At 40.0% G+C, this 144,179-nt stretch overlaps 1 protein-coding gene across 3 annotated transcripts; it reads right to left on the minus strand.

Annotated features, from left to right (window-relative positions):
• Positions 1–12,333: 12,333 nt before the first annotated feature.
• On the minus strand, positions 12,334–98,529 carry gria3b (glutamate receptor, ionotropic, AMPA 3b). Of its 3 annotated transcripts, none has more exons than XM_065958469.1 (16): positions 98,284–98,524; positions 97,638–97,796; positions 73,568–73,807; positions 52,640–52,827; positions 40,761–40,814; positions 39,459–39,620; positions 38,546–38,713; positions 37,946–38,050; positions 35,756–35,860; positions 33,717–33,923; positions 31,185–31,558; positions 30,496–30,694; positions 21,570–21,817; positions 17,725–17,839; positions 16,036–16,283; positions 12,334–14,156 (listed from the first exon to the last, which is right to left on the minus strand). In XM_065958469.1, the coding sequence occupies exons 1-15, from the start codon at positions 98,360–98,362 to the stop codon at positions 16,038–16,040; spliced, it is 2,649 nt and encodes an 882-aa protein (XP_065814541.1). In that variant the 5' UTR covers positions 98,363–98,524; the 3' UTR covers positions 12,334–14,156; positions 16,036–16,037. The 3 variants fall into 3 exon arrangements, 2 of the variants coding, with proteins under 2 accessions (XP_065814541.1, XP_065814542.1); XM_065958470.1 differs by lacking the exon at positions 17,725–17,839 and adding an exon at positions 20,684–20,798; XR_010666842.1 differs by lacking the exon at positions 12,334–14,156 and adding an exon at positions 20,684–20,798 and having other exon boundaries at positions 16,144–16,283; positions 98,284–98,529.
• Between the last annotated feature and the right edge of the window lie 45,650 nt (positions 98,530–144,179).

Consider the following 144,179-nt stretch of genomic DNA (forward strand, 5'->3'; position numbering starts at 1 on the left):
GAACCCAACAGGAGCAGGAGGTGCAGACTGACAAGCTGGACGACACAACAGAGAGTCAGGGAGGTGCCGCTGTGCAGAAAGATCTACAAAGGATCAAAGAGGAGGCTCAGGTGGAGCTCGAAAAGTCCCGTGCTACCTTTCCGGATGAAATAGAAAGCCTCAAACAGGTAAATGCTGAGTTAGCCTCAGCCAAAATGAAAGCTGAGGGGCAGCTGAGGCTCCGGCAGAAGGAGTGGCAGGAGGAGAGGAGCTCCCTCTTAGACGACATTCAGCTCCTCCACAAAACCCTGAAGGAGAAGGAGGAGAAGTGGACGGAGAGGGAGAGCCACATGGCCTACAGGATGGATGAGCTCGAGAGCAAGATGGAGGAGATGTTAGAAAAGAAAGTAGAGAAGAAAAGAGGCTGGCTGAGAAGAATCTTTACCTGCTCCAGCTCCAAATAAACACCATCTGTCTCCTGCTACATGCACTAAGATATGTCAAATACAGTGTGCATGTAAATTGCAAGTGGCATCTTCAGTCAATCTGTCGTTGTGATAATTTGAAGGATCCCATCAAGCAGGGAAGGTATCCCATTTGTCAAGACGTTGTCAAGCTCCTAAACATAAAAAAAGTGTTTGATTTGCAAGAAAAACATGGTTTTGCAGCCAAACTCACAATGCTGCTTACATGTGGTGTCGGACACATCGGAAAAATTAGTTGCCGTGTTGTAAAATACACATGAACAGCTACCTTAACCTCTTACTTTAAAACATGGCAGAATAACAAACTATTGTGACGATACAGGGTGTGAGAAAAACAACAAAAACATGTTTATCTGACATGCATTTTGATTTTAACAGTTTCACCCATGTCCTATTTTAACATGAGGAGGCAGGGTTTATGACCTATAGTGCCAAAACCACTGCAAAGGTTTCTACAGCTGATCAGTGTATCCAGACTGAGGAGAAAGACACCTCAGAGTTGATCCTGCAGCTGCAGACAGCTCATGAAGTTCTGGAGAAATGCACCCTAAATATTAAGTCCAGTGAAGACTTGAAGGAAGATAACAAGCAAGAGCACCACCAGAAGGCTTTGAAGATGGGCATCCTGAGCCTAGGTGTGAAGCTGCAGCAGGAACAAGCTGTTTTAAGAAAGAAAGCCACAAAAACTCTTTCCTGCATCTCCAAGGAAGAAGGCACAAGCCAGGAGAAGCAGTCTGCTCAGGCTGAAGAGGTGGAGAAGGTTAACTTCCACCTGCAGAAGCTCCAAATAGATCTCCTGAACCAGGCCCTGACTCTAAAAACAGTTTGCAAGGAGAAGAACGCTCCAAACAAATACCAATGGGTCAGAACCCAACAGGAGCAGGAGGTGCAGACTGACAAGCTGGACGACACAACAGAGAGTCAGGGAGGTGCCGCTGTGCAGAAAGATCTACAAAGGACACATCGGAAAAATTAGTTGCCGTGTTGTAAAATACACATGAGCAGCTACCTTAACCTCTTACTTTAAAACATGGCAGAATAACAAACTATTGTGACGATACAGGGTGTGAGAAAAACAACAAAAACATGTTTATCTGACATGCATTTTGATTTTAACAGTTTCACCCATGTCCTATTTTAACATGAGGAGGCGGGATTTATGACCTATAGTGCTGCCAATCAGCAGGGTGAGTGCTGAATCTTTTGGCTTCACTTGAGGTGCGGTATTCTACTATCCATTTGTTATACAGCATTGGCTCTCAGCTGTTCATGATCCACCACCAAGTCCTTAATGAGAAATCACAACTTTATTGTGGGGTTTAAATGGTGAGGAACAGGACTCAAGTGAAGAACTAAACAGAAAAGATAATTCAAGAAAAATGGCAAAATACAAAACAAAAGATTACTTTTTAAAGTTATCAAAAGTCCAACTGAAGAATCAAAACATAAGAGGAGCAAAATCACAAGGAGTAACAACCATCAATCACTGGGAACACAGGTGGGAAGACATACAGTATGAACTGACAACAAGAGGGGGAGGTAAACTGAAAGTAAATAGACAAAGCGGTAATCAGACACCGGTGAAGACAATCAAGGCAATGAAAACGGAGGAAAACCAGACGAAGGAAGGGAGTAAGTCAAGACAAGAAACACTGGGGACTCAAGAATGTAACACACAGGACATAGATAAACACGAGGATAAGAAATGACAAAATAAAACAGGAAAAAATAAAGGCTAAACTTGGAAAGTATACACACAAGGGAAACAAGAAGGAAGAAATAGACAAAATAAAAACAGGAATCTAATCACTGAAATTAACAAAATATAAAACGAAACAAGAACAAATCAAGACATTTCTTATATGTTCAACTAATCAGACCTCAGATGATACAAAACATAATAAAAAAATAAACAGAACAAAACAGCACTTTATTGACTTTTGACACATTTATTTTTCCCAACACACATTTGCGACCCACTGAAACGAAGGATGTAAAGCTTTAAATTCTATTTTCGCTATAAGGATGTCGTTTAAATACTTATTAGGTAATCTTTTCTTTTCACCTTCAAACCATTCCATCTACACTGGGTGTCTGATGACTTCTGTAGTTGTCATCAAGTTTCTTGTCATGTCAGCACTGAGGTTCATGCCCGCTTGAACTCATACAGAATGCAGCATCTGTATGCTCTTTGCCCTCCAGATTTAAATAATTCACACAAAGCAGAGTCTCCATTCAGTTTTTATGAGCCCCCAGTGGCAGTTCAAGGCAGTTTCAGGCTGTTTATATCACATTCTCCCTTATGTGCCCTCATCCCAGCCTCCTTTAATTTTGCATTCGGTTGCGGCCTGTGAAGTCTGTAACCTTATGCTGTCTTCTAGTTTTTAATAACAAGTCCCAGCACTATTATAAAGATTCTGCAGCCTTAACAAAGTGCTACAGTCTTTGTAAACACCACTATGATTCATGGCACAGGTTATATAAGTGCACGTATGACTTTTAAGATAAACCCAAGGGCACATTCCTGGACCAACAAACAAAAACAAACGACCCATCATGCAGCGGCACCAGCAGCTACAGGAAGAGCCCATTGTACAGGACAGCTGAGCAGAGCCGCACCAAGCCGGGAGTTATGCACTATTCTCATCTCTCTCATAACGTTATTAAAAGTTTGAGCCTGGAGGCCATGAAGCTTTAGCAGAGGATTATTATTTCAAGCTCCCTGCAAAATAAATCAATCCTTTATCAAAGTCCGCAGTCCCCATGAACTGCGTAATCAAATTGAACAGTGTTCTAGGCTAGCATCCCGTTACTGTTCTATTAAATTGAGCTATTGCTGAGGGAGATGGCTCAAATATAGCCTTCCACATAAGACATGGGTGTTGAGCACAGACAATTGAAAAATCCCATAAATTTGGCATTGTAAAACATTTCTCTTTAAGGATTTTTTTTCTCCTCTTCATTTCCGTCTGAGTTCAGAAAATGCTTGGTGTTAAGAACGAGGAAACTCAGTTTGTCATCCACAGTATGCTTGGGCCCCTGTATAAGTTCCCGTGCATCTTTAATATGCAGACATTTTACATTGTGTAGCTGAATCCTCATTTCATCCAAACTCTTTGCATGAGCTAACCAAGAATGCCTCTCTGACATTTAGAGAGAATATGTTGCCCAGACCAATCCCCGTTGTTGAATAACATATTCCTGTAATGCAATTTCTCAACAAGAATATCTCTCCCACTGCTGCGTCCTTCGCTCTCTTTCTCTTTCAGGCTGGAATGCCTGTACGCTTCCCGTGATTGGACGAAGCCTTCTTGCACATTCGGCGCTTCTATTCAGCCGGTCCCCGTTGAATAGTGCCCGTCAAGCGGTGGAGCGCTGAAGTGTTTTTGCTGTTACAGTCAATGAAGGAAATGACAGTGAGTTTTTAAAATATGCTGATGACTCCACTTGAAACAGCAATTCCTCTGACTGTAGCAGAGACTTTTTTTCTATCACAACCTCCCCAGCCCCCCCACCCCTCAGCTCCTTTACAGGGTTTCCCTTGATGTTGGCAGGGATTTCACCTTCGAGATGATGATGAGTTATTACTGCCCGGGGTGATGGATACAATGTGTGTCTGAGCCACACCACAGCCGTGTGTCTCTTCAACATGAACAGATTTTTACCTTTTTTTTAGTTTTGTTCCAGTTGCTCCTCTGTGGCAACATGAGAATACATAAACATTTGGATGTAAAGATTGTATGGAACAACAACATGCATTTTCTGTGTTATCAACATGTACTGCACACACTGAACCAATTCTGAAGCTGAGAGAAAATCAAGTCATGCACATTTCCTGGCAAACACTGAGACCCTGACCAAATTTTTGAAAAAAACGAAACAGAGAGCTTTGTATTTAGGTTCAAGAGCCTCTCAACACAGATCACTAAATAAAAAATGTGTGAATAAAACAGCACTTCTTCAATTTTCCTTTGAAAATGAAACATTTCAACACTAAACAAATCAATAGTCATGCACGGGCTGGATTCTAAAACACTGCAATCCATACAGTGACAATATATTTGTGGTGAAACACTCGTGTAAAAATTATTTGCCATAGATGTATCATGTGTGTGCTTGTAATGAGATTCATTAGCATCTGCTATGTATGCAAAACATGCAGCACAGATGGCATTTGCACTCTCAGTGTCATCCATTGAACCCTGGTGTGTGTCATTAAAAAGGAGTGTAGAAATGTAATGCTGCTTTGATTGAACAGTTTCAGGTACACCCACACAACATACATGGCCGACAAGGAAGAGTCGCTCTGCCTTCAAAGCTGTAATTAGCTGCTAGAGGAGTGACGGTGACACGAACATCACTTCCTGTTCAAAGACACGGATGATGTCGCTCAGCCACTGCACACAAACACACACACACACACACACACACACACACACACACACACACACACACACACACACACACACACACACACACTCACACACACACACACACACACACACACTGAGATGTGTATTATTTTTCTCACAATAATGAGCATGGCACATCCTTTCTGTCTTCCTCGAGCAGGTTTAGGTATTTTGTATCGTCACCTCTGGGGTATCTTATTTATTTACTGAAGGGCTTGTCAAAATTTAAAAAGCCACGCTATTATCTTGTAACTGCTGTCAATTATGGATAGAAACATCCAACAGTCGGAGTGTTACCACATCTTTTCCTGCACCCCTTACACACACTCTGCTTCACTTTGATTTTTTTCTTTTGAGGCTTCAGTGAATGAAATTACTTCCCAGACTCCGCTCATCCTTGTTATTCAACCAATGACTCGGCCTGTGCCTGGTTCAGCTTTGTTGCATGAGTTGTAGTGGAAGGCCAGTATTATAAAACAATGATGGGACTTCATGCACTGTCAGGCACTGACACAACTCTTTGCTTTTGATACACTGAGTTTCTAATGGACTGCTGCAACTTCCAGGATAAGTCTGAGAGTGTTAAAATGGGCTTTGATCTCCTGGTATGTGCATGTTTGTTAGTATTTTCAATATATTAAAATACCCTATCAATACTTTCTCCTGCAGAGAAAGGTTTTTGAAATGCTTTCAAGATAAAGTTCCTGATAAATAATAACGATATGCGTTAACACATAGTTTGATTAAATGTATTTGAATTAAAAGATAGACACGCAACAAAATAGTGTCTTTGCTATCAGTCTTTAACAGATAAGCCATCAGTAATTTAAATATTTAAAGTTGACAGTTGGTCAAAGTGAGCATTCAGTAGATGCATCGTTTTCTTTTTAAATGGACTTGAGCTTGATTAATGATTCTTTTAGTCTCATGAGTCCTCAAAGTGCAGGTTACTGTACTTTCCCCATTCACATCACATTCACACAGTGAAGGCAGTGGCTGCTGTGTAAAGTGTACTACTAATCCCATTCATACACATTCACACACTGCTGACATATCAGCAGGAGAAATTTAGGGGTTCAATGTCTTGACCAAGGACACTTTAAGATGTGACTGCAGGGGAACTAACCTCCAATTGAGAGACAACTGACTCTTTTCACTGAGCCACAGCCGCCCCATTGTAATCTTTTACAGTCAAAGTTGATGTGATCAGATAAGTTAGATGTTTTGAAGTGTATACAATGGTCTTTATTTTCAAGGGTTAAATGGTAAGAGGCATAACACTCATCTTAATCTGCTACACTAAATTTGAAGCTGGTTTAGCTTAACATAAAGTAAATATTGAAGGAAGAGGAAACAGGTGACCTGCTCTATGCCAAAATACTAGAACCCCTGACAAGCCCTCAAATATATACAACATGATGCTATACAACATCTCTGTCTGTCTGTCTCTCTCTCTCTTTAAGGATTCATGAAAGGTTATACTTACCAACACTTTGCTTTCACTCCTTACATGAAACACAGTGAAAATAATTGTATCACCGCTCTCTTTAAGGCCTTTATATAAAGAGTTCATCACAAGCACACAGTTAAAGGCTAAAATAATAGTCACTTTTAGGGGTCACATATACCGCAGTGCAGCTCTATCTGCTCCTTTTATAAACTAGATTTTGCAATAAACTCTTAAAGTTCATGAGGATGAGTATGTATATGTCTTAGTCGTTGAGTGCTGCTTTTGAGATGACCCACTTCATATGAGCTATGCTTCCTAATGGCTCCTTAAGATGTGCCACTAGACCAGAGAGATATGGCTCTAATGTACTGTAAAGAGGCTTTATTTCTATCTTTTCTCATACTTATTTACCTTAAAGTGCAAAACACAGAGACCAATAAACCCACACCACTACTTGTTTTTAATTGAGGATAAAGTTAAATGACCTGTCTTCACAAGAGAGAATAGGCTGTGTTGAAAATGTACAATAGATGCATAAGGCTCGTATGCTTTAGTGCCGGCAACTGTAAAACATTGTGGACTTAAAAGATGATATTTTTTTAAAAGATATTTTCTGAGTGTGTTTTATCAACTTCAACAGAAAGGTCACCTTGCCATGTGGTAGCTGTTGCTTTGTGTTTCATCACTTGTCACGATTGGCTGAAGCTGCCTTAATAAAGGCTCAAAACAAGTGCAAATCAACCTCGGACTGAATAACATTAATCCACCATTTCATCATCCCTGCATGTGTGCTACATTCAAATACATGTTTCTTAAAATCATTTTTTTCCCCCAAATTGTGCTCTATATATAGAAAAAGGGTCTTAACTCCCGGCAGGAAAGCTAAATAAGCATATCTACCAAAATGTCAAACACTCCCTCAAAGGCGAAGATCATCTCAGCATGATTGTAAGTCTATGTGCTACAATCATCTAAACTTGGAGAGGCTTCTGGGAAACATGACCCAGATAAGCCTCTGATATTATAGTATATGACTCACGGATGAGTCAACAAATTATGTTGTGACCTGTCTATGGGCTGATCTGTTTATTTTAGAAAATGTGAGAATGATTTATTTCCTTACATTTAAGTAAAAAAAAATCCTTTGACAAACAGTGCAGTTTAGAAAATGCTGCAGTTAAGCAACGACATACAGTTGAACTTTCACCCAAAGCTGGTCAGAGGGTTCTGCAGGGATGAACCGCAGCTGACTTATATTCCCTTTGTTATTGTGGGGAGCAATTACAACATCATAGAAAAACTGTTGGGATGTTTGGAGTGCACATTAGACTGTACAAGTCCAAGCTGAAGGCCAGAGACAAGCTAACCCAAACACAGTTTCAAAATCCATTTCCTTTTACGAGAAACCAAACCACTTTCTGTATAGTGGCAGCAGATGCCGTGCAATATATTTAGAAAAACATGAATTCTGTTTCAAATGGGATAACTTAGAACTCAGCTGTACGCCATATCTGTGACTGTTTAAAGCCGGCTGCCCGTAGCAATTATGAAGAAGTGCAACGTCCAGATGTGAAGTCACACTGTGCTCCTTGTCACTTCTAATGGGCCAAATTAATGAGGCTCTGTAGGACTTCAACTCCTGCTACTTTTTTCTTCATTTGTCTCTGATCCAACCCTGCAAGCTCCCCTCAGCCGTGTCCTCTGTCCTCCACATGTTCAGTGAAAGTACAAAAATACATACATGAACAATCAAAGCTGTCATAAATCACTTACATACACTCTATAACTCGCTTGCACATTGACGCCTGAATTCATTTTAATTCCAGAGAAGCAGAATTCATCAAAGCGTTGATTCAGCAACATGTTTGAAAAGCCCATCAGGGGTGCTGGTCCATGCTGGCTGGTGGCTGTTGTGCAATAAATGCAGATTTTTTAATGTTGGGAACATCTTCTTTTAACTCCTCAAAAAGAGCTCTATTTGTATAAGATCTGGGAACCAAGGGGCAAAATTAAAGAAGAATTCACCTTAAGTATGAACTGAAAATACTGTAAATAATTTCAAGGAAGAGAGCTGCAGAAAGTTAATTTATTTAGTTATTTTAAGTGTAGAACACTAAATTGTATATTAATGACAATGTCTACTGGCCAAACCCTAACCCCCTGCATTCCCATGAAGTGCCATTTTATATAATAGTTTGATATGGAAATAAACATTTGAGCTATAGTGTTCAACAGTGCACTATGCTGGTAAACTTGATTTTTTATTTATAGCAAAATTAAGCTAAATGTTTACTATCTTTATGCTAAGCTAAGTTCACATATTTGTTGTACTATACATTTTTAGATTGTTTACTCCATTGTTATCGCTTACTATTGTTTTATTGTTGTATAGTTCACAGGGAGATACTGTACACATTTTATTTGTCATAGTGACAATTCTAATTCGGATTTAAGACTCTACACCTGTAAGCAAACAAAAGTATTTCCCAAGAGTGGAACTTATTCTGTAAATTTAATGTAACCCATTCAAGTTGAATGAGTCCATTGGTAAAGTTTTATTTCTACTATCCTATTTTTGCATTTTAATGCAGTTCATACACAATGCATAAACTTAAAAGGTCCATAACCCCTTCTATGACTTGTTGATGTTGATGCACTTAGAACTTCATTATAGTCTTAACCATGCTGTATATCATGCTGTATATCATGCTAATTAGGTGTTTTCAATTTGGGGGTTTAGAATACAGGAAATGACCTCACAGACATATGTAGTCTTTAATCAGACAGCAATCTGTAACCCTCAGCTTTGACTGTATTTCCAAATCAAAGCGCAGAGGCTTCTTGCACTAAGTTTTTTGGCACATGTTCATTCTACCACTTAAAGGAATGATCAGTATGGAGGAAGAGATATCGTTTCCTCTACAAATCCCTCAACAATCAATAATGTAATGCAGCCCCAAGATATTTTGTGTTTTGAGCAAGAGTTGCTACAGCGTTTACAAAACCTCCCTGAGCACAACATTCACCTTTTTGTGGATGGAAATTAGAAAAATGTAGAAAATCACAACCTGGAATGTAACTTAGCCATGGGCAATTAATCAGGTTTTAATTTCAATACAATTTATGGCTTCCCACGATCATGAAACAAAGTAATCGTTAAAAAAACGTTTTTTTTTTATTATTATCTTAATTTTTTCACTTATTTATTTTCATTGGTTGCTTGTTTTTTAAAATGTTCAGAAATTATAGGGTTAAGAGTGTTTTCGTTCGATAAATTCACGTGATGCAAGATGTTCTAAAATCATTGAGCAATTATGTTTAATAATCGTGATCACAATATGAATCAAAAATAATTGTAATAATGATTTCTGCCATAATTGAGCAGCTCTAGTATGAGCAGAAGGAATGAAAGTAACACTGACTCGATGTTATGGAGCAAAAAAGGCCTGAAAGTGGACTGTGCCTTTACTCCAGTGTAATATCTGAGAATTTGGCCCTTGCATTGATTAATGAGTTTCTGACAAAGACGGATATGAGAATGAAAAAAAAAAAATCCATCGGAAAAAAACTTGTATTGTTTTCTCAATATGTAAGAGATAAGTCTGACTAAGAAGCCTTGCTGAGTTTAGGTTGCAGTTGACTTCCCGTATTTGCACCATTCATTGTCTGTTATTGTAACTCTAGACCCTGAATCTGTGGTGCACAAAACTCCCTCAAGGACAACCGTCTCTACAGATCCTGGAACTGGCGCATCTACCGCCAGCGATCCTCGTGCGTTCACAGTCAAGTCATGACTCTTGCCCCTTCAGGTTTGGTCAGACAGTAAACCGATCGTCTCTTGCTACGTGCTTTCTCTATGTGAGTCACACCTGCATTACTCACAGTCTGGAGAAGTTGGCTTTTGTATACTTAGACATGGCTAACCCACTTCTTCTATAGGATGTGAAAGAACGAGATGTGGGATACAGTTCATGTAAATCATGATTCTTTGCTTATATTTTTTCTGCATATCTTTTTGTTTCAGTCTTTTTCTACAGGCTGGACACATGAAACCAAGTTGTCATCTCGCTACATGTCTGTCTTCGGAGTTATTCAAATGTACTTTAAAAAGCATAATCAACACAAAACAAAACATGTAAATGTATAAAATCATCTGGAAGCACTGCTGTTGTCAATACTCAATCCAAAAAAAAAAAGGCTCAGTCCATGACTATGTCTTTGAACTGAATTCTTTTTTAACACAACACACATTTGGGAAGCTGATCAATGTCGAGCGAGCTTGAAAGTCAAGTGCAATTCTGTTCAGGTGTGCTTGAAGATAGGCGAGGAGCTTAAGTGGAGAAAAGAGGGAAATGGAACAACTGAGTTGGAATCTGATTTATTCATTGTGTCCTTGCAGAGAGAGAGAGAGAGAGAGAGGTGAAGACTGCAGTACGCTACAAAGTGAGGGAGCGAGTGAACCAGAAAGCTTTTTTTTGTGGCAGTAATCAAAGTATCCCCCCCATGACACTTTCTCCTTCTGCCTTTTCCTTTTCCTTTCTCATGCACACACTCTTTCTCTTCTTCTCACACGCACACACGCATGTAAGCATGTTCCCCTTGGTGACAGAGCCCCTGTTAGATCAGATTAACTCTCACAGGCACACGGCCCCAAAGAGGCAGGTCAGACTGTAGCCGACACATGCTAGAAGTGTGGGACTGCACAGTAGGGGATGATTAGTTGTCCTCTGGTGGAAGGAAATGTGCTCTTCTGCTCTTGTGATTACATGAACAGTTCCTCTCCTTTTATTACTTTCCGAATGAAAGGCTTTGCTGTAATTGCTTGCTGCCTCTTGTTTTTTCTCCTATTCTTGCAGGACAAACACGGCCACTGTGCTGCTCGCTTTGATAGGTGAGTAAACTCATTCCACAGAATAGTCTCATGAGCATCGTGTACTGCAGTGCAGTGCCATCCTTGCGTACCACTCCCCCACGTTGTCTTGTTCCTGTTTGAAAGCAGTCCAGGCATAACCGGGGGGGGTGGGGAAAAAAAACAAAAAGGGAGAGGCAGCAAGCAAAGAAAGAACAAAAAAGCAATATCCTTTCATGCTTTGTCAGAAATGGGTTGTTTGGATCATACAGTAGCATTTTATTTAGCCTGAGTCTGTTTCACAGGACTGGTGCAGTGAATAAATCCTGAATCATAGTGTCTGCATCCAAAAATGAAAGGGAAAAAAAAACACTGGTGTTTTGCCATGTTTGTTGGATTTGTGATTTGAGCTGCATGTGGCAGGCTGGATTTCTGGAAGAATGAATTCATTTTAACCACAAAAATGAAGACCCAGGGAGCAGTGAAATGAAACAGACCGTCTGGGCAATCTATGGAGCATTGTGCTGATTTACTGTATGAGAATTTACACTGCGAGAATAAACAGGATTTAAATGATTAACTGCCCCTTTGCTGATTTTTTTCTCTCCAAATAAATCCTGATGAAATTGTCCTCCTTAAAAATATACTTCTTCAGCTTTAAGCCAGTGCTGGAATTATAAGAGACACAGCCTCCTTGTGCAGTGTGTTTTGTAAGCAGTTGGTGGTTATAATAATACATTATTGATTGTGTCACAAAGCATTTTATAAAGAAAGAGAGAAAGGGGAGAGAGGGAGATCACATGGCAGATGAAGCTGTCAATGGAGCCCTCAATCAGGGAAGGGATGCAAGGCAGGAGAGCGAGTGTGAGGCAGATGGTGCATACTATTGATTGAAAACACGCACACACACTTCCACTGACTAACGGCTCAATATAACACCATTATAGGGAAAAACTCCTCTCTTTGTGTATTTGTCTGCAGGGGGCTGCTCAGGCTACCGATAGTCCACCGACACCACGCAGGAGTTTAAGTATTCATCTTATTTAACCTGAGCCAAGATCCCTTCAGGCCATAAAAAAAAAAACATCCTCAATTTTTAATTCAGCATAGAGAGGTTCACATAGTGTTGGGAAATGACATGAACACACACAACAGGAGCTCTTTCTGTACAATTTATTTACAAAATGTATTAAAATTCTCTGTACAGCGCCTCGCTAATGAGGTTCAGCAAATTATGCATGCATCTCTTGCTCTTTTGTACCCACTACTAGGCCTGGCAACTTTTGTTTTGTTTTGTTTTTCTTTTTCTTTTTTTTTTGCAGAAGGTGAGGCGTTAAAAAAAGAAAAGCAAAAGGGTGAAACTGATTTTCAAAGGAATCAACCAGGGCTGAATTTTTAATGTTAACCTAGGCTCAGTTTGTGAGTAGCAGAGCTGGTCAAGCATCACTGATTTCACATGCAGTTTCTTAGAAAATAAAAAAGGAGAACTAAAAGGGGGAAAGAGAACTCAATGTTTTATCATGTAATATAAATAATCTCATTTATCTAAATGTACACAGCTCATTCGTTATTTTCTTCACATTATCCTTTTCTTTTTTTGATATATATATAAAACTATTGGCCCATAGCTTCAGGTGATTAGATATTTATCTTCCTAAATCCTATGGAATCACAGTCTTTTTGAAAGAAGAGAAATGATTACAGCAATATGGAAATGTGCTAAGCTTCAGGTCTCCACATGGTATAACCTTGTATAAATCTATTTTTCCGTTGTATTCGTATATTTTTAATTTACTATGTGAAGTCACCAAACACTGTAATGCTCTTTTAAGAAAATCAAATTAAAAGCGAAACCACAGCTCATTTGTAAAATGTGCAATTGTTAAAGAGAATGGTAAGGTAATCAAAAATACTACAGTTTCAAAGCCATTACTGTTATCCTTTAATTGGATTGCAGTTAATCTACAATTGAATTACCCTTTTTGTTTGGTTTCGCTTTCATGTACAGAAGACTTGAATGACTCTTCAGGGAGAGACTGTTTCAGAGCGGTGAACCTTAGCGAGTCGGTGCTCCTTTGATATTTTACAAACTGTAAATCACAAACATTATTTTTTTTTAAACTCAAGCATGAACACTTTGCTTTACACACTCTTCGTCATACAAAACACACTCTTGGCAGTTTTGGAAGTGCGAAACATGACCTTGTTTTGGGGTGCGTAAAAGCCAAACCAGATCATCGTCTCATCTTCATGAGTCCCGTCCAAACGTTCAGAAGACAGTGGCAGCAGCACCAGAGCTTAGAGTACAAACAACACTCTCTTAATTGTTTTGGGCTTAATGGCATTTCGCTCCAATAAGGTTGATCTGTCTTTAAAACAAGTACAAGGTCACAATAAGTGACTTACAGCAGTATAAAAGCAATAGTCTAATAATCAGTGTCTTACAGTGCACTGAGAAGATCTATTAAAAGTATTTGAACACATAGAACCAGTGAAAATCTGGCAGCAGAACAATGAAGAGTAATCGGATCATATTGATTACAAGAAACCAATTAGACACTTGTTATATAAGATTCGTCCTCTTTGTGGCACTTCAAAATGTGCTTAGGGTTGCAAATGATGGCTTTAGTTCTCTCATTCATTGTAACGTGTCAAATGTATTTTACATACATATATATCTATACATCTATAGATATATACATATTAATCACTGCACCATTCTTCTGTTTTGTATGAGTTTTCAAGCAAAAAGCAATATCATTGTGAATGAGTTGCATTGATTGGACTCAGGGTTCCATAAGGCACTAAGAGGAGAGAACCACCTCGGCTCTCCCCGTGACCAGTCCAGTCGTGTCGTCTTTGCAGATTATCGTGCCGTGTCCGCCCAGGAGGATTTGGCTTGGAGCTCAATCCCCCATGATCCCGACCGTTCATAGATGTTTAGTCACAGTTATAAGGGGAAATGGAAATGTTTCCTAAACCTGTGTCAACATACAGAGCAGAGAAAAAAAAAAAACATGGGAATAGTTGAGGTTTGTATGGTTGTCAGGGAAATCGCTTGTGACTAATATCCTGAAAATATTAGGTGACTGTGAATCTCTGTCGCCTTTATTTAGCCTCTGAAAGTTCTACTTCACATCACACAATGCTACATTTATTTTAAATACTCCTACTGTTACTCTACATTTATTTTAAATACTCCTACTGTTACTCTACATTTATTTTAAATACTCCTACTGTTACTCTACATTTATTTTAAATACTCCTACTATCCATGTAAATAAAAAAAAACAAATGAATGTAGTTCATCCTTAACTTGTATTTACATAATTAATAAAGCCTTTTCCTAACCCCATCATGCTTAATGAATACAAGAGAGAACAGAACTGACAATTACCCCCCCCCCCCCCCCACACACACACACAGATAGGCCTACAGATGTCTCTTGTGTCGATAATCTACAGTCCATACAAACTTTTCTACACAAACAGGGAATATTGTGATGTGTTACTGTTGGATACCATTAAGTTAATTATTAAAACATGTTTTCAGGACACTTAAAAGGGATGTTGGTCTGTTGTTCAGCTGTACTTCTGCAGACAGGCATGCCTCGTGTTTAATGAGAAGCAACAGAACACACATGCACTCAATCCAATCAAATACCAATCAACTATAAAACTAACAATTTATTTAAGAGGGTTTTGATGCTCCCCCTCTGTTTAGTGCAATACTGTAGGACTGCTGAATATACCTCAAGTGGTAATGAAGAACAAGTGAGCTTTTAGGTTTATACACACCAAATCATCTCCATCTATAGTGTGCTCTGTGGATTACCCAGACTATAAATGACCTTGATTCTAAAGTGCTGCTTCTGATGTTTCTAAAGCTGCATTAACTGATATTCTTATTCAACAATAGGTTTATTTACTACATGTTAGTTAAAGGGGTCACTCGTAAAACTCAAAGAGAATCAGTTTTCACTTTAACTCAGCTCTATAAAGCTTTTTAGCATCTTTAAGATCATTGTTTTGGTTTCCTATGTCCCAACTTAAAAGATGTAATTAATTCTAGTTGGTGTCATCATTTGTCAATTCATTATATTTTGGGATCATGATAAAAAAAAGCTGACTGTACACTACCAGCTTAACACAAATTGTAATGGATAGTCATGCATTCAGCAGCTAAAGAGCAATATATTTCCCTCAGTAGTTATTAGAAACCAAAAAGAGGGATTATTTGACTCAGACCCATCAGGTAACCATTAAACCCTAACGATGCCTTGTGTGTAAATGGGTGACTATGCCTTTAAACTTTTCATGTATTCAATTTAAAATATATTTAAATGTTTATATTATGTTAACAGTTCCACTGCCTCCGAGTGGCCTAAAAAATAAAAATAAAATCAACCAATAGTGCTGTAAATGTATTTTTTCAATGATGTGAGCCTCACAGATTTAGGCTAAAATGGAATCTTAAATCTCAAATATTTTGCAATTAAAACCAACGATATAAATAATTGCTGAGCAGCTCTTTATAGAACATGTAGGTGACATCTAGTAGACATGCGGTTGTGGTAACTCAGTGAGATCATACTGTATGTTGTAGCAGTCATACAGCCTGAGGCACTATCCATGCAACTATACGCTACACGGCTTAAACAATATCTCACAGTTTTGTATCTAAGTTGGCATGCATGTTCTGTTTCGCCCAACATGACAATCCTAAACAATTTCACAAGCAGCACCCTCTTGGCAACACATACAGATTAATTATTTACTCTAAGTGATATGACAGGAAGCTAAATGATTCATCTCCCACAATGCTCTGGGGCTCTGTTGACAGTAAGGAATGTTGACCTACCTCTAGATCTTTACGCTCTCGGTTCCGTATACGTTGTAGCCTTCCCTGTATGTGGCAAAGTTCTGGGTGTTGGTCGGGGGAGTCGGCTTAAAATTCTGGGCATTCTTGGCCAATTTCAGCCGTTTGGTTTCTTGCCTTGATTTATAACAGAACTCTATCAGAGCCACCATCATGGCCAGCCCCAGCCCTCCGACCAGAATATAGAAGACACCAGCCACATTGCTTAGGCTGAGAGCACTTGTCTTGTCCTGGGGGAAAGTGAAGAACGTAGTTAAGAGTTTTGCAGTGGAGCAAGGACAGCAGAACAAAATAAATGCAGCCTGTATCCTTCAAACTGAGCCTCACATTGCCATCAACTGCTTACTGCTTTAGTAAATCATCCTACACTATCTCACTGGGGCTACATATGGCAGATTATGGATGCTTACTGCTACAAGCAACCAAAAATTTAAGATGTAATGAGGTGCTAAGGCTGGAACTTCAAACTGAGCTGACTTTCCTGTAGCTGTCACAGACTTGTAAAGAACTGCAGACTGCCATAATTAAACCACTAAGGAGAAAAGAACAAACTTTGATTGCATTATCTGCTGGTGAATGTAGAGCTTTCCCTTCCTTACACTGTATCAAAAATGGCTTCTGCTCTTGACCATGTTAGGAAGCTGGTCAGTATCGCATAGGTCAATAGCTCTGAAGATCCCTATCCTTTTAAATCCTCTTAGAGACATGTACGTATAACTCTCATGGCAACATTGTCATACAGTACAGTCAAATTCAGAGTAGATGAATGATAGCTCCAATAACTTTAAAAAAAGCACTAAAGATAAAAACCATTTTGCTGCTGCTTACCTACCAAACATATTCATTAAAAATTTGTTCATTAGAGTTTTACTATTTGCAGTTTAACCCTGTGAGCATGGGAATATAACGATGCTATCTAGCCACCCTAACCTATAATCTAAAGGCTGTGACTGTAACTCAGAGGGTTAAATAGTTGGTTTATTACATTCCTCGAATTCTTGTAATGTGCAAACAGAGCCTCTAACCTCAACTCCGAGCAGCAGAAAAGATTAGCAGGACGCCCTACGGCGCTCTCGCCACTAAGGGAAGTTGATTTTGAGTAAATCGTCACAATAAGAGGCTTTGCTTGTGCATCACACCATAGGAGGCCAAAGAATCTAATAGACACATCTCCGTGCAAACTAGTAACAACACAAATAAATCAAATTTTCATTAACAGTTTGGTAAATAGAAACAGCAGCATAATGGTCAAAGTATCATGAATGTCAAGAGTGAAAATGGGCAAAAGTAGCATTTATCAACAACTGTTAACTGCAGTGATTCAATCCAAATAGTGTATCTGAAAGGCACTTAAGGAATGTCCCCACAGCATTATCATTACAGTTTTGACAAAAAAAGAAGAGCTTCTACATTTGAAATGGCATCAAGTGTCTAATCTCTAAGGCATTAAAAGAAAAAAATGAGTTTGGGGGAAGCAGTGCCATGTGTTTAAGCCACATACAAACTGTGTTACAGTTTGTGGCAGAAAAACTCAAACACTTAAAAAAGAAAAAATATGTGTAGCAAATGAACAAAATGTACACTATAGATGTTAGAGAAGTCTTGTCTTGCATATGAACAGTACGTCAAAATGCAATTTGGAATCAGTACAAAAGACCTGCAGCGACTGACCTTACTTCCAGAGTCCTTGGTTCCACATTCACCCTTATCGTACCACCATTTGTTTTTCAGCTTGTCTAAGATGCCTTGTTCACTGAGTTTCAATACTGCAAGGTTTACAGGAGTTCTTCACGTGGGAAATAACATAAATAACATTATATTATGTTATTTTATGTTATTCAACTTTAAACTACTACATACTTTACAAAGCGATAAAGCAGGGATCCTGGCTGTGTCAACATCACAGAGAGCAGGCATTCTAACTATTACCTTTATAACCCCTAGTCTAAAGCCAGGACCTGCCCATATCGCTTTGAGTAATCGGCAGACGCTGTTAACAGGGCGACCAGCAGGTACTGAGGTACGATCTGCAAGTCTATTGATGTTAAAAATCATTGGGTATATTGGTTTCGGTGCTGGTAATAGATTCAAGGGGCTTTCATGACAGAATATAACAGGTTCAGTCCAACAGGAGCTTTGTCTTCAACAGAAAAATCTAAGCACACAACCTGTCTACTTCCACAATATCAGCCTAATCCTGTAACAACCAATGCTGTCACCGGCATGACAATGATCAATTCTGGAGGTATTACAACCAATTTCATATCTACGCAACTATGCCCAAAAGTGTCAGCTTAATTAATTCATCCGTACTTGTTCTATCCAGACATATCGCTAAGAAAACCTTATCTCCCAATTATGCCAGATTATTGTCAGATGAAGTGTGTCCCCACCAAATTGCACAGAGCTGCAGGACGGAGCTCAAACGTATCTGCAGAGTAATTCCTCTCATATTTGCCTATAGCTGCATAATCTAATGTTTGACACATCCGATTTTTGCAGTTTGATATCCCTAGGAGTTATATCATGATGTCAAAATACTGAATGTAAAATTAAAACACTATAATATTCTATTGCACTTAATAAATTCAGGGTACAAAAACTAAACTAAAGGCGATACAGTTTTTAGGTCTCAATACAAGATCCTTTGTAGTTCAGATCAATCCTTTTGTGTGACGGAGAAAAAAATCAGAAGCAAAGAAAAATAGTGCATCGATTAATGGGTAACCTGACTACTCCCTGGGAACAATGTCCCCGGAGGGGATCCATGCAATGCATAATGCACTGAGAGAAGATTACACCACTGTATATCCCTCAAAGCCAATCTGGAGAAACGTACTGTGAAGACCAGACCATTGTCTTGGCCCGGAAGAGACATTGATTAACAATGCAATTACCCTGTAACATGCTCTGTGTCTGAAACTCAATCAAGGCTGCACTGTGTTGTGCCTGAGGCCAGAGAAGAGTTGTGTTAAATGTGTGTGAGTGGGTGTGCATGCAGCTGTGTGCATGGTTATGTGCATCCCCTCATGTCTGTTTGAACATGGAGCTGTGAGTGGGACAGAGCCAAGCGATGCACTGTTTGGAACAGGGCGATGCAGGCTGCTTAAATCCAGCTAACCGGGCCTTTCAACTGAGTCCTGGAGCCAAAACCAGCCAGGGAAAAGACAGACAGTACATACCTGTGCATGGTAACAGCTCGAAGACAATGCAAGAGAAAGATGCCTTCAGTAGCAGAGGGAGGCCTGCTGAGCTCAGTGATTGCAGAACATAGCAATGTTAGCAATGCAAACATTGGAAAAAGTGACTCTCAGGTTATTATACAGCTTATTCAGAAATAAACCACAAGTCATTTAGGCTCTGCCCCCAGCAGTCTTTTCAGAATGACTCAGTGCAGTTTAGCTGTTCGTTGTGGTCAAGGCCAATTCATGACAAATGACATAAAGAGCTTAATAATGACACAATCCAGTCCATGAGACCTTGTAGTCTGTGTTTAATCTAGCCATTAAGTGACCTACAGTATATCATCCCATCTGACAGCATCATTTGTCATCAAATTGACCAGCATTGTGAGGAATAGATTACCTTTATTGCTGTATAGGTAATCTAGTAAAAATAGCACAATGCTTCATGGCACATAATCTAAGTAGCATTACACTGAGCTGTCATGGTTGAGTGGGGTTTCACACTTTGCACCATTAGCCTCCATAATGGGAAAAAAAATCATCCATCATTAAACAAAAAAGAGGGAGAAATCTGATGGTCAAAAGGTTCACGGCTGGGTTATTAATGGGTTGGGGTATGAACTCTGAAGTGGAAACAAACCAAAATTAGTTTATCTGATGACTCATCCAAAGAAATCACAAGTCTTTAGTTTAATTAGAATTCTCACGTTTGCCTGCCATGCTTAGTCCCCTCAAGACGCCGCTGTTCCCCTTGCTTTCCTTTCGGCCTCAACTGATCATCCATTCTGAGTTGTATTTATTTTTTACCCTTAAGTACAATTTATCCTGTTGGCTTTAAAACTCATCGGTTCTGGGCCAGTACCATGGACATGGAGCAGCTGTGCGGTGAACTACTGCAAAGCTATGTATTAAACAGGATTAGCTAACTTCACCTTCAGGAGGGACGGCCTTTTTCAATGTAGAATAGTCTTTCATCTGCAAACTTCAAGGTTTTTCTTCTTTAATTAGATGCTGAGACTTCACTAACTGCCCATAGACAAAGGTGATCCGCCCTACACATGTGTCAAGGTGAATAAATAACGCTCAACCTTTCACAACTGCAGGGCAGCCACATCCACTAAAAGCCCCCTTAATAAGTAAACATCCTCTAACTTGTAGTTTTGTTAACTGCAGTGACTCCTGAATCCATTCTTACTTGCTAAATATCTAAACATTACAGAATAGTCCATAATATGTATTTTTCTGTTGGCTTAGCAATGCTCCATTGTTGGATCTGAGCTGTAAATCTCTCTGGTTTTAACCAGCAGTCAATTTGGTAATCTGCCGTGGGGCACTAGCCAGGTCGGTTTTGGTGGACAGTTGGTTTGGTTATGGTTGGGTTGATGTAACAGCCTTGCCGATTACTCTGAACTATGGTACCCGATTGTGGTGACATCGAGGCTGACCTTGGAGTCACCTCCCCCGCTGCCGCACTCTCCCTTGTCGTACCACCATTTGTTTTTCAATTTGTCCAAGAGGCCTTGCTCATTCAGTTTTAAAACTGCCAGGTTAACAGCATTTCTTGAAACGATAAAACATAACTTGTAAGAAAATGCACAGGTCCGTGAGAAATCTAATGCAAAGTTATAGTTGTACTATGCATCATAATGATAGGTAATGGTAGTGAGACTACCACTGTCAAAAGCAGGGGGCTTACGCACAGAGTACTGTTAATCAGAATGGTCTAGGAAAGGACAAATTGTTTAAGAATTTCAGGAATATGGAGAGATAAGAAAGGCTCATATAAAGGTAAGACAGTGTTAAATCTTGGAAAAGGTGGCATGAAGGGTTACATAGTTTAGAACTGAAGTGTGCGGGATGGGGACACTTGTCATTGAGAAGAGAAGTAACAACAACAAACATCATGCAATTAACAATCGTCACAAGTGACAGCGCAGCTTTTAAAGGCTAAATTGAAAAACCATTGAACTGTTAAATTAAAAGTGACAACACAACAGTCAGGTAGGACAGCATACAGGACAGAGGAGAGATCGAAGAGAGAAAAGCAACAGTAAGAGAGAGAGAGAGAAATATGAAATGACCCTTAGCTTTAGCCTTATTATCTGGATTTCATTCCCTGCGCGAGAAATTAGCATTTCTTAACACATGAATAAAACTCTTAAAAACAATATTAAACCTTTTTTATCCTGTTGCATATCAATACACAATACTATTACCTTGATGTCCGTAAAAAAAGAAGAAGAGGAAGAGAAGAGAATGACAACAGGGGGACATCAGGGTAGGTGGAATACTATAACAACACAGACAATATTGTTATATTATTCCACCCACCTTAATGCTGAGCCTTTGGGCGTCGCCACACCGTATCCTTTTGAGTCGAGGTTCCCGCCCACTTTCATGGTGTCACAGGGCTTCCGCTGCTCGATGTATTCATTCATGGTGGACTCAAGGAGAAAGGCGAACTTGCCCTTTGACTTTCGTACCCGGGCTACGCCATCGGGCGTGGTCTTAACAAACACTGAGGGTTCAGCAGATTTCATGTATGACCACATCTTCTCATACACTGCTATTTTGGATCGCTGTGCGGGAGGAAAAGAAAAAGTAGTTTAGATTTTCTAAATTCATACGCCCGTAATGGAGATTGCAGTATTTTTGTGCTTAATGATCACTTCATTTAAGCTTGCATTGTGAAGTATTTATAGACATCTCGTAAAAATAGGTTGGTGGGATATCTTCAAATACTTCCAGAAAATATAGCCGGTGGAATTTTACAAGATCATGAAGTACAAAATTTACAAAATCCATTTTTCTTGATAAGCATGAATGCTCTGCTCAAATATTCATGATGCACAAATTCACTGAGTGTGAATGAGGAACACACATCACCTGTACAGAACATAACGTCATATAGTTGTTTTTTCTAGCAGAAATATTGCTGTTTGTGGACTCACTTAGGGAAAATGAAATTAGGAAAACATAAAACTTTAAACAAGTAAAGTACAATGATAATTCATCGGGAAACTTGAAAAAGTTTTGGACAAATCTCTGTTAGTGAATTCCAGCCTTGGTTTATAGTCCTAATTTAACTAGAACTTATTACAGTCATTCATTTCAACCACACTGCCATCAATGTAACATCTCAACTGTGATTCAGAGGTAATGTAACTAAGAAGCGAGAGGAGAGCAGAAGAAAGCAGGTTACACAGACACAAGACAACTCATCACAATGTGACACAGACGAGCATTTTCCCAGCGCCTGGGGTCAGGCTTAGCAAGCCTGTAAATTCTGTGGGAGTGAAGCGCTATCTATAATAAGCATCAATTAAATTATTCAATGCCGCTGGATTTATTTTGGCATAGGCATTTCACACTTTGAACAGATCCCGGTCCAAGCAGTGATGAACCAAGTCCCAAGTGGCACTGAGTGTAGGCTACCGCGGACTGGATTCCAAATAAAAAATAGACTTTCTTTTAGTGAAGGCCAGAGAAAGACTAAGGGGTTAGATTGGTTCTTCTGAGACTGCAAAATCACAATATCTGCTGTGTGCATTGAATACAGACAAGCTACTGATAAAACAAATCTGTCAGAGATACTTCCCTTAGGTGTTTATTTGCCTCCCAAGGCCAGGTGTCTTCAGTACAGCTAAAGTAACATTTTAATTTGAGCTAATTTATCTATTTGTGGATGATAGAAGAATAACCATTATTTTTAGATGAGCGTTAATGTAATTTTTCAAGCAACAAGAATGAGACTACAACAACACTAACAGCCATGTTGACGTAGCAGCATAGAGCTAAATGCTAACATGTTAACATACTCAGAAAGAAACCCCATTAATCACTTACCAATAGCGCCATTTATACCATCTTCAAATTGTCATTGATAATGTAGTGTTTTGGTCAAAGACATAGCTACTGGATAAAATAAAATATTTGACCTGAAAAAGGAGATTTTATTAACCAATGACATTTTAGCTAGCAAGGATAGCTAAACACTTTCTGCTTTCGCTTTCTTAACTGTTTTCTGTTTAGACTGATGGACAAGCAACTTCACTGTGTGACATATGGTTGTAAATAATGCACCACTTTAACAGAAAATAATTGTAGATTTTTCTGGAAAAAAAAAACACACTGTTTCTGTTACACTGATTACATTTTATCTAGTTAGCTATAGAGTGCAGGAATGAGTCCTAAAACCTGGAAGTAAGTTTGCATTTGAGCAACATGGGGTCTAACGTCTAAAAGTCAATGGGGATTTTGAATGGGTTTGTGGTTAGACGCCTGAAATAAGGTCTGTGGTTAACACAAGCTTAAGAGATGTTGGTGTTTTGTTAGACCACATAAACTACGTTAGGTAATACCCCCACTTGTGCATTTTGAAGTTTTTACGCGTCCTTAAAAAGGCGGTTGCTAACAAGTGGCTAAATGTGACTACAGTGGTTGTCGGGGACATTAAACGTCATCACGCCGGACACAGAGGCCGGGTACTCTCTCACTAGTCTTTCATGTCTCAATATTTGGTTAGTAAACAATTTATCAAACTACGCGGATTAGCTTCGTCTGAAGCATAACGGTAGTGACGTCACAATCATCCGACCGTGGTGTAGTTCGCTTGTAGCATAACATTAGCTTTTTACTTCTGTCGGCCGCATTAACGCTTCAAACATCTAAAAAATGGTGTTCATCTGTGAAGATTATCCTGCTGAACAAAACGCCTACGCGTCTGAGACGTACGTTTGCCACAGAGCTTATTTTCTGTAATGATCCAAAATCCAATGCAAAAATCCCATAGGCAAATTCTCGTTAGACTCCATGGCGATGCTACTTCTGGGTTGGCCTACAAAAATATGTCATATGGTTTGTTCTCTATAGTGGCCAGATCACAATTTGTGTCAATGTTCTTAAATTTCTATTTTTTTCTTTGGACTTTCACAAGCAACTTTACCGCAGGTTTAATCCTTAATATACTGATGTTTAATGGCCTTGTTGTGCATTTTCGAAAAAAAAATAATGCAGAAGGTCATGGATTCAAAAAAATAGCTGTTACTGGTATCAGATCATTCTGTCTACCAGGAATAATCCAAATAAAACAAAGCCCTCTATTGTAAAGCACTGTTGTTGAAAGTGTTATATGAAGTGCACTTGGATAACTGCTTATGAATACTGAGCACGGTGGCTAAACGTGGCCAAATATACCAATGAGTATGCAGACTCATCACTGTCCGAAATGGTAAAAGCCCCCTTAACAAAAACAAATTCATCTCTAATGCACTTCTATTAATATACAAAAGCATTAACCTTGACCTAGTGAAAGTGCTTTTACTGGCGTCATGTAAGCATATACAGTTAGTTTGTAGGCATCTGTCACAGAGCATCAGGCAGAGGGTGAGGATGAGATGAGACAGCAACATAACACAAATTAAACGTCTACATGATGAATGTTCCCTGCTCAGATGAAAAGCCTTGAGGTTGGGACGGCCATTTTATTTTAATGCAAATACAATGAATAGTAGGGGGTTGGGGGAGGACAGTCAGACTTAGATGTGATGTTTTTGTTGACTATCTTGTTAAATGTGTTCAATTTGCATGTGTCAGACCTCATGGAAAGGACACTAGTTTAGAGGACAATTTCCCCAAAGACTCAGGGGTGCATCTGCTTGGCGATGGGAAAGCTCCAGACGGCACCTCAAATGAAGAAAAAAAGAATGGATATGGCCATTGATTACTGACGACAGAGTGTGCTGCCTCAGTGCTTTATGAAGTCAATTCATCAATATCAGAGCAGAGGCAAAGTGCGACCAAAACCTAAATAGGCCGATTCCACCGCAACTAAAGTCAGCAGCCAGATGCTTACGGCAGATTCTGATAGAGAGAAAAAAAAACAAGACACAGTGAGAAAGCCCAGCAGGGAAAGAAAAATGTTTGATTATTGACTTCTTGCACACAAGCATGCATACTCAAATAAAACACAAACACACACACACACACACACACACACACACACACACACACACACACACACACCACTGTGCATTGGAGATCTGCTCTCGTCTCCTTTAAAATGTAATCATTCACATTCTGGTCTATGGTGGTCATTTAAAATTCAATTACGGAATAATGACTGCACGAGTCCATCATCAATGAACAGACGATTTGTTGAGCAATTATACACAGCCATAAATACAGCTTTACGCATGTGGCTGTACTTCACACCATATAATGGCCTTGTTAGAAGATAATGCTGTATTCTAAATGAGCTAATGGGGAGTGGCTACATTTGATAGCTGTCATAGAAAGCAGAAGGAAAGAAGTATATGTCGGCCTAAACTGCAGCATCCTCCTCCTTTAGATTTCTTCAATTAATGTAAAGCAATCATAATGTTGCTCTGTTCATAATGAAGTACCAAAATAGTGAATCTCAGCCAGCCTCCTACCAAAGAGACATGGTTACATCATCTGTGTAGGTGTTCCCCTTTGAAGCTGTCTGAAACAATGAGTTTCCTGCTTTCTTATAACAGAGATTGAGAAAAACTCAGTGCTGTTTATCCAGACTGTTGACCTAAGTTGAGGGATAAAGTGAGCAGGCCTTGCCTTTAGCAAGAGAGAAGCCAGTGGAAAACTGGTGTTGGAAAGGCCTTCACATCATCAGGTCTGAATCACATGTAGACCGACACAAACTGGCACTCAGCTGCAATAATGCATGCATGTAGAAATGAAGGTTATCGAAGACCAGGGTCCTTCAATTATCAAAGGGAGGCAAACATTTTATTGGGACAGAAAAGATGCAGGCATGTAATATATTTTGCAAACAGATTTTTTTTTCCAATCTGTGATGATGTATTTCTTGTATTTTCTTACATCGTTTTGTTCCTTTCTTTTTCTTAGGGTATGTTTTAATATTAGGCTTGTATTAATGCCAAATGTTTTTCCCCCTCTAAATTTATTTAGTTTTTGCAACAAACAACTTGAATCTGTTCAATTTATCAACGCACGCGCACAGACACAAACACCAGGAGTACGCCTCCCGTTTTGAAAGTTCCACTCAATATTCCGTTGTTCAGCAGTCCAGCACACTATTAGCAGCAATCGGCTGTACATTTACAGGTATTCTCTTATTTATAGGAGTTAAGCACAGAATAAGTAGCAGCCGTGAGGTCCTCGCGCGCCTGCACTCTCTCGTGCGCGCTCTCGCTCTCTCTCTCTCCCCCTCTTGCTCTCTCTCTCTCGTGCGCGCATGCTCTCACACGCATGCAGACATTTTAAGAATAAATGAAAAATTAAATAACAACAGGTCTGAAATACTTGGGCGGCCCACCCAGGTATTGTCAATGTGTTGGAAACACTGGGCCTGTTCTTACCATCAGGTCACTTTGCACTGCACTGCACCTGACAATACAAGTTATCCCCTGATTGTTTCTTTTGTTTTTTTCATTTGAACAGAGATGTTAAGAGCTTCAGTGATGCACTGAAATAAACAAACAGAAAGTCATCAGGAGGAAAGACAGACGAGAGGGATCTGTTGTCATGTAATAAAAACAAGTAAGTCTAGAAATGAAAGATTCTGTTGTTTTAGAGGTCTCCAACGATGTCATTTAAATGTCTGAGGCGGGTCAAGTGATTCAAGCGCAACGTCAAAGAAATTGCCTTCTCCATTTTAAACAACCTCTTAATCTGTATTGATTTGGAGTTATTCAGCATTTCCAGGCCTTTTCCCAACCCCGGACCTATATATATATACAGGCTGTTTTCTTATTCTCCCTTTGCTGTCACACGCTGCTTTCATTATACCTCTCCAACATATGCTTCGCCACTTGTCTCTGAAAAACATCTTCAAACACCTGCCACTACATTTCCTTCTTCTTTACTTCCCTCTCACTTTGTTTGTGGACATCACCACTTTCCCCCAAATATCCTGTAAGTCAGGACTATCTGTTTTTCAAGTATGCAGAAATGAAAGTTGAGGCTCTGGGGGAGTACTTTGTCATTGAAGTGCCACATGCTGCGCCCTGAATACCAATAGCTAGTCTTTGATGCTTGAAGCCGGACTCCAATGGCAGCTCTCGCGCCTTCTGTTGCCACTCATCTAAAGTTCGACAAGGCCCTCCGAGGACAGCACATTCCCTCAGAGGTTGCGCCTATCTCGCTTTTGTCTATCATCGCTTTTGTCAGCTTTCTCTTTTATGCAAACAGCCTCTAATCTTTATAGGAGCCTCCCCTTCACTCAGCACTGAACTGAACCATATAGAGACAAGAGCTGGGGGAATTGTGGAACAATGCGCTGCATATGATTGCAGATCGCAGGGCAACCTAAAGATGTCTTGCATAAATCTCCTCTTCATGCATCCATGGCCTAATGCAGGTCTGCTTTACATAAAAAAAGCCACTTATTAAAAACTGTGTTGGGCCATGGAGAAGCTATAGTGTCCGTGCCACAATAGCTGAGACGTGAAATTGATTTTCATGCTTAGTAAAATGCACTGGTGACTGCACTCAAGCTGTTGTTTCCATCTCCTGCACACCTGCACATCAGCAAGATGCACGATGTTTGCCGTCGAGGCTTCAGGTAATGTATAATCTTTTGAGGGGAACCGAAAACAATGCTGTGCTCTCATTTCTCTGTGCAATTATCATTCTTTCATTGTTACGCTGTTTAATGAGGTGCATGATGGGACAGCAATGTGGTTGTCTTTGATGGTCTCACCCCGGTCTTTACACGTAATTAAACAGCCACATCAGCCCATTTCATCATCTCAGCCATTATTACCATCCAGCTTCTCTTTCAATGTACATGTCTAAGTGTAAGTTAGCCAAGCTGTTTGATGGAATAAAACCACATCAAGAGGACAAACATGGCCCTGCTGGTACAACTCATCATTTTCTAATCATCCCAAATACAAATATTTAACGGACTGCACGAAGAGATTCATGGAGGGGGAATCGACGTAATGAAACAAACCACAGTTGTGCAGCGGCACATGACAGCTACTACGTGGAGGGAAAGCGGCACAAAGCTTGAAGCTATCTCACATTGTCTCAACGTAAAGCAAAAGATAGACTGAAGACAGGGGAGGACAGAGCATCCAAACAGTCAGGGTAGTCTGAGCATAGAGGAGACAAGTGCGGGTTGAGTCGCACTGCCAAGCGCCTAGAGCCACACAGGCTCTCAGTGGACACGTAGATGCGCTCCCAGGCCAGCTGTCCTACTTGGTTGTGAGAAGCAGAATGAAGACTTTCAAAGGGGATCTACTCTAACACCTCTTTTTCAAAAAACTTCCCTACAGCTTCTCCTCACTCCCACTGCAGATGAAGACACTCGCCGTAATGTGAAAACTGTCACTGTCAGGTAATAAGCCGTGTGTCAAAACTGTCAGTTTATCAGCAGCTGCAAAAAAAAAAAAATCAACCTTGAGGAAAATCTAATTCCACAGAAGAAGATGAGATAATATAACTGATTCAAAAATATGAAAAATGCCAACACAAGAACTTTCTAAAAGGCAAGTTTATGGTGCCAGATCATAACTTCTACTTTGAAAGTAGGCAGAATTTTCTTTTCTTTTTTTCTACAGGGACCAATATGCAATAGGAATACTTTTCAGGCAGCTTTGGATAAACCAGGTGAAATCATTAAAAATTCAAAGTTTTTGTTGAGTGGCAGAGATGATGACATATGTCTCGTTTGAAACATCGAACTTGATTTAAAATTTCCAGCTGGCTGATGCCGTATGCGTCTAATTAAGCCTGAATGTATTTCCAGAGAAACAGATCTGAAATAGAACTTTAACTCCTATTAATCAGTGTGTTTTTTGGCTTGTCAGCCCTGCACAGCTTTAATTAAAAGTCCCTTGAAATGGTGGTTCACACATGTCATTTCCTATTTGAAGACTTTGGGGATGTAACTAGGACACTCATTATTCAGAATACAGAATCGAGCAACCCCGCGACCACCTCTCAGATTGTTCTACCTGCAGAACCTAGAGTGGCCTCATTGTCAGGCTGGAAACCTAATCTGTAATTGGCATCCATCATGTCTGCAGCACAAAGACATATTCTGTATATACACCTGATCCTCTTCCCTGACGAAGGAGCAGTGATGACAGGCTTTGTAAGGTGCTGTAGAGAATAAAGTGCTGCTGTCATGTTTGTCGTGTGTTACATTTCTGAAGCTCTACCAGCTCTACAGCTAGACTGAACAGCCTTTTAAAACGCCCTTTTAAGCATCCAACTCTGCAGGCTCTATCTTGTCCTTTTTGTCACTTAAAACATGGATTTGATTTTGCATTTGTTGTTCTGAACAATCCAACCCAGGGGTAATACAAATGAATAGCTCTTTCTGCCAACAGGCTGCAGCTGTGAAACATATGAATTGTTCCTCTCCTGCTGATGAGTAATGAGGGAGCCTAAGATAAAAAACTGTCATATTGCCTCCTCGTCGTCACAGAGAGAAAGAGAGAAAGAGAGAGAGAGTGCTGTTTCATTAATTATTTTTCTACTTATTGCTCTGCAAATGCAAAGGATATGAACGCCAATGTCACTACGCCACCAGCTAAAGCAACTATGAATTTATCAGCAGGATGTTGATGTCCTTAAAGATACGCAGGGCTGTTTAACTCCTGCATTGAGAGTATGTGGCTGTCTTTCAAATACTAATACAGTCTTGCTTCAGATTTTAGTTAATTTATGGCTTAATTGCCGGGCAAGTCCCTCATGCCGATAGACATATTGCTTATTCCATCTGAACCGTTATTCAGACCGTGCTGTTTTGACCTGCAGGGCTCTTCTTCATCAGGTCCAATTTGCCAGCCATGGCAGGCTGGCTAATTATATTTCATGAGCTGACCCTTCAGAGTTTGAGCCTGATGTGGGTGCTTTGATTAGCCTCCTGTTTTTATCACCTCTGAGTCTTCCACGTTGTTATCACACTTTCTGCTGACAGCCCCAGCGCCTCAAGGTTGCACGCTGCAGTACTGCCGCATAAATTTCACGTTGGTGTCATAAGAGTTCAAGAACCGCTTCTCTGTCAACATGCCTCATTTGGACCAATCTTGTACAGGTCAAGAGTGTTGAACTGAAGGTACAAAATGGAAAAGCTGCAAGGAAGAGTTTATCAAGGACATTTACACAAAGTAGTATTTATGATGCAGTGAGCCTGAGTGCAAAACGTTTAGGTGTCTTTCCATTTGAGCTAAGAGCAAAGGAACTCTGATTTGTGATGCTGTGTGTGCATGTTTTTAAAATAAGTCCTTCTTCTTCTACTCACCCTGAAAAACTCCTTTGTGGAGCCTGCGTCTAGAGTGCCATATGCTATCTCTGTCTGCTTGGCCAAATCCTCAGCACTTTCAATAGGAGAGACCATCCTCTCCACTGTCAGGAAGGCAGCCAGGTTGGCTGTGTAGGAGGAGATGATGATGAGGGTGAAGAACCACCACACACCACCGACGATACGCCCCGATAGAGACCTACAAGAGGAAGGTTGATGGCAAGGAAACACAGAGAGTCATTAAACGGTGCCATGTGGTGCCTTTCAAAGATCTACAACTTGTGTTCCATGTACCCAATTTATTCGGTCATCAGAATTCTCTTTTAAATCACATCAGTGCGACAGCTCTTTCAAAAGCACATTTGCAAGGAAAGTAGTACAAGTTGTTTTTAAATGTGCTCTAGTCCAAGCCTTTAATTGGCTCTCAAACACGGTCAAAGTTGATTTCCTAGGCTTGGGAAAATATTGATTAAATCCTTTTGCTGATGGTATTTTCAGCACACAAACTGACAAACTCAATTATAGGTATAATAGTTGCAGTAAATGCAAATAGAGCTTAGCTTCAAATGAGCACCTAAAGGAGAGGACATGAAATGTGTACTTATTAAAGTGCATCCCATCACTTGCAAAAAATCATGCAGTAGTATTTTTGTTTTTGTCCACTCCTGGAGCTACTGGAGCTGACCCACCTTGGGGAGATGTCACAGCCCTGCTGCATGAAGGCCCCCAGAGAGAACCAGAGAGAATTGAAGATGCCAAAGTCATTGGGAGGATCGGGCGGTGTCTGGGGGTCTTTGGTCTCATCCTGTTCGTCCAGGTTCCACTCGTATGGACTGAACCGACTGACCAGGAACAGGACAACGCTCACCCCAATATAGGCAAACACTATACACATCCAGATCTCATAGGCCAGCGGGTCCAGGAAGGAGAACACACCGGGCTTGGACTTTTGTGGCTTCTTTATCATAATGGAGATGCCCAAGCTCATAAAGGGCTTGGAAAAGTCTATCACCTCCTCTCGAACCAGAGTAATGGTGAGAGGTGCAACAGCTATATCTGCTCTCTGGAAACAGGGACATGCACAGCGAGCATTAGTCATGACCTGCATTATGAAAGGGGTCATTTTAAATGTGTGTGTGAATGTCTGCAGCTGGAAGGGCAGAATAAAACAATGTTATCACACATTTCACTCATAATTATAGGAAATAAGGCAAACACACACACACAGCAAAGCAGATTTAAATCTGAGTTTTTAACTGTAAAATCAATCTGATATTTCATCAACATGTTAAGACATTGAGAGGTGAAAAACGAGTGAAAGCTAACAATGCCACTGCCAGAGAGACAGCTTGGAAAGAAATCCACTGAGGGAGAAGAAATGTTTCAGTCACGTTTACCAAATTCATCAGGACCCAAAGAGACAACCGAGGCAGAACACTTTTTTATTATAAACTGCCTTAAAATAGTCAGTTTATAACCCATCTTGCTATGAGAATCTGGCTGTTTCAATAATTGAACTGTTTCATTAAAACTGCATAATAAAAGAAAGTAGTGGGTTGTCTGACGTCTTCATAACAAGTGTAACTTTGTCATTAAATTGGCTGTAATTGAAACTGCAGAATGTACAGCAAAAAAGGTTATTGCACACAAAAGATCAGCAAACCGTGGCTGCTTGAACTTCTTCTCATGGCATTGGGTAAGCTGGATTTCCCAAACACAGCTTACTCTGGCATTAGCTTTATTTGTCTCATTTTCCAAGCTGTTTCTCTTTATCTCCCTCCTTTGCTCTGCAGCTTCAATCACACTGTTATCAAAACACATCCACAGAGATGGTGCTGCCCTTTTTGGAAATCACAATGGGTTTCTTTGTAAAGGCAGAAGAAAATAATTAATCACATTAGACAGTGTTACTGCAGCTTGCGTGTGTGATTAATTAAATAACTGCTCCTCTTCAAAGCAGGCACTCCGTGAAGGACATTTCTTTGTATTGTGTCGTCTTTATGTTGAAATCGAGAAAAAGATTGGATTGAAGAGGCACGAGGCAGAAAATGTTTCTTACAAGGTCAAACTCGGTGCAACACAAATAGGCTCAATAAACATGACTGTTTTCTTTACCCTGTCAACACAACAATGTGGAGGGCTATAACCATTTAATCCTGGTGCAGGTGCAAGCAGCACTCAATCAATGGCGAGAGAAACAAAGCAATAAAGAGCAGCCTCGGGCTTAACCTTTAAAAGACAACTAAAATCAAATTAATTTACTGGTCAAAAGGTCAGAATGTACAAAACTATTAGTCTCGGCCCACCTGCTGTAAAATTACAGGCTTGGAAAGACTTGACAGCGACGGGATGGGGATATTTTTTTCACCTCCATCTGCAGGGAGTGGACTTTTCCCATTTGAAAGATAATTCGGTGGCGATAGCACATCAAACCGAGCAATCTCTCAGGCTGATAGTTGGGAAATTGAACAGATGAGGAAGCCTAACCCTCATGCATTTTGTATTTGGCCCCCTGTTCAACCATTGTGGCTTCGTTGAATGGGGAGAAAGGTGAGAGTGGGTGGGGTTGTGGGATTCATTTAGGAGTCCTCGAGGTGTTGCAAGAGCCTGTATGCAGAACTCCGTCAGATGTAAAACACGGGGTGACCCTTCCCTAATGTGAGAGGTTCAAGCTTTATGGAGCACAACACATATGGATCTTGTTGTCTCAAACCGCAAGCAGCCATTTAGCTGTTGATCCTGAAGCTGATTTTCTCAGCTGTGAATTTACAACGTGGCATATTCATCATACACATCAAACATCGAACATAATTACACAATCACTTCAAAGGCATACAATCTTTCATTCATCAAAGTGATTACAGTGTGTTTGCCATATGGACTCATTGTTTTCATGTACAGTACCTACCTCTGTTTGGACTGTAAGAGAGAGAGTTTTCTAGGCTAAGCAAGAAAGATTAATTGCAATGAACAGCACTGAGAAATGATTTCATTTTCTCCGTCTCAAGATGATCACCAACTCCCCCCCAATGCTCGAGGCTGCATTTGACAGATTCACTCACAGCTGAGACAGACAGCGTTAGACTTTGAACTGGGCAAAAGCTGATGAGCTCATAACGGGTTGGTGATAACCTTAAGACAGAAAAATGAGGTCTCCTCTCATGTTGAAGTTCCTTGCAAACTGTCATGTAATCAGCGAAATCGAGGCTCCCAGTACTCACCCCATAGACCAGTTCACCCACCATCCCGTTCCACGTCTTGGTCTCGGGGTCTCGGGCTCCGTACTTCCCATCCATTACAATAGACAGTTTGTACTTAATTCCAACATGTTTGGCAATCTCAGATGCTAAATCGACGCAGTAGCCTTCATATCTGTCATTCCCATCCAGATGCATATAATTTTTCTTGTACATCACATAAGGAGCTTCCTGTTGATTTAAACACACGCTGGTTTATTCACTCCCATGCCCTGGCACACACATTGAGTAATACAGAAATATGCTTACATGCACTCATATGTGCCCATGCACTCTTGCACACAGTCCCCCACACACACACACACACACACACACACACGGAGAGATTAAAAAACGTTTTAAGCTGCAATGATCACATCCATGCAGTCATGCATATACAAATGAAGCCCCGCGAATGCACACATTGATAAACACTGATAACAGCAGCGAGATCCTGTGGTCGCGCTGCTTTCATCAAGCCGTGGCAGCCAGCAGACACCGAGCACCAATGCACCCAACCCATTCAAGCCAAAGGGTGCAACTCTACGGCACAAAAATGGAAGGGTTAAGGCAAGGAAGAACAAAGTTTGTAATGTCTTTAGGAGAAGACAGAAGGCCAGAATGAGTTTTAACAGGGCTGTGAGTCATTGGTGGGCAAGGTGTGGGTCAGCTCAGAGGTGGGTGGGGATGGGAATGGGGATGGGTGTCGTAAGTAAATGCCAGTGACAGGAGAGGGATCAGATAGTGCCCAGAGTATCTCAACATGTTCAAGCACCAATGCGCACTTAAAAGGCTGTTTCATTCCAGGATAAATAAGGTAAAGAGCTGTTATTTCCCTACCATACAAATGCAAAAAAAAAAAAAAAGAAAAGAAAAGAAAAAGGAAGTCTTTATAAATAAAATAATTACATGAGGAGAGCGGGAGCGTGCTAGTTTCCTTCTCCTTTTTCAAAAACGCCGGTGCAGCTCGTCTTGTCTCTTACTGAGCACATCATCATTAACAAACAATAGGACCGCTCGGGAGAGCAGGCATTGTCATTACAGCCACATACAATTATAGTGCAAGTAGGAGAGCAATGGTTTGTTTGTTCTGTGCTGAACGTATCCCCTCACCTCGGATCCACTGAGTGTTTCCTCCAGTTAACACGTGTTTACCTCCTGACTGTAATTCTCATCTTGACATGTTAAACGTTTCCTCTTGATATTGAGTGACGCCGGATCACGCCTTGGAATACAAATGGAAACTAACTGTGCATGAATACCAAAGATCCTCATTACGTTTTTTTCTTTATTATTTCAAGCTGTTTGTTTGCAGAGACTGAAGTACTGCATCAGGTAATTATAATGCCATAATACATTCCCAAAGGAAGCTTTCCAATAGCCTGAAACATTAAGTTGAGTAAATCCATTTGGAAATCAATAAATGTGAGGCTTTTTGTTGGTTTCTCATATTGTCTGGGAATATTATGTTTCCTAAATCACTGCCTGGAAGTTATACTTCAACACAGAACTCATGTAGGAGCAATACAAAATAGATTGGAGAGGCGATAACCAGGAAATATATACCGCACCTTTGTATCCCTCCTCCAATACTGCTTATTTTGCTTTGCCCAGCTTGTGCAACCATTGCAGTATGATCCTCTAGTCATTCTTCGGCCAGTCTATCCCGAGTGTCAGTGAACATTTACTTGATGAGGACAGACAGGTCTACTTACGTATGCGTTTGTATGCGTTTTATAATTGATGGAGTCAACCATTATCATTTATACCATTATTGTGATGTCACTGCTACGACAGGCCACTGAAGTATGGAAAATCAAAATGCTTTGACACCCACACGGATACAGTTGAAACACTCCCCCCTTCGGGATTGACTGTTTCAACATGTAGTGAGTGGATGGAAAGCAACACAAAAAAGATGTGGTTCTACCCGCCCAGGACAGAATGTATCACCCATTGGAATCAACACCATGACCTTGAGTGGCAGAATATGTGAAACATTTAAAACTGCATGGAAAGTGTACCATAATAGTAGTGACCACAATCGTTCGGTTTTCCACTGAGGAGTCGTTGGAAACCTGCGGGTCCATAATATTTACAAATCGTGCGTACTCGTTCCAGTACCCGATCTGCAAAGGAAAAGCAAGGGTTAAGTTGATATTTTTTACATTATGATTGTTCTCTGATGAATAAAACTGAGTGATAAATACACTTATAGTCACAAAAATTCCCCCACCCTCAACATTAGACATTTGATGCTTTGTAAATGGGCATACAGCAGGTACAAGGCAAACTTTTATTGGGATCTGCCATGATGCAGGGCTCATTAAAACAGCACTTCATTTCCCAGAGGCCTTCTGTCTCTGCCCTTAAGTTCGACCAAAATAGCAGTGAATGAGCAGAATACTAAAGCAGAAGAAGGGGCCAAGTAAACTATGCATGCAAGAAACAGAGTTGTAATTCTCAATCAACATGCAGTAAGTGTCATGATCAAAGATATTAGAAAAATATACATGTTTTATCCATTCAAATAGCCAAATGTGCAAGAGCTTGAAATGCATGAGCATACGGCAGACAACTTCAATCCCTCCCACCTCCAGCTTCCCAGGTTTTATGGTAAATAATTGATACCCAGGCCTGTGAACTGCATACACGTTTAATAATTTAGCATAATATTTCAGTGGCTCCAACATTTCTTCTGCACAGTCCTGCCATTGCAGTTACTCTGCATTCTGCTGTACAGATGCTTAAGTCAAACCAATGTCAAGTGTTTGTTTGCCCATCTGAAATAATGGCTTCTCTGGCTCACGATGAAACATGTTGCATATGTTGCTGCCAATAGTCTAACTGTTGCTGGCTAAGGTTTTCCCCCGTCACATCTGGTATGCATTTTTCCGTCTCAGATCTTAAAATGCTTGAGCCAGACAGGTGTACAAGAGTGCACAGTTTTTAAACAGCCAAGTGGAGGCGCTAGAAAGCAGCAAACTTGTCAAACTACAGCTCGAGAACTGAGCTCACAAACTGTGGATGTAGTTAGTGCACCCGCCAGACTGGAGAGAGCGCTTAATGTTGATTCCTGGCTGTTGTCCGAGAGTGATATTTGAGAGGAGCAGCTCGGGGGATGGGACTGTAGGGAGGCTGTGTCATGGAGTGCTGCTCCAGAGGCAAAGTCCTGATCTCACCCTGAGCAGCTGGGACGGATATCAGCCCATACATCACTTATGACAGTCACAGCTAAGAACCTTCATCCTCTAACTGTCAGCGGGGTGAGCGGGGCTCCAGGTCCTGACAAACTGCTGCCCGGCTTGTCTCATCTTCCCTCCATCCCTCACTCTTCCTCTCTCTCTCCCTGACCTCTTTTTCTCCCTGTTCTCTCCGTCTCTGATTGGCTGCATTGAGAATGTCTCTAAGGCCATCGCAATGCTAACTGAACTGTGGGGCGTCAGAGGCCCTGGGAGGCAGGCGGAATAATCACACGTCACATCGGACCTAGCCCACACTTATCCAGCTAACGAGTAATTCACAGCTGTCTCCTGGAACTCGGTGAGGTTGTGAAATAAAACCAGAGGTCATCATGTGGTACCGGTTATAATGTGAACGCACTGCAGGGAATTACCATTTTGAAGAGGAGCCAGAGGAATTCTTGGATCCTCTTTATAGTAATTGGTTATTTGAATGGTAATTACTGTGGAATCAGATCTGTGCTCTCCTGAAGATTGGAAATAGACTCATATCATTCTTTTGATAGGACAGTTTTCAGTTATCAGATTGCAGACTGGGTGTGATTTGTGGGGCTTGTGTTGCTCATCAGTGCTACTACAGGAGGGGAGAGAGAAAGGCAATCAGTGTAACGCTGCACTGTTCTGTCAGCCCCTGCTGGTCCCAGATGACAGCAAAAATACTTATTAAAAGAATTGAAAAGGCTTTCTATTTCAACCTAACAAGATTTTATTTTTTTATTTTTTCTAAAAATAGTCAAGTTTTGCTACGTTTTTGCAACCCTGAACATGTGGCTCACATTCACCGAGCTTTTTAGCTTAGCACAGTTGATCAATGAGTCATTTAAAATTGCACTTTGGCCAAATTCCATGATTCGGACGTGTAATAAACCAAACCTTGATGTGTGCCAGCTGTTTGCTGTGTTTCTATAAAGATTAAATCTGGATCTGACAGCTGATGGATGCGAGTTGATGGAGGCCAACCTTCAGACTTACCTTCCTTGGCCCACCTGTTTTCATCTCATAAACATCAATGGTATAGTTGGTCCTGCGGCCATAGTTGTCAAACTGGATGTTGCCTGTCATGCCATGCACTTGGACCTGCCATGAGGGACAGACAGACACACACACACACACACACACACACACACACACACACACACACACACACACACACACACACACACACACACACACACACACACACACACACACACACACAGACATAGAGGATAGCCATCACTTTGCATATAGCTGGTATTAAGGTGCTCGTGTCTATGGAGCCGCTGGAGTGCTTGCAGTCTGTTAATCAAATGATGAACTGGATACGCTTTAATAAAAGATGTAGTTTTATGGTAATGAGGGCCTGGATTTGAGTGAGCTCTGTGAACAGATATCGGGGGGGCAGAGGGAGGAGAACGGCTCTGCACTCTCTCCCCTTCTCTCTGTCACTTTCCATCTTTATCACACTCTCACTTGCTATCTTTGCTTCACTTCTCCCAGCCTTTTCTTTGGTTATCAGCTTGCCACTCTCTCTCTCTCTCTCACACTCTCTCTCTCTTTCTCCCTCTCCTTTACTCTTCCCTCCACTCCTACCGTTTTGAGAGCTCTCTCAATGTCGATGCCTTGGCTCCAAGGTACAGCCGGATTGGCTAGGCAGTCTCCGGCGCTGCCCCGGCGAGAGACATCCACACGTTGGCGCCGCAGGTACCTGAAGGCCTCTGCTATCACCAAGATGGCATCGTGGGTAAGAGCTGAAGTGTACTGTACAGAAAAAAGACAGAAAAAAACACAACAAAAAAAAAAAACCCAGCAGAACACAGGGTGAGACAAGAACTGTGTGCAAGGAGATGAATGTTTTTATACTAAAGCACTCAGGTTGTTCATGTCTGCAAGTAAAACTGAATTTAACCACAATGACTAAAATGTTAGAATATGATTATTTGATCCTGTTTATTGCTATATTTGTACAAGTCATAGCACAAAATTTGCCAGGAGTTCAGGTCAGTTTGGTGCACGCTCTAATACTGACAAGATAATAAAAAAGATTGATTGAACAGATCTGATTTAAAAAAAAGCTTTTAAAACTTTTCCTGCCTAGTTTGGGAGAAAACTTAACATTAATGCGTGATTTTATCTCCCACGCACTTCCCTTCCAACTTTGCTTGACCTTTCCACCGCTGAGGTCTGAGCCACTTGTTTGTTGACCACTGCACCATGACAAAATCTAATTAAATGCCATTCAAAATCCATTTCTTTCTTGATCATTGTTTAATTAGATGTAAATTGAAGCGGCGATATAACCTTGCCTTGCACCGCCTATCAATATATTGATTACTGAGAAGGATGCGAGGCAAAGAGGAGGAAGCAAAGGGGTGGGAGGAAAAAGAGGTAATGACAAAGGCAAACAGAAGGATGAGAGGAGGCGAGGAAGAGATAGAGAGCACTTCAGACGGGATGATCGCTGTGTTCTGCATGTGCAATGAAAGGGCCTTGCAAAGCAGAGTACCTTCAGAGGAGTGTTTCGGGCTTCTGGGAATTCTCTTTCATCTAGCCGCTCCCAGCGCTGCATAAACTGCTGCACGATCGGGTTCTCAGGGTTGACAATCTGAAACCCTGAAATGTTGGCTCCACCTGCGAAGACTTTGTCCAAGCTCACATTAGTGAATCCCTGAGATGAGACAAAAAGGAAGGAGATGAGGACTTCTTGAATTTTAATCTTACTTTTGCTAAACCATAACATATTTGCTCTCATGTTTGGGGGTGGGGTGCGAGGTGCACTTTATTGTCAAGTGTATGAAAGAGCCACATGTGTTTGCCATTACCCTAAATGTTTCTCTCCACACTTTGCTGCGTAACTTGACTTATTTAATGACAAACAACCTGCCAGTAGATGCTTTAAACTTTGTGTCAGAATCACGTACAAGTCTAAATATTTTACTTGAACCAGCTGGCCTAATTATATTCAGTACGCTTTCTATTTAAAAAAAAAAAAAAATCTAATGCATTTGAAAAACCTCTGCTGCTCCAGCTGCCTTTTAAATTCCCCTCTCCACCCTGGAGCCATGACATGAAGTTATTTCTTTTTATGGCCAAATTGCTGTTTTTTAAGTGCGGCATTGTGTCATGGCGTGCAAGGACATGTGTCTGACTGCTGCATAATCACATCTTCTAAAGTCGAGGAAACAGCAGCAGGGGATCTCGCAGAGAGAAAGAGAGAGCGAGAGAGAGAGAGAGAGAGAGAGAGAGTGAGAGAGAGAGAGTGAGAGAGAGAGAGCGAGAGAGAGAGAGAGAGAGAGAGAGAGAGTGAGAGAGAGAGAGCGAGAGAGAGAGAGAGAGAGAGAGAGAGTGAGAGAGAGAGAGCGAGAGAGAGTGAGAGAGAGAGAGGGGCCATCCTCCGCTTTAAAATGCTCATGCTTATATCAAGGCTAAATGAACATTTCCCTCTGCGGACTTGGACGAACAGGAGATGGCTTCTCTCCAAAGACGTTTAAAAAGGTTAAACGATGTTTATATATTGCTTAGGACATTCATTTAAACTCCAAAATGAATATATTCATTTAGTTGAATATTAAAAGCAGTCTGGCCGTCAGCTTGTGATTGATAAAGCATGAGCAGAAACCATTAAAACCTTTAGACATACAGTGCAGAAAAAAAACATAGGTCTGTTTCCCTGATTTCCCATAAAAGCATATAATCCACTTATCGTGCATGCACATTCATACTCATGCCGTAAACTAAGTCCCATCCCGTGGAAAAAAAAGAAAACAGGGCCCCTCTCTCCCAAGGGAGCAGCTCGGTTATTACTCACAAGATTGGCCAGAATGTAGTGGTAACCACGGCTGTTCTTCCCCAGGGTCACAACCTATGGAAGAAAAACATCGATACAGTAAACCACCAATGAGACGAGAGCTAAAAGCCACAGCTTGTATAAGTGGAAACAACAGTCTCTGTGAATGTAGAATGCACAAAAAGTTAACTTGAGCAAAGCGGTCATTTGAACAACAAGAAAGAAAGGAAGTGTTGAGCAGGAGCTGATAATGAGGAAGAAACAGAGACAGCGCGGAATATTCTCCTCGCTTTGAAGTCATTCACGTTGCGGGGATTGGAGTCCTCCGTAACTCTTGGACAGAAGGTGGAAAAACACATTTCAAAGGAATATACAGTGAGACAGTAAGATGTGGATCTTGCTCTACTTTGAAAAATATCACACCTTTGGAGCATAACAGCATGTTTCAACCCACGCAGCCCGACTGAAAATAGTAAGTGGTGTTCTAAGCCGTTCCATCACGGTGATACACACCATATGCTGCCTTTTATTCCAGATATGCTCCTAGCTTTTGTTCCTAGCCTACAGATAAATCCAACAGTGAAACTCTAAAATGTGCCAGCTCCTTTGCACATTGTATGCCGGACGGCGGTTTTCAGCATGGCCTGCATGACAAGGTCTGTTATTTATGAGTTTGCAGTGTGCCGTGGATGGACTTCTGAGCGACTGCCATGCACAAACCTGTCAACCATGTCTCAGTTTTCATCTGCCTTCTACAAACACAGCAACACAAGTTTACAGCGAAATCAGCATGTTTGCACATGTTCTGGCCCTGTCATGAAAACAAACTGTCAGTTTATCATCTTTCTGTGTGTGCGTGTCAGGCTGGTGGACGTTGGATATTTGTTACTGTAGATCGTTTACAACAATTCCACCGAGCAGGAGAGAGTGAAGAAAAGCGAACTTGTCTCTTGCTGCAAACAATCTTTGAAGGATGTTTTTAATTTCACTCATTCAAACGCAATTGCATTTTTTTTTTATTCAGATTTGATGAACTCAATCCGACCTGAGTGCACTAGTTTACAGTAGCACCAAACAATATTACATGTATCCTTGCTTGGACAGAGCACTCTCACTCAGATTAATACATCTCCTCTAGAAGTTTTCACAAAAACGGCACACTGAACTCTCTCATGACACTGCTTGAATGGGGAAGGATTTTCCTTTTTTAAAACATCAAACCCTGCAGGATGGCAGGCCGACAGCGATAAACTAAGAAAGTAAAAAAAGAAACAAAAAAGCAAATGAGCTGATTAATGCAGAAGTAGTTCCGTGAAAAAGGAAATTCAGAGCAGGCTGGATCAAAGCTACTCCCTCTATTATTGTTCACAAGTCTCACTCTCAGACTTTCAGCCCTGCTGCATTTTCTTGGACAAACCCCACAGCTCTGCTCTCCTCCTCCATGAGCTAACCTTGACTCTGGCTGTAAGCCTCCTCACACTTGCCCTCGAGCTGGGCAGAGGAAAAGCCCGCCCCTCCCACCAGAGGCCTGCAGCTCACAGCCAGCCTGGCAGCAGATACCAGCGGCAACCTTGGTACGAAGCACAGCGAGACACTCATGACACAGGGACACACAGATCCTCTGGCCCGATCACACCAACCGCTCCCCTCAACCTTTTTTAATTAAGCATGCTTTAAACTAGTGCAATGAGTTACAGACCTTTGAAGGCATAGTTTAAGGAAATACTGTTATTTATGACGTTTCTGAGAACAGCGATCCCGTTTCATGTATTTAGAGTATAGTGTCGGGAGCTCTTAGCTTAGTTTAGCTTAGCATTACCAAATTGTTGATAAATTAAACAGTAACAATGGTCTATTTTACTAGCTTTAGAGGTTTTGGTTATTTTTGTTTTTCACAGCTAAATTAGCTAGTATGAAGTTAATCTGTTCATATGATGCCATCAAATATGTCCGTGTTTCTGTAGTTCACAAAAAATGCCCCACTCTTATTTCAACCTTGTAGGTGGATATTTTCTAAAGGCTCATCATTGTGCTGTGTTTGCTGAGGTTTCTGTAAATGGTGGAGGCTCTGGAGGCTAATATTTTCTTGAATAGTGAGTGTTTTCTTGTCATTTTAGCTGTAATAATATGTCTGAGGTAAATGTTGATATGTTCACAAAGGCCTCATTATTTTCCAACCATTGGCATTTCCTTGCATTAAGGTGTAGGCTTCTCGCCAGAGACTCGTTTGGTATCTTTGTTGTCATTACCAAGCAGTGACAACTTCTTTATCTAAATGAGAAGCATACTCATGGCTGAACCAAGCGCTAAGGATTTCAATTCCAAGCCGGGTTTAGCCGAGAAAAGGGAGTACATTGAGAGTATCAATTAATTTCAACTGTGTACAATGGTTTTGCATGATTTTCAAGTTAAGAGGATCATTAACAAACACACATCTTTATGCATTCACTTTCTTCAGACACCTTTTTGTTTTCTCCAGCACCCAATTCTCCTTGAACTGATTTCTGTTTCTGTTAATTGCCTCCAAAGCAGATCTAATAAAACCATAGACTGTACATATCACATGAACCTTCTAAATTTAGTATTCTGTTTTTATTGACATCAACAAGAATATAGATATTTTTTCCCACTTCTATTCCTATTTTTTTCATATATTGTTCCTTCCTGCACATCGATCCATGAGCCGGCTCCTCCACCTTTTGTTCTGCTGCTTAAAGGAAAAGCCAGTATTCTGCAGAGAGGAGTTTTCTTTTAAGCCTGATGGGGACAGACAACAGGGATGACCTTGACTTCAGCCTCATCCAGACTAGCTGTGCCTCAGCCCCGCCAGATAGAGTCCTAAATGTAAAACTACAGCTACACATTTTCAATAACCGCCAGACTGTTTTCCCTCTAAGTTTGACCTTTCTACTGCAAAGTTTGCCTCAGCACAGGAAGAAGCAGACTGAAAATGACAGGTTCCCCATAATTTGTAAATAACAAAGCGTTAACTGGGGGCATATAAAAAAGGAGAAAATAAGGATGCAACTACTTTTAGCCTCCTCTTTGCCTTTATGGTAGGCCAGTGGCATCAGAACTGTACCCTACAAATATTTTCACATCACGCTACTTGTTAATTTACCCCAAAACATTTTCAGTTGTAAATATTGCCCAACATTTTGTAACAATTTACAAACCTTAGCTTCAAATGTCATGTTTCTCTCAACCAAAATCGCAACTCTCCTGGTAGCTTTTTAGATCCAAACAGTGTTCCAGGGACACATTTTTTCCTTTGAAGACATTCTGAGTATTTAGTTCAGAAAATAAAGCATACAATTGTTTCACTTCTCCAACTTCCAAATTCCAAATCTAAATAGTGCATCTTTTTAGCATTTCATTGAGCTAAATGATCACAAGCAGTTGTCAAAAGTGTAAATGATAGTTTCCTGTACAAAGTCCATAGTCTTAATATATGTCCTTGCCATTACAATAATAAAAACAGTGTTACTATTGGCTCAGCATTAGTTCTATCATAGGTTAAGTAGCAGAAAATGAGAGTTGATATTAGACACTCGTCTGTACATTTGACTCTGTCAACAATCAACATAACAATAAATGTCCTCTGATAGCTGCTTTGGTGTAGTCTCTCTTGTAATCATGCCTTTAAACAGTGATAGTATGTTATAACTCAGTTTTTCATTACTTGGGTGTTAATAAAAAAGGTCCTTAATCGTCTACATATAATTTAATGGCAGCAGATATATTAAAGTACTCTTCTTCACAGGGAAAGAGGTCGGATTTTAAGCTGTGATTAAAAAAAAAGAAGGATTTCCTATTCTTCAGTCTCAATTTCTGCTTCAGTGCTCTTTGTAGAAGTGCTCTTGGTGGAATATTCCCGTATTAATGACCAGCAGCGGCTGTGCCTGAGATGCTTTCTTTGCAGTCGGGATACATGCCCCTTAAGAGAGCTGGGGTATCCACTGTTGGTGGCCACTTAACACACAACCTTTATGAAACACCTGACTCCTTCTCAGATGATTATTTCCATGATTCCTCTGAGGTATGAGAACAATGTGAGACGTGATACTTTGAGCTGAAAGAATCACTGACACTGCAGCCGACACACCCTCAAACCTGGCTTCAGAACAGGAAAATGTCCTACTCTGCTTTTACTTTGAATGAACAAGGTAATTCATCTTGATGCATAAAGGGAAACATTTTCTTGGATTTGTCGTCTGTATTGTCATAAAGCTGTGTTCTTGATTTAGTCCAAACTACAAGTGCAAATTGTCAGTCGTAGCACACCGGTCTCTGCTTCTTATTCAGTTGTGGAGCCAGCGGGTCACATCCAGTTTAATGATAACACTCTAATCCTGTTTAATTCTATAATCTCAGTTAGTAAATGGCCCTCAACAGCCACGGTTGGTGCCGGGGATTTGGAAGCTCCATACGTATCCCTGGGTTTACAATGAGAGGAGGGTTTTAGGTATATATCCATCAGCCCTTCCTCTCAGTAACTCAGGGACAATAAGCTGATGTCGAGATCAGGAGCACCTTTCATATCAGAAGGGACATTAGCTCCCTTACTTTCCTCCTCTATCTTTAAGTACTAATTTAAAGATGTGCTTCACTCAAATACAAAGTATGGGTTCCAAGAAATGTTCTTGTAGTTGTAAAAAAAAAGGCACTGAACCCCCAACTGCTCTGGTGTGCTCTCTGCGTAGCAGCCCTACTCAGACATCGCTCCAGGTCCTGTCTGTGCATGTGTGTGATTCGGTCCTGTGTGTGTGAGAGATATACGTCTCTCAATAACAGAGTGTAAAACCAGAATTTCCCTCGGGGATTAATAAAGTATACAAAAATTCAACATTTCAAATTCAAATATACATTATATTTTCTATATTTTTGGGTTTATAGGCCTTATTGATTGGACAGTGGATGGAGTCGGATACAGGGGTGAGGGAGTAGGGAATTATATGCAGCACGGTCGGAGGAAAGTAGACTTTGCACATGGGTTGCATGACATAACTGCTAAAACTCAAACTCATAATGCATTTATCTGGTATGGTTTCCTGGTTGTTTTTTGGGATTGCAATATGAATCACATAAATGCCATGTAATTGACTTGGACCTATCCAGGATCTTGCAGGATGACAGCTTGGATTGACTCCATCCACCTGCAACCCTGAATTGAATAAGCTGTATACTGATATAATGGATGGATATCACAGACAGACAATATATCGCATCATAGTCTAAATAGTAGGTATAATATGTTAAAACATACATAGATTTATTCAGATTTAATTTCAGTTCAAATGCCTCTGATTAAATCTGTTTGCGCCACATTGTTAAAATATCATCCCCTCTTTAAGAAGACCAGTCTTGCTGTGTCATTCACATGATTTTGGGTTTAGGACCTTCTTTTTATTTACAATTATTTTCATTAGCTGCTGTTTATCTGTTGGCCATTTCTGCCCCTTTCTTAAATGTGATATGACACATTTATTTAAAATACAATCATATATCCAAATGTGTGTGAGGTCCCATTCAAGAGCATTGATTGGGGTATGGAGAATCTCCAATTTTCTATTGGGAGGAAGCATGGGCACGCTTCATGCTTTCACAGGCGGACGAATGTTGTTCTAACAAATCCCCAGATGTACCTTTCTTTTTTCCCTCCGTCTCCTTCTGTGAATCCTTTCACTTCGTATTGTGTTTTTATTCTCTCCATGATAATGAATCTGTGTGGCTGGCAGTGCGCTCATTGCCTTGCCTGTCTTTGAACAGCTTGCGTGCCCTGGGCCTGTCCCAGACACCGTTCTTTCTTTCTTTATTTTTTCCCCCTTTGTTTCCCCCCTGTCTCTCTTTACACAAGTGATGAGCAGGTTGTTGCCTCTGAGCAAACCCCAGCAGAGAACTCCTGCGAGGATAGAGGGTCAGGAAGGAGCATACAGGCATATCTGATTCTATATGTGAAATCTTGGATATGGATCAGATTAGACATGAGCATATGAGGCATTACTTGTGAGTGTAACACACAAGAAAGCACGCACACACACAGACCCACAAACTCTAGCCCTGAAATATCATCATTATGACAAGTTGTAGCAATACAAAAGTGATTATCTTAAACTCAATCCCATTCCTTGTTTGTGCTGCCTTTCTTTAATGCCACACACATTTTTCTCAGCGTATGGTATAAAAAAAACAAAACTCATTGGTTGAATGAAACACATTTGTTGGATGTGATTCAGGGAGCACGGCTGGCAGTGGCTCTCCCCTCTTTTTGTCATAAGGGAAGGACTGCCATTGGGTTAATTTATCTGCAGTGCAGTGTATTGATGGAAAAGTCCTATGGGCGATAAATCCTGAGTGGTTGTTACAGCATGAAATGATAATAGGGCAGCGAAGCGTTCTCCTCAGCAACCAAAAACAAATTTGTGGGGAGACTCGCTCCTCTCTTATACGAGCAAACAAAACTGCTCCTGATGCAGCAGTATGCAAATCCTTCTATAAGCGTGTTCCTGCATCATGTCAAGTGATAAATGATGCCAATAAAACTGAAATTCAGCTGAGTGCGTCTACCACTGAAGACCAGGTTCATCCAATGTTTTCATGTTTGTGTGTTGAGCCCTCATCTGTTTAAAGGAAGAGCTATACAAACGCCAAAGCTTGTTCAAGCAACAAGTAAATTAATTGACACCCTAACAAATGGTCAGTGTCAATGTTTCATACTTGTATGTGTATTTAATCGCCATGAAAAATCTGTTCATTTTTAAAAGTTGATTCAAATGTTTCAAAAGAGCTTTATGACTCCATCTTTTGCCAGATAAGCCCTTACCAACTTCACATCAGGGAACAAGCAGAAACAAAAACACAGAGAAAAAAAATCTCACATGTTAAATTAGAATATTTCTTGTGATGTAGGCGGGACAATTTATTATTTTCTGCTTCAGTGTTTTTTTTTTTTTCCATCTTTAAGATTAAACTAAGCAGCCAAGAAACAAGACATATGAAGACAGCAAAACAAGCAAACGTTACTTGTTATACACACATTACGTCCGTTCTTAATACATGTTTTTTAATCGTAAAAATAATTATAAATTTAACCTCAAATTAGAATAAATAGTATAGGATAAACAAATTTTTATATCATACAGAGTAGGCTGACAATTATATTAAGTATCAAATGCCTTGTTATTTCACTGTTAAAAATGTTTCTGTTAGGGTGCATCAATTTATTTTTATTTGTCATGTATTAATATAAAAACAGCGGCAGAAAGCGTTTCAATTTCCTAGCATGCTGCGACCTGCTGGATGGAGCTAAATTGAACTGCTTCATGTATCTGAGATAACTTTTTAAATGTTAAAGATGAGATCAACTTCATTAATCCCAAAGGTAATTCTTGTGCCAAAGGTTTATAAGTTTTGTATGACATTATGTAAAAGGAAGTTTTATTTAGAAAGCGTATACAAAGATAAAGCAGCATATCATGAAAAAGCAATATTGTATGCAAGTTAAAAAAAAAAAACACTGGATGTCCCTTTAATATTTATGCATATAACTGATTCAGGGAATGAATAAAACACATTGGACCAGTAGGACAAAAGCACAACACTTGCCTTTACAAGACAACTCTACACTGCATGAACCTCCCTGCCTGGTAAAGACATTCACTCTGCGGTGGGATTACTCCAACTGAAATCATCAAACTAAGCTACTGAGCTGATTCCCATTTCCCCCAGCAATCAGCTGGCTGGATCTGTCCTACCTCATGATCCTCTCTCAACAGCACTGACCTTGACAGATTGAAGCGACATGTCCACATTGCCACACACACACAGGCACTGGCCTCTGCACACGGGTTCTGTTCGACCTCTCACTCCTGTCCCCCAGTGATGAAACTCAATCATCGGTAAATAGAACCACGGCAGCAGGTAGGAGCAGTGGGTTTCCACATAGCCGGCAGCTGGGTGCCATTTTTTGGATGTGATTGCCCTCATGGGAGACGGTCCATCCTTGTTTCAGTGCATAATGCTCTGGCCCAATAGGGGGGCAGCTGCAGAGTGAAGTCCAGCAGCTCCCCACAATGCCTGTGACTCATCCAGATTGGCAAAGCTCACCAGCTTATTTCAATTAGCTCCAACAGAAAATATAACAATCCACGCTGAGGTTGTCACTGAAACAAGGGGCAAAATGGAGCACGCTGCTACTTTTGAAGGTTAGCTGTTATATTAGCCTTATTATTTTACCTTCCTGTGACTAATCCAATGAGGACAGAAAAAGGCAAGTAAAGTAATGTTAGGCAGATGGTTTGATACATGGATGTTCATAGGGGAGAGAAACTAAATAATTCATTGGCAGAAACAAAAACCAGAAAACATCAAACAGATTATTCCTCTGTATCTTTATGTTTGTTTGCAATACTAGGGTGGAAAAAGACACAGCCATTAATAATCATCATATGTGATTTCTAATGAATATTTTGAGCCGGTGCATATTCTTAACACATAGAATAGATTTAGGATCTGGATTGTAAAACGAGGGAACTTGCAGCACAACAATCAAATTAGACACAGCAAATGAATACTAAAAGCTATTCCGCTTTAAACTATGACTCTGGGATCAAATTAGATTCATAAAAAAACAAGTGAGACTAACAGTTGTTGAGGGGATATTGCAAGGCAGAGAGAAGCCGATATCTAAATGAATGTTAACGAGCAGAATCCAATTGTGGAGCTGATAGCCTTCTGAGCAGACAGCCGCAGCAGCAGGCAGGCAGGCGGATTGGATCCAGGGTGAAGCAGGGCAGGCAGACTGAGAAGATGCACGGTATAATAGCCACTCATCTATTCATGGTAATTGTGTTTCCCCACTACAAGGACTGGTAGACCTTTCATTTCCTCCTCAGGCAGAGGAAGGGATGGAGGAAACAGAGGGGTTTGGGGTTGTTAGCAGAGGATTAAAACGGATGCATCATCCAAGGTTTACCCAATTGGCTGCTCATACCAGGCCCTTTCGACCTCAGGCTCTCTGGTAGCCACACACATTGATTTTAAAATAGGCCAGCCTCAAACTTGGCAACTAAACAACACCGAACTGAGCTCTTTCTATAAAGGAAGGACTGCAGTTTAACACACTCCCAAACCTTAATGAGGCCACACAAACTTAACTTGTATCAAGAAAACAAACCAGTTTGTTTTGAGCTCTTTTAAAAAAAATCATGCAAAATAGTAATAGGCCTGGCAGATAGCAATCCTTTATATTCTAGAGATAATTATTGCTGAATGATTCTGCAAATTAAAAGCTACATTCTTCTTTTTTTTAAAGATTTATTTTGGGCTTTTTGTGCCTTTAATGCAGAGAGAAGACAGTGGATAGAGTCGGAAACCAGGGAGAGAGAGCGGGGAATGACATGCGGAAGGGGGGCTACGGGTGGAAGCGAACGCGGGCCTACCGCTCGAGACGACAACCTCAATACATGGGACGTGCGCCCTAACCATTGCGCCACCAGCGCGTCCCTTAAAAGCTACATTTATTTAAATTAAAATTTAAGGAACTTACCGTATTTTCCACACTATAAGGCGCACTTAAAAGCCTTTAATTTTCTCAAAAAACGACGGTGCGCCTTATAATCCGGAGCGCCTTATATATGGATCAATTGGTTAATTGGTTGATCCATACTGGTTGTACACGGCGCTCAGCGACACTGACTCGGATAATGACGAGAGGGAGCCGGGCATGTTGGATGCCGTACTCGCCCAACTGTTCAATTCGGACACTGAAGAAGAAGAATTCGAGGGATTCGTGGACGGGGAATGAACTGAAAAAGTGAGCTTTATGTGTTATACGTAACTGAACAATGTCGAGTTATGCACTAACGTTTGAATTAGCGGTATCAGACTGTGTTTCTTTTAAGTGTTTACAACTGAACAAGGCTGGGAGATATTGTGAATATGCACATTAACGTTTGAACAACGTTGAGTTATTGTGAATGCACAATAACAATTTCGAGAGTTACTAAATTGTGAATGCACTAACGTTTGATTTAGTGGTATCAGACTGTTTCTGTTACGTGTTTACTGAATCAGGGAAAAGTTCCCCTCCACGTTTGGGAGAAGAGTGAACAAGGCTGGGAGATATTGTTAATATGCACATTAACGTTTGAACATCGTTACCATGGGAGTGAACGGAGTTGTCAGAACGCTTAATAAAGTTTGACTTTATCTGACTGTTTTGTTGACATTCCCTTTTTCCATCTAGTGGATGCATAACGCAACCCCAGTCAAACGTTTGACTGCAGTATCTTCTATTCTATGCGCCTTATAATCCGGTGCGCCCTATATATGAAAACAGTTCTAAAATAGGCCATTCATTGAAGGTGCGCCTTATAATCCGGTGCGCCTTATAGTGCGGAAAATACGGTACATTATAAAAGATATAACAGTATGTGTACAAACTGATTATTTGGCCACTGGGGGGAAACATTGACATGATAACCTTAAAAACTGAAATGCAGACAGCTGCCACTTTAATTTTCACAACAAGTAGCTATAGTGCAACATTTGCATTAATCTAGGGTAGAGTTCAAGTCCAATACTTATGGTCTCAACAAGCTCCAGAGAAATAAAATCTGGTTCTGTTGCTCGATAAACTCTGAGCTTTATCATCAGTTTAAGTCAAACTTTGTCAATGTCTAACAGGTGCTCAGAGTGAAAAGATGCTAAAAGGTTCAGTAGAGCTGAGGTGATATGCAGAATGGGGTTTATAGACCATATTGACACTGTGTCCATCTTTCTGTGACGTCACCCTCAGTGTGGGAAACTCACATGTTATCATGTCGTACTGCTGTGTTCCAGGTTGGAAGTCATATGAAGATGAGACTGTGACCAATTGTCACTTCCACTGCTTCCTGTTTGATACACAACTGGAAAAACATGGATACCGAAAATCCAGAGAGACTTCAGAGAGGTCATATTTTGTAAAAAAAACAAAACAAAAAAAAAAACACATTTGATTACCCGTTAGCTACCATCAGAACATGGCTAATGTTAGCATTCAGCCTCTTCTAAGTTAATATTTTTGGTTGAAGAGTGATGGATATGATGGCATATATTAATTTCACATGTTAAAGCTCATCTTGAATACATTTATAAAAACATGAGAGGAAACACAATGGATATATTCACACTTCCAACATAACTGTATAGCTCTCTCCTCAACCTCCGCTGTATAATGGATGCAGCCATTAGTGAAACAATAACGTTTTTTAATGTTTGAACAAGCAAATTGACTATTTTATCTGCTGACTACTTTGGACTAACATTGATGTTTGTTAGCTACATGTATACAAATATTCAATGTTTACTGTACAGTGGGGCAGACACCAGTGTTCTTACCCTCATATCGTGGATATTCTGTTAGCTTCAGTCCAGTTGTTGTATTCTTTTTTTAGGCTGGTGTGAGATACGGTCTGTCATCTCCAGTGTGGTTTTGACAAAAGGCAGCACTTTTCACATTATATTAATTCTCTTTTGCATTTAAGAAATAATAAACGTAATCAAAGATGACCCTGAGTCCCTCTGATATTTCCTATAATGCAGCTCCTAGTGTCAGATGAAAAGGCTGCATACGCAATACTTTTTTATGTCTCTCAGCCAAACCCAAGATGATTTGCGTGATGTACTTCAAGTAATGGATGCTGAAGACGTGATGCAGCTGTTTTCACACACAGATAAGTATTACCGCATGACCACCGAGTAGTTGAGTTGCCCTTAGATTCTTGTTGTTGGATTAGATCTGCTTTACAATTCTTTCACTGAAACAGGAAGCAACCCAAGTCCACAAATTGAAGTCTTTAGGTGTTTGTTAATATAATCTAAAGGCTTTACCACACATACAGTAAGACTCTTCTCACCTGCTCTAATATGGTGTTGATCCTGTCAACCTCGCAGTCAATCACATAGCGCTTCTCCTGCCTCCTGTCCATCTCCTCGATGATGCGCTTGAACTCTGCTGCATCTGTTGTGCTGCTGACAGAGCGAGCGGTCACCTGCCAGTTGTTAGCTACCGCTGCCTCCATGATGGCTTGCAGTATAGAGAAACCTAGAGGGTGAGAAAAACAGAGAGAGAGAGACCAAGAGGATTAGACACAAAAAACAAACAGTTACACAAGAAGTGAGTGGCCACTAATTTATTCTAGAGAGGATTTTGTTGAATCTAAAGGTCAAAGGCCGACTCATTACAATCTAAAATAGCTTCCAAAGACTCCAGGCCCACTACAATATTGTCTAGAGTCCAGACTTTGATCGCCAGTGTGTAAGAGTGTGAATTCACATTTGCATATTGAGAGGGCAGTATCATTATGAAGTGAAAGGACAGGAATCGTATCTCCATATTATTAAAAGATCAGCGGGTGATGTTATTGCGCTTGGCATCAATTAAATTATAGCGTTTAGCGCAGCCACATGTTAACTGTGACAGTGCAGTGGCACACAGCATGGCCAGTGTCTCCTTGGAGGATTGTGCCAGTTCCTCTCCACATAAAGACAATGAAAGATTCATCCAGACCAGTGGTAAAAAGGAGATCATTAGTCTACCAGAGAGAAAAAGAGAAAGAGCCCTTCTTATGATTAATTCACACGGGGAATATTTTCATTTAAGAGAGAGCTCAGAAACATGACGGTCAAATCACATACTAGAGAATGAATAAAATAGTCCTATTTCTGGATGGATGGACTGCACGTAGAACAGGCTGAAATAAAAACGGCTTAACTCCTCTCCAATGTACGGCGGGCGAGAGCGAACATGAAGGTTATTAATGAAAATCAAGCACACTGCATGGCCTTTCATTAAGCAATGGACGATGCAAAAGCAAACTGTTTTTACAATAAGCTCCTTCTCCATACCTGTTATTATTTTTCAGTCTACATCATCTGGTTAACTGATGCAAAATGAGAGAAGCAAAAGTTGCAAATGCAACAAATTCTTGCACACATTCAGAGAGATTTTATGTGACGATCATTGTCATTCCATTTAATTGGGTATTATGCAACTTGTCTGACACAATGTGAACAGCGATGCAAACATTAGTTATGTATTTTATTTATGTTGGCCATTTATCCTTACAAGCTTATCTCTGTGAACCGGCTGCAGACTGCTAACAAAGCACAGCACAGAGAGCAAAGACACAGCAACAACAGCTCTAACAAGAAAACCACTTTGTGACTCTCTGCTTCTGCAATTTCCTTCTTTTTCATTCCATCTGAATGGTCAAGCTGTATTTTTCTTGATTTGTAAATGCTCTGAGGCAGCTGCACCATGTGTGTGTGTGTCTGCACTCCACAAACTGATCTTCTGGCGAGCTGCACAGCAAGTAGCAAAAAAAAAAACACCAACGCATAGTGTGTCATCTGTCCAGAGGAGCAGTGGCATAATGCCTGGAGATATCAGCAAGCAAGACCTCAAGGTCCTCCGGCAACTGGGTTATCAGGTCACATCTCAGAGGAGTCCGTCCTTAAGAATATGAATTTAACCTGCAGCCACTGAGTTCAGATGTTATGGTGAGGGCATTTAGAGGTACACATGTAGTTCATTTGTGGCTTCAGGGTTGCAGAACTGCTTAAAAGTTACAATACTTGTACACAACAAGTTAAACACTACTGGCAAAAAGAACACAGATGTAGTGAAGTCTGAAAGCAAAAACCCTCATATATACTTGGAATTTGTGTCTGGACAAAAGCCACAGTCTTTCTCTCAGTACAAACATCTGAAGCTTCTTTCATGTATCATCATTTTTACATGAGCTCAGCAGCAGCAGAAGAATTCTCTCATGTACCATACCTTCTCACATCTCCCCTACCTGAAGCAAAAGATACAGACTGAAGGTTGGAATAACAGAGCTGCATTATTCATTTTCCTCAGGCATATGCTCAGAACCTCACCAACCGCAAGCCAGCTGGATAGCATGGCAGTCTTCCCAGCAATAAAAGCTTCTCACATTAAGAGATGTCATGCAGATTAACTGGGTCAAAGTGGTCTCTGTTGGTTTGGAAACTGTTGGGAATTTGGTTGGAAAAGGTAGAAAAAAGGCCATTGAACAATTTAACATACAGTAATCACATTTGGTGTAAAACATGCCATGCATATGGGCCAAAATATTAGGGTAGAAACATGTCTGAATGCTGCAGTCATTCTGTTGCTGCTTTAAAGACACAATAACAATCATCAGAAGACTTTAAATTGTCAAAGAAAGTGCAAATGCTTACAGGGGAAAGCTCTTGGGATTTGGAGCCAGTAGCTGTTGTGCTCTGTCAAAAAGACATCTGTGCATTTCAATTTCCATTTCTGAGGTTGGAGATGCAGGAAAGTCATGAATTATACCAACTCGTATGCAAAGAAAGGAAACAATGCCCTGTCAATCAGATTAGAATCACACAAGGCCTTTATTTTGAAATTGCTGATTTGTGCAGCACTTTTCTCCTTCTGCCGCCGGCAGACCCTGAACTGTGTTGGAACAATTGGATTCATTTAAGATTCACAGAAGATTCCATGCCTGCCCAGTTTTACATTTGTATGGAAATTAAAAGATGGAATCTTATGGTGGTAAATAGTTTGTCCAGAAAGGGATTACTTTCGCTCCTGGTTTTTTTATGGTCAGCAAAAAAGTTTATGTTTAGTGATTTAGACTTCAGAATCCAATATGAACAAAATCCTTTGAGCACGACTTAATCTGACAGCAGCAACAAGACAGATAGCTCATTTTCATATCTTACAGCAAGAAAAAATAATACATGATTTTGTTATTCCATGCTTCCCAGCAGAGATTAACCTCGGCCAGTCACCTGTCTTGCACTAGAGTCCATATCAGCTTCAGCCAATCAATGGATTCAACCCTTCTAATCAGCATCAGATACACTCATAAATGCTTTTCTTAGCGATATTTATTTCCAACATGGAAGAAAGCTATAAATCCTGTTCACCTCTTCGCCTTCAGGAACCCCGCAGCCATGTTGCATCTAAAAATGTAACACAGTTACACAGTACATAAATAATGGAAGAGAACAACAAGAAGATTTTCTTATCACCGCCTATAAATCCCTGCTGTACAGATGCAGCAGCTTCTGCTGATCACGCTCCTCAGAGCTAATCATGCTATGCAGACAGGGAGAGGTTTAAACATGCTGTAATGCTCCCTGTCGCCGGTCACATCTGGCATGGATTCTCTTCATTGTCCAGATTAATAGTATGCATTTGTTCGGATGAATATATCTTATTGTATTCTTTAGTTATACCGGTTGTTACATTCAAAATTAAAAGCAGTACAGTTATGGGAGGAAAGACCTTGTGGGTAATTTTATGAGTAGTAGTTGTAGCTTATTGTAGCACATAAATCAAATCATTATATACCGCAAAATGGAAATGTTCCATTTAATTGTAATTGTCATTTAAACATACAATAAGTCATTCCTACTGCAGGGTCCCATTATCAAAACATTAACAAAGTGAAGAAGTGAGGGATCATGGGAGATGTAGTCCTCATTGTTAACTCAGCACAGCTGTTTGATAAAATATCTTTCTGACAAAAGCAGAAATCTTGTTCACAGACGAGACAAATCAACTTGATGTTTTTCAGATGTTTTTTGTCATTAAATTAAAATAAAACCGCCAAAGGTTTGCTAGGAAACCTAAAAAACAAATCAACTTCCTTTTTCATTGATGTATCATTTGTTGTAGTCAATATTATACAAACGTTATCTATAGGTTTCTACAACGCATCCATCAGCACTTCCTTTATGAGCCTTGTATCTATATGTGTTAAATATAAAATATATATTTCATGCTGTTATCTTGAACAAATATCTGTGTCTGAACAGTGTTGGACACCACTGGAATAATTAAATTGCACAACTTAACAAGATATATTGAACCAAACATCATCGTTATTTTTAGATTGTATTTTTTGGCACCATCTTTAGAGTATCATACAACGTATTACACATATGATTTGTTTATTTGTGTTTCTTAGAGATTTGCATTTCAAGTAAATGTGTTATTTAAAAGCCATAATAAGCTAAGCCATAATAAACAATTTATTCAAAATACCAGTGACTATTTTCTCTTATATTTATTTTATCACAGATGGACCAGGATGTACATCTTACTTTGCTCAACATGATGCTAATATGTAATAGTTATTGCCATTAACAGGATCACAATAATTGTAATGTTTTTTATTTTATCGAAAGATGTTAAGAAAAAAGATTGTTTGATTGATCATTTACCAAACAATGTTTAGTAAAATAAATGATTCCTTCCGTTAATAGATGCTAAGTTATTAAATGTCGGCTAGCAAACAGCTCAAAGATGTGCTAGAGCCACCGTCTGGCGACAGTACCATATTACAAGTAGGTTCTGGTAAAAAATAATGAACACTTCAATTTCTTTAAATAAATGAATGACTCTTCAAATGTTCAAAAATCATATCCCATCCCAAGCAGGATACACTTCAAATAAGAAATTTGAATCATTTCCAGAAGGTAAAGTGATAGATGTTCGGACATGAGGACAGCAGTGAGTTGCTTGAAGTTAAAGTGATTAAACACTCAGGGTTCTTGGACTCTAAATGCAGATATTTTTATTTTACTATCGATTTGTTCTCTTCACAGTCTCTTTTTGTTTTTTGCAAAAGTATTTTCTCTGATTAGGAAAAAAAAAAAGTATCGCTGCCCTGTGGACCAAGACCAATATTCTGTGAGTGGATCTACTCCCTCCACATAAATACAAGGTAGCATCACGGTCACTGCCACCCTCACACACTTTACACTGCATGAGCACAATACTGTGTTAATAGTCTAGTGGTATACATAATACAGCAGAGGGAAATAGAGACTTCTCCATTTTCAAACATAGAACAGTAATGTTTCTTTTAGGGTTTACATTAGCCAATATCTACCAGCGATTGTTCGGTATCACGTGTAGTTGTTTGGCAGATAAATACTCAACTACAGTAACTGAAGTCCCAAAATATCTGCAGAGTAAATATGACAAATGGATAAATCATTGAAAACCAATAATGGCTACACTTTAATAATCATATACAGCCACCACGTTTAAGATTAAAGATGAACCTGCATATGTTGAGGGTTATTTCAAAATTATTATAATTGTGTTTATTCAGGAAAATTCACTACAACAGATATTCACACATACGAGGTCTACACTAGTGGTTCCCAATGTTTTCTGTCATGCTCACCCGATTGGAGGGGGAAGAGTTTCAGTACCCCAAACTTGAACAAAATTGTGACTAAAAGGGACAAGTTTAGCTTTATTGCCAAGCAGTTAGGTCACGCCCCATATACAGCTTCTATAGTCCTCCAAGCAGGCCGCACAGGTTCAAGTCCAACATGTGGCTCCCCTGTGTTTAGCCAGAATTCAGCAGTGAGGATAAATGCCCGAGGGCAGACATGCAGCCTAATAGAGATAATATCAGATAAAGTTTGTATGACCTTTTCCCCAAATTATTTAATTTCTGTGTAGCTCAAAGGAATAATGTGAGTTCTTTAGGCCAAATGTAATATAAAAATCACCATCATCAAAGTGATGTAGCAGGAAGAGGGTTATGTATGCACAACATTCAGAAATACATACATTTCATCAATGTAAACTGGTGATGATGGTCTTGCTCTGTGCAATTTGGCAGACTCTCCTCCAGTTGTGTTTAGAAGTGTCTAAGTCCTTAGACCAAGTCCACCTCTTGTTTTCCAAGGAGTCCTATATTTAAAAAAGGAATTATCTACACAAGTTTTATACATAAGGAAAACCTGGCTGTTACCTTAAAGATAGTCTAAAGCGGCCTTTTTGAGGCTTGAGAAAGGACTGTTTAAGTGCTTTGAAGTGTAGATTCTTATCTGTAGGTACATGGAGAAGTGTTTTGGAGGGATATTGTATATTCTTTGCAGGCCATCAAAACCATAAAGTAGATCATTTTCATTATACAAGTCCTTAATTTTGCTAATCCCTCTCTTTGCCTACAATCTAAAGCCTGGGTCACCTCTACCTGGAATAAAATCTATGGTTTCCCCTTAACGGTGTGAGGCTTGATATATCTGACACTGTGTTTAAGTGTGCTTGTATTTTGTACCAGACGCCTACTGTGTTCCTGATGAGTGGGTTTTGAGTATCTTTTAGTAGGTACAGGTAGAGGATGCTCAAATGAGATGTAGTGGCACTTTCAATTGTGACCAAAGTTATCGTAGAGTTGTCTGAGAAATACAGCACGGCTGCTCTAATCTGGGCAGCCCAACAATACCGGAGGAAGTTTGAAATTTGGAGTCCTCCCTTTCATACAGCAAGTATAATAAAGTGAGTACAAGTCTTGGGCGTCAGTTATTCCAAATAAAGTTAGTTATTGATATATAAATCAAAAGGCAAAGATTAGATCGGGGGGTAAAGGAATAGATTAGATAGATATAAAACCTTCAGTAAAATGTTCATTTAAATGATATTGACACGTCATGCTGTTGTTTTAATAGTATTGTGCTGCTGGTTGTTTGTCAATGCTTTTTGACCGTTGTGATACGTTACATCATTAACAACATGCCTCCTACATGCAGATTACAAGCTGTGAGGATGGATTATTAAAATGAACCATTTTAGAACGCAAGTGGTGTTATTTATGTCTTTATAAAGCATGCAGCTGAGTAATATTGTGAATATAGCAAAGTGAAATGAAAAGACATCAAACAGCTGATTGTACGATGCAGGTGTGTGTGTGTGCATTAATAACAGGGTAGAGTTGTTTTCGGGCTCATTATGCCTTTATTGAGAGATAGGATGGATGCATAGAGTCAGAAATCGGAGAGAGAGAGAGATTGTGGGTAATGACATGCAGGAAAGGAGCACAGGTCGGATTTGAACGCAGGCTGCCTGCTTCGAGGACCATGGCCTCTGTACATGGGGCATGCACACTAACCACTAGGCTACCAGTGCCCGAGTAGAGTTTAAAGTTGAACATAGGTGATCTCAGACTTCTGAATATTGCACAGAAAGAGGAAAGGCTGGAATGTGTCAAGCGGGAACACAGACTGAGATTCTTCCATACTTGAGGTGTCTTTTTTCTTTGGAATACCTTCTCTGTATTCTTTATAAAGATAGGTTTACCACTTTCTTTACAGTAAATATATAATACCAGTCTATGTCTAACAGGCATCCATTGAAGGAGGAAAAGTAAATATTTCTGGAAGGAAGTTTGATAGAGACACTAAAAGTGAAGCAGTCAGAGAGAGTTTCATGTTTGTGGGGTAACAGTAAGGGCAGGCCCTCGGGGTGCGTGACAAAATCTGAAAACCATTTCTTGAGTACTGAGCTCAAGTTTAAACGGGTTGTTAAGTTTCTCTTTAATCTCAAACACAAACTGTGTAGTCCACAGAGCAGTGTATAAACAGCTGCAATGGCTGAAAACTCAATTATTTCTGCATTTTCCTTTAAATCTATATCAGAACATTGCAGAGTGTGCTATCAAATCCCGCCGGGGCCTAATGACGCCCTGTGTGCTTATAAATCAGAGCTGTTGCAAATGAGATGTTGTGGCAGCGTAGCATACAGCGGCTGAGCGAGGGGCTGTAGTCCCCCTCTCTGCGTCTGTGAACCGGATCTTAACAGGATGAGTTTTGAAGCGTCACCCGTGGCGGCTCAGCAGTAATTGAATTGAGTTGCATCTAATCTCATTGCCCAGCTCCTTTTCGTTCCCTGCCTCTCATTAGGGTACGGTGCAGAGTGTCACAGGCCTCCATCTCTCTCTCTCTCTCTCTCCATCTCTCTCTCGCTCATATCTCACATCTGATCCGCGCTAACAAGGCAAATCAGAGAAACCATATTGCAAATATCTCAAACCGTACACCCTGGTATTGGCTACAACTGATTGTCTGCTCAAAACTGTACCACTTGCTTCTGTTACACTACACCATTACACTGAATCATAGTCGGTAATCCAGATCAATCCCAAATGGAATCTATTTATCGAATCAAATAATGAAACACACGTTAAGTCACCTGAACTACACCGTAACTAAAGGGCACCACAAGACTGACTACCAGCTAAAAGCAAAGAGTGGCACGAAAAAACAGGGTCTAAACTCATTTCTAAAGGATCAGAATTGAAAGTACACTCATGGAAAAGAGGAGATGGTCGTTGAGCCAAAAGTAAATGTGGCTTCTCTGCTCGCTAACACACAAATCGTCTGGTAAATGAGAGTCTGTGGCCGGCCGTAACGCCCTGCTGAGCACTGTTCAAAATCTCAGAGGGCATCAGAAGCAGCTGGATTGAAAAACACAAAAAAAGTAATGGCCTTACTTAAAATTGTAGGGTTGGTTTGATAGCAAGTTTAGGACTGACCACCTGCAGAGAGAAACACCAAAAGCAAGCTGCAACTTGCATGCTTTTGTAATTGCTTACGGAAACATTTTGGGACATTTCACCAAAACTGCTAAACTAATGTCCTGCTTTTCAAATTCTGAATCACTCTCTTATGTGGTATTCAGCCACGTTGGTATTGTTTGTTCGTTTCCTTGGATTGCCTAATTTATTTAGATGCACCTTCAAATTATCATGCATCCATGGACCTCATCTTTAATGAAGTGGAGGCAGAAATCTTGCACATAGCTGTGAAAAATAAACGTTTCTGGAAGTTAATACTGCAGTAAGAGAAACTGCCTAACAGTGCATAATTAAAAACCAATCAAATGCTTTTAAAGGCCCCATCTTAATTAATGTTGTGTACTCAAATAAAAAAAAGACCCTGTGCTCACTCGGAAACCTCCTGCTACATTTTGAGGTGTTCTGTGCTTAAACAGTCGGAGGGTTTGAAGATGTGGTCACATCCAGCTGGAGAATCTGACCGCAGGAGGTAGGGACAGTAAAAGTCCCTTTCTTTCTTTATTAGCCTTACTGATTATATTCATTATGTCAGTTTGTATGTATATTACAGTTAAGATGAACACTGTAGAGCCAGTTTAACACTTATTTATGCTGGTGAAATTGCTCTTATGGCACTTTATGTTGCATCTTTTCTTTCATTTTTAAACATATGGAAGGTCTGCAAACCTGGATAGAAAAAAACTCCTACATTTGATAGAAATAGTATGTTACATGGAAAAGGATATCAAGGCAGAATGGATCAATCTGAAATGTAACATTTTCCCCTCTCTTGGACATGAGACTTCACTGGGTAAATTCCCAAGGAATTTGTATTTGACAAACTAAGACGTGTCAATAATGTAAACCCCATCAAAATAAAGGCTGGGGAACTTAAGGCATGACGAAACAGCAACTAGCAGAAGGGCTATCGGGAAAAAACATGTGAGAACTTCCTTAGCATCCTTAGCATCCTTTCTAAGCTGTTTAAATCTCCCTCTTCATTAACTGCATCTCTATGAACGTACGTGCTAATTTACAAATATTCCCAGAGATGCTATCTCTCTATTGTCTTTTAAAGGAAGCCAAAGTAAATAGTTACAGTATTTAAGGCCTGGTGAGTGTTTGCCTGTGGGCTAAGTATGCTCACAGGGCTCTGAGGATCGCTCAGTGTTTGCGCAGTGGAGATCAAAGTCTTGGACTGGGAGAGGAGGAAGGCTTTTCCACTCATTAGTCATCTGGCAAAGGCCCACAATATATATAAAAAAGGCAGTGGTTAGCAGTAATTTTATGACCTGTGCTTATGACTTTCACCGTATACATTGCTAAGCAACCAGACGGAGATTTCTTTGAAAATCAGTCTGTCAGACAGATTTTTATATCTGACCTGATTCAGACCTATCAAAGCACTTTTTCTCTGGCACAGGGCAAGTTCAAAGCTCCAGTGAGACGTTTTCAGCTGGTTATGAAACATACTCATATTAATGTGAATCCCTCTTTATGACCAATAAAAGAAAACTAGACCCTCAGCATAAAGATTGATTATTTCAGTATAAATGTATTGAACTGCTACAGTGGGGTAGGTGTCAGATATAGGGATTTACAGAATGCTGGGGAAACAGCATTTTTTCCCCACAATAAAGATGCCAAAGATTCTTTGATAAGTGACGTTAAAAGCAAGAGGTTTGAAACTTTTTGTCAAAAAACACAACTCACACATTTAGGTACATGACTGAATCAGCAAAGAGATAAAGGGCACCAGCTTGTCCACAGGGTCTACCAAAATCCACATCAAATTGAAAGTTCCTTTACAGGAGCTTTGGGTGCTGCTGTGGAATTGTTTAAACAACCAAAATGGATGCCTCTGATGTGGAATATCCTTGCATCTTTAAACGCATCAGTAATTAACACTCCTGTGAGCAACTTTCAAGTTATTTATTTTTAGGTGCAGCCTCCATATGGACATAATGTAAGCCGATAGCTCTTTTTGATATCCCTCAGTACATACTGTTTGTAAGTAGTGTTTTCTGACCAAAATAAACTCTTCTAGCGGTGCGGATGGCCTAGCGGTTAGGTTGAACCCCATGTAAGGGGGTTATAGTCCTCTAAGTGAGCAGCCCGGGTTCAAGTCCAACCTGCAGCTCCTGTCATTCCCCCACTCTCTCTCCGAAATGGCTTACTCTATCCACTGTCCTAATAAAGGCATAATAATAATAATAATAATAATAATAATAATAATAATAAGAAGAAGAAGAACTCTTATAAATTATAATTACATAAACTCGATAAATGTAAAACAAGGCAGTTTCATGAGTGTGCTGTTACTGTAATCGCCTGACAGGAACATGAAGTAACTACATAGAAAAAATATAATGCCTTTCCACTAATACCAGAGCATCAGGTTTAATTTCAGTCTGTTAAAAAACTCCTTTTTGGAGCTTTCATATGCTTTACTACTTGCTAAAGTTAAATCTAAATGATAAGTGCAGGTGCTCAATAAAGTCATGCCAAATGTCCGTCATAGTCATAGGAAGTTAACATTAGAACTACAGTAGCTCCCGATCCTTGCAGCGCTCCACAACATTACCTGTTTCAATGTTTTTATTGGTTGTAGCATCCAGGATCATTTAGGTCTGTATCTGTTGATAACACCCCTTGGAAACCATAAATGAACTGAAAGGTTCCAGACTAGCTGCTTTAGTAAATTGGTATAGAGAGGCAACAAGCAGGCAAAGTGCAGAAAAAGTCTGATGTTTGATGATGAGTAAGATGAGAAAGTCTTGGCAGCTGTGAGGATTGAGGTGCCTTTGAGGAAAGTGTTTAAATCCTGCAATTAAACAAGGAAGCAAATCAAGACTATAAAACAGGCCCATTCATCTTAAGTAATTAAGTGAAGGAAAAGAAATGTTATAGCTTTTGTTAAATCAGCAGGAGCTACAGTATGAGCTCCTTCACTATTCCCTGCCTACAAGGAAATGAAGGCGTTTACCTCTCTGGTTGAGATGTAGCATTCAGCGGGAAAACCAATTGCCAAAGTACCCCCAAAACTGTGTAGCCAAGGCTTTGATGTGGTGTTGCAGGCCTATAACCAAAACAGTTTCCCTGCCAAGTGTTGTCCTAATCAAAAAGACAGCGCATGTCAAATCAAACAGAAGCAGCATGCTGTCTGTATCTTTAGAAGTGCACATGCACAGGAGGGAGGAGAATGGCACTTTGCCACTGTGAATATCCACCCACAGATATTTCAGAGCTTCTCCGTCTCTCCTTGTCTATCCACACTCACACTGCATACTGGGAAATATCTGCACATACGTATGCATGGATGCATGTGCAATAACGGACACAGTTGTGTGTGTGTGTGTGTGTGTGTGTGTGTGTGTGTGTGTGTGTGTGTGTGTGTGTGTGTGTGTGTGTGTGTGTGTCCTTCTGAGGGGATTGATCAAGTGCAGCAAAAAACTCTTCAGGCAGCTTTGGCTGATCAGCTGAAACTGAAGGAGAATGGCAAGTAGAGACAGTCGCCTCTCATGAAGAAAAAAAGCCGCTAATATTATTTTACCCTTGTGGTTACTTTTGAAGATGACATATACATTTTATTTGTTGTTTCTGCAAACAAATTTGCCCTGTGACATGCTGTAACATCAAAGCAATCAACCTCTAGAATGGCTGCTTGAAGCAAAGGCCAGGACATTTTGTTATAATGAAAAAAGAAAAAAAGCTCCCAGCAGTAATTTCATGGCTGCTGAAGCTAGCAGTGGGTAGGTGGTAAAATGGCTTTATTCCAGGTTCACTTATAAGAAGACACTATGAGAGAGCACAGGGGTTTATTGTGTGCTTATTGTGACAGACGATGGCTCTCACTTTTTTTTCTAAAGGCGCAGGTGCTTGACTTGTGGTTACTGAATTACAGAGGGCGCCTGTGCAGGTTTGTATATCGGGATGTCACTTTGGCAGTGTTACCGGTTTACGTGTGCAAAATAAAAAAGAGAGAAAACGCCACTAATGTATAGCTTCGTCCACATTTCTTCAACATTATTTTCCTGGTGCATTTTACGGCTTCTCTGACGCGCCCTGTCTTGTCAGCGTGTCCAAGCTGATTTACTCTCCTGACGCATGCATAATTTAGTTGTTATGAAGCCAGCATGAAGGAGAGGGACACTAAAGCACAAGAGGCATATGTGTGTGCGTATAAAGTCTCAGCTGGGTGCAGCTGATGTGCCATAATATTGGCTGTGATGAGACCACAAAGCCAAGGAAACAAGCTGCAGTCTATGATATAGACATGGCTGCAGCAGGGAGCCGGCATTCACACTTATTATCTCACAATGTGTGCAGAGAGAATAAATCAACAATCGTGGGTGACAATATTGCACTTGCCTAGACATTATGTGTGTGAAATGTGTCAGAATGGCAGAACAATGACTTGTCTAACAAACTGAATGGCAAAAAAGCTGCTGATGATTCTGAGTGTCGCATAGAAAAATATTGCCGTGGTTTGTCAGACAGCTGCAAACTAATGGAGGTTGGAAGATAAGAACTACAGAAACACTGTACACAAAAACATGTCGGCACACCTTTCTGTGGTAGGTAATGTGGTAAAAAAAAAGCAGGAGCCATTGTATGCCTGTCATCATGTGTTTAATCACAGGAGTTCGGACTCCAGAGTGCACTGATAGTGTATCACATTGCTTGATTTGCAATGTTGTTTACAACAGTAAGAGCAACGCCAAACGACTACAAACCAAAGGACAGACTTGATTTGGTTTGCCATCAAAGGCATCCAGGAGAGCAGAGGGAGGCATTAATTATTTGACTCTTTAAGCGAACAAAGGCAACTGTCTCTGGATGGCCAATTAGAGGGATTGCTGAAGAATAGGGAGCAAGGTTCACTTTTATAACAGGGTATCTGACGCAGGCTGATTGCCCCCCCTAAAGCCGCCCCCTCATATCTGTCTCTTCTATCTTTCTATCTACAGTAGCTTGGCAGGATTTAGAAGAAACGAGGCTAACTATGTGCGGTCATCCAATCCTCCCATTCACAGGCCTCTTGGCCCTGCTGGCACATCATGCTGCCAACTGTGCCAGGCTGGAGTTATCTTGTTGCCTGTGTAACAGCTGATCAACATAGTCTGTGGTGGGCTGATTGTGTTTAGTACAGTGCCAGTTGGTCTTTGATTGATGTAACCACAATGTTATCAATCTGATAGTTCATTATTTACATTCTAGCTGGCTTTCACATAATTATATTGACCATCCACTGGATTTAGCAGCCTTTAGAGGCTTCGTCCATTTCCATATATTTAAAGAGAAAGTCATATTAATTCACTCATATGCTCTTATACCATAATAGTGTTATGCAAAAGAAAACAATTGTTATTTGCAAGTGCAGATGCGATTCAGCATATAAATGACTAGATGCATGTGATCAGGGCCTTTATTAAAATGGTTAAATGACTAACGATGTGTGAAAGCTAAAGAATATGTATTAGGCTTTCCAGAACTTAACAAATGAAAAATGATATCAAAGACTGCATCTTTTCTTTCTAAATCTGGGAAAGAATGTTACACAATGAATGAGTTGGTTAATATTGTTAGGAGTGATCCTTGCTAGTAGAAAGTTCCTAAGCAACTAAAGTCCTAGGGGCTTCCTTGAATGGAAATTTAAATTCAGAATAACTAACTAGTCCAAGGATAAGAGAACATTTTTAATACAGTCATAATTGAGCACACTTTATTTAATATGGTCTGGGGATAATGTTATTTGGTTTGCAGAGTATGGCTAACGTTAGCAATGCTAGCACCGCCAGTCTCTTGTCCTCTCTGCAGGTTTGCATTCACAAGCCTGTGTTAGAAATAGTTACACATTGCTCTTATTGATATGCCAGTTTAACCTTACACAGCCTACACACAACAATTTTCTAGATCAAAATACTGCCTAAAAGCGCTGCTCCTATTGGACACTATTTGCTCACTGTGCTTGTTTAGATGTGGGTTATAGAGCCGGGAGAGCAGGCCCAATAATTAGAGCTACAGCCAGTCTGTGGCTACAGCCCCAGCTAGTGGCGGGTAGCTACATTGATTTAGCATAACATTTGACCGGTATCGAGGGGCAACTTGCAAAAATATTTATATTTTGTTTTACCAAGTGTTTCTGGTGCACACTAGTGAGGGTGGTTTAGCTGTTTAGTCAACTAAACGTGCACTACCATATTTTAAAACGGTCAAAAAGTAAAAAAAGAAAAGGTTACTGTGTCCGCTGTTCTGCGCAAACACTCAAATCAATACTACTGTTTCACATGTATCTGAAAGGCTGCAAAACACAAACACACATCACATAAGCAGCATGTCAGCAGTGTGTGCACTGCATGTACACTGTCATTGTCACGCTCGTTCCCATCAGTCATATTTGTCACATACAGTCAACATCTTCAGAGTGAGCTATCAGGATCCTTGAAGACAATAGGAAGATAAAAAATACTGTTATTTTCAGTTGCTAGTGGCTATTAGCCTAGAATTACATAATGTAAAAGCTACAAATACTCTAATGACTGCAGGCTTGCAAACCATTTGTTTGTCCAAAAAATAACAATGACTAAGCATTCTTTTTTTCTAAATGTTTTCTAAGATAGCTATGTGACCTATTTATTTTGAATGTATGTCTCACTTACATCTTAGGTAGTTGTGTTGCTTTGGAGCACATTTCCAACAGAAATGTGAAAGAAGATTTCAGAAAGAAATGTCTAACTAAAACAGTCTTATAATTGATGGTGAATAGACTAGAATGACATATTTGCATATTTGCATTTGCTCTCTTCTCATTTTTAATCAGTTTGTTTGTATTTAAAATCAACAGAAGTTATCTTGCTTATGCACAATGAGAAACCAAAATTTTGTTATTTGATTTAGGCTTAGTCTCAGACTGTTGTCGGGGCTTCAGCTGCCTCAGTTATAATTAAGAAGCAAGAACCATTTTTTTAGGAAAGTTTATATATCTCTGATGGGAACTGGTTTGGTCTACTTCAACTTTTTATGTAAAGAAAGACTACATAGGCTTGCTATTGAGATTTTCTGGATAAAGGAATGCATACAAGAATTAGCACATATTTGCATGTTTGCGGTTACACATGCTGCTGCTGCTGCTACCTTATGATCGATACTGTACATGTGCCTCATTGTTCCAGACGAGTCTGCTGAATTGGCTCTGCAGTGGTTGGGGTCATTGTAAATATTGACAGGGTAACTGAATGAAGTGCCCTGGGGGAACGTTGGGACTGAAAGCTGGAAAAAAGCTTCCACCTGGCAGATTTTTGTTCAAAGATCGTTCGACTTCCTGGTGTTATAATGAGACTTTGACATCGAAAAAGTTATTTTCTACTGAAGTTTAGACTGTCAGCAGTTAAATGATGAAAATAAATAGCATTGCGCTTTCTGTTCAGCAGCCAAGTGTTGGATCATTTCACCCAAAACTATATCCCATTTAAAGTATTGATTGGAGAGAAAATGATGGAAGGGGACAACAGGAGACCCGTCATTGCTCTTAATATGTCAGCAACAACTTTGTGTGGATATATGGTTTATGGCAAGGCAGGCTGAAATCCTGCATCTCACAACACAATCACGGAATCAAAGAAATGGCCGGTCTGACCACAAAATGTCAGTGGCTTTGCTCTCTGCTGATTGGTATTCACAAAATGTCAATGTATAATATAAGCGCTTTTAAACTGTCAGAGGACTCAATCAGTCATATTTTTGTCTTCATTTATATATTCTTTTATTTTTCAGTGTTGCTGTTTAGTTTAGGGTTAACTTGAGTTTCTGACATCATGACAAAATAAAAAGAATGCAGAGAAGCTGGGAAGCAATGGAGGAAGGAGTAATTGGCCAATCATAGCCTAGCAACTGTAACCAGGCACGGCAGGCTTGTTTAGCTTTAGATTTAGAGCGATAATCTGCTCAAAGTGTTTGGTAATGGTCTCTCTTTAAAACTTTTCCAAAGAAAAAAGCAAACAAATGAGTGAACAAATAATTTAATTATATTGCAATATGGTGAATATGCCCATTCAAAACACACAATGTTATTATTTATGCACAGAGTGAAGACTTTAGTCCTTGATGCAACATGCAACATAGTTTAGCATAACAGTAACAGCGTAATCCAGACATTAAATAGGGAAGTTTACAATCAAGCAATCCAAGCATGTTAGCACAGATTTCATTATGTTTGCCAATATTGGTTAGTACGGATCCTGAAGCTTACATCTCGACCTACCAACATTTGGGTTTTAAAATACCAGAGGGTGGAGGATGGGGCTGAGTTTGATGTTTTCTGAATAGGAACGAGAAACCTGCTCATGTCTGTTGTTCTTTGAAATGTTTCTCAAAATTAATTATAGTAATTCTGCCACTTTTATAATTTTTAACGATAGGCTATGCTGTGTGTGCCAACACAGCAACTGTAGTTATCATAACCCATCTTTGCTTTACCACTTGAAATGTAATAAAGAAAAGATTGCTTCAGCTGTACCACAGAAGCAGCCAGCTGAGAGGTAGACACAGAGGAAGAAGGGACATTACAGAGAGCTTAAAGCATATAAGGACAGAGTATAGAGCAGTGTGAAAAGAGATAGAGAGAGAGAGAGAGAGAGAAAGAGCGACTCATAAATCAAGTAGAGGTGAGATTGCTGAATCAGGGTTGATTGTGCCTGGGAGAGACAATAAAGCCTGTAATCATCTGTCTCTGCTGCACAGGCCTCGCAATTATCTGCCCATACCTGACCGCCTAACAGAAAGGGCAAGATCCATCTACCTTCACCCTACACAGCTGGAGAGTTTTAAGGGGGAAATTCCTCAGCTGATGCAAACTAAAAGGAAAAAGAAACCAGGTACTCAGAGAAGTTTCAGGAAAATATGTCTGAAGGTGGTGCATTAGAGAGATGGTCAGTGATTCAAAGAGCAAGCGTTTCAAGATCTATCTCGATCTTCCCCTTCTCTCTCGCCACCCACACATGTACTAACACATGAATACCTGTCGATATTACATTACATTACATCAATTTGGAGGTTCCATTTGCTTCCTGTGCAGTACCTCCATCACAAAGTCTTCTTTCAGATGTCTGATATTGGCATTTAGGGTACAAATTCCCCTCCATTTCATCTGAGTGAGAAGCATATGGACCATCGGTCTCTGACTGAAAGCTCTGCACTACGGCTTAAAAGCATTTTTTTTGCCAGCCAATAACGGAACCAAATGAATAGTGTGGTTGTAATTAATCTTTTCTATCGACTGAATAAAACCTCTTTGTGGAACTCAGCCAGTGAGTATGCAGGGTTTTCTCTCCCTAATAGGAGAGTTGGAAGAAGAATTGAAAAGTTGCTTCTAGTATTGTGGTACAATAAATGTTTTTATCAAACACCAATCATGAGGCAAAAAGGTTCATGTTCAGTTAATCAGTAATAATTCGCATGAACCAGTTACTAAGAAAATTGTATAGTGTTTTTTTGCAGAAGATTATTTACTTCTATGCAGATTTTCTCAACATGTCAGCTCTCTAAATGAGACACACCAAGTAAAGACAACCACAGTAAAGCAATACCATAATAGACTGCAGGCCAATCTCCCCTCATTGGCTCTCAATTGGGTGACCCAAGGCAGCGTTGCCGGGAGTGAACGAAGAATTTAATAGATGAGCGATTCCCAAGCAGCGATACTTTTACCCCTGGGTATTTTTAGTTTGCAGTAGAGAGAGGGGAGGCTTACATGGAGAGACAATTAAGTAACTCAATCTATTTAAAATAGATATATTTTGTGTCCTTATGTTCAGGAAGGAAACCAAAAAAAAGACTAGGTGAATTGGAGTTATACTAATTTCTTTGTGCACAATTAGCAGTAAGCTAACAGCTATAATTGACTGTGCTGTATCCTGCAGACTTCCCACCAATATTAATTATTAAAGCTTGTGTTTTGAAAGTGCATAAAACTAGCATTTAAGCAGTTTACATAGTTATCTAAAATTATTGGATACAATTATATAACTAGTGGATTTATAAAAGCTATTTTAAAAACAATTTAAATTGTTAGTTTCCTGTCATAAATGAATAATTGAAATGATTGAATTTAACACATAAGCAGTTGACATTATCAGCAAAAAATTGGATAATAGTCCAATAACAAAGCCTACAGTATAAAGTATTGAAGAATAAGTATTAAGGTAATGCTTTAAGAGTTTCAATAGTTATTTCAAAATAAAGAATGACCACTTGAAACTCTTGCCAAAGGTATGTAACACATATAGGCTAGGAGTATTGGATAAACAATCAAAACAGCAAAATAACTGGGAAGACAGTTGTAAAGGTTATTCAAAAGTAATTGGAAAATAATTTAAAATAATCCTAATTATTAACAAAACAGATGAAAAAACTGTTATATATTGGGTTTAAGGTGTTGGGTGAATAATAAAAATGCAAGACAGCCAAAGACAAAGTGTAAATTGTGGATAGGTATCCAATTTAACAGACACATTTCATGGAGACAGGTGGGGTTGGAGAAGGGGTTAATGAGCTCTGATAGAGTTGTCTGGGTATATGTTAGACAAAGGAAAACTGTGGGAACCAGTTCAATAAGCAAGTAACTCCAAATAACACAAACAAAGGCAGTTGTGTTTCAATATTCTCTTGGCTTCGTAGCCTTCTGGTTGAAAAAAAAAAACATGCACCCTTGAAGACTATTTTCCCTTGTCAGTCCTCCTGGTTTAGCCTGCAGTCAGTGTCCATATTGCCAGGGGAGCTGCACTACCTGATAAGCGAAGGTAGAGACTCTCTGACACATCTGTCTGCTTGATGAGCCAAGTGTCAAAGCCCCCCAAAGTGCTGGATGGAGTGCATCAATAAACGACTTTAATCCCCTCCTGGGGCCAATGTCCTCCCGCTAATAAGGGATCGTCTTACACCACTGGCAGTGAGGAAAGAGGTAAAAGTGGCTTGGCATGGGCTTCAGCACGGGGATGTACAGTACACAGGGAATTGTCTGTACACAGGTATCAGGGTGTAAATCACACGCGCCTGCTGTTGCCTTAATTGCCACACTGAACCGCTGTTTGGTTTCCTCCTCCACCTCCTCCTCCTCACTGTCCCTCCCTATTTATGTTGCCCTCTGTCCCCCCGCTTCTCTCTCTATTTGTCATCAGTCTGTCTCTCTCCAACACCTCTTCTGTTTATGTTATAAAGGCTCTTTTCCCCTCCTCCGCTATGAGTCCGACTGTGCCCCAGACAGCCTCACTCGTCAGACAGAGAAGGAAAAGCAGAGGGATGAGTACCAGTAGCTGGGCAGTACTGGTTGTTCTGAAGGACGTGCGGGTTGCTAGCGTCCGCAGGGAAGATCCAATGAGTGTTCCAGTCAGAGTGACCCTAATTAACCACATATTATCTGCAGGCTGTGTGGAGGATTAAGGCCCTCAGCTCAGGACCCTTTAAGGCCTGGAGACCTAAAGACAGAGGACTTTGCTTAAAAGCACACTTCAAATTTCTGCCTTAAAGTAACACACAGAGGAGTGAGGCTGGACCAGAAAAAAAGAGACATGCAGAGAGCAGAGGGCACGCTGCAGAGACACGTGGCTTGAAGCATATCTGGAGGTCAAGACCTTTCTATAACGGGAAAAAAAAAAAAAAACAAATCTAAGCTGCTCTAAGGTTCAGGAGGAATATGCAGCTACACTTTTTTTGGCACAAAGATGAAGACATACTGTGTACACATTGTCTGCCACTTCCTGAACATACCTTTCCCTCCTGTCCAGGTGCTGCTTGAACAAATTGATGTTTCTGTGGGAGCCGGAGATCATTATTCTATCGAGAGATAATGAGCTCATTTTCTTGTTTGACATTAGAACACACAGAAATGAACACTTCCACATGTTGACAGGTCTTCATAAACACTGGGCTCTATTGTCAACAATACAACACAATCTGGGAACTGCACACACAAAAAAAAAAACCTATTGATGCAACACAATAAGCAGCCCCCACAGGCAGGAAGCGACTCTGATTCCTGTAGAAAACATTTTAGCAGAAGCCGTGACATACCTCATTTCAGATGAGAGACGAGCCAATATCAACAACATGATTAAACAGAAGATTAACTGACTCCAACCAGCCAGCTGATGAAGGAATCCAAAGGTTGTAGCTCATTTTCTAGAAGTCTAATGTGTCTTTACAATTATTAGGAGCTGCTAGAGAATATATTTCACATTTACATAACACCAAACTACTGTATTAAATATTGCAATGTTAACAGTTCAAGCATTTACAGAGCTTTCAGAAAGTATTACAGAGGAAATCTATCCTCTGCTAACCCTGGCGTGCCGAGTTTCTGTAACATTTCCTGTGGTTCCTCGCTGTAATTCAAGCTTAAAGCCCTGACTCAAGGCCTGCGTTGTCACTTACCTCGCTCAGTGTCGTAGAGGTAGACGAACTTCTGCCACTTGTAGTGAGAGAGCAGACTGAGGACGGCGCCGCGAAGGGCGGGCCTCATCTGGATGACAAACTGCACCTCGTTATCAGTGGGGTAACTGGGTGTGACAAAGGATGTGTGAAGAGCGCCGCAGAACGAGGTCAAGGTGTTCATGGACTTCTTGTCGTAGAATCCGAAGATGGCGTACACTCCACGGGAGAACTGGGAGCAAACTGCAGGCAGAACAAAGGAAGAGAGGTCACAAGGGTTAAAACATTATTCAGCAAATTCTGTGTATTTACATTCACTAAGATTGATTGGGTCATTGGACCTCTAACAAATAACCTGCCAATTGTTTTTTTGTGACCCTCAATGACCCCGTGTGGTGAACAAAGCATGAACTGTACACATTGAAGTACTGCATAGCGAGTAGAAAACATTCACATTCACATATACAGCTCAATAGCAACAACTGTAACTGCAGTGTCTTACTGAAACAATACTTGACGTTAAATACTTGTTTCCTTTCTCCAAAATATTTTTTATTATCAATCAATGTGACAATCTTTAGATGTGATGGGAGCTGATTTATTCAAACAATTTGCCTATTAAAGGGGCACTAAACTGATTTCCACATTCACTCAATTTTGAGAATTAGTTTACTTGTTATTAGAATGTATATGTAGCCTTGAGCATTCTCAGGCTCTGGAGGAAGATTGCAAAAATCTGAAAACGAACCCAAATGATGTCATCAGGGTTTCTTGACTTGGACTCGACAAAACGGTGAAGAAATTCTGTCTTCATTATTTCTTTAGTGTTTGAAAAATGTGGGTACTTACAAGGCATGAAATGTTTGATGAAATAAATAAATGAGTGGTATTTTGGGAAGTGTAGGATACAGTGTTTTATGGATTGATGCACTGTACGACTTTAAGTCAGGATATCTCAGCCCTTGATGCTTAACTTATGGGCACCCTTTTTCCAAATGGCTAATATCTTAATATATATTTCGTAATATATTATACTAATGTATATATAAAGATATGCATGGATATATGTATGATGTATGTATGACCTTGCCTTTTGATCCCCTGATGAAAAGCACCTGGTATCAAAATTAATCATCCGTATTTTAATTTTAATAATGGAAAGTCATGTTAGTGTATAAAGCATGACATGACGACATGCATTGCGTCCAGCAGATCTGGTCATTGAGGCCTTTTTTCCCCAAGCAGGTCAGTGTGTCCTAGCATTGGTGAAAAAGTGGCAGCCAAAGGATAGAAACGTCACAGCTTTCACTGAAGGTCTCCAGCTCCCACCAGGAGCTCCCACCAGTTATCGCTCGGCTCACTGGACTCGATGTAGCAGTCACAGTCGCTGTGAACAACACTGCTGCCTGTCAGGGCCACTGTTACCTCTTACGAAGGAGCTGAAATAAACAACTCTTGGTATACCTCAGGAGAAGAGTGATTGTACTTTAATTTCAAATGAGCCTGAACTCAGAATATTTGTTTTTGTGAACGCAGCGATGTCAGTCACAGTTACATACGTAGTACCAGGGCATTGACTCTGATGAAAAATGAGATCTAATGAGGTCAAAATGGAATTAATAAGGCAAGAATAGTGTTACATAGACATAAACAGATAATATTTTTATTCGAGATTGGCCCAGAAGGTCCCCTTTTGAAGACAAAAAAAGAACCTTTTCCAACAAGATGCACATAAACTAGACCCTGGTCAGTTCAATTTCTAGCTGAGGAAACCAAAGGCAGAAGAAAATAAACAGTTACCCAACAGAATAAATGTTTTTCTCCGTAACTAATCTGCAACAGCAACTTTTGGGAACGAACATCTTAGCAATACAAGCTTTCCTTTTCATCAAAGTCTGCATCAGATGACAGTTTTTGAGAGGCATACGGAAAAATGTCCTCCATTAGTCAGTGTATTCATCATGCACTCTAGTGGGACAGCACAAATTGTTCAGCAGGAGCAACTTCCCCTCATTCAGAAGCCATTAATGTGTAAACTAACATTGGGAGCTACAGATGTGTGTTGTGCCTTTCCTACACTATCATGAATGGCTGCTCACTTATTCTGATTGACTCTCAAGTGTTCCCGCTGGGTAATCAAGCATTCTTAACATCCGTAAATACTCTGAATATTCCAGCACAATGCTAGGATGACAGGAGGGAAGGCTCCGTACAATCTTATGCAACAGCCAAGTTAAATATTTGTTTCTGATAGGCTGATGATTACTCATTCATTTAGTTGTATGCAGCATAAACAGCTTGTTCAAGTGCTGCTTTAGATAATTGCATTCTCTGAGTTTAATAAATGAAAATATTAAATCTCTAGCATAAAACAATTGTGTTCCTTTATTATAATCCAGCACAAAATGCACACACACACAATAACCTTGCTGTTGTTTTTTTTTTGTTTTCTACCTATGAGAATCTGTGAGTCTGTCTTTGTGCAGAACAATGATGCTACATGCAAACCTTTCACACAATCCGGTTGACAGAGCTCCAGAGCTCCAGAGCTCCAGAGCTCCATCCTCTTAACCACAATTGCCATGTGAATAAGAGATGTTGTCACTGTTGGGATTTTACTTCATCCTTTTTAATTCTATTGCCTCCCTATCTGTCCAGGTACAGACACCTCTCCCTAGGTGTAAGCATCCATTCTCATAAACACACACACAACCACACAGGACAGGAAAGCAAGGCCATATATGTATGGACTCAGAAAAGCATGCATGCACGCGCACACACACACACACACACACACGCACACACGCACGCACGCACGCACGCATGCACACACACACACACACACACACAGACTGCTTCCCGATAAGTGAATCAACAGATGGACAGCAGTATTGTGGGTAAGTGCTGCAGGGTGAGTGCTGCAATCTCCCACACTGAATGGTAGCCAGTAGGAGTTCCAGCCCTCATAGAGGCCCAGTTTTCGCTGCACTCTCTCTTAATTTGGGCCAGTACTGACACAGAACCTGTCCTGGGGGAGCAGATCTGGCAGCCTCTTTCTCACCGCTCAGCTGTCCTCTGATTATTAGGTTTAACTTTGAGCGAGCCTCACATCCCTCTGCCATGTTGAATGTTCATCTTGCCCTCTTTAGTCATACGATGTCTCTATGCTGCAGCCTTTTTGGGGTTGCCAGCTTGTTGCAGGGATCCCATGAGCAAAGGACTGACCTGTTTGTTTTTGGGGCACCAGATCTTTCAGCATACCCCTTTAGACACAAGTCATCCTGCCACAGAACCCGCACCATCATTTCTGCACAGTTAATCCTCCACCTGCACCCACAGCTTTCAAACACTTGCATTCACTGTTAAATGCATGCTTTTCCCATAAATAGACCCCACCACACTTAGTGTAACTCTGCATACAGGTAATGGAAGCAGTGTTATTGATTTTCAGTGCAGTTCCTTATGCTGAGCTGTGCACAAACATCTTGTTTTTTCTCACTCTTAATCACTTTCAGTCCACCTCCATGGTCAGAGGCTAACAAGCTGCAGAGCAGGTGGAGGTGTTTTTGGTTCTAAAGGTATTTAAACACTGTAGGTTGGAGGTGAAAGTAAGTCTGAGCTTTGGGAACTTTCAGGTGGCGCTAGCTGTGCAGCTGATCATGACTGATTAAGCAAATGCATCAGCTCATCTGTAAAAATGAATCCTCAATCAGCAGACTAAAATGCTACAGCACAAGCAACATTTTTACAAAGCGCTTTGAGAAAAAAAAGGAAAAGCAATTTGCTTTATCAACCCAGTGCTAATGGAGGAAAACAAAGACGTGTTGTCTCTTATCACAAACAGCCTGCATCACCTGTGAGGAATTGGCGAGTGTTTTTTTTTTTTTTTTTTAACTACCGCTATAAATCCAACATTTTAGTTTAAGATTGTAATAACTTTCTTATTATTTAACATTATTGTTACAAGCTGCACCAATTTGCTATCTTGCGAAGTTGAGGTGTGTTTAAATTAAAATTCTAATGAACTCTAATTCCACCAGTCAAGGCAAGGCTGCAGAACAAATGAGCAGAGCATATTCACAGGCATGTTTATTAAAATAAAATGGCAAACAAAAGAGCAATCAGTAGGAATATTTTGGAGAAGTGGAGCTGAGGAATTTAAAATTCCCATCTTGTTAAAAGAATCAAGGCAGGGCTAAGGGACTTCAACCAAAGGGATGTAGCTTCATTTCCCAATCTTTATGAGTTTTCTGTTGGTTGGTTTTAGGAGCCAAAGTAAGAACTTGAACTATTTCTGAAAGGTTTTGACATTTTGTATTGAAACTTTAAGATTTAAGAGCCATACCCTGCGTCTGTGTGGGGTGTGCTTCCTCATTTACAAGACAATCCAATCTGAATACATAGACAACGTTGGATTCCATGATCCATTGAAATATAGACCTTTCTGGTAAATTCAGAGGCAAATAAATAATTGAATGTTTTTTTTGTTTTTTTTTAACTTAATGAAACTGAGAAGAAAAAGAGAAAAAAAAACTGTCACTTAAAATAAAATGTCCTTTTTATTCAGGGCTTACTATATAACAAAAAAATATCCTGACATTGTGTTAATCAGCTGAAGTCATTTTCACACATCTATGCCCAGGTATCTGACTTAAAAAAATCCATTCATTGGGCCTAATCCTCCTCTGTAGCATACAAACATGAAGATTGTGGAAACATCTACATCTCCATTCCACTTGTTTTAGTGTCAGAGGTGGGGACTGTAAATGAAATCACCTCAACAATTTCAGACATGTTTTTGTGTTCTCCTTGCAGACCATCTAACAGTAATGTCTTGTAAAAGGTCAACTTCTGCTCAGAAGGCACATGTCAGATGTATTTGCGTCTTCAAACCCTGAATCAGTAACTGAGTGGTAACGATGAACGCTTACCACCTTAATATGAATGTATTCAAACACTTTGGTTTTCTTTCTCTCAGCGATGTCTATCCTCTCTCACTCCCATCCTCCATCCTCACCACTATATTTGACCTCTCCTTTTGTTGCCTGTCTTCCACCTCAGCCATCTGGTCATCCCCCTAAGCATACACCCTCCTCAAGCGTGGCAGTATCTCTCTTCACCTGAGTGCCTCTCCTTTTCCCCACTCATATTGTTTCCCCCATAATATCATGCTGCTCCATCAGTGGAGCAGACACTGGTCTTGGACTTCAGGGGGGAAAAAAAGAGAACAGAGTCCACAGTAAAGTCAGGAGAGAAAGCTGCTGTAGAGAAACGCCTTGGCCTCTTCGTCGTCAGTAATCATATAAAAATGAAATAAATGTTGCGCTGAAGGTGGAAATAAGGCGCCCAAGTCTGTCTCCAACTCTGCAGAAATACTACATCAGTTAATATAATTCAATGATGCTGTGAGTGTCACCTTGAATTTCAATAATGCTAATTTACTCCCAAGTCCTCAGACAGCCATGTGCATATACACAGAGTCATTAGAGGAGCCTGCATAAAGGCTGAGTGGTAAACAAAACAAAGATAATTCTCTCTCTCATCTACCCCTTTCTCTTTTTCCTTCCTCTTCAATCTCTTTTTTTTTCTTTTTTTTCCCCTCCTCTGCAGCTAACCATGCCTCCTCCTCCCTCCTCCTCCTCCCTCCTCCTCCTCCTCCTCCATCCTGCTGCAGGGAACCATGCATCCCATCTCCAGTTCACTGGTCAAACACACACAGTGTGCCGCCCTCATTCCCTTCTATAATCAGGACACTTGGCTGTGCTATGGGGATGTTACATTTCTGATGCATCACTTGAGATGGCTGGCCTGGAATGCTAGTTCAGAGGGAATGTGCTATCCTGAAGGCATGCTGGGATAATTCATCAAGGAAAAAAAAACAAACCTTTTCATGCACTTGCAGTGTTTGGACTTCCATGTTGTTTTGTGGCCCATGAGCCAGAGCTTTGCACAGCCTTGGGAAGGGGGTCGGGAACAGTAAATGTCAACGATGATTGTATCTCTTAAGCAGTTTTACGTGTCCCTTTTTTTTCACTAAACCCACATTTTTTCTTTCTGTGCTCAGCTCTGTTGTTTCTCCTCTCAGCCTCGTGACCGCAATTCCCCGCCTGCCTTGGTCTCCATCTCCTCCTCCCTCTGGTCCTCAGAGCTCCTCGTCCTGGTACTAACCCACACCCACCCCCCTTCCCCTATACCAGCCTACATCAGGACCAGCCTCCTCTGAATAAGGGAAGCTGTCACAGGGAGATAGCTGGTAAGTACCCTGGGGGAATGCATCAGCTCTTGTCATAAAGAGATGTGAAGTGCTTCAAACTGTTAACTCAAACGGGAGACCCAGATTCAAGAAGGACTCGGCTGAGATGTTGCCATGGAACGTTCAAAAGAAGCTGTTACTTGTCCTTCTACACACCAACATCTATTTGCACTTCAAATTTACTCCTGGGTTAAATGACAACATTAGTCACATACGGAGGAAAGAAAGGAAGCAAAACCAAACATAGGAGGGATATAAAGGTAATGTGTTAGAATAAGAGCAGGGCCACTGTGTATTTTGACTATGTTTGGACCAGAGAAGGTAGGCGGTTTTAAGGCACCCCCACACAACCGTTTTGGACTCCCCTCGGTTTGCCAGCCAAAACAACAAATAAGATAAGATAACACTTTATTATCTGTTTGCACAGAAATTTGTCTTGCATTACAAGCTCAGAAATCCTCACATCACAATAAAATCACATCACCCTTAAAGGCCAAACAGGTGTAGCAGGTGTAGTAGCAATGGAAGAGAACTGGTTCAGATGTAACCGATTCTACCCGTCCCAAAAAGCTAAAGCATTTTTCTAATATGCTCTGGGACCAGAAGAAATTATTTTTAATAATGGAGAGAGGTCAGAACGGAAAGGTTTCAAGACTGATGCAGAACAGGTTAAACACTGAAGACTCCGTGTTGCAACATGGCAACCTGTGTGCACATCGACTTTAGGGAGGAGGGGGCATGTGGGGAGACAGCCCTCTCTAATGTTTTGAATTTGTACTGCAGTACCCATTTTAAAATATGGCTATGTGTCAGAGCTCCTTTAAGAAATATCTACAGCTTTGCCTTTAATTTTGGTGACTTTATTCCTGGGAGAGATGATCAGCAATCAACAGAGTTGGAAGTTGCAGTTTCATGTCGGTATCTTTTACTGTAAATCACATGGGTATAATGCTCAACTCTTTTTGTGGTAGACTACAACACTTTTCTTTACATACAATAAGCTATCTAAGAATTTACCCTGTGACGGGTATATAAGTATTTGCAACAGTTTTTGTACAAACACAAAATACGATGGTAAAGTAATAAACAGTCCTGCCAATGGTTAAACTATTCCACTGAATTATGGTTCAAATAAAGGGCCGACAAACAGTCATGTGTAAGCAAAAAGAAGGATAAGAGTGGATTGAAAACAGGTATGTTGAGGGAGAGCTTAGTTGTTAAAAAAAATCACTGCAAACTATTTTGAGGATCAATTATTGTCTCAACCATTTTAAAGCAAACATGTCAAACATTGTCAAAATGTCAATTTGGTGTTTCTTAAATATAACGCTTTGCTGCCATTCATAAAAATCAATGATGACTCTTTTGTTTTTTTGGGACAAAGGAGGCAATATGAAGATGTTTTTTTTCAGCTCTTGGCAGTTGTGATGATCATTTCTCACTATTGTATTTATCCTTTCAGCCATACATAAGCTGGAAAAATCAATCAGGATCAATCAATAATAAGTAAAACAAAGTTTTTATCCCAACATGGCTGTAAACAAAAGGTTCAAAGGAATTAAGTGTTGTATTAGAATTAAAAGGCCTTGAAAATTACAGCTCAAGGACAAACACAATGAGTTTGGGTGAGTAAGACTTAAGCAAACAGGAGTTTTGTGTTTTTGAAAAAAAAACAAAAAACATTGACCATCCTAATGCTTCTTCAGCAAAGTAGCAATCTGACTTCTGATAACAGTCAAACTTCAGCTCCTCTGTTTTTATGACCCCCACATTTCATTTCTCTCCTGCCTGGTGCTCACTCTGCCAATTCGGGAATCCCCCACTGCTAAAAACCTTAACTGCTGTTTGGACAGAAAAGTGTGCATACAAATCCTCTAGGGAGTTCAGAGGCACATCTGTGGGTGTATGTGCATCTCTCTGCATGCACTGGTGTGTTGACTCATACGGTGCATGATGGATGATGGGGGATAAGGTGACTGGCCTGTAGATGCTGTGTCACAAAGACCTGTGAGCCTGGAGCTCCCCCACGAACGGATAAGAATCAGCAGCTCCCGTTAACTTTAATCATCTCATGTATCCATCTTTTAACACATCACATGTTTTGGTGACCCAAAAGACCATCATCTAAGGATCCAAATATGCTGTTTAGCCGATTTGGAGCACACAGACGTAAGAGTAATGGATGTCTACGTTTTATTGTATCTATGTAGTGTATACAAGTGCAGATAGGGAACACTCATTCTTTCTCTGCTAGACACACAAGTAAAAGTCACATCACAATGGTTACTGGCCAGTAACTTTTATGGCTCAAATTAGTGTTTCTCAGGAAGGGGCAGTGGGTTTGACAACTGCTGGTAATGCTGCCTCTACACAAGGGAGAAGTATATACATTCAGTGTTTCCATTGGATAGATTTCAGAAAATACCTCCTCTTCGAACATGACAAGAGCCTGAGTGAGATTTTTAGTCCTCCTTTTTTGCCTTTATTAGAAATGACAGCTGAAGAGAGACAGGAAATGTTTGGAGGAGAGTGTAGGGGGATGACATGCAGCAAAGGGCAGAGGTCAGAATTGAATGCATGGCTGCTGCGATGAGGACTATAGCCTCCACACATGGGGCGCACGTAACCGCTAGGCTATCCAGCGCAACAGTCTTTTGTTTCTTTGTAAAAAATAACGCTTATAATTTATGGAAAGGATTACATTTTAAAACAAATTTAAGTACATTTTGAGACCCCTGCTGGTCAAATGTTGAATCAATTGTTACCACTACACTGATAGAACTTTTTTTTAATAACGCTTCAGTGAGAGGATTTTAGCTGCTCATGAAACACAACAAAATAAATGGTGCCTCTACACAAAATAAATGGTGCCTCTACACAACCTATGAAAGTAAACAAAACCAACAGCAACAAGATTGCAATTTTCTACAAAGTTATTTTTTATGTCTGTGTCTGCAATTGACAGCATGCTGCAAAAACAGCTTTTGTTCAATTCTTTCACCAAAGAGATCGACTCTGGTTGATACATTATGCCGTTTAAAAGACAAGTAGAGGATTTTTCTGACACAAATACTGTTCATACACGGTCAACAAAAAATGTAGAGGTACTGCACTGTGCACAGCGCCAAAATAGACACAAACTGACAGCTCCTTGTAGTAGCTTTAAAGGCTGACATGAGTTTTGAACAAGCAAACTAAAATGTTATCCAGTGTGCAGCTAAACTGCATGATAGCATGACACACTGATAAGGTTTACTAACCAAACCCCCTTTTTAACATGTCACTTTGTGGTTTGTAGAACTTGACAAAAGATGTCCACAGCTCTGTATCGCTGCCAGGTATCTAAAGGTTGTGTAAGTAAAAGAGCATTTCAGATAAGGGTTTTTTTCTCCTCTGGGCTTGCTGCAGATGATAGTGTCCAATTGAAGAAGACCTTATGGAAATCAACGTGAAGGCATAAAATATAACTCTAGTTACCATCATTTCAATTCTCTTTGATGCTACATGAATTGAACCAACGTGAAAGGCTTCCATTGGAGAAAAAAAAAACATTTATCATGTACTATACTGTGTCTGAGTATTCTGATAGAAGTCTCATATATGATCTAAAACATCAGTCGATCCTATTAAAATGTGAACAGACCTCTGCTCTGCTACAAGAAGAGGCAGAATTAAAAGCACGCCTGAGTTACGTGATACGAGTTGTGTTTGTCAGATCTATGGGTGTTTGCCCAGTAAGCCAAGGGAGAATTACTTCTGCAAACTGGAATTGTCTGCATTTGAAAATGGACCCAAGATTCAAAATCAACAGTGTTTCTGAAAAAAAAAAAATTCAGACGTGACTAAAATATTCTAACCATGGTTTAATTATACTGAAATTATTATTGTTTTTTAATGTAAAAACTACAAGTGTATGGCGGAATAACAATTGTAAAGAAATGTCTTAAAAAGGGTGTATGTACAAATGTTCTTTTCACATCTTTAACACCTAAAAGGCCTTAATTGGGGTTGCCAATTGTGTTCAATTTTCTAGGATTACACAAATTTTTCTTCCATACACCATGTTCACATTTTAAAGATTAAGAAATCAATGCTTTGCCTGCCAGATTGTTGTTTTGTCATTAATAATACCTGACACATCAAAGGTTTGATGCTGCAAATTACTACGTAGTGAAGATACTGATCTTGATACCGGAGTTACTGAGGTCAGATGAGGCCCACAAGCGAGTACTTCCCTATCTCTGGAGCTCATTAAATATTCCCTTTCCTCGCTTGTTTTTCAGTGCAGCCCTTCAAACCAGCAGCTCCTTCCCCTCTCCTCCAGCTATCTTGATGATATAGTCCTGTACTTGTGCTTGTGAGAGTGGCTGCTGAGCTATTGCCAGGGGAATCAATGACTCTTAACTCCATCTCCTCTGACAGATATTTTCAACTTCAAGGTCTTAGCATTGTGCTTTAGTTTGAGCACAGAGTCACACACAGTACTGGAAGCACAAAGTCTTCTTTCTCATGGCATTGCCCCCACCTCCCATTTGACCAACAAGAATATTTAAGCAGGGGAAGGAAAGCGTCAGGTTTGAGCAAGGGTTCTGTGTAAATGTCCAATATGTTTGCCATTTCAATAAATCAGATAACAGTGTTGTGCTATGGCTGCAAGATCGAACAGTTTGCTAAATAACTTAAAACGACACATGCCGGAATCTCCTCCCTTTGCATACCCTCCTCCCCTGCGTGTCATTTCCTTCACACATGCAATCAAGGACTATCCATGTGTGTAGATAACAAGCCTAAACCTTTGGACATCGACAGCCTTTCTCAGAAATCCTGACCCATCGCGTTAAGCAAACAACATTCCCTTATTTTCCCACAGATTCACACAGTCCACCATTTGCTGCAATGCAGAGGTGAGAGGAGTGCTACCGGACTTGTCTTATCCTTTCAAAGATGATCACTTGTCTCCCCTTCAGGAAGATGTCACTACAGCACACAGCAGAGACTAAACACTGACCCTTTGAGTGTGACTGTGTGCATTTTTAAGGAGGATTCAGCAGAGTATGAAACATGTAAGGCTTATGATATTCTGTAATTGGATTTCCAAGAAAGCTGGTGGCAAAGTCCCTCACACACCACTAATCCTCCCAATCAGCACTGCAGGCCTAAAGCATGCTCTTCTTCTTCTTCTTCTTCTTCTTCTTCTTCTTCGCAGATGAGTATTGAGAAATGGAAGGGAAGGGAAGTGAACGAGGCACAAAGCGAAGGAGGGGATCGCACAACCACTGCATAGAGAGGGACGGCCACTGGAGGCGTGCCAACGTGTCCCTGTACACAATGTCTAACCACCATGGATGTGCTGTGAGGGAGACGTAGAAAAGGAGGCAGGGCGCCTAGGACAGCTGCGAAAAGGAATGAGGCAGACAGGAGGGTTCAACATGTCAGACCACAACAGCAAACATTCAAACTGTTGCTGTCAGAAGTGGTCAGGAGCTCTGCCTCCACAACAAACAGTGAGGATTAGCCGTGCTGCATCACAGGAAACAGTTCACTTTGGGTCTTGTGTCAGATGCCTTAAAGAAAAGGAGACACAAGGAGAAAACTCAAAGAAACCCTATAAGAAGAAACATCTAAATTATTGGACCTGACTGCAGCAGAACTGGGCTCCTCTCTGGGTAAAGATTTGTGGTGATATTTCAGGCATAGAGTGCCTCTCCTGACTGACTTGTTTTGAATCCAATTGTACACAGCAGGGAACGTACCTGGCAGCTGAAAACCTCTCCTGCTCCTGTTCTTATTAGGGTGATTGAAAACAAAACAAGCACAAAAACTTTATGGATGTCTTGCGGGCACATATATTTTTCCATCACTGTCAAAAACACTGGATTGTTTGTCCTGCCCTCTTGTATGTTTCATTTCTAGCCTTCCTTCAGTCTTGCTTGCTAAAAATTGTTTCCATTTGTCTTTTTCTGTTTCTTCCTCTTCCAGGCACGGCAGCAAGGTGTCTTAAAATTTCCATATTCCAGTTCAAGTGTGAGACTATCTGAGCTTAATGCCTTCTGACAGGCAGTTTTTGTCCTTCAGGGAGATTTCTGATCTTTTATGCACATGCTAAGCTAAGGGTGTGCTGCACAGGGCCACAGAGAAAAGATGACTATCTGCCACTATCCTGTGCATGTACACTAGGCCTTTGCCCCTGGTGTCGCTAATCAAATTACATGTCACATTTCATATCCAATGGCAATGGAAATATAAGAGCCAACCATCCAGGGGATTTGCATTGTGAAGCTCCATCACAGGGCTGATTTTTAAACAGCACCACTCCAGGACCAGACTCTGAGCTCTTTGACTTTTGTCTGAAGAATAATAGAATGAGTCAATGAGGTCGGGCGATGGGACCAGTTGTTTAACCTTGAAGACATCGCTTAAAGACGTCCCCTCTCTTTTAGAGCCTCAATCCAGGCTTCCTTAAGTAGCTAGAGTCCAGCACAACTTTTCATGTTGTAAGTGCCCTTTCTGACACGTAGTCGATCCCTTAATGATAATGCTGCAGGTGGTAGAGAGAAATTAAAAACAAAAGGCTGTGACTTTGAGTGAGATTGAATCCAACACATACCAGAGCTTCAGCATGCAAACCACTTGAAGATGGCATCCTCACCTTCCTTTTCTAAAGCAAATTTTACCGTCAAAGCCAATAAAGATTTCCAGCAGTGGGCATCACTTTAGAGCCATTTCATACAGCCGTTCAGAGAAGTGAGCGAGAGGTTTCTAGCATTAGATGAAAAGAAGTGCTCCATTTTATTCTCACTGGACCTTTCATTGTCTGGGTAAGTGCAGGGCACTGACGCGAAATAAGAAAAAAATTCAGTCTAATTTGGTGCCAGTCTGATATCTCGTCTGATAGGGTCACTGTGCTGCAATAGAGTGAAGTCACGGTAATTCCCAGATTTAAAGATATCAGTCTCGAGGCAGCATTATAAAGACACACTGAAATGGATTGGATCAGCTGGTAAACTGAACAGCAAAAGAAAACACTGCAAAGTAAATCAACTTCAGATGAAAGAATAAGGATTTTTCATTTGAGGATTGGTTCACCCAAATAAAAAAAGGCACATTTTCTCACTTATCTCTCATCTTATATCTTATCTTATATTTCGACCACACATGCGGTTTGACGATAATTTGTCCCTTTTAAAAGTTACAAAATATTAATTTCATCTGAAAGTTAGTGCAGGCCAAAATCAATGCAGTTGAATGATGTTTGCTCAAAGCAATGTCATCATAAATTCAACATGTCTTTTATTTATAATCGGTAAAGATAGTATAGAACACCTCAAGTAGTAACAATAAAACCATATATATGTTAAAAATAGTGCACAAAAAGCTAAACAGTCAAATGATCATATAGAGCATAACAGGCAATAAGTTAAACAAGCCTAGCTAAATCTTTTTGGGAGGTAAAACAGTAAGTAGGGCTGCCCAATCTTGAGCAGCATTGTCCTGTTCTCAGCTCTTATTTTGGTAACTAGAACACCGATATAGTAGATAGAAGTGGAAGTGATGAATTGGAATTTAAATAAAAAACTGCTCAAATTGTAAAACCAACTGCAGTTTTCCTTTAACATTATATATGATATTTTTATTCAGAGTAAAAATGAAAAGTCCACTCCTACATTGTATTGGGATGGATAAATTGATTAATACAAATTTGAACTCAAACCTGTGCTAATTCCCATGTTGCACCTGTGGTACTCGATGGTTTACTGATTTGACTATGAGGAGTTTTGATCTGGATGTTTAAATTGTTCATGCATTAAGTGGTAGGTTCATTCTTTGGTGGATTATGAAAACATCATGGCCTCGAAACAAGCACTTCAGTGAAAAACTTGACCTACTACAAAGTCTTCCATTAGACTTAAACAGTTAATACAGTACAATACCTCCAAGGGGTCAAAAGGTTAACTCTGAAATAACCCCAAAATTGGTAGAGAGGTGTTCACTGACGTTTCACAAACTTTGGCTACTTGAGAGCAATTTCCAAACTTAAGCTTCTTTGTGCATAAAAGAGCCAAAGTCTATCCCCTTACAGCTTAGGGACGAGACTACAGCAGCAGCAGCAGCAGCAGCAGCAGGGCGGCTACAACAGGCAGGAGGAAAATACACTGCAGTGAAAAGAAACTAAGATGTCTGATGTCATCGATGTGACGTATTGAAGAAAGTTGTCTTGCACTCTCACACTCCATTTAAGAGCAAGGTGCTATTTGGCGTCACCCGTATTGTGTATTCCTTTGTGGAAAGTCAATTCTATGTGGACATCAAGCTTCTTCAAAGCCTCTGTCTCCTTCACAGCAATTGTGCAGTTTCTATTGAAATTGTGCAGCTCAACTATAGACACATAAAAACCCTCACACATCTTAGACATAGCACTATAGACCTTTAGCTGGCTTCAGTTCAGTTTTGAAGACAGATAGATGGAAAGATGGAGGAGAAGAGGAAACAGATATTGTGCTTTGTACTTATAATCCAGTTCACATCACACACGCAGGCATACACAAACACAATGTGTGGTCACTTCATCTCTCCATCTCCAGCCCTGCAGCTCTCCTTCCCTCACTATTCCCTCCTCTCATAAACATTGCTAAGCCAGTGAACTCTCCCAAGTGCTTTTTCATCATATTCTCGCACTGTCAGGGCTGCAAAAGGGCACAGGCATCTGAGAGAAGCTTCCCCATTGAGGCCTTTTTTTGGAATGGATTCCCTCCAAATGGCCCCTTTTCATTCTGCAGCTGCGATGGATTAGCTCTGTCATGGGTCCAGATGAGGTTTGCCTTCCTGATCTGCTTGCCATGCTGAGGAGGGAGGGGGGGGAAAAAAAAGCCACCAAGCCGGGAAGATAAAGAAGAAAGGAAAAATAAAATTAAGGGACAGGAATCGTGCCGGCGGCGACCCAATGCTTGATGATAGAACACTTCAATATTTCATCTCACAGTCATGCATGGACACACAAACACGGACAGCGGCCTGGGAGCAACCGCCCACAGGTTTTATGTAGCCATGTGTGAAATGGCGAGAGCAACACAACGGCACTCTCCGAATTAACCATTGGAGGGAGAAACAGAGGAGGGTCATGGTTGAACGGGCACATCATGTTCACTTAATTCTCACTCATGGGGATAGTGAGCACTAAGGACAGAGGGTCTGCGGTAAGAAGCGCGGAACGCCAGGCCGCACCTCTGCGTCACAATTTCGCCCTTTCACACCTTTAAGTGCTCCATCATATTCGAGTTTGGACAATTTGACGGCAACCAACTCTTCAAGACAAGCAGCAGTTACTGCAACAAAGCAGCATGGCTGCCCACAAGCGCTTGAATGTCCTTTCACTCTTTACAGATTCCATTAAATTCATGCACCCATTATGAGTCAGTAATACATAGATGCTTGATATTGTGACAACACACATAAAGTGATCTGATATGCTGTGTTTTTTCCTCAGGCCCTCCATCTGAAATTTCTGTCATCATCTCTATTCAACACTTCTACACATCGTGCATCAACATAGCCGGGGTCTTCAATCTACATCTTCAATCTTAGCCCTCAGTGATTGTCAATAAATCCAACTTGACTCCGGTCATGTTAGTCTGCATTATGTCTTTCATTACATAAGATGTGTTTCATATTAACCACAGTGGCTCTTCGTGGCACGGCTAGTCTTATTTGCATCTCTGTATCACTGCAAGGAATATGCTAATATCATTTTTTTCCCCTTCACTCTCCTCTCCTTCAGCTTGTATGCTAGAGTGCCCGTACACTAGTTTCACAAGGTTATGATGCTTCAGTGGCCCCGGCGACTGTGAACTGTCACAAGCAATCAGTTATGATGGAGCCCATGTTTCTGCGCAGACATGCAGCTTTGGCGGGGCTCTGCTAGCGACTGCTTTCTTTCAAAAAGGGCCAGAAACGTGCGGATCAATCTGGTTGCTCGGCAGACGAGGGAGAGCTGGAAGCCCTGTCGCACTGTGATCCAATATTTACGAGCTTGGAGAAAGAATGGTGACACTCCCTGTTCATGTTTTGTATTCATCATAACAACGCCCTGATGCCCTCTCCATTTTTTGACATGCAAGAAATATGCTTCACCACACACAGAGAGATGAAAACCACAACAAGAAACAGCTGATGGCTTTGCCAAGTGGACCCACAAGATTTGACACCACATAGGTCCCAATTAATGCTTTTCTCAGGGTCCTTCAGAGGCAATAAAAGGCGCAAAAGTTTCTCTTTCTTAAGCTGCCTGACCTTGGTTAGGACAATGCAGTCAGCAGCTCCTTTAAGACAGACTACAGAGTTCCTTTTTTTCCCCTTCTGGACCAAGTGAAGCCAGGCCAATGCAGCAACTTCCGATGAGGCACGATGCGGATGTGCTATTCCAGCTCAAGTAGGGGATTACTGATTCAGTGATTATGTGTATTGTAGGGGACTCTAGTGAATGGCCAATAGCTAGCTGAGTGAGACTGCAACGGCTTCGGGGACATAGCTGTAATGGGCTTTGTGGGAGAGATTAAATATATATAAAAAGAGAGCAATAGAAATGAGGAAGATGGGGAGGAGGGGTAAAAGTAAAAAAATGCTGACTGCAGTGTCAGAGATCTTTACAAGTGATACGTGTTTTAAAATGCTCCTCTTTTCTTCTTTCCTACCTATTCACAACTGGTGCATAAAGGTAAAGGACATTTTTGAAAATGGAAAATAATCTGTATTCCACTCTCCTTGAGAGGTTTTGCTTATTGAGAAAACAAAATGGAAAGCAGCCATCACATGGAGCTGGAAGCAGGCAGACGTATCCCTGATGTACCTGAGATGAATAGTTCACAATAGAAAGCTTCCCCCCCTCCAGTTCATTTGCCTTAAAATGCACCGCATGCTCAGGCTTTTTCTTATCACTAGCAGTTTTTCCTCGCACAGCACACAGCCACCAATGTGTCTCAATGCAACGCTAAGATTTTGTTTGTCTCCTCCGGTGCGGTCCCTCACAGGGTTTATCGCTGCTTTTTATACGGTCAGCCGGCTCCTCTTGTTCATCACAACGCACTGCTGATATCATCTTCAATAACACAACACAGACTTAGCCTGTCATCGTTGACTTATAGTTCAGAAACTGCACTATTATTTGAACAGTGGTGAACAGATGTGCGGGGCCAGGATGGGCTGTCATGTTGCATCATGTCTGCTGAGGAGGAAGGAGGTTTGATCTACGCCTTGCATTCATAGCTCTGCTGTAAAGCTCACATATGGTTCAGTGTAGCGCAAATTTTCCTGTAACCTATTCTTGGTTTGGCTGGTTAACGGTAGCATCACGGTTTTTATTACTCAGCTGAGGCATGCATTGTCCTTAAAGTTTGGCTTTCTCAGAACTACTGCAGTATGTGTCATAAGAGAGCATCAGATATTATTTAGATACAATCCTGCAGTACAGTGACCCTATATTCGCTCTATGCCACAAGCACAGGCTCTCCGGTAGGCTGATGAAATCTTAAAGATGCCATGATGGTCCGCCCATAATCATTCAACTTTAATCTCTCTTCTCACTTTAAATTTACCACATTTGCCCAGAAAACTGAGCCAATAGATAAAGTAAATCAATAAAAGACTCAACCATCCCACAGTAGGTCTGGCACTTTCAAGAAGATTGAAAACTGTCAGGGCTAAAAAGGATCTTCAAAAGTACTGATGTACTAAATCTTTAATATGATTTACTGATCTTCAAGATTAAAAAAGTCCCTCCCTGTACCCTATACACTGTACATGCTTTTTTTTTATAATCCATCACTGCCGAAAAAGCCCAGTGTTTGTGTGAGCTATATGGAGATTTGGTGCCACCACAGCAGCGAGGGAGGAAAAGCTGTTGTTTTATCAAACAACATCTGCCAGCACCATTGATTCCAAGACAAATAACACTCCGACAGCAACACTTCTCCTCAGGTTGGGTTTAAGAGGATCTTTTGATATACTGATTAAAAATTCATTGTGTTGAATCTGCCTTGGAGTGTGTTCTATGTTTTCTGCATCTCATTACTGCTACCACCGTGTGCCCGGCTTTAGAATTAATTTAATAAATAAATACAAATACATCAGAGGGCATCTCATGGGCATCTCATGGGCAGAAAATAAGGCCAAAATAATGTTCCCTTTGGAAGTTTGGCCTTTTGGAATTCATCCAGCTTTTTCTTTATGGGTTTGCTGTATGAAAAAGACTTAACCTTTTAGGACCAAAACTGACTACATCAGAGATGCTAATAGTGCCAGCGAGGCAAGAAAAGTGCAGGAAAAGTAGGATAAACTTCAGAGTATTTCATCAGTGCTTAACTTGGTAAAGTATGCAGTGTTTGCCTGTTTTGTAGAAGCAGTTACTGGAGCAGTTGTAGTAATAGGATGTATTAGTTTTATGGAAATTTTGACTTAAGAGGCAGTTTTCCAAAAATAACTAGAACAGTGCTCAACATTTTTTAGCTGTAGTCAGATCACAACATGTGACTGTATCTGAATAAAAGCTCCACCCTGTCTCTGCCTCATCACAACTACCGGTAAGCTGTCAATCACCCCCCCCCCCCCCCCCCCCCCCCCCCTTTACTGACATCCTGCTCCTCTCCCAGAGGCATTGCAGTTCCCAGAGCATGTGACCTCATCAAGTGCTGTTACAGTACCACTCATCTGACTGAGACCCGCATCCAGGCACCTTAACAGACCTCAGAGACTGCCTGGCATGCTGGCCTAAAAACCACACCATGACGTTACTGTACAGTGGCTCAGGTTTCTGTCACAGGCTTTTTGCACAGTCACGGTGCTAATTGAATAAATTCAATGCTGCTTATTCTTTGCATTTGTCAAAAATCCTCCCCTTCAAAAACGGTATTTTCCAAAACCAAGTCTGGTGTTTGCACAAAGAGAAACACAGGGCGAGCCTGCAATATTTTCACCATGACCTTTACTTTGAAGGAATGATGAAGTGTGTCATGGGAGCTATAGTACAAAACAGTCAGATTTACTCAGTGGCAAATGTGAAGAGGGAGACGGGATGTGTCTGTTGATGCATGTGGGACTGAATATGCCTACAGTGTGTTAGTGTGTGAGGCTGTGTGCATATGTGCATCCACATGCATGCATATGCACATGCCATAAACAAACCTCCATCTGTGCCTCCAACACAGCTGGACTGTGATGGCATGTCCCGGTTCAACCCTCACAACGCCCCCCCCCCCATTGCCTGGAGAAGTCTCTTACTCGCACACACACACACACACACACACACACACACACACACATCCAAACACACAAGAGGCGTCTAAAACGGTCTTTAATCAAATTACGTCTTCTCTTGCTTTCTCTTACTGAACTCCAAGTCTTCATTTTGCAACTGCCTACTTCCCCCTTATTTCTCCCAGCATCCTCTGCCATGTTTCCCTGGTCACACCTTTCAAGCTGAGTTACAGCCTGCGAGGCACACAAGTGTGGCACTACTACAATCACCTAAGGAGCTTCTTTCGCCCATGGCCTGTCTCTGTCAGGCCATGCGCCGCAAAAACATGTCTCCCTGTCGCTTTGTTTACCGTCTTTTCACACAGCACCAACAACTACATCCCCAAAAGCTAGACTCAAGAATGCAAGGGAAGATTTGGTAAGGGCCTTTTGTCTGTGCTTCACAACATATGCCATTTGCCACTTGCGCTCAGTCACAGTGTGGACCGCTGGACACTGTTGGTTTTTCAGGGCATCAAAAACAAAGCTAGCTCTCCCTTGGTGGGCGTAAAGGTCAGTGAAGATGATGCTCCTAAGGATGTGGTGTGTTTATACAACAATTGGGCATGTGCATTATGTTATGAGTGTTTATGACATCTTAGATGATGCATTGTGTTTATCACATGTAAATTCAAGGATCTGCTTTTTCCTGACTGCATAATAATAAAATTATCTCTTTACACTGACGTATCCTTGTACTGCAATGAATATGTTACTCACATAAATCACATTATAAAAATATAATGCTTCCAGCACCCTAATTCAGACTGACCCCTAGTCTTCATCTGTTTGATAATCACTTTAACCTACACAAAAACAAGGTTTAAAAAAATAAAACTGGAAGATTTAATCTATTTATGTATTAGTTATTGGCTGTGACCATTAGCCTTCTTGAGTCTGGGCCGGTTACCTTAACTTCACTTGCAAAAAAAACTCATTTTTTAATCTATTAAAGAAACTATGGCATGTTAATAACTGAAATTTAGAGGCTTTGTTAGGGGAGTTAACTTTGGAGCCATTGGGCTAGCTTTTTCCCAGGTCTTTGTGCTCAGCTTGGCCAACAAGTGAGCCGCTCCATCTTCATTATTTACCATATAGCTGTTGCAGTTGTACCCTTTCATTCAACTCTTAAGGAGAATATGCAGCTCTCTCTTAAACCTATTCTTCTCTCCTTTTATAATAAGACACATTTAGCTAACGGTCATCCTGCTTTTTCTTCTTTTTGTGTTTCTTGTCAGTGCAAATGAAAATAGCCTTCACAGTGATGCTGTTTCATCGTGTATTTATTTTCATATTCTTGGAGCAGAGCTGGTTGGTTTATAGTAGCCAGCGGCTATGGGAGACAGTGGCTGTACGGTGAAGCCAAAGAAGCAAACGCTACAGCCAGGTTTTAAAGACCTGGAGGATCCCGTAAAAGAGGGGACGGCACATGAAGAAAGGCTGGCAGGGAGGACACAGACCATTAGCTTAATGACAGGATGAGAAATAAGGAAGAGGGAAATGAGATTCAAAAGCCAAGCATTGCAAGATTTTCCTTTAACTGGAAACAAGGCAAGTAATCTAATAAATAGCGTGGCAAGGAGAGGTGGAAGGGGGCTTTATGTTTGTTTCCCCTCAGGTAAAGGTAGGAGAAGAATAAGAGTAAACAGCAGAGGAAAAAAGGATGGCAGTGTCATTAAGCTGGCTAGCCGTGACCATCAGGAACATTAATGCTGTCTGCTTTGCTTTCTTCAAGCTGGTGCTCTCTGCTTTGAACTGCTCCGGTCTTCACTGTGAGCATACCTGACTCCCAGCTTCCAGAGCAAATTATGGACCCCGCACCGGTAATTACACATTTCACAATTTCTGATGTCACTTCAAAGCAACAACAGTCTTTTGCCACCAAAGGACTCACCATGCCTGAGCGGCACAAAGCCCAGCCTTGAGGATTACTGAAGACACACATTGTTTTGCTGCCGGTCACTAATTCAATTAAAAGCATAAGGATTTAAAGTGACTTGAAAGATTTTTCTTCCAACAGAAGACCGAACCTTCATCATTCATAAGGAGTTCCATATTTTGTTTCTAGAAAGGAAAACACATTGTAGCAAGTTAATATGAATCACTGTATGCATGTTTTTTATGCCTCTGTTTTATTTATTTAAAGGATGTATGGAGACAGAGGCAAAGGCTGCAGCAGTTTATGTGCCAACTAAAAGGGAGAATTCACACAAACCCCAAAAAACATAAACAAAGGAGGAGTCCTTTCAAAATTAAATATAATTGCTGTCATTTCCAAAAAATCTGCAAGGCCTCCACCCGCCATAACAAAGTAACAAAACTTTCCTTAAAATAGATTTACTCCCCAAAGTCGCATAAACGGCACTTTCATAAAATCTTACTTCACATTGCTACATCATAAAACACTTGTGATTGCTGACAAAGGACTGACTCATACACACGGGGCTATTGATGACAAAGTAAATTTGAATGTCCACTAAATAATTGTGACAGCTTGCAGAACAAACAACAGTGCTGACAAATCTAAAAGTCTGCACACAGGAGGTCTTCACTCACCAGAGGCAAAGCCTCAGCGGCCTGGAAGTCAGCAGATAAGTGATATTTAATAACCGTCATCTCTATTCTGTTGGCTACATTGGAAGAGACAATCTGAGGTGCTTGTGGACTGTTGTGAGCTCAGCATGAGCTGTCTGCTGTTTGCGAGCTCAGTTTGACGAGAGTCTCAGGGCACTACCTTGAATAAAAAAAAGGCTCTGATCGTACATTACACAAATCAAATTGGAACGAAAACTGCAGCTCAGACTCTTTTAAAGCTGCTTTTACTCAGATTTTGTTGATTATTCACAATTAAATGGAGGACAGATTTAGTGTGTAAGGTTAAAAATTCCTCCAAAACAAAACAGATTTCAAGCAGAGGAGATTATGGAACACTCACATTAAAGCAAAGGAGATGCTTTGACTGAATATTAGTTGGATGGTTCACTGACACTCTCATGTTTTTGAATCATGAAACACTGGATACTCTGCATTTTTAAGAGCACAGGTTTTGTTGCATCTGAAGTTCAAGCTATTCCAGAGACAGCTCATGATGGAGATGCTGAGGCATGGCAGCAAGAAAGAAGAAACGGGGCCACAGCTCCCACAGGATCCCCTACCTCTCACTAAGGCTCTGTCTGCCCCTGAATTTAATTAGATTCTGATATCAAGTCTTTTCTCTCCTATGCTTCCCTTCTTCTTCAACATGCGTGAAATTGCACCGCACTATCTATTATTTATTCACTCTCATTTGCTTATTGTTTCTTGTGGATGCCTTCGTTAGGGCGCTTGCTGCTCTGCTGCCTCTGATATGACGCTCCTCTTCATCTCCCTCACAGCTCAGACCCACCTCCTCTGCAGGTCTGAGCCTGGCTCATTTGCTGAGGTTGGTTGGGGAGCTATGGATTTTTTTCCCCCCCCTTCCACCCAATGACGGCACAGTGTGGCGATATGAGGGCTGGGTGCTAATGAGCTGACTCTGCAATGCTGGGGGAGACACTCTGTAGCACAGGGGGGAGCGAGAGAAAGGAGCAGGCGGAGAAGCTCCTGCACAGGGAGAGTCAGAGGGGCCATTATGAGCGTGCCACACTGGGGTTAGCGGGACTCAGATGCACCGGCCAGGCAGAGCTGTGGGTCTGCAAAGCTGGCAACTCAACTGAACTGGACTCATCATTTAAAGAGACATTGCAAAATGACATTCTGCACTCTATTTCCTTCATTTGTGTCCACTCGTTTTCTAAGAAATTGGAGCTGAAGAGGGCAGGGGATCATTGGCTTATTTACTGGATCAGAGACTGCAGCACTTGCAACAAGGGATGGACGAGAATCACAAAATAAGACTTATAATGGATAGAGAGAAATCTAGTGCTGTATGTAATAAATAATATATCATCCTGCATGTCTATCTTCTTTGCTATCGTCATTTCTGTGATGTAAGTCATTACACTCATTTTGTTCTGCTTCCATCCGGTAGTTTTGCTCCATAATACAACACACCAAAATTCCTATTTGGTGACACAGCATTTGTTTAACTGGGCACATGTTCTCGTAAAGGCCAGCATATATAAAGTGTGTTCATGTGGCATTCAAATAAAAAGGCATCCGCTACATTTAGACAGGCAGGAATGCTGTTAAAATGGAAACAGTATTGCAATTTACCTCTGCAGTTAGTGTGTTAAGTGTTCCCATCTGTAATAGTACATTTAGAATAATGAATGTGCATTTTGTGGTAAAAAAAAAAAAAAAAACAGAGAGAGAGAGAATTGTGAGGGATAAATGTAGAAAGATGACTGTTACATTCATGTCATACATGTCCTTATGATCTCCATCGAGACTTGAAGAAACAGATTGCAGCAGGATGAACTTGACTGCTCCCCTGGATTGAGATGTAGCCTCTATAAGCTCCTCACACCGGATGAGTTGGACATAAATAATTCTGCTCATTCTGCGTGGACAGGGTTGGTGGGAGTGTGGACATGACTGAAATAGAAGCACACTTACACGCATGGGTGACCGAAAAGCTGTTGGACGACTCGAGGTTGTCGACGTTGTAGTTGAGGTGGAAAGGCTTCTCAGTGGTGTTTTGGTTGGTGTTGTAGAGTTGGACAGCGAACCTGAACGCGCTGTGTTCCTGCACCGTGGAACGCATGAACAGCCCCCCTTAAAGACATGAAGAAGACGAGATCAGACAAAGATGATTCAGTCAAAACTGCGCCTTTTAAAGTCTTGTCAGTTCTGAGCCCAATTTAATTCAGTGATGGACCACTCTGTCCGTCCCGTTGTAATACAAAGGACGCTGGTTGTTATTTGAAAGAACTATCATGCATCTCTGACGGTGCGCCTGTATGAACTCTTCAGATCGAGCAGAGCCACTGACCGTCTCCCTTTTTACTTACTTTACACTCCACTTATTCCAAGCTAATAATAACAATGACACAGTTAACACTCTGTGAAGATTTTATCAATACATTTTGCCAGGATCAGCGTCTTAGGCTTGCAGCACACGAAAAATCAAGTTAGTCTCTTTCACTGCGCAGAGCTCGCGCTCCGTCCGGATCTCTACGGTACTAAAACTGCAATCTGGCATGACATTATTCAACCCAAACTGAACCAACATCCGTCTTTTATATCACATTAAAACACTTACCGATATTGATCTGATTGGGAAATCCTGCGGAGGATCTGTCAAAGAGCCACAGTAGGAACAAAACCACGCGTTGTGCCATTTTCTCCGACCTATCTGTTCAACTCCTCAAAAGGGTCTGTCTGGGCAGATTCATATGTTCTGGATGGAAGCCGGGCGCGATGAAAATCCAGTGGAAAGATGATGGTCGCTCACAGTGCACCAATTAGGTTCATTGAGGTGCAGCCCAGCTGCAGAGCAACTAAGAGAGAGAGGGAGGGAGAGAAAGAGAGAGAGGGGGTGGGTGGGAGGAGGGAGAGCGATAAGAAGGAGGAGGGGTGGGTTGGTGGAGGGAAGGAAGGCAGGAGCAGATCTGAACTCCGATTGGACCCCGTCGCCGCGTGCCAGTGTTGGTCAAACTTGATGTGAGGTTAAATTAGAAAAAGCCTCAGCACGCTGGATCATAGGAGTGCTTGGACTACACGCTGCACTTGTCAATATTAGCCTTCTGTTGGCCGAATCAATAGAAACACAGCAATCTCAGACTCTGAATGAATGACCAGCCCACTTCGGGTTGTCGCGGTATCTCCATGTGAGGCAAACAATGAGAAATGGGAAGTATTTCCCACAGTGGGATCATGTGTGAAAACTTTGTGTGCCTGTGCCCATATTCTGTCTTTCCATTCACACTTCAGTCGTACGCTATCCACCCGAATCTCCAGCGTGGCAGAGGAAGTAAGATACAAAGAAAATCAATGCTTGATTAAAAGTTAAAAACACATAAAGCCTGAACATGCAAGCGCGCACGCACACTCGTTAACGAAGGCAGAGGGGGAAACAAGGACATGCAGAGCTGTCTATGGTCCTGAAACAGCCTGAGCTAAACTTAGTCCCTGTATTTTCTATTTATCCCAGTTTAAATTCTAAACACATTTTTTAAAAAAAATGTGTGCCTTGCTTTTGAGGTTTGTCAACCATCCTTCAGAAACATCTGCATCGTATTTTTATTTACTTTAAGTTTGCCTGTGTCCCTAATGAAACATCTATCATTCCTGTGATTGTGCATAACAGAGGACAATTAAGGGATTACTGGCCCATTTATCACCCTCAGCAAAGCGCTTTGAAAATTGAGTTTTTAATTGCATTGCAAACAGCTAAGGCTTCTGCTATTGATACTGCAGAGCACTGAGGTCTTTTAAACAAATGAGGACAGACTGAGTGTCCATGCTTGAAACTTTTAAGTTTTAACAGGCAATAACACCTTGAGGATAGAAGAAAAGAAAATGCATGATTAAGAAATTAAGATGATTACTTTACTTTTGTATTTCACACCTGAATAATTCAATCTAACTGGAATCATTTGCCTTAAGGACATGCTGTTAAATATTCGTCTCAATCAAGTCCTGCTGTGATCTGATACATGTCATCAGAGGGGGAGGTTTCCTCTCCAAACGGGGTCAAAGTTGATCTTGATTCCTCAGAGGCTCTCTGGGGATGAATCTGGGATGATTCACATTGATCCTCCAGTCTCCAGCACAGCCTCCATGTCAGAGACCTCATATGTTGGTGTGCGTGACCTCAACGGCTGATGTCATAATGACCTATTCAAACTGTGACCCGCTGACTCCTCTGGTCTGTTATTTCCACAAAGAAGCTTCACCTCACACCTGAATATGACACGCTGATAGTCATTTAAGAAGAAATGAGAGGCCACCTGTGATTTGAATTTGTGAGAATGTGGTATGAAACAATTAACTGAAAGCATACCAAAGGAGTCATTGACTTTGTAATTTACAGAACATGCTGCTTCTCAGTGTGAACTCAGCTAATCACGCATCATTTCAAACTAAAAGAACAATCTTTTTTTCCACAACAAGGGGAGCTGGAGTATTTGCGATAAGGCCTTGATATAATTGATATTAAATAGTGATGCTTCTGCCGTATTATTTCCAATTAGGACATTTTGGCTTTGCTGCATTATCCTCCAGGCTCTGCAGGAATTCAATTTAGTCCCAAGTGAAAAAAATTTAAGATATGATCTATATGAAAACAAATAATTTTATGATATGCCTTTCTTGGATTTGAAAAGCGCTCACAGGAGTGTTAGAGCAGCAGACGAAATGAAAAGAGTGAAAAATAGATGAAAAGATGTTGCCTTTTATCTCATGATGATGATGATTCACAGCCTATAGCTCAGAGCAGTGCAGGCCTCACCAGCAAGAATTATTCATTCGCTCCCTGCCTTCGCTTCCGAACACAACAGGATGAAATCTTCATCTTTGCCTCTTTGAGGAGAAGAGAGCAAATAAGTTAGAAACTACAACATTTATTCCAAAGTCCTTCTCTGTGGGAGTCGAGGAGCTTTCGGATGTAATTATTATGAGGGTTTGATTTTGCCTGTGATCGCTGCATAATTATTCTGTAATCTTTTTCTAACCAGCTTCAGATTTCTTGCAAATACAGATACAAATGTTTAACGGTTTTCTTTTAATGAAAGGGTATAAACATCTGTATTGAGGTAATAATCTATAGGTACAACAGGGCTAAAATTGCTTTAATTGGTTTTAATTGGTTTACATTTTGGTTAAGAATTGTAACTGGGGTTGAATGAGGTATTTAAGAGTACAGTAAGTGTACTAGATACGTCAGCCCTGTATGGAGATGCTGACTGGAGTTTGTACACTGTAGCTAAGCCACTAAAAAAAAAGTCCAAAAAAATGTTTCAGTTTACGCTTTGAATTAAGATTTTTTTTCCACTGCTTCACCTCGACTTAAACATCCCTTTCCTTTCAGACCATTTCTTTTACTGTACAAGGGGTCCAGTAGAGTTTTTATTTGTCTGGGAGCTTGTGAGCTCTATTGTCTCGTGAGTTCCTCTGGAGGGACGGCCTGCTGCTATGGATCCCCCCCCTCTCTGGTTCTGTTCAAGCTTTCTGCCTCTTAAAAGGAAGTTTCCCATGTCACTGTAACTTTGCTAAATGTTGCTTAGTGTTCATGATGGATTCATGTTGAGTCTTTGTAGATAATAATAATATATTATATGTTATAATATAACAATGAGTAAGGTCTTTAACCTGCTTTTTGTAAAGTGTCTTGAGATAACATTTGTTATGAATTGGCGCTATACAAATAAAGACTGATTGATTGATTATTATTATTATTATCATTAAACAGTAGCTCAAACTACCCTAACATGTAATTGCAAGGTAACATTTGATTTAATCAGGGATAACATAACAAGAAAATAAACATACATTTATGAAAATTGCTGAGCTGATTGCTCAGTTTGATAAATTACAATCTAAGGAAGAAAATACATTTAGCATTTTGCTTAAAACAGCAAGAATTCTTCTATGGAATATAATCTCTAAGCAGTATTTACAGAGGATAGTATAAAGTGAAAGGACTACAAATAGCCTTGGATATCCAACCTCCACACAACCAATACAGCCACTTAGCTCAGGTCGTGGATACAGGTCACTCCCTTTCAAGAACAAGCCTGCATGTCAATCTTTCTGCTTACTACAATCACTCATTAATGCCTGAGTGAGCCTGGCTGCTTGACCACTTTTATCATTTAAGTATTTATGGATATTTGTATGCACAATTACTCTTACACTGGCATTAGAGCCTGTTCTAACCTGCACGTGTACTGTATGTTGTGAAGAGTATGTTACTTGAACACTCGTCCTAGTTTGTGGTCTGTCCATTTACAGCATGTTGTTCAAGCATACGCATGATAATTTGACTATTTGAGCCTAATTTGGCTCGTTTTCAGAAATGTCAATAATACGATGCAGCCTTGTGAGTCCAAGGGATGCACAAGCAATGGCTATTTAACATTTGTGGTTATGCAGAGGGATAATACACCCCACCACAGCAGCTTTTATCTTTAATCCTCGGCTCCATTGTTTCAGGCGCCATAAAACCCAATTGGCACTGTTCCTTGTCGCTGCACTGGTGACTCCTGCTGGTTGGTCAGGACGTCTGTGTGGAGATTCTTTGTACCTCTGAATGTGCAGCACCCTCCTGGGGAAGAGCCTCGCTGTCAGGTGAAAAACACAGCTGGTGACTTGTGGGCCGCTCGTGGCTGTCCAAACCCTCCTTATGAGAGCAGTGGGTATTACCTCAGCAGGATCTGCGGTAGATGGAGATTTGCCATTTACAAATGAGTAAAAAGTGTCAGAAGAAGACCAATGAATAGAAGAAACACAGCAGAACACATCAATGGTGACTTCTGCTGCATCTGACACACCCTGGCACACCCTAAACTGAATAATTAATGGTATCATTTTTATTTGGTCCTGGTCATATTGACTGTAATCTTCACTTTTTCTATCCAAAGAATTTAAATGAGATCATTTTAGGTTATACAAATTAGTTTATTATTATATAAACCAACTTTGTTATGTTAAGGCACTACAATATTTTTGTGATCAAGAAAAAAGAAAAACAAATCCTTAATTAATTGATCTATCTTGCTGCTATTATAATATTATGAGACAAGAACAAGAACTGGCTTGGTATGACACATCTGCTCAGACTACCCTCTTTGGATGCTTTTCCCCCAGTGGTTTGCAGATACATAACCAGGTGGCTGGATAAATTCTGAAATCTGTGGCAAATTACCTTGGAGCTGTAATCTAATGGGTTGCAATGCAGTAAAGCCATACGTTTTAAATCCACAATAATGGCTTCAATTTAGCGTGACTCATTTTCCTGCAAATATTGTCTATATATCAGAGCAAATTGCTTTTCATGTCAGAGATTTAAACACTTAGCAGCTCAGGAATTCAATCTTTTTCCGACTTGCACTGTATGGTCATGACTGGTCAGATCATATTTAATTTCCTGGGCTCACATATGACTTGGCTCACCTTTTAATATCTCTTTTGCGTACCATTTAGTGCACTGCTTCATATCAATTCTACCCTGCTGAGAAACTAAATTCAGTCATTCTAGAAATGGGTTCCTCTGATGAAAGACACATAATGAAAGAGGGCAAATTAGTATTGTAGCAAAGATGCAGTTAAACAAGCATTATGCAGCTCAAACCCAATGACTTGAAGAGCTTTTCCAAGAGCCCATCAGTCTTGGCCAGATGTTGGAGGCTGATAAGAGACTCTGCTCTCAAGGAGCTCTTCTTTATTCTGTCAGTGCCTCTACCCATGAAAGAGACTCAGGGAAGGCAATGGCCTGAGGAGATAGAGAACCACTTGCCATTGTGGTGGATTGTCACGCAGATGTAAAGAAACAACAAATCTAGTCGAATAAAACATTCTGTGCAAACACCATACAATGTGGAAATCAAATATAGTTTCTAAGTGTAAAGAAAGGCTCTCCAGTGGGATAAAACTCTATGTCGCGTATGCGAAGTGGCAGAACATCCTGATGGGAAAAGATGTTTGGCTGTGAACTCCCCATGAGTAAAATGAAAACGCATCATGTGGCATAAGATAAATGAAGTGACACAGTTCAAGGGATGAGGAAAAAAGTGCCTACCCCAATTTCAGTATTTGAATGTCACTGCATGTTGTGTCACAAACCCATCATGCGCTTTGGCTCCCCAGCAAACCCTCTTTGGCCTGAGTGTGACAGAGGCGGTGTTATCAGCTGCACAGGCTGACACACTTCACTCTTTCGCCGCGGGCTTTGCAGAGTTAGAACCATGGGACCACAGAAGTCAGCGCAGCGTGGAAGCAAGACATCTTCACCACATGAGGCCAGAACTACATGCAAGAAGAATATCCCAAGATTAGCACTCACGTACAGTATGGACAAATATGTTCACACATGAGGTACAGCACTGCAATTCTGGTTAACCATGCTATGAGTGAAAACATCTGGGTGCTCAGGGAATGTGGTCTGGTGCTAAAATGATTAGTTGATTAAGAAATGTTCAACAAACACACTATGGGCCACTGATATGATTGACAAGTTTTATCATTTATTCATTAAAAATGCCCATAAAGCTTAATATTTATTGTGTTTACCTGTAAAACAATAGCCTAAAAGTTTTAGCTTCCACAAATGTTTTTACACGCTACAAAAGCTAGTTGAAGTACTTAAAATGCTAGTTTTACTGACTAGGGCTAGCTAAAGCTTCTCAAAGTGCCACCTTTAACTTCAATTAAAACGTTCTGCTAGTTGAATCTTCCTTAAAAACTATTTCAACAAAAAAAACAAAAAAAACACTAGCTTTAGCTTCAATTAATTCTAGTTTACTAGCTAAAAATGTAGCTTATAAAGAGCTGGTTCTGGGCTCTAAAGATGCTAGCCTTAGCCTAAAAAAGCTAATTGTAGATTTGAAACAATATCTTCCTCAAAGTTTAAGCTATTTTAGCTTCTTAAAGTGTACATTTAGAATCAATTAATGCATGTTTTTAGCCTAAGAGACCTGTGTTAATTTATGCACATCTGCTATTAGGCCTTTAAATATAACCATTTTGCCTCCTAAATTCCTAGTTTTAGGTTTAAAATAGCATTTTGAACATCCTATTTCAGGTTATACTTCCCTTTTTATCACTACACGCGAATATTATTGCTGTCTGAATTTAGATGTTTATGCATGAGAGGATATCTGAGGGATTGGGAATTGTAAATTGACTAATGAGAAAACTATAATAAAACCATATAGATTACTTATATTCCTTGAGGCCCTCATGTGGTCAATGACTAGGTGGTGGTTACTATCAGAAGCACACAGAGTGGTTATTATGGTAATGTCTGACAATTTACTCTGTAGAAAAATGGACCTACCTTTAATAGCTATGGCTTAAGTAATATGTCAAATCCCATTTTCTACTACTGGCTGAATTTCCAATGGCTTTGTTATATCCCTGGCTTTCCTAAAGTATTCTGCCCAGCATAAAAATAAAAAAAACACAACATCAACCACCTCAAAGCTTTGACTCAGGTTGGGTTTCAGTGACCCTGTCATTCTCCCTCCAAAAGGGAATGGCAGAGGTTTAATAGGAAGGCAAGTTCTGGGGTTGCGAAAGAAAGAAATGAAATGCAGCCAACAAAATACTAAAACAATCCCTTAGCAGCGGCAGCCGTAGCAGCATCAGCAGTGGTAACAACAACAGCAGCTTGTTATTTTCCCTTCCCCCATGGCCTCTGTTGCCATACCGCAGTAATAGGAGATGGTTGTTGCTCACTGCCTGCGTGCCTAATTGAGAGGAAAACAAACTGGTTGCAATGGTTAATGGGAAAGGTGAGTCAAAATACCATTAATAGTCAGTGATCCTTTTAAATAATTACCAGTGTCCACTGTGCCATTCTACCAGCACTGCTCAAGTGATTGATGTCACAGCTATTATGGCTGTTAAGGTAAACCTACTAATGTAAAGAAGAAAAATCTATCTTATATATCGTACCTCAGGAAGAATATTCTCTGTGAGAAAATACTACACTTTAAGGTGACTTCACAACACCGTTACATAAGGTTTTGTGTAGGCTGAACAGCAAACATGATGAGCAGTACTAAGTGTACATGTTCATACAAATAATGATAACCACAGGCAAATTAGAAAAAGCAAGGACAATATTTATCTTTATGCAACAGACATGCTGGTTTTCAGGGACGCACATGATATTAGGCTAATGGTGTTCCCTTGTGCTTTGATTTCCAGCAAACAGGGACGCAATGCATGCATTCAAGGTCAAACATTTTATAGAAACAGCCCACTAAGCCAACAGAACATGATAAATGATAAACATTGAGTAGATAGTCATTGCCATACTTCTCAATAATGCACTCCACATCTCTGCAGTTATTATGAAACATTCAGTAGCCGGAAGTATGAATATTGCATGTCATTAATGGATCAGAGAATCAAGAGGTCAGGAGGAGATGTAGGCTGTCTTTCAGGTGTGTCCATGTATTTCCATGCTGGTATGTTTGTGTGTCTGACAGTGCGTGTGTGAGTGTTCCAGTTTTGTTTGTCAAGAGGGAGGCTCCTGCTGTTTGTGAGTCCCTCACAGACTGTAATGCTTCAGTTATCCCATTGTTAGAGGCTTCTACTATACCTGCAATTAAATTTTCAAAGTCAGAGGAGCTTAACTAATTACTCCCAGCAAATGCCCCTTTTCTCCAATGCAAATAACACCGCAGTATGCTCTAATAGTGCAGGAAAGCCATAACATGGGCCTGGTGGATCTCGCACTGTCAATCAATATGAAATTGGATTTGCAACATAATGTTATGTCAGCCATTTCTGTGAATTCATTCAACAGATAAAACTGTAATCAAGCTAATGCAATGCTCTCAATAGAATAGTTTAGCAGTGCTGGTTGAAATGAAGCCACTTTTTCCTTTTTGCCCGGCTCAACCCAACAAGTCCCAACTGTAACATTTCTCATGCATCATACTGACGAGTGCTTGACAAGGCCAAGACCGGGCTGCTTGTCTGCACGTGAATGAGAATGAAGCAAAAATACAAATCACTCTGGAGACATCGCCTCCGACTATGGCATGTAATGGAAATATTTTCAGGTTTGATTCAGATTTGCATATTCTCATGTAGTGTGCTGTCAGTGGCAGCAGCGGGTGGCAGTGGAGCTCGAAGGGGTCTTCAGTGTTTGTTCAGAGCGCAGACAACTTTTGCTTTAATTATATTAGGACTTCAAGTGTCCACAAAGCATCTTTGCATGCTTGTGTGACTCTGTGAAATAGTGTGTAGAGCTAGAGATATATCAGAAACGTTTCCATGAGTGGGGAGTCAAAGGAGAGAAAACAATGTGAAAAAGTTGTGAAAACAGAAAATAAAAAATAAATCATATAGCCTTAAAACATCAGCACTGCACGTATTAGTCTTTATTACTGCCACTATGACTAGATTTTGTGCAAAGATAGATCAGTAATGGGTAAAACAGGTGAGTTTTAGAGCTGAAGATAATGTTTTATTCACAAAATACAAACAAGCCACACAGAGTTTGAAAACTCTAATAAAATTCAATAGCAACATACTGACAGTGTGAATGGTGAAGGGTTGCCTCGCTGCATTTGTCGTGTAAATTATATATCAAGTCGATCTGCAGATGCACAGGAGTGCATTATTTACTGATGCCAGCAGAGGAAACACAGATGCTCTGCTGTATGGCTGAACATGCAATGTGCCTGACAGCTGGAGGAGATATTCTATAAGCACTGTAGTCACTGTAAGTGTTCATAAAGATTAAGAATACTGAATGCATTTAACTAATAGTGCTTTCATGGCCAGTATGTACCACCTACTTGCAATATTGAGCACGTAGACCATCACAGTTATTTTTTCTGACAAAAAAAATATGTAACGTGCCATCATCAGTACTAAATTAAAGTTGAATTATAACCTCAACATTAGCGGTGTTTAAAGCATTATTTTTGCCACCATTTCTGTTCTATTTTCAACATGCTGTGCTTGCCATATTTTTATGACGTGCATCACATTCCTCATGTCACTTTTGCCGAACACCATATTCCTCTTAGAGTCATTAAATTTTCACATTTTGTCTCTTTTTCTTTTTGAGGTAAAGTGCACTTGATGTGTCATCCATGCGATCCAATTCACTCTGGCAGAAGCCTTTATTGCTCGTCCACATTTTTTTCCACATGTATGGTATGTCTTTGCGAAATAACCCTTATTCATTTCCATTTATTTTGACCAGTGGTAGAGCTGCGGCAGCACTGGCACTAAAACAGCTCATTTATTTGACATGAAAGCTGATGATTACTAAAGACAGCTTGAGTGGTGACAACAAAGGCAGAGGAAATCCAGAGAACATAGAGTTGGATTGATCTGCCTCGGAGTGAACAAATGGCCCTGTCACTGAGGGGAATAGTTATACTTCATCCTCTGGTGCCCCTCCAAGTAAACCCCCATTTTTGTTTAATGTTACATAGAAATAAAGCACAAACATATAAAAAATCCTTAAACTCTTCGAAATACTAGGCAGGTAGTTGTAATTTAAGCCCACAGACAGCTCAGTTAATCTCAGTGGTAGACCTGCTTTAAAAAGGGGGTCTCTGAGAACATATCTGAACTCTGACAAATTGCTCCGAGCTGCAAGATTCATCAATGTCAGACTTTCCTTTTTGCTACTCTTCCATAGGTCATGATAAGCTCCCTAAAACAGGGATTTTTCATAGAATATGGCACACTTATTTTAGAACCTCTTCACCTGACATTTTTAAAGGTTAAGCTCCCTTGAAAGGGCAATCTAATTAAATATTTTCATCTCAAAGAGAAACAATTATCAGCTGATCACTGTGGAGACGTTCCTGTCATGGTTTGAGTTATTTTCATGCTTTCTTCATGTATTCAGTTTTGGTTGTTTATACAGTGATCTAACTCCTCTGTCATTTCAGACCCCGCTCCTACCTGTCTGCCTCTCTGGCATAGAAACTCCTCACCTGCCCATTCCCCTCACACACCTGCATTCCCCATTGGCTGATTCATTCCCAGTATATTTAGCCAGTCCACTTTCACTAGCTCTCTAGTTTCATAGTCTGTCTCTTGATCTAGTTTTTGACCTAGCCTGTATTTTAGATTCTTCTCAACCTGACCTCTTTATCTCTATTTGCCTGCCTGGATTGTATCCTTGTGCCTATTTAAAAAAAAAAAAAAATTTAGAGTAAAGACTCTGTTATTCTTGTATCTCACAAATGTTAGATGATCACATAGAAGTGCATTTTAGAGGCAGCAGTGTCAGCATTATGGATGAAGAATAAATAGTAGCTAATAGGGGGAGGGAAGTATCGCTATAATCATACAGTTTTTAAGTATTTTATCCAATTCCATGAAATTATATTCTTTGAAAGCTAATAATCCTGTGTCACTCAATGATAGATCTGAGGCCAATTTAAATGTCCTTTTCTTTCTTACTCCAATTGTCAAATCGTAGCTTTTAAGAGCAGTTCTGTTCAGCTTTGGACTTCCAAAAACATTAAGCTGTTGACAGGGAGCTGTAATAGGATCAATAGTCAAGTTAGAAAGATTGTACGTGTGTTCTTTACTCTCTGAAACTAAACTTGGTACACTTTGGGGGTATACTGAGCAGTATTTGCTCTTATTGAGGGAACTTTGAGGTTAACACTAGGTTTTCAGAACTACGAAGGTGGTTCGATCCTTTCCAGGACAGATCAGATGATTCTTTCTTTTTATGTAGAACCTGTGAATAGAGATGATGTTGTTCAGATGTTAGGATAAGAGATCTGTTTGTAGAAAATGCAGCCCACTGACCAATCAATTCTCTTGATTGTGGAGCTCTAGGATGCAAGTGAGGGGAGGAAGGAGAGAGACCTGCAGGACTTATTATTTCTCTAAAGATATCTCTGAAAGTTATCTATGTTGCTTTACTGAAACAACAGAGACTGAAACCATTGGAGCCGTGTAGTTGTGTTAATAAGATGCACCATTACTAGCACTTATTGCTCTGGATTATATTTTCATGTTAGATTTGATTTTCCCTGCACCATTCTGTGAACAGTCTGGGCTGCAACCTGAATATTATGCCTACATTGTCATTCAAATCATAGGAATAAATCGGATCAACCAACTAATTTTAGTGAATAAATGGGAATTATTATAGTCAGAACTAAGGTGCAGTAATGATTAGATGATTCACACTCTGTAATTGATCTATTTCTGCCAGTTCTCCTTCATTTTGCAAATATGACAGTGTTGATTTTAGTCTGAATTTACTTCACATTTTCCTAAAATCATAGATAGTTTGTAAAATATGATGATCTGATGATGGTAGAAATGTTCATGTTTGCGATTGGTTGTAGGCTGCTTAGTGCCCCTAAGCAAGTAGCCCCTTTAATGTGAATGCATTCATAGAAACTCTTTGTTGATTTCTAGCTTTGTGTGACCGTTTGACTTACAGTAAGTCTTATGTCAGGGTTAGTGAAGTCAGATCAGGATAAGATACCTAAGGTATGTTAACTGACATTGTAATATAACCCCAGAACTTCAAGGTTCTTCTGCTACTCATGATCGAAAGTTGAATGCTTTAGTAGTTTTTCCTGCTACTACTATCAGTGTTCACTAACTATTGCTGTTACATAAATTTACACTGCCACAAAGTTGTTATCTGAGACAGCCACACAGTTAGCTGTCAGTATAAAAGGCTTTTCTGTTTTACAAAAATAGATTCATGTGGCCTACAAGTCTATATTAAGTAAAAACTTGGCTTTCCAACACAACCTAAGCATTAGCTTAATAAGATAGCAAGTAACTGACCAAATCTGTGTGTTACTGTTACTAATGTGGTATAAAATTGAAGGCCACTGACTAGAAATAATAAACCTGCTTTTGTCTGACATTTGAATGAAAAAAAAAATTCTAATAATATAGAGTGAGAATCTTTCTCTGTTGTCACTGGTGCCATTGAAAAGCTGAAAAGTCCAGTAACACCAGTAACACTATCGGGTTATATATGTCTGTTGGGTATTGTGCACTTTGGGTTCTTTTCTGTTGAATTGTATTTAATTATTTTTAGTATTTTGCATCTGTTATATTCTTGCTGTTGTTAATGTTCCTCTGTGTTTGGTTTAGTTTGCTTTGTTCTTGTTTTTGCTGTTTGTCAAAGCACTTTGTAAACCTGTGTTTTTAAAAGGTGCTATATAAATAAAGTTATTATTATTATTATTACTAGTAACACTAGTAACACTGAGTTCATGGCTTATACTGATGTCATTAATACAGCTCAAATTAATCTATTTAAAGCAGTAGGATCTTACACAATAATCACATCACTGATAAAACACCCCCACAATTTAGTGAAGACACAGGATCAGGAGGTGTGTGGAAAAAAAATGCTCAGATTTTATGCACAAGATCTGGAAAATCTCATTACGTGGAACAATGTGCCCTCTACACCAACACCAACACACAAATAAAAAACAATTTCCATGTCCTCCTCGACACTCTGAACTGTCCACTTTAACTGTCACACATGCTGAATTACAGTAAATTGTGATTTTCAGAGCCACGGCTTGTTTAGCTGCCTGGGCAGGAGCAGCACAGCCCAGCTGCAGATTGTGCGATTAACCAGGATTCACATATATGGACATCATTTTTACTGACACAGTATGTCCTGCCTTTACATAGAAGAATGCATAAGATTAATTAGCATCAGTGCAGGGGTGATAAGGCTGCGTACAGTCTCTGTGATTTCAGATCTGTCACAGCAGTTATGATATAAGACTGAATCCTATCAGACAGGATGGATTGGACGGACGAGGCTGGTCGACTAATGCAGAGTGACACTCGCTCTCTCAGCGACTCGACTAATGGCTCTCATATAGACTAGTAAACCAGGAGGCGTGAAGGGTACGGGGTTACAGATTTATTCAACCACTACTCAATCTAGTCCAATGTGTTCTATTATTGTACTGTTCACATTTAGATACAAGATCCCCCTCCTGCTTAAAATAAACCCATTATTCACGTAGCTGAGGGCAAAGTTTGTGTTTTTATCTTCCTTGTTTTGGCGTGTGAGGATTTGGGAGACACTTAAGGGTTCTTGTATGAGAAAGAAAAATGTCTGTGTGTTATTTTTGAGCATTTCATACACATAAAAATCCATAACAAAACAACACACTGAACTGCAGTACATAACTGTAATAAAAAAGCAAGCTGGTGTTTAGCCAAGTGACAGTACTCATTTGTCACCCTGTAGACTGCTGCTGGTTGACTATTTAGAGTACAGGAGAACAGTTTATGTGTGGTTGCTTTTTTGTGTTTTGGTTGCAAGAAAAAGTGCTGATGGCAGAGATGCTGCAAACAAAAACACTCTTCTTTAGAATGGCTAAGGAATTTAAAATAAGAATGGGATGCTTTTAACAAATGCCTAGACCTGCAAGAATTTTATTTTTCACCATGAGGAAATGCATGTCCGTCAATCAATTTGAATTTTTTGTTAAAGTTTACAAGAGTCACACTAATATGTGTCGACAAACCCCCCCCAATTATGAAAAGTCCATCCCTCTCTATCTTCTTGCCTACTCTTGCCTACTCCACTGAAAATGTGTGCTTTAAAGGCTGTTTTTGAGATTGTGCCTTCATGACATCACAAAGGGCAGTAACCCCTCCCCCAGGTGGGTTACTCTCCCACAGCTAGGTGTTTGTTCTGTCCTCTGAGTCTGCCTTCTCACTGTAAACAATAGGGCATGGAGCAAAAAAATCCCAAGCCAGCCAAGCCCTTCCAGAGAGGGGCGTGGTCAAGCACAGCTCATTTGCATTTAAAGCTATAGACACAGAAACAGCCTGTTCTGAGCAGGGCAGCAATAGAGGGGTTAATAGGCATGATCAAATACAGGATCAGAGTGGATTTTTTGACAAGAAACTTCACAGACATTTGTTAGGGAGCTCTAAAATGTACTTGTTGAAAAGGAGTATATGTGACTTTTAACATAATTAAACCCAGTTTCAAAGCACTGTGTCTTCTGTGAAATGGCCAAGGCTTCTTATTATGCTTTTATGTGTGGGTGGTAATAGTTTCCATTAATTGCCATTAGCATGCCGTACACATGTAACTAATGCTTTCTTACAGAAAAATCAATTTTGACCATTGAAAGAAAGAATGTCTTACCTGATTTTAAATCAAATGTTAATGTTCAGTTTACCCAAATAAAAGATCTTTTTCCAAACCTTTTCACCATGTTTACAAATTTTATGTAACAGTTTGGTTTGGGAACAAAAGTCCCAGTTTAGAAAGAGTGCATATTTTGTGTTCAAACTCCAAGTCAACAATGGCTTTTGGATTAACACAGAAGAAACCCTGCAAGTTCTCTGGGTTATTATTCATTCATCAGGCCCTCCCCACTGAGCTGTCTTCGTTGCTCTTTTTACTACTCCACCTGAATTTTTATAGGCTTTAAGGCACGGCTAAGATGCGATGAGGGCAACATACTTTAAATAAGCAAAACAGATCTCTCAAGGTCCCTCTGTTACCAAATAAATATCTACATGGATATAGAGATGATAATTTGTGACTATTTCAACCTCAAAACTGTTTTAATAATGAGCGATGATGCATTCAGCTTCTTTTAAATGGTATGTGTTGTGTTTGTCTATAGCTCTATGACTTATCATGCTTTACATCCGTAGGTAAACAGATACCTTCACTGAGAGACTTTATCTGCCTGACTGTTCAGTATTAAGACGTTATATAACCTGCCCATGCAGTGGCCCTGGGCATCATCCAGGCTTGCTGTAACATCTTCAGAGTGGGCACCTGCCTGCAGAAGATGTCCTCAAACTGACAGCAGACACTTTTTACTCAGCAAGTCTTCTGATGTTGTCAAGAGACTCTGGGAGGGCTGCAGGCTGAGAGAAAGGTAGCTGTGCTCTAAAAGATATTCATGATTACATGTTATTCTAACTTTTCGGAAGAGATAAACAACAACTTTCTCCAAGTGTGCACTCTATATCCACAGTAATTCAATATTAATCCTACGATATACAAAAACGTTTGCGCCCCATCAGTAAATGGGATTTCTGTGTATTCCCACTCAGCAGGGAAACACATCAGCAGATCTCTGCTGCAATAACAGAATACAGACGCTACTGAGATATGACAGCACGACATCACATCACACTCAAAGTAATGTGACATGTCAAACAGCGCCTTAATAAATTAAAAAATAACAATGCAAGTAACTTTAGATAAAACAAATAATGTAAGGGGTAAACCCAAAGCAACACTGATGACAGCGTTTCGCCTCCAGTTACAACAGACACTGACAAGATGACAGACGAATTGTTTTAAATTATAAAATGAACAATGGCTTTTATCTGCTTCAGTTTCAGAGTCCTGTTTCTGTACTGTCATTGTTTACTCAGAGACATTGGTGCTTTAACTCTGTAGTTTTTAGACTATGACCGGTCAAAATGCATGCGGTAAAAATGTGTACTCTGTACTGTATCTGTACCACTTACTGTAGAGACATGAAGATAAAACAGCAGACAGATGACAATAACTTTATCACCTGTCTGCCTAATACTACTATGAAGACACTCCTCCAAGCAACATTTGTATCAGTGATTGACTATGGTGATATTCTTTATATGCATGCTTACCCCATCCTCACTAAACATGCTGCACTGCGATTTGTCTCTGGTTTATATTTTACGTGCACATCATTGTGTCTTGTACGAAAGAGAATAGGTTTGTCTTTCCTGTAAAACTGAAGGATGGAGCTTTGGTACATTTTTCTTTACAAGGGCGGTACTACATGAACTGCCTTGGTGTTTATGTTCTCTGCTGATTCCTGAAGCTATCAGCAGCTGTTGCCTTCGATCTCAAGGGCTCATCATGTATGTCATTCCCTGAACTTGTTCTGTCATTGGTGAAAGTGCTTTCCGTGTGTGTTTGCTCCATCATCCTGGTCTGAGTTGCAGAGTCGCCGTAAACTAGAGCATTTAGTCAGCTCAGAAGATTTTAAAACCAGGATAAAGGATCACTTGACGACTGTTTGTACTGTAGCCTACATGTTTCTCTGCGTAACGCTTTCTGATTTGTTAATTAATGGAATATTTATTTATTGTCTGTCTTTGCTCCATGTCTATTATGCTGCTGTCTTGTCCAGACCTCCATTTTCAACAGAACTTTGATTCCTCCTCTGAAAATTCGAACAGCCATGTGTGCTTCAAATTATGTGAAATCTTTGCTTTTATTCTATAGCTCATACTTTAACACAGAAATAAAACCCTGGATTCGTAGACCAATCTCCAAACTAACACCACAGAAGACCATTGAATCACATTGTGTTTTTTCACTGACTTCAACCTGTGTTGTAGATGTTGTATAAAGTCTATGTCTGAGCCTTGTAAGCAAGTCCTGTTAAATATTATATTACATGTGTTATATTACAGATTTTTCCTTCTGCTTTTGAGTCTTGACTTTGCTTTTTTTTCTCCTTGCTGAAAACATACAACTTACAACAGTAAATGTGTCTATCTTGATGAAATCTGAAAAAGGTATAGAGCAGAATGCTGTACAAGCAACTACTTTTCAGCCAGTGACAGCCGATGTTTGCCAGGGGTGGGGTACAATTTCTCACAGATGGAGAGCCTATATCTGTTAGCTTGATGCTAACAGTTGCTGGAAAATGCCTCTAACTGCCTAACTGAATTAGCATCGCAAGGATTTGAATGGAGAAAACAATCTATTTTAGGTAACATACTCAACAAACAACCCCATATGCAGAGCTCGTACTCACATGTTCCCTAAACTCTGTCTGTTCTGCTGCTCCCCCTTTACACAAAAAGCTGCTTCTCTGCTGTCTGTGGTTGACAAGTTGCGGTAAACATTCAGATCCCATCAGTTCTACAGCAACAAATCCAACAACACAGTATAACAACAAACGTTTAATATTTGTTGTTTAAATGCTGCTGTTGTGTACTTGGTTCATGTCCCTACAAATCTAATAAGTGGTGTAATGTATATAGAAACTAATGTTTGCCTCTGGTTGTTGCTACAATATTTGTCTGAAAAAGAAGCTGCATTATAATAAAGGCTTTACTCTCATGTGGTAACTTGTCAGGCAGCCACAGTAATTGGTAATGGGATTTTCACTGAGCTCTAAAGGCAGAGTCAAAACACCAAAGTACTATAAATGATTTATTTCAACGTGGGCCATAATAGCAATACCTTTGTTGTTTGACTGAATTAGCTTAACAAACACTGTTGAACACAAACCAAACAAAGATGTACTCTTAAATTGTTTCATTTTAAACGGCCAGGTTAAAGCTGTTTATTTAGAAGGTGCAAAGTGACTTTTTCTGTTAAAAAGTGGGGCAAAAAGACAAATGATTGTATTTTTAAATGAACTCCTTAGTGATGTTTTTATGAAACAAAACACTATGAAGCCTTGTCCTGTCCTTCCTTATATGTCGTACAAAGCTTAGAAATATAATCCCATTTGAATACTCTAATATGCACTCACAGCAGGGTGCAGAGAAAAATACACACTGTGTTTGCATAATGCCAACAGGAGAGTGTCGTAATGTGAGCATGAAGCCTCAAACAGGAAATACTGTTGTGTTCCCTATAATAAGGGTTTTAAAAGGAGTATGAATCACACAGCACTTACATCTAGATTTTTATTCTAAACAGATAAATTCTTATAAGGTGGAAACTTGAGTTGAAGAGTACTTGCAAAGGAACATGCAAGGGTGATAGGGCTTGACACAATAGAATAAAATAAAAAAGGAAGTATATTTCAATTTTCAGATACAGAAAATTTAACTTGCAGTATTCACAAGACAAGGTATATTTTATTGTCCCTGAGGGTAAATTCACCTTGGGCTGAAGTGCTTAAGAAACGTACAGCTCAGTGCAACTTATTTGTGACATTGTGACTTTGGGTTGGCTTTCACCAGTAGACGCAGACACACAGCTTTCTGTTGGACAGGCAGGTTCCAAACACCGGTGGTTAGCAGTTTGGATGTTGTGTTTACAAGCTGCAACGAAAATAGCTTCTGACTGTACCTTTGAATAATATCTTAAAGAAGACTTAAGTTGTTCATCATTACCATAATGACATTTGCTGTAGTTCATCCTTAAATTTGCAAACAGGTGTAATTTCATGGTCTGGTTATTGATCGACATTGATTATCCAATAAGTACTGGACACACATGTTTATGTAAAAACAACCTAGAATAAAAAGCTAATATAGGACTGGTAAATAGAAAGAGAAAAAAGATGCATGTCTCTGAATATAACATCAGTCTTAAATTATCTTTCATGTCGATTGGCTCACCATCAAGCCTGGCTTCTCCCTGAGGTCTCACGCAGTCCAAACTGGATGCAGTTTGGACTGCATGAGACAGTCCATGTCTCTAGGACATCGCAGTTCATTGACATGAGAATGTCTGCAGTGAACAGCTTTCATTCCTCGGGCACTGATCCCTCTTCATGCTACACCCCTCTGTGTGTTTTTGCTCTGTTTGGATTTGTCAGCCAAAGCTGCTGTGAACAAGGTGAATGAGTAAAGACAAGGAACCAATCCAGCCTGCAATACAGATTACACACTGGGCTTTGAGTCAAGAAAATGTTGAAATTAAGTTGAATTTAGTGCAATAAAGAGAGTTGCTCACTAGTCCTGTAACTTACCATTATAATATGCTGTGTGACATAAACATAGTGTGACTCAGTGAGTTTATTTATAGCATGGATTTGTTTTTTGTCATGTTCAGAGCACCTGAAGGCAAACTTTTACATTATCATTAGCTAAGAAATGTTCAAATTCTCTCTCTGGTAGCTTTATTTTTCTTTGCCTGGATTCTTGCCATTTTGATTTTTCTTTCTCTATGTCGACTCCTTAAAGCTTCCTTCCTGATTAGCAGCAGTAGTTTTTTGGCATAGAGAGGGAATCAGTGCCGGTTATTGTTAAACTTGACTATTGTGTGTGTTTATCTTGCAGAAACAAATGTTGCTGCAAAGGTTTCTGTTCTAGTTTCTCGTCACGTTGGAGAAAATATTGCACTCGGTTGAATCAAGACCGTTTTAGAAAACTATGTTGCACTATTGTGCAGAATTCAAGAGCTTGATGACTAATGACTGACTTCTGCCTGCATGAGGAGAGATAATTTACACTTTGCAATGATCAGAGTCTGTATTTTTCATGCATATGTTAAAATGCCACTCAGCCTTTATATACACATAAGAGAGATTTCCAGACAAGGGCAAGAAGTGCGGGAGTTTATGGACCTCAGGAGAACTGCTACGCACTCACGCTCCTTGATTAAAGGAGTGAGAAGATTTCTCTTCTGACAACTCAGCAAGTGCTGTTACGAGCTGGACATATGGGAGCCTATGAATGTGTTGAGAATATTGTTTTACATCAGCTGAAATAATGCTGCTATATCGTTAGTTAATTGAAAGTAATGCTATGAATGCTGTAATGCAATGAAATGGAAACATGATATGATAATATCACTGACTGAAACTTGTTTAAACTATGTAAAATAAATAATTAAAGGGATTCGGCATATAATATCAATAAGTGCAAGATAGAGCTTAATATAATAAGGCCCTTTTCTCTCCTTAAATTAAATTAAAGAGTGACGTCATCCATCTGTTACTGCCGGGGGCTTTGGAAGCCTGTCGGTGGCGGTCGCCATGCTGAAAATACTGTCTCAACCCATCTTTTGGCCAACCATGACAACAACCTAAGAACTGGAGCTGAGGCGGGTTTTAATCCTCATGACATACTACTACAACACGCCCGGTAGTCAATCAGGTCAGCTACGCGCCTTATTGTCAAAAACGCTTATCCGTCATAAAATCAAAACGGATGAGCGATTGAGGTATTAGCTAATCAGACCAATTTCGTTATTTGAACCAGGCTATGTGACTCTCGGTGCTTCTGCAGCTATATCTTTTTTTATACTGTGTTGTTTTTTTGCATTTTGAACAAAGCATGGCATAAGCCTTCATAGAAGCTTTCAGGTATGTTTTAACAATAACTGATCTTTCAATTTACTGTAAAGTATACAAAAGAAACCCTGCTATCTAAACACCCTAAAACACGTGCAAAAACACTTGACAGGAAAAGAGGCATTTTGATCAGTTATGGGAGCAGCAGCATAAAATGACGCTGTTTCCTTTGACAACGCTGTCTGCTGTTGCTTCTGTTTACAACAGAAGCAACAGCAGATTAGGGTGCTTCAATGTCAAAATCCACCCATTAAACAGTCACTTTTTGTTATCCTCGTCCACAGCTTTTAAACCACTTACTGTAGGAGTTTAGACAGCTTTTCTTGAAGGATTTTCTCTCTAATTCCCGTTTGAAATGGAAAATAGCGACTTTATCTGCCCAGGAAGCAAAATGTGTAGAGAAAAATTTACATTTCCTGGTTTCAAACATCCCCCCCCAAAAAAAAAAAAAAAAAAAAAAAAAAGCAATCACAGTGCTCAGCAGCATACTGTATCTTCCTGTAGGTTGTGTTTCAGTAAGAATTTGAGATGTTGTGCCTTTTCTGCATTTGAAATCTTAAGCCAGAAGAAAGCTCAAAGTAGAGAGCAGATTTGTTGAACAGTGATTAAGACAAAGTGAGGCCATCTCTCATTCTGCCACTCCTTGTTGTAGCACCAGTGTGACTAACAGCAGGCCTGAATGTCTTTTGTCAGTAAATGAGAGTTTAATATGTTGCACCATGGAGATGGGACGTAGAGTGTGTGGCCCCCGCTGTTTCCTTCATCAATGCCATGGCTTGTCACAGACCGCACCGCATGAACCCGCTCTCATCTTTGCTGACAGTCTGAAAGAGCACAAACCTGAGACTAAAGAAGAAGAAAAAAGCCTGAATCGCATTCTGATGATCATTCATCAAGACGGCTGGACTTACCTAAAGGTATAAATCTGCATTAAATATTCTCACAAACGAGAAAGGTCATTTGTCTCTTTTCCATTAAAGGAACTAAACTAACTGTATTCAAAAAATGTGACTTGTAATTATTTTCAGCGTTTTTTTGTGTCAGTGCAATGAAAGCAGTGATAGAGAGGACCATTTTTGCTAATAGAATATTTAGTGACACTTTCATTGTGACCTTTTTCAAAGAGTTCATGATGTAAGATAAGAGGGTTATAATACTAGAGCAGTACCTACAACATATTCTTTACCTTTTTTACTTTCCAGGCAGCCGAATTTGACAAATTAGAGGTGAGGGCCAGCTGAACTTTTCACACCAAATCATTTAGCAACATCTCTTAGGCGTATGTTTGACCATCTCCTTTAAGATCAACATCTATCATTTTGACAGTATAACAGGTAACATTACCATTGTGTTGCTCTTAAGCAAGCAACAGCTTACAAGTACTAGTTTCTGACAACGTTCATCCCAGACGACATGTAGAAAAGGAGGGCAACCCCTAAACTAGTCCAGGCATTGATTTATTTAAAGGTTTGTATTACCCTTATGACACCAACAAAACTTAAACGGTTTTGGCCCTGATAATCTGATTTATTGGAGCTTTTGTTTAGTAGTAGCTAAAAAAAACCCAATAGAACATAAAAGGTAAAAGAAGCTCATCGTAAACATCGTCAGAAACAAGTTTTAGATCTGGTCTAGGTAGCTTTGGTTCAAACAGTTTAGGCTAAGGCTCAGGTTTTAGTAGCTTTGGTTCATATAGAAATGTTGTTTCAATGGCTCCTTAGCAGCTGGTGCATATGTCTACATCAGTCTGTGTTTATGCCATTAGGACATGCAATGTGGGGATGTTCCAAGGTGACTATTTTACTCATTTCGTACGTAAACAGAATTTTAAGATCAGACTAAACGACTATATGTCAGCTGCTTGTTTACATCCGTGCAGTAGAGCGGGGAGAGCTGGCCAATTAACTGGAGCTAAAACGAGTCTGTGGCTTTAGCATAACATTTGACCCTTATCGAGGGCAAATTTATACAAATATTTATAGTTATTCTAACGACTAGTAATTTTCATACCAACTAGTGCTGGTGACGACTTTCAACCATTTAGTCGACTAGACATCCAAATCCCTAATGCAATGCATTGTAGAGAACAAGAGAAACCAAACATCCATGTGAGTGTGTTGATTAATTTACATGCCATTTAAATGTACTCATAAGGCTAGAACCAAAACACATACTTCATTCTTCAGTGAGTATAAGAAAAATAAGAAAAATGTAGAATCAAAATAACTGTTGAATTAATATTGGCCTTTTATTTAAAGTCTTCTCTGATCATCAATCGTTGAATTAAAGGTCCCTCTCAACCCATTTCATAGCCCCAAGGCGATTTAGTGGGTGTACACTTCACTGTTCTTGTAAAAAGAATTGATGAGGTTTCAGAGTGTGAGAACTTGTTTTTATTTGTTTAAACAGCTCAATAATTGTGACAGGGGACTGTGATGGGAACGCAAGCCTCGTGTCATTTTCACTGAAGTGAGTTTTACATGAGCTTTAAAGCTTCTTACAAATGGAGCCATCAGATAAAGAGAAGACATATCAAATGAGGACGACATGGTGTCTTTGAACTAAATGATGAAAGGTCTTTTCATTTTCTTTGATGGATTATATAACGATAATTATAGATGTCAGAGTTGATCATGAACATGCATAGTTTATAAAAACAGCTTAAACACTTTGTGCATTACAATGTCCAAGAATACCAGGGGGCATATATGGTACTCTTTATCTTCTGCTGGAAAATAAGTCTTTGATCTCTAATAAAACCATACATCATGTTGCATACAATATGCATATATATATATATATATAACCAGAGTAAATGTAATAAGGACCTTGAACAATAGCTCAGTGACATCATTTTATTAGCTGTGAACATGTATTGTGTGCTGCTCTACTTGTTGGTGCTGTGTAAAGTTTGATTCACCAGCATACAACATATGGTAATTCACTTTATGTTAAAGCCATAGTTATTTGTGAACCTGAGTGTTTAGCTTCAAATACAGCGAACTAATTAGGCAGGATATGTGTGTTTATGTGCTGACAAAAAGTTTGCACTGTGTCCTGACTTTAAAAGCTACCTTTGCTAAATGGATGAGTCTGCATTTTATATACTGTCATTCCCCAGAGTATCATCATGTGTTTAACAGCCAAAGTGAATAGCCTTTATGCAGGACCCAAAGCCTCATGTTAGATCAGTCAAGCGAAGCTCAACTTAGAGAAGGGCAGACTTAACCGCTGCCCATCGAGTGACATCACATATGAATACAAGCCAACTAAGAGCAGGTCCAACTTCTGAAATGTATTTTTACCATTCCCTTAGGGATGTGGAACACAAAGAGCCTCAGTGAAAGAAATTAACATTTTTCACAGTTCGTTGAGCTCATTTAAATGAACCAAAAGACGCAATGGAGTCATTTTCATATACCGTAGTTTGGCTTTGTAGTATGAGTTTATGCCAAGCTCTGCTCAGTAGTAAGGTCAACTGTATTTACAGTGATTGGAAAATGTGGTTTTCAAATGTGTTGGGGAAGATTTTTATTTGTTTTGTCTGAATTCTTTGAGGTCTAACCTTCTGAGTGTTAACATGGTGGTTCAAAGCTGCTATGATACACTATAAATTTAACATTGTGCATGTGCTCCGTTTGTAGTACTACTTTTGCGTTGAATTATCTTTTTCTTGCCACTCCAATGTATTTGTACTTGAAGTCAGACGTTCCATCCATCCATCCATCCATCAATTATATATACCACTTCTTCCTGTTCATGGTCGTCACGGGAGGGGTGGAGCTGAACCCAGCTGCAATCGGCCGAGAGGCGGCATACACCCTGGACTGGTCGCCAGTCAGTCACAGGGTTGACATATAAACATAAACATCCAGCCACACTCACATATACACACCTTCGGGCAATTTAGAGTCACACATCAACCTAACGAGCATGTCTTTCAACTGTAGGAGGAAGCCACAGTACTCGGAGAGAACCCACGCATTCACAGGGAGAAGATTCAAGGAACCTTGTCACTGCGAGGCAACAGCGCTAACCACTGCACCACTGTGCAGCCCGAAGTCAGACGTTGCCTTATATATGTAATTTGAATTAAATTGCCAATCCTTCAACTTCAAGTCAGCTTTGACTCTTTTGAAACCAAAATGGAGCCCGTCTTTATTAAATTGTCTATAAAAGTGGCGAGATTTTGCGAAGTGCAACATGTTTTTCCCATACAGTACCCCTTCATTTTATACATACAAAAAAGATTTTAAAAAATACAAATGCTCTCTAGTAATTTTAACTTCTCTGAAATCAGTGCGAAAGAAGCTGCTTGTTTAATTCTCTTCCAGGTTTATGTCGGAGTTTGATTTACAACATATTTGTAGTCATTTGCATAGTCTCGGAATATTGCCACCAAACCAATCCCATGAAAAGTTATTTCCCTTGGAGGACCATTTATTTAGTCAAGGCCAGAGTAGTTTAGCGGGATGACTTTCATTTCACGCTTCATACTCTCAATGTGATTAATAAGTAAAATGCTGTTGAAGAGAGAGAAAAGCCGTCATTCAATACTATCAGCCTGGAATGGTAGGAGGACAGAATATCCCAGGGCATTAGAAGCTGTTGTCAATCACTGCTCAGGAAATCAGCATATTTGGATTTGGTCTGACAAGTCCTCATCTGCTTTGACTGTTTTCAAAGATAGCTGGAATATGAAACAAGGGCTGACAGTAACTGCAGATCAATGCAACATCAGTTTAACAATCCACACCAGAGCTGCAGCCAGTGACCATGTTTGTAAAGACATTTTCATCTTTTTAGTTTTCTTTTATTTCAACTTTGAAGAATGAATTGTATGTATGACATTTTCATGGCTTTTATAATCAGATACTCATTCCTCTGAGATCTGATTCATCTAAGACCTGCTCTCAGTTTTTCTTTAACCTCATGAGCTGCAGGGTCAAAAGGTCAAGCCAATATTCTGATATAAAATGCAAAATCTTGCTAATATATTAGCAAATTTAATGAATGTTAATGGACTGTACTTATACGACCCCTTTCTAGTCGACCGACCACTTAAGGTGCTTCACAGTATTCAGACACAAACACACACGCGCACATATTTACTGTATAAATAGTACACTTGTAATGTGTAATGCAAAGAAACTAATCAACTGATAATTCACACACGTAGACACAATATAGGCCACGCCCCTGGGAGGATATTGGGTTCAGTATCTTGCCAAAGGAAACGTTAATAAAAAGACAATTGGAGATAGGAATGAAATCATTGGAGGATGACCCGCTCTCAATCCAAGACACAGCTGTCTGTTACGGTACACTACAGATATTGTCTTTCACAGTCTATTCATGAACTCCTTCAACAGAAGGATTTACCTTAAATATAATTAGAAATCAGGGTTTTGAAAACAAAGAAAATCAAACAACCTTATTTACATTTGACTTTAGTTTATGGCATCAGACTTCACAAGTGGTCCAAATAGTCACACCTTTAAATCTTGCCCACTAGGAGCACAAGTGTTAAAAAATAGACATATACATGTCAATCCAAATCTTTGTAAAGAGTTAAACCAAATTGATGGTAATTGGCTATGGTTTAGGCAAAACAGCAACTGATTCACACATGTTGGTGCCAAACTCACTGTTAAGAGATTAGTTGAGGCCTTAGGCACTCAAACATGTGACAGATATCGTATGTGTTTATTGACAATGCATCTATATGAAAAAATAGAAAGATGCTATAAATATTAAAATCTCCATGACCACATATCGAATTTCCCCTCTGGGGATCAATAAAGTATTATCCTATCCTATAGTAGACTTGAACTGTTTACTGACATTGTTATGAAAAAAAAAACACAAAATAAAGGCTACAACCTTTTGTGTCTTTGAAGTTAGATTTAAATTTCATTTAAAAAAAAGGTTTCTGGTGTTAGGCTTGTATTACAGAAAAAACAACGATTCAAATAATTACTCCTGAGAGAGAAAGTGTGCTAGAACCCGGTAATGTATCTCATATTTCATATCACATATATTCACACTGTGGCTGGCTCATGCAGCCCTCCTCAGAGATTTCTCTCTGCTGCACTGTGACTCCAACATGATGCCACACTGGATATGAAGCTTTATTTCTAAAACACATAAACCTCAGGTACCAACAGTTAACTGTCAGTATGCACCTTCAAAAGTATTACATCATTTCAATGTTTCCATAACAGTTCAAACACACTGACCAAATAGAATGAGTTTTGAGTGATACTGTAATAACTAGGAAACATTGAGGACTCATGGAAACTCAGGTTTTACTGGTTTCTCGCAATAAACAATGAATGTAATAACAGCAGTTACACTAATGTGTCCTCCAGTCGGAAATAACTTCTAATGGTTAAACGAGGAATTGTATACTTAAATCTTTTTCATTTCATGTGAAAATATAAAGACTGTAATGTGATGAAATCAGGGCTCAGCAGATATGACAATTTTTGTGTTCACTCAACTGGAAAGTAACTGCGCATATACCTGCATTACCGCTTGACGCTGTGATTATGAGTGATAATGCTTGTTTTAATCCATATAGCACATTCTGCTGGTGACAACCAGAAAGAGAACTGTTAGTATAATACAATGATACTCTAATGAAATGCTATTTGACTGGTAAATAAATCTAGTAATATTGGCATCTGTGGTAAAATTGGCCGATACCGATAGTGCCTTTATCGGGCATATGATCTGTTGGCCGATTAATCGGTCGGGCTCTAGATGAAATACATCCATGCTCTGGTCAACATTATCAGAATGTTTTTTATATACCTTTATTTTAGAGATATGACAGTGGATAGAGTCAGAAACTAGGGAGGGAGAGAGAGAGAGAGAGAGAAAGAGAGAGAGAGAGAGTGGGGAATGACATGTGTGAAAGGAGCTACAGGTCAGATTTGAACCTATGGCCGCCTGCTCTCGAGGACTTAAGCCTCTGTAAATGGGGCATGCACACTAACCACTAGTACTACCGGGACCCCTTTTCTGAACACATTTCAAGAAATTTGCTTTTCATGTACAGAAAATGACAAGACTCGCCAACAACTGTTTTAATTTAGCCCTGAACCTTGCAAGGCCAATTTCTAATTCAGTCAACCAATTGGGACATATACCAACGTCATACATTTTTTGTTAAAAAAACACCAGTTAAATTTGTCAGCACCCTGAAAATCAATGTCACTCCTGCCTCACAGAACCACTTCACACAGTTGTGTAGTTAATAATAAAATATATGTGATGTGTCACTGTCATCATACCCTCACAGTATCCAATTTGTTATGCACCAGTAAAGCACATTCACAAGTATTTGCAAATGCATGTTTGATGCCTCTTGAACAACTGCGTAGCTTACATGATTATTCTGAGTTTGCTACGTATTGCAGCACCTCTGGCAAAGCAAAGTGTTTATCGGCAGGAAGATATAGAGTTCAGCTGAAAACTCTATCTACTCCCTATGGGAATGCATGCATGATTAATACAGCCTGTGTATATACACAGTACACTCACCATATAACCAGTGTCTACCATGACTCATACAGCCCTTGGCAGGTAGGACAATATCCATCTAATTTCTACAGAGTGTGTTGGAGCCATCCTCTGCTTTGTCGTTTTGAACGCTGAACGGGCACCTGTCAGTTTGATTAAGTAAGCTCTCGAATCTCCTCTGGTGTTATTAACTTCAATTTCCATTTTTCCAATACAAACTCACAGAGGCTAGATGGAGGGGAGGATGAAAAACCAGTGACCTCTTCTGAAGTCAGCTCTCTAATGACTTGTGTCTTTCTGGGTGCTCAGCAATCTTTTAAATATTGTATAAACATCCCATGCTTTTAGGGCCAAATGATGAATGAATGTTTGGAGTGAACTATTTGCTGCAAATGATCAACCAAGCTATAGTGACGATGCTGTAAAAATAAAGTGTATCTGACCTGCACATTATAACATTTGACTGTGCATGACTGTGCATATGAGTGTGTGTACGTGTGTAAAAGAGAGAGAGTGACTGAACACGCATGTTGGATACAGGGACTTTGTGCAAATGTCAGCAGGCCTCCCAACACCTCCCAAGTAGTCTAACTGGAAATGGCACTGAGACACTGCTGACCATATGGCTCTCGTAATTAATCGTGCCGATTAATTTTTGGCTTGTCCTCAATGTCTGCACAGCCACTTACGTAACACCAGAACCCTGTGAGTAAGCACTTCCCCGAGCCTTTCATAATGGATGTTAGAGACTGAACAGAAGGTCGTGTGGTGGTAAGGTTAGCACCACAGCAGAGAGCCTGTTTTCATTCAGACAACATCAGAGCTTATTTAGATCAGTCCAATTATCCGATGCTTCTTAATCTCAACACCCAGTAATTTACCTAGAAATGATCAAAATGATTCAAAATGACTTTACTTATTAGGCAATAACAACAGATTCTATATTAGTTATTATTATTTTATTTTTTATAAGAAACTATGCTGAGACTCTTCTTCACTCATTTGTAGGAAGAGTGCAACAAAGTCAAAGGAGATTACCATGCAGCTATTTAGAATTACATTTGCTACATATTTACACATTGATGAATGATTTAGAGAATACTATTTCTGAGACTCTAAATGGTTCAATCTAACCGCTACTTTTTAACCACGAATGTCTGTTGACAGACCTTGTGGAGTACTGAATATAAACAAAGATGAGTTTGAAAGAGAATTTCTCAGGATAATGTCAGTAAGATTTTCAGATTTATTTTGCCTTTATTAGATTACACTACAGATAGAGTAGAAAACGGGGAGAAAGAGAGTGGAGAAAGACAGAGGAGCCCCAGGTTGGACTCCAACCTGGGTCGTCCACTTAAAGGACTAAAGACGCTGTATGGGGTACGACCTAGCTGCTAGGCCATTAGTAGGTGCTAGGTTTTGACAAGAAAGGAAAAATGAAGGAATAAAACAATCTTTTGTTCTGCTGGATCATGTGCTGTCTTTCTTCCAGCCAAGTCATTTTTTTTTATCGAGTCAATTATTAACAATAAACTTTTTCAACAACTTTTTCTCAATAAGTCTCAGTGCTCCCTAAAACCTGTTTCTTTCTAAAAATCCACTCTGATCCTGTATGTTATCATGTCTATTAACCCCTCTATGTCAGCCCTGTTCAGAACAGGCTGTTTCTGTGTCTGTAGCTTCAAATGCAAATGAGCTGTGACTGACCACAACCTTCTCTGGAAGGGGATGTGTCTTGGGCTTTCTCTCATTGTGCCCTATTGTTTACGGTGGAAAGGCAAACTCAGAGGGCAGAACAAACACCTAGCTGTGGGAGAGTCACCCACCTGGGGGAGGGGTTATTGCCCTTTGTGATGTCATGGAGTGAAACAGTCTGTTTGAGAACATAAGTTTTTCAAAAAAGTCTGTGACCGAGATTCAGATGCAAACATTTAATATGACCGAGTTGTGTTCAGATTTTACACTGAATACTTGCACTAATACAGAAATCAATGATTCAATAAACAAACTTTAAAATTCAGAACATTTAAAAATCAAAACATATTATCCAGAAATTGTACATATGAATCAGAAAATCCCATTCTAATATAAAGTCAACCTGCTCTTTAAGATGCTGCTTGGACCACCATGGACCTTATTAAACTGTCCAAAATTAAAAATGAAGCTAAAACAGTGTTGTATAAAGTTTTGTGAAAAATCTCTGAAAAAATAAATATTTATATAATCTTGCAATGCATCCTCACTCCAACCTTTGCATCTGCCATTTTTTTCCTCTCCCATTTGATTAGACAGAGCAGGAAATGACTCTGTGGGTGTTTTCTGATACCTTGGTTTACATTACTCACAGCTTTAGCCGGGAGGAAAGGAGAAACTGCAGGGCCAAATATATAAAGAAACACTTGCTTGCCTTAGTTAACTGTCAGTTCACATAGCCTGTGACTTGCAACAATTGCATGTACACATGGCCTTGATATAGGCCAAAACACTTCAGAGAACAAGCGTTATCTATTATGTATTGTTTACTGCTCGGCTAAAGTAATGTATCAAGGAGAAAGGTGAAGAACAGCCCGGGGGCATTTAGCGGATGTTCATTTATAAAACAAAACATATTCACTTTAAGGGGCCCGCTCGTTTCAGTGCACCTTTACTGAATATTTTACCAAGTCTACCTTGACTGTGAACAATATGCGTATATGTCTTGTTTTTTCTGCTGTTAGATAACCAAGAAGATTTTATCTTGGAGAGAACGTAATACAATTGCATCCTGACACGACTCAGAAATCTCTTCCTGTATCTTTCATAGCATTCTTCTCTGTTCATGCCGGTCATGTTTTGCTGTATTTTACTACTTTACTTTACAGCCAAGAGATTTGAGGTGGCCCATAATTAAGGTGTACAGTTTGTCTACTTAGCAACGAAAAAGCTCTAATTTGTATGCAGTGAGTCATCACAGATCTGCGTCACCTTCTGTGTCGTAGGGCACCGTACTAATCGTCCTTGAATGACTAAAGAGCTTAGATTATGACACTGTTTATTCCCCTTTTTCCCTTATAGAAAGGCAAAGGTCAGACCTTCAGAGCATTAGCGGGCCTATCTAAGCGAGGGGAGTCAGAGGGCGGCGATGGGGGAGCCTGAAGGGCTCATGCTCGTTGGATTTCGAGTCTCATCCTTCTGACGCTCTCTCACCTTAACTCAGGGAGTGATAAGACTTGTGCTCCTGCAGCTGTGCCACTCTGGAGCATTGCACGATGATAACAGACCAGCGAGACGTCAAGCTGTTATCTCCTTGATGCCGACATTCACCTCATATACTCGGTAACATATGTCCAAAAGGTACAGGGCTCTCACTGAGACAGCTGCAGGGAAGCAGAGAGGCAAAACAATGAGAAGGAAGACTACTCACATTTTGACAAAAGAACTTGTAATAGGTTAAAAAATTAACTAATTTAACCCATAATTTAATTATTACTGCAGGAATGCCAGTAAATAGCTGAGTTGGCTTCATAAGGTATCCTTGGTTGTGTAAGATCATGTCAGATTTGTTTTTTGGGAATATTTTCATTTAGTATGTGTTTGAGTTAGTTGTATATTTTACGCATTTTCAAAGGGTGATTAGTGAAATATGTCGGACCTCTTTCTACAAACACAAATGCATAGCAACGGTCTGTGTTATCCAGTCAGACAGTATTCACGCTTTGAAGCCATCATTCCTTTTTGTTTCAAACATGACACAAGTCGCACAGAACCTGTTGTGACACAATGTGTTCTGAGACACTTTGTTCATCAGAATTAAATTAAGTTTTACATTCAAAGGGGTTTGTACTTCATAGGCGCATGCAATAAAAGGGAAGGATGTACCTTATCTCTGCCTGTACTCTCGCTCACTTTTATTATGGAGGTAATTTGCATTTTAATTTGGAGCTTGAACCTGTGCGTAATAGAATTAAGCTGAGAGACACATTGACATGGTTTTCTGACCTCTTCAAGGCCTGCTGGTACAGAGGGGGCAAAATCACTCAAGTTGTAGCGCGGCGTGGGGCTGACCCCGGTTGAGATAATCCTAAAAGGTAAACACTGGCCCCTTAAATGCCAATTATTGCTATAATATTCAACAAACTCCCAGCAGAGCACGGCATTAACCTGTTAAATAGCGTTTTGATGAGAGAACACAAATCAACAAGGTATTTTTATTTAGCTTTCCACAGAAAACATTCCCTCATTGCTATACTGGATTGGAGAGAAAGTAAAGCTGTATTGTCTTTTTCTCGTTACAACAAGATTGCGGTGTGTTTTCTATATTAACTCTCAGGCCTGTATCTGAAAAATTGGAAGTGGGCTTGTCAGACGTTTGAATGTTTACAGCTGCTTTGAAATTTTTCATTCCAGTCAATATTGGGTAAGGCTATGGGGGAAATAGCTTGAGAGGGTAAAGTGCTATGAAGCATGAAGCGCCTTGCTGTCGACCCACCAGAAAGAGAAGCAGACAGATTAAGTTTGGCATTTTATAATTAGAGATGAGGGGCTACAGCAGCAAACAATACAGTCCAACTGGCACACGTCAATGCCTTTTACTGTAAGTACGATAACAGGAGTGAGATGATAGCTGCCTGAACTAATAATAGAACAACTCCAACAAAGAAGGTGTTTGTTTATTTTATCATACGATCACTTTCATTGCTTTTTGTACTTCAGACTTAAAAGAAGGCGGCATTATTGTCTCAATCTCTGATGTTTCCTTGGCTTTCTATAGACTATGGTTCTCCATCTATATCGCTGTGAGTCTCCAGTCAACAATAGACCAGTCCAAACAACATGTTTTTCCAGTTGTTGTCAGCCTTGACCTTTAAACTAGTTTTAATGAAGGTATAATTGCCAGGAATAATAAAATCCTGGAAAAGGTCTTCACAAACAGAATTTCTCCAACACCAAATTAATGAAACCTGAATAGAATAAGGCCAAACGGAGCACAGTCAACCACTACTGCATACAATTAAAGCTTTGCTCAGCAATGTAAGTATGTGGTAATGTCTGCAATGAGGTATCTTAATGCTGGGGTAAAGACCTCTGGAGACAGCAACTAGACTATGGTGGATTTGGAGGGCATACAACAAAAATGCAGAATCCAGAGGAGTGCAGTAAAGTATATGTCAACCAACAAGTTATGTTGTTTTGCTTTTGCAATTGGCAGGCAATCTTGAATCGACAATTCGAGTGTAAAGAAGCAACTTGTCTGGATGTATACATTGCAAAACCTATGTTGGCCACATCAATTAACAATCAATTACACAAACTGACACCTGAAGGTACCCTTGAGCTTGGAAAATAAACAGACAGCTGCAGCCTCCTGTGATTAAGCACAGTACTGAGTATCAAATAACATGAACACACTGTAATGAGATGTCTTACCTTTAAACCACAGGCTCACTGATCTGAACATGAAAAACAAGGCACAGACATATTCAAAACTGTAGGCAACTGGTTGCATAGGCTTTTTGTATTAGCTTTAGCATCAGAGATAGCAGAGTAAGCAGCAACGTTTCCTCTAAATCTTAGTCTAAGTCTTATATCTTCTCATGTAGTGGTCTCTAATAAATTTACTTATTTTCTGCAAGAAAGAGTAAGTCCTGGTAAATATAAAGTTACTGACTTATGATTGGGTTAGCTTGCCAATTTTAGTGTTGTGTAGTTGAGTGTAAGACAGTGCCCGGTTGTGTCACAGTGCCCCGTTGTGGCAGTGATCATAAAATAATATAGCCTACTGTATACCTCTAAAGAATGTAGGTAATTTATCAGATTATTTGTAAATTCAACTATGGGATTCAAATAACTTTAGGGTATCATTATTATTGTGATAGATGGAGGTTTCTAGGATGGTCACATTCATTTGTAAGTCTTCCCCTGCTGCACCCGATTTCTGCACTGTTGATAGATTTACTGCTTATGAGAATTTTCCAGTACATTGTATTGAGGTTGCTTCTCCATGACACTGTATATCACTTCCATGTTTTTCTTTCCCTTCATAATATAAAGGGGTTGAATCTCGGTGGCAGTTCAAGGACAAAAGTGAATATTCCTGAGAAACTTCATTGTCTTTATTTTGCGGAGTCAAATTTTTCTTCTTCCATAACAGACAACCTCTTGGCTTCTAGCTCATTCTACAATATTCAAAACGTTGTCTTATCTTGTCATTCTCCATAGTGCTGACGTGAATTACCAGTGCATGCTGAATCCTTAAGGCTGATGCTACAAGAAAAGACTGATTAGTCATAGCAGAGGTGTTGCAGTGGCACTGAGCTGCTGGCATCACTTGGGAGAAGCCCAGTGTAATGGGTATTAATGCTGAGAGTTCATTTTATCTTCTCTCTTTCTTTCATGGGGTAACCATGAAATAAAGTGTTGTATCTAATAACATTGTTTGCTTGACACTTCAAGTCTCAAAAGTCAAACAGTATTTGTGAGGTATCTTTGTAACTCCAAGGTAACTCTGTTAATAATTAACTATTTATTAACTACTTCTTATTAACTATTTAAGCTAGGTGTCAAATATCTATATTGACTTTTTTTTTCTTCTCATGTTTCGAATAAATGTGTGCATATACAATGATCACAAATCCAACTTTTCTCCCATATATATTATTTGACGTTTGAGGTTTCATTGAACCAACACTTAGATCTTAGACCTTTTAAGTCAAGTGATTTAAACAATCATGCTTGTTATACAGAAAGGTCACCCTGGTAGTCTACTGCGCAAATTCAAATTTTTAGTAATTTCAAATGAAGCGAAAGGTGAAATCAATCCACTTACTTTTTATAATAAAGATTATAAAATGTCTTGGTAGATAAATGTTTTATTTTTTGTACATCATCGTGAAGCTTATGTTCTACCTTTATCATTCTAAACAGCTAAAAAACTCAGTATAGTATTTTTAATTGTAAGTAGAGAGCTGCCACTCAAGGTATCATCTCAGTAAGAGTTCCCATTAAACAAATGTCTGCAGGGGTTACTGTCTTATTCCTTTACTGAAATTACAGTCCCACAAAAGTAATTATACTTACAAAAAAAATGGAAAGTAAGTAAGTAAAAAAAATAAAATAAAAACTAACACACATAAAATATAGCAGAAAAAGAAATCCCACTTAAAGTATTTAATTATTTAAGCATATCAGACACATAGGGCGGAACCTCCCCAGTTTTGGGTTATTGTTTTCTCAGGTGTTAATTAATGACAGGAAGTGGAAAGCGATTTGGCGCGTAAAACAATTCAAGCTAGCGCAATCCCAACTCTGAGATATTTTCAGGATTAAAATTGGCCTACTTGAAAAAGTTCTACCGAGTAAAAGTTTTACTTACAGTCCGTTCTCAACACCTGCAGGCTGTTTTCCTCCCTGGACTTTAGGCCACTACAGCTTACTTCCCTAGACTGACAACAAAACAAGTTTATTTACCACCACCCCGTTTATATGGGCCTTAAAAGGTACATAGATGTCGGAGCATAACAAATGGTTTGAGACTTTTTGATATACAGCGTGAAGGAAGATGCAGCATGTGAGGACATCAGAAGATAATAGCTGTGTGGACATGAAGGAGAAATACTGCTGCAAAAGAAAGGCCCACTAACCTTTGAGCGAAATGTTCCCAAGCGGAGGGATATCATCCCGAGAAGACGCGACGTCGACTCCAAGATGGTATTAACCATGAGTAACTCTCTTTATATGATAATACTGCGCTTGTGTGTGTGTGTGTGTGTGTGTGTGTGTGTGTGTGTGTGTGTGTGTGTGTGTGTGTGTGTGTGTGTGTGTGTGTGTGTGTGTGTGTGTGTGTGCATAATGTCGCTGTCCATGGTGTTAAGAAGCCAGGGGTGTCTGAATTGTCACAGGCTACGTGAGTTTTTCTTTGTGTCACTGCTTGTTTTTATGTGTTTTATTCGTTAGTTGGGGTTGTATTATTATCATTGGAGGTCTCGTATGTTGCTCTTCCACAATCTCCTCTGCTTATCTGCAAATCTTGTTGCTGTTCAGTCGTTTTATATTAAAGGTTGTTTAGAATTGTTCTTGATTGGATAGCTTGTTGTACTGATGAAATTATAAGATAACAATTCATAAAGTAAAGTAATTGCTTAGCTACTGGGACAACAGCATAACATTTGCAGCCTCAGACATGTTCATATTTTTTGTGTTTCACATTTTCCACTCCTGTCTCACATTTTATGGACTTAAAGATGAATAGGTTATGCTGATATAAATTGGAAGGCATGATTAGATACAGCCCTACTTGAGTCATGGATGATTTTAGAGGCTGTGTTCTTGTCTTATGAGTTAACACACTGACAATGATATTTGGTGTCCAGTTGTACCCGTGGGAGGTGACACAGATTTGCTTTGTGTACAAACTGATTGTTCAATTAAAATAGGAGGGGAGAGGAATGTTCCAGTGAGAAAAAAGGCTGCGCACCAGAGAGATCTAAACTGCATGCACTAAAATTCAAGCTGCAGAAGCTCCTGCAGCACCAATACAGCAATGCTGGGATTCAAGAATGACTTGTAGACTTTCTTGTGGAAAAGTATAGGAAAGCAATATGATATTTAAAAAATATACATATTTTTTGCAGTTTAGGTTATTCTGCAGTGATGGATTCATCTTTCAGGCAAAATATCTATTAACTCAGACTTTAAAAGCATTATAAGCATGTTATCCACATCAAAGCCTACTTCATCCTGCTCTTAAAATAAGCCTATTTTAAAGCGCAGAATTCATACGTCAGTGCAAACAGATGGTAGTTTCACACAGTTATTCACTTTGAAGCTGCATCTTCGCAGTGGGCCTCTCCCTCCTATGCCAGAGAGCTCTGGGTAAAAACTATCACAAACTAGAACATAGTGACATGATTTCAAAAGTCCCTCTCTCTTGCTCTCTCTGGCTGCTGTCCTCACCGCCAGCAGTTTAGACTGTAAATGTGTTTTGTGTTTGTTTTGCTGAGGGAGACAATGCATGCACTCCAGAGTATGATCTGAGGGAAAGAAGACAGCGATGGGCACAGCCCAGATCTATAATTGGGATCTGTTCTTGGATGTGGAGAGTTTTGAATGCCTATCCTCCAAACCCCTTCCTCTTCCTAATGGGAAAGGAGCCCACATGGACACATCTTTTTAGATTTCAGCTGCTGTTTGGCACTCTCAATAGAGGACAGTACCGCTGCTGCAAAATATTAATGCCGCACTGCAGAATTCCTCCCAGCAATACCACAAAAAATCTTATTTTTTATGAGTGCAGATATACATCTTCAATATCACTCTTGTGCACTATGCAGTGAGCTCAGGGGTCTATAACACTTTTAATATGAGAAAACATATAACCCACTTATGGTCCGAAAGCATTGGATAGACACCATTAATGCTTTCAATTCCTTGTTTTTGTGCTCTCCACTCCTGAGTCCTGTGTTTCTATTGATTGGCCCATTATTGGAGACACCAACATGGAGCAGCCTGTGGTGCTAATGGCATGCTTTCTCATTCATACAGACACTAAGAAATGGTAAACCATTACAACATGCAGCTCCTCAGCATAGCCTGTCGCTGTGGACCCTGATTCCTCATCCATCCTCACCAGTAGACCCGTTACTGTAGTCACAGGGAAATGATAGGGCTTGTTAACTTTTTTGGAGGAGAGCCCATGTCATCTGTTTAAAAAACAAACAAAAGTGGCTGTTATAAATGTTTAAATTGCATTTGATTTGTGTAAAATGTGCTGTATGAATAAAGCTTAATTAATTCATTGATTGATTGAAAACAAGTCAAGCATGGATTCATCATTCATCAAAAATCATTGTGAGCCACATTAGCTCAGATTGTTGGTTAATTAGCTAGCTTTAAGGCTAAGGGTCCCCTTTTGAGTGGATTGTCCATTAAAGGGGCTTCCAGTCGAGCTTCTAAGTAACTGGCCTTATGTTGCAGAAAAAAATCATTATAAACAATTCCCTCATCCTTGTAAGGAAATCTGAGTTCACGTTTAGCCTCCTGTATGCTCCTGAATCCCAATTATGTTTTTCTCTTTTAAAAAAGACATCCACTTTCTTTAATGGCTGCTAAAACAAAGAATTTGCTGTAGCTACGATGAGTGTGTACTACAGCTTGTTGTCAACGTGAAACCAAAAAGCTGCAGGTTGATTGGCTGCTGTAGTATTTCTTTCTCGTGATAAACTCTTTGAACTATCCATAAGAAATAAAAATATCCTCCCTTTCTATTAGTATCAACTCAAATGTTATCGTTATCCCTTATCCAGATTATATCATGGCCCAGTACAATTAAATCACAATGAACAATGGGCCTTATGGGAGTCCACTTTTTAATGTAACTGTTGCAGCTAAAATCAAGGCTGACATTTATCACCTTTGGGAGGATAAGAAGTTGGGATCTCTGAGGTCCTTCTTACTCTCTAATCCGTTTGGATATTCAGAGATCCCCAGGTTTTTGCTGACTTTACTAAACAAGAATGGATAAGTCAGGAGGGGGCAGAATAATAACCGGGAAGGAGGAACAGAGAGGGGGAGAAAGGGAAAGGAAGGATGTTATAATGGATGATGTGGCAGGTCATTTTAAGAGAAAAGCAGAAGGGGTTTTTAAAGGAAAAGAGAACAGATACTCAAAGAGCGAACCAGTTGTATAGGTTTCTGTCTTTTTTGGGGGGATGAACTATATTACTCAGAATGTATCCACTGCTTTGTCTGAATTCAGATACTCAAAGAAAAGTTAAATTTCAGAGTTTGCCGATGAACTTTAAGCTTTGAAGTTTTTAATATCATCTGATAACTTTGTCAATGACAGTTCAAAAGTCTCTCTTAACTGAAAAATGTGTTTTAGTGTGACTACCTGACCTTCACTGTGCAGAGTTTTGACAGCAGGACCTGTGTTAAAAATGTGTCTTTTAGAATTAGAACACTTGCCTGTGCTCACCTTTGTGTGCTTGAGGTTAGGATTCTGTTTAAACATTAACACTCTTACAGTAAAACAACGCATTTTCTTTGTAAACCCACACCCCATTGTCTTAATTACACATGCACTGCTTTACCTAAGTTTATCTTTGGAGGGGGCCATGATCACCGGTGCAGGACCAGCTTAAAGGGGACATTTCTTTTTTTTTTTTACAGTTTAAACGCGACAATGCGCTAAAATATAAAAACAACTTCTGTCAGGCGCAACGTTTTTTGGGGTTCTCAGAGTGACACTGCTTCCGCTGAGAGAGTCACTGTCTGATTTCATAACTGTAAAAGTACTTCCTATTAAGACTTACAAATCCTAGAAACAAACAGGAAGTGCTGAAAGTTCCTGCCTTTCTCCACAAGCTGATTGTACGTTCCACTGGCTTCCTTGGGCCAAGTAAAATACTGCCTTAATATAAAAAACCCTAACACAAAATTCACAACTTCATATTGTTTTCCTGCACGCGATACAATAGTGTTTGTCAGTGATTCTCTTGATATCATCTTGTAGAATACTACAACAGCATCAATGTTTCATAAGTGCATGCGTGTGCACATGAGTATGGCAATTGTCTTTGAAATCACCCGTTCCCTGCCAAAAGCTGGACAAAGGGGAACATTTAAAGAAAAAGCTAATCAACAGAGGAGTCGAGGGAGAGTGTCAGAAAGTATAAACTGAGGGGAGATAAAGTTCCAGCCACCCTGGAAACTTCTGCCGTTGGCTGGAACACCATGCAGCTAAAAAATTTACTCTTTTGCCAAATATGCAAGCAGATCTGAGACATTGCTTAGGACACAAAACACATTAAAGACGTTCGGGATCTGCTGAAATAGAACATGTGCAGTATGCACATCTAAACGCCATATATGAAGTAATTTTGTACTTTTCATTTGGTGGGCCAAGAGGTCCAGTTTCCCCTCCAAATGAATGTAAGTGGGCACATTGTTGAGTGTTTTGTGAAAAGTGTTCATGTGTCTTGAGGAATCTCGTCGTTGATTACTTCTTGATACCTCACATTCTTGTCTTTTTACATTATGACAATGTTGGAAATGTATTGAGGTAAATTAAATTGTCATTTTTGATAAGTCCTTTAATTTGTATGGTTGGTTATTTGTAATAAGCCTGTTGACCAAATAGATATCTTTGATAATGCTATACTATGATGTATTTTAGTAACCAACATATTTGGTGAAGTCTTCGTGAAAAGCTAGAATTGGGTAATACTGTATGGCAGGTCAAATGTGTTGCTTTACTTCTTACATCCCATAAATAGGCGTTTAAATAATCAGTGAAGAATGGAAATGCCATCTTAAGTGGGAAAATGAGTGAAAATTACTGGCAAATGAGTTTGCCAGTAACGAGCTCAATGAAGGTTCACATGGTCTTACTGTGCCAGTGTTGCCTTTTTCATTGGTGCTGATTTACTTGAAGTGCCTATAACTAGCCTATGTTAACAGTTACAGTAATCTGATGATAAATGTGACAAACATAGACCGAACATAGAATGACCTGCCTGACAGCTGAGTCGTGCGGGAGAAGCACTTCCGTGTCTGGATGCTCATTTACTATTGTATTGAATAAACTCGGAGTGGCCGGCGACAGGAGTGGTGGAAAGGCTGTCAGAGGATAAATGCACAAACCCTCTCTAGCAACACTATTTATAGCTGAGCGCGTGCCAATGTCAATAATTTATGCTGACACGTGTAAACACTGCTGTCACATTAATAATTGTGTTGCTAAAATAGTCATGGAAAAAGCATGTGGAGCAAAATGTGGGCTGGGCGCCAGTGAACATGGCACGCTTTTCAGAAGTGTAAATCACGCAGTGTCGTGATGATGGATGGAGAGGCTGAGACCCATGTAGGGTGGTCTCCCAAACAGTTTCAAATTCATGAACAGAACACCGGTCACTCTCGTGAATTATGTTTGCTGTGGATCAAATTAAACACTAAAAACATTGATGCCATAGCAGATAGCCAAACATTTTTCTCTACTGTTCCTGGTGCTCTGCATGTCCTGTTTTCCAATGGGCCCAGTAATCAATATTTCCTGCACTAATTGAAGTGCTTTTTATCTTGTTGAACTCTCAGTGTGCAGTGTGTGCAGTGTGTGTGTGTATGCATGTGTGTTTGTGGGCCACTTGTACATTCATCCGCATAGCCGTCCACTTGTCTTTGTCTGGAATGTCCTGCCTTTAAACTCTGTCAGCCGGTGGAAGCGCCTGCCTCTTTGATCAATATTAATGCCAGACAGCAATTTGGACCCAGGTCACGAGGTTCTGCGCCGCTAACAGTCAACAGACTGAAAGCAACTCGTGGCTCACATCACAGATGCATACCTTCATCTTCTGTTAGTTTAGCGTCCTTTTCTTTGGTCAAGCCAAAATGTAGTTCTTGAATCATTTCTAGTTATCATTCTCTCCTGCCTCTCTTTGATTTCCCCTGAGAGAAATATACGGCTTGTACAGAGATAAGTATGTCAGAAGTTGGTAAATGTATCCCAGATGACACAGACACAGTTTGGATTTCTCAGTCAGAGACACAATCTGTCGCAGTGTCTCGAAATAAAATTCAAAAATCAATACAAGGAGATGCTGCAAATGGATATTGCTGTTTGACAGTCTAATTCCCTTTATCATGAGAGAGAGAGAGAAGGCCTGCATCTTTACTATTAATTTAACCAACGAGGCCTGGAGAGATTTGAAATCTTTAGGGTCCGAACAAATTTCTTTGGTGAGGCAAAATGGCAAGGACATAAATTGGCAAAGTCTTATTTTACTTTAATATCATTATCTGCTGATGTGTCCACTCCTAAATGACAAAGCAAGTAAGGGCATTAAGATTTAAAACTCCATCAATCCGCTCTTGCCCTCAGTCTCTGTAAGGCTTACAGCGCTGCCCTGAGTGTCCACTATGAATTCAAATAAGGCTACAGTATGTGAGCAGAGTTTCACACAAACGTCTCAGTAGATGTTCTCTCCAACAATCACAACTTCCTCTGCTAAATCTTCAAAACCTTCAAGGCAATTGCATAGCAAATATCAAGTTTGCCAAGCGGGAAATTTCGTCTGAGGCTATGCTTATGTGTGGTAATCTTCCAGACTTTCAAGTGCAATCACTCTCCAGTGGAAAGTCCTGCTCTTCATTTGACACGGGGTGTTACACCGGACCAGCGGCTAATTATGTTGGCCCAATGATTAACATTTAAAGCAAACACTATATCTTCTACAGGCGGGGCAATAGTTGTATCACAAATTAATAGAGTATAATAAGGTGTTGTCAAGATTATTTTTCTGTTAAGTGGTTTTTATTTCTCTGTGTTTATGATGAACTATATATCTGTGTGTGTGTGTCTGTGCTAGTGATGTTTAATAACCCCGAGCAAAGCTAGCCTTGGTCCGTCTTCAAGAACTCGGCAAGACATTTCTGCTTATCTAAAAGAGTCTTATCTTTACAGCCGTAGCATTTTTATTTCTTATACTTTTAGCTCCTGGAAACAGATAAAAAATAAATACATGAGTGATATATGATCACTCATAGAGCAGCCATGTTGAAAGATGATTTGGTGTGGTACAGGTGAGAGGTTTATCAGAAGAGTTTGACCAAAGGTTCTTACTATACAGCATCTTTTCTATCTGGTAATAATGGGCCTATGATGCATGATAAAGTAGTGCATTATTGCGATAAACATATAAATTGTGATTAATAAATAAACAAAAATAAAGAGTGCATATTAGCTTGAAATCACAGTTACTGTCTGTCTGCTGTCTGTGCTGCATTTGATAAAAACTTCATGTAAATTATACTCAGTTACATTGTTGGTAAACATATTCTCTTTATCAGGTGAGTTATGCCCATTTGTATTGACTACGTTCAATACGGAGTTCGTTTTCACCGGGGGGAGGGGCAGGGGAGTAGCAGAGAGAATAACTCCCATAATTCCCCGCAAGCCTCGACATCATCTTTTGTTACTGTTTTGATTGAGAGCCCCCTGGTGGCGTATTTTACATACTGTGCGTTTAATCCAAGAGAAGCTGATTGTTAGCTGTAAGTTCATCTAACTGCGTCAAAGTGGTGTGAAAACATGGCCATTCTACACAGGCCTCTGTAAAACTGGTAGAATGTACACATGCTGAGTAAGAAAGCACTTTTTATTGCAAATACTCAAATGCTCATATTGCGATAACCTTTGCGATAACATTGTCTCTTCACCTCTGCACGCAATGGCACACTCACTCAATCTCGCTCGTCCACTATGAGCTCTTTCTCATCGTTAGACAGTAAACACATCTTACTTTCTTTTTTAACACCAAGTTAAAAAAAGTTCAGTCAAACTACTAAATAATCCATTAATTTCACAAATGTTTTGTCATTCACTGTCTGTTACCTGTGTGCTTGTGTGTGTGTGGTAGCTGTAGCCGAGAAGGGGAGAGGTAGCGGGTAACCAGTGGAACGGGTTGTAGACGGATCCTGCATGCAACAAGACCAACTATCGTGTTTTGCTTGCTTTATTGGAGAGAGCTAGGAGAGAAAAAGGAGGGGTTCATAAAGGAAGCAAGCGTGCCCCCCCAAAAAACACAACCTGCTTACAATATGTGTAAGTGACAGTAAAAGAAGCACGTAAACGCTTAGAATAAGCAGACCTTGATTTTAAGTTCTGACTTTCTGCACACTACGTCACAGCGTAGGCCTACTGGCCATCATTTTGAAAAGACAACTGAAAAAATGGCACACCTAAGCCGTTTGATCCTTTTGAAACAAACTCTGGTGCGCTTTGTCGGATCGTTCATTTGGTTTGGGGTGGTGTGAACACTCAAATGAACCCTGGTGCGGACCAAAAACACGAACTCTGGTCCGCTTTAAAACGGGGGTTTTAAAGGTAGGTAGGTGGGGTAGGTGTGAACGCATTCCAGACCAAACAAGGGAAGTAAACCAAAATACAGTGCATTGTGGGTTGAATTTGGTCATCTGTAAACAATGACAATTGGGTTTTGTTAAGCATTGCAACTGTAGCATTGCTAACAACGACAGCCTTCATTCCTCCTTACAGGTTAACGTGCTGATGCCTGTGATAAGTGTGGTTACACATTGTTCCGGCCTATAGGCCAGTTTAACCTGACACAGCCTACATAAAACTTATCTCCATTTTATAAATGAAAATAAGCTACTGGATGCCATTCTTCCACTGTCTTGTTTACTTTCAGGTCGTAGATGACAGCAGCAGCAACTACTGACCGGAGCTACATGCTGCATTCAGGTGCTCCTCGGATGGTAACAGTTTCCGAGATGGGAAGTCATTCATCCGACTTCAGTGTGTTCACGTGTTTTCAGTTTGAAAAGTCATAATGTCGTTACAACAACAAATAGCGTGGATGCTACGAAGACGATATTGTCTCTGTTACAAGTTATATTTGAACCAGACGTTGATGTGAAATACGGGAATTAGCATATTAAAAAGTATGTTAACATTAATAAAACATATTTTGCCCCCCATGTTGATGACAAAAATTTCGGGAAGTCGGGCACCTAATTCTTTCCCCAATTTCCGACTTGTTGTTCCGACTTGAGCAGGCATTTCTGTACATTATACAACTCAGAAACTCGTTTTTCAGATGTGTCCAACACCACATGAATGCAGCTACAGCTCCAGTGTCTATGTACACATAATTTGACAGGCTGCAACAATGTAGCAACCTTACCCCTGAATGGCACCCAGTCCACCGAACTTTATATTTGAAAGCGACCTTAATGTCCTTTAAAATTTGTGTGATCTGGGTAGGGATCAATGTTTATCGATTACAATTTTTGATTGATTATTATTTACTTAAAGGCTTTATATGCAATTTTTTGATCCAGCAGATGTCGAGCACCTTGAGCACCAGCATGAAACCAAAACAACTTGCGGTGCATTGTTGTGTTAGCATGCTAATGCTAGCGATCTTTATTATGCTTGTATCTTCACACTGCATGTAAATTTACCCGAAATGAGCGTGATCTAGAAACACAGTTAAGCAGTGAGTACAGTATGTTATTCTTCTTTTCTCTAGTCCCTCAATTAAACAACTTTTATACTCGAGGGGAGGAGTCAGCCGCCGTCCCGGCAATTTTAAACAAACTGAAGATATGACTCTGAAAACTCTGAAAACATCACAGACAGTGGGACTCGGGTGTTACACCCATTGTAGACAGTCATTACTCACAGAGTTATTTTCAGAGGATATACTTGATTTCTATTACATTTAAGTGTGAAAAATCGCATATAAAGCCTTTAATGAGTACTTGTTTGCACCCTTAGTAATAAGTACTTCAAATATTTGATTGTGTGTTCAGAAAGATATTGACTTTTTGAGAATTACACGAACAGAGCTTTTCAAAGGAAACATGATGCATGCTATGGCAGCTTATACATGGTTTTAATTCTTATTTTCAGATAAAAATAAAAAATAGCACTTTACTACACAGATTATGCAACAATTTTCAATAATTTGACTAATAGGAGTACTCCACAGCTGTAGTCTTAAAAAGGTAAGATGCATTAACATTCAAGTGTTGACCACAAGCTGCTTCAAATGCAACAGAGTAGCTATGACATCCTTAAATATATGGTTGCAATTTTTTATTGTGTGTACTGTGAAAAGTGAAAACATCTGTGCTGTAACTGTAATAGGTCCAAATCAGCCAAAAATATAGGCTAATGGATGAATCTGTAATGCACTGAGTGTACGAGTAAACCAAGATTTTTAAGCACATATCGCTGTATGATTATAGGCATTAAAGGCAAAAAAAAACAAAAAAAAAAACTTAACAATATGCCTTGCAACTGCAATCTCATACTGGGATTTCAAGTTTACTATAGCTTTTGCCACTATAGTTTCAAATGAAGGGTGCACACCAACCAAACAGAGGGAACTTCTCTGTGAATCATCATGGATCTAATGAGTACTGTATTGTCCAGAACATTGTGACAATAATATAATTACCA

This window comes from Labrus bergylta, chromosome 9 (assembly GCF_963930695.1).
Source record: "Labrus bergylta chromosome 9, fLabBer1.1, whole genome shotgun sequence".
In the NCBI taxonomy this organism is placed as follows: Eukaryota; Metazoa; Chordata; class Actinopteri; order Labriformes; family Labridae; genus Labrus; species Labrus bergylta.

Coding starts and splice junctions, on each gene's coding strand:
- gria3b (XM_065958469.1), bottom strand. CDS start 98,362: ATGGCACAACGCGTGGTTTTGTTCCTACTGTGGCTCTTTGACAGATCC. Junction 97,797..98,283: donor TCCCAATCAGATCAATATCG/GTAAGTGTTTTA, acceptor CATGTCTTTAAG/GGGGGCTGTTCATGCGTTCC. Junction 40,815..52,639: donor TCAACACCATATTAGAGCAG/GTGAGAAGAGTC, acceptor TTTCTTCCATAG/GTTGTGACCCTGGGGAAGAA.